Source organism: Antechinus flavipes, chromosome 1, assembly GCF_016432865.1.
Source record: "Antechinus flavipes isolate AdamAnt ecotype Samford, QLD, Australia chromosome 1, AdamAnt_v2, whole genome shotgun sequence".
In the NCBI taxonomy this organism is placed as follows: domain Eukaryota; kingdom Metazoa; phylum Chordata; class Mammalia; order Dasyuromorphia; family Dasyuridae; genus Antechinus; species Antechinus flavipes.
This window is the reverse complement of record NC_067398.1, coordinates 333234359-333354580: the sequence shown is the minus strand read 5'-3', so window position 1 is coordinate 333354580 and position 120222 is coordinate 333234359. Positions and strand designations below refer to the sequence as shown.

At 37.1% G+C, this 120222-nt stretch overlaps 2 protein-coding genes across 7 annotated transcripts; one reads left to right on the top strand and one right to left on the bottom strand.

The window, feature by feature from the left end:
* The first annotated feature begins 9814 nt into the window (after window positions 1–9814).
* On the top strand, window positions 9815–38904 carry CLUAP1 (clusterin associated protein 1). Of its 4 annotated transcripts, none has more exons than XM_051967748.1 (13): window positions 9816–10090; window positions 12967–13078; window positions 13829–13913; window positions 15203–15382; window positions 16712–16807; window positions 18897–18980; window positions 19131–19264; window positions 23464–23605; window positions 26460–26532; window positions 31997–32104; window positions 32558–32587; window positions 34244–34299; window positions 38278–38904. In XM_051967748.1, the coding sequence occupies exons 1-13, from the start codon at window positions 10069–10071 to the stop codon at window positions 38425–38427; spliced, it is 1272 nt and encodes a 423-aa protein (XP_051823708.1). In that variant the 5' UTR covers window positions 9816–10068; the 3' UTR covers window positions 38428–38904. The 4 variants fall into 4 exon arrangements, with proteins under 4 accessions (XP_051823729.1, XP_051823708.1, XP_051823716.1 ...); XM_051967763.1 differs by lacking the exon at window positions 9816–10090 and adding an exon at window positions 11718–11811; XM_051967769.1 differs by lacking the exon at window positions 38278–38904 and having other exon boundaries at window positions 9815–10090; window positions 32558–32645.
* A 622-nt stretch (window positions 38905–39526) lies between these two features.
* On the bottom strand, window positions 39527–109414 carry NLRC3 (NLR family CARD domain containing 3). 3 transcript variants are annotated; one of them, XR_007948621.1, is made up of 19 exons: window positions 109051–109414; window positions 83173–83317; window positions 79045–80806; window positions 73827–73913; window positions 71777–71860; window positions 70615–70698; window positions 69707–69790; window positions 68114–68197; window positions 67216–67299; window positions 65807–65890; window positions 64374–64457; window positions 63010–63093; window positions 61587–61670; window positions 60693–60776; window positions 59480–59563; window positions 48040–48123; window positions 47185–47268; window positions 43428–45110; window positions 39527–43345 (listed from the first exon to the last, which is right to left on the bottom strand). XR_007948621.1 is itself a non-coding variant. In XM_051967736.1 (18 exons), the coding sequence occupies exons 2-18, from the start codon at window positions 83177–83179 to the stop codon at window positions 45020–45022; spliced, it is 3039 nt and encodes a 1012-aa protein (XP_051823696.1). In that variant the 5' UTR covers window positions 83180–83317; window positions 109051–109414; the 3' UTR covers window positions 39527–45019. The 3 variants fall into 3 exon arrangements, 1 of the variants encoding a protein (XP_051823696.1); XR_007948624.1 differs by having other exon boundaries at window positions 39527–43427; window positions 43510–45110; XM_051967736.1 differs by having other exon boundaries at window positions 39527–45110.
* Window positions 109415–120222: the final 10808 nt, after the last annotated feature.

Here is a 120222-nt window from a genome sequence, read left to right as displayed (position 1 = left end):
TAGAAAGTTAAAGCTAATTCTGATTTTCAATTACTTAAAGCTAGTTTCTAAATACAACTAGTATAGAATACAAAATTGGTAGATGAAGATTTTTCCATGTAAGAATTCAGAAATACATTTGATTGAGTTGATGTCATTTAGTAGTAATATTTTTTTGGCGTGTTTTAAATCTATGGCATTGTTTTTTAAAATGTTAGTGTTATACATAATTCCTCTTTATAATGTAATATAATATATAATTTGTAATTTTGGGAAATTCTTTATAAAAATGCTATGATTTCATAATACCTAACTATTATTTGGAATTTTTGCAGAATATCCTTCTTAAGTTAAAGCTTATATTTTGTATGTTATGCTATTTGATCCATGTTAACTTGTTACCTTGGGAAAGCTTACTATCTATGAGATCTTGCCAGACTGAATTTTCAATCATGTTAAGATTAACTCTTATGAAGGGAAAAGAAAGAGCTATGTGGAAAGGCTATGTATATGTATTTTATTCTTTTGTGAATTTCACCCTGAGACAAGGGATAATTACCTTACCAATATAGTAAGCTCTTTCCCCAAAATACATAGTCAAAGTAGAGGATGAGTTAAGTTTGCTTATAATATAGAAATGATGTATACGATCAATTGTCTGACTACTAATTATGAAATGGCACTTGGAATATTTATTGAAATTACATCTTTGAATCAACTTCATATTGACAGACCCCAGGTTAATTTTTTTTTATTTTAAGGGTTAATGTACAATATACTATGTTAATAGCATTTTTTAAAATATACTTTAGGGGTTAATATACAATTGTGAAGTGGCAACTAGGTAGCTCAGTAGCTAAAGTATTGAGTCTGGAGTACTTTTCTTTTGTTTTTTTTTTCCTCTTGGTCTGATTTTTCTTGCACAATATGACAAATATGAGATGTTTAAAAAGATTGTACACGTATAACTTAGATTGCTTGCTGTCTTGGGGAGAGGAGAGGAAAGAGGGGGAGAGAGAGAAAAAATTTGGAACACAAAACCTTACAAAAATTAATGTTGAAAACCTGAATTCAAATTCTACCTCAGATACTCATTAGCTATGATTTTTATATTAGGATGTGTTTTAACTAAAAAAGAAAAGCAAAATAACAAATTGCACTTGGAAAAATCTTGTATGTATTTAATAAGGACTGAAGATAAGTGGCTTTTAAAATTATTATTTATTATTATTGCAATATGAAAAATAACTCTACTTGCTCTAAACTGCAGGCAATGGAACTTGCTATATGAGATGGAACAGAATATCTTGGAGCTAATTTGATTTATTCTAAGTTTTGAATTGATTGCTAAGTAGGTATTTCACTATTTTTTTAAAAAACATTTGAGGTAGCTAGGTAGTGCATTGGATAGAGCACCCACCAGCCCTGAAGTCAGGAGGATCTGAGTTTAAATCAGACACTTAACACTTCCTAGATGTGTGACCCTAGACAAGTCACTCAGCAAAAAAAAAAAAAAAAAATTATATATATAAAATTGTTTTTCTCAATTTCATATCAAAGTATTTTAAATAATTTTAAATATTCTTTAAAAATTTTTGAATTCTAAAAACCCTGAATTTAAAAATAATGTGATAAGTAATATTCTTCAATTTGCATTCCAATTTCATCAACTTGTTTTCTGAAGGTGGATATAAATTTTTATCATGAGTCCATTGGAATTATCTTGAATGATTATATTGCTGAGAAAAACTAAGTCATTCACAGTTAATATTACTTTTACTGGATACACATTAATTTTATTTTTTCATTTTTTAAATCTATGTTTTCTTTTACAACATGACTAATATGTAAATATATTTTGCATGATTATACATGTATAACCTATATTAAATAGCTTATTGTCTCTGGGAAGGCAAAAGGGGGAAGAGAGGAAGTAAATTTGGAACTCAAAATCTTTTTTAAATTTTTGCTTTAATTTTATTCTTTTTTCATTCTGAACTTGATAAACATTAACATGGACATTTCTACTAAGAACATCAAAAGATATTTGTATATGAAAGCACTAATTTCTAATATTCACACCTTTTAAAAATAATGTATATAATAATTTACCATGTTATTTTTTTTGTATTTTATTTTTCCAAATACATATATAGTTTTCAACATTAATTTTTATAAGTTTTTGTTTTCCAAATTTTTTCTCTCTCCTCTTTCCTCTCCTCTCCCCAAGACAGCAAGCAATCTAAGTTATACATGTACAATCTTTTTAAACATCTCATATTTGTCATATTGTGCAAAAAAAATCAGACCAAGAGGGAAAAAAAAAAACAAAAGAAAAAAATCAAATAAACAAAAAAAAAAAAAATAATATTCTTCAATCTACATTTAGTCTCCACAGTTCTCTATCTGGATGTGGATGGCATTTTCCATCCTAAGTTTACTGAAATTGTTTTTGATCACTGCATTGCTGAGAAAAACTGAATGTGTCATAGTTGACCTTCACATAATCTTGCTGTTACTATATATAATGTTCTCCTGATGGAACTCAAAATCTTAAAAAATGTTAAAAATAGTTTTTATACATAATTGGAAAAAATAATATTTAAATAATTGAGAGCTACAGAGACAGAGACAGACAGACAGACAGACACACACACACACAGAGAGAGAGAGAGAAGAAAGAGAGAGAGAGAGAGTATGTGCCTGCGTGTGAGAAAGAGAGTGAGAAAGAGAGAGAGAGAAAAGATTGAAGAAAAGTAAGCCAATGCTAAACTCTTTGAGAAAAGAAGAAAAATCCCCAAGGGATTGGTATATTATGGCTATCATAATTTTGACTGAGTAGAAAAGTTTGATTACCAAAAGACGACTTGGAGAAAAAAGCAAAAAAAGAGAATCTTAAATTGGAAATAAAGAATATTCCAATTCCCTTTCCAGGACCACTGTGACAAGGAGTATGAAACAAGATACAGCCAATGTGATAGAGAGGACAGCCAAGGTCACAGGATCATCATCAGAGGAGCCAGGTCTTGGCAAAAAGTAACAGTCATCCTAAAAAATGGAAAAAGAGCGAGAGGTCCAGGATGAGTGGGAGTTTATTTACTACAGAATAGGAATTCTAGAGGACATAGTAGAAGGAGTAGGCAGGGTTGGATTGGGACATGGGCAGGGCTGAATTGAGGGGACAGCTAAGGGATAACATGGGCACTGGGAGGAAGGAGTGATTTTCTTCTAAATGACTGCTGATTAATTTTTACAGATGGGGAGAAACAGAAGCAGTAGGAAGAGACTCAGAGTCTTTTTTTTTTTTTTGAGACTCAGAGTCTGCAAGGAGTATTGTAGAAAAAGTTGGGTGAGGAAAGGTTCCTGGATTGGTTCCTTCACCTAGGAGATTGGTGTAAGGTGCAGGGTGGCCAGCATTTGACCCAAGGCCTGCTGGATGAAAGTGACCCTTGTCTCCTTCTGCTTGCTATCTGATGGGATGTCTTAGCTTTTCAGACACAGCTTCTTTCCCAGTCTGCCCAGTCAACAGGGAGTAGGCCTAGGACAAAGTCGCCCCTTGAACCTGACTGACCTTCTCTTTTTTGACTTCCTGATGGTCTAGAAGCATTTAAAAGTTTCAGCGACTTTCAAATCTGGTGAATGTCTAAGAATATGTAAATCACCATACTTTGATGACTTACTGACCACTGTATCCTTGTTGCATATTCTTGCTATGTGTTAGAGCAAAGGAAACCTCTTGTTAAATGTTCAGTGACTTTTGAGGGCCTCGTTTTTTTCACATCAAATCTGAATTAAGAGGGTGCTGACAGTAGAGCTGCCTCAGAAAAGCTGTACAGTGTGCCTGTGACTCTCCTCTTGCTTTGTGGACACACTTGGAATCCACCATCCATGTGGAGAACACAGCTATCATTGAAGGTAATGTTGGCAGTGACTTCTATGATTGCACAGGAGAGGTGATCTTGGCAAGACGAGTATCCTGTTTCATACTTCTATTTGCTCATTGTATACCAAGTAGATCTGCCTTCTCAGATTCCACTTGGATCTCTATAGGCATTGTTCTATTGAGTATAAAATATATAGGCACTTTTATACAGAGCAGAAGTAGCAATACAGTTAAAATATGCTTTTCCGGTATTTTAAATTCCCACTTTTTGCAAACAACTCTGCCAAGTGACTCTAGGCTGTCTTGCTATAAATCTGAGCACTATAACCTTCCAAAAGTCTGTTATTCTTATTACCTTTTTTGAGTTAAAAGTATGTCACTGCCATAGTCCCATAGCAGCCTTCCGAATCCCAGCTTCCCGGTGCTGTTCTCTTGGATGATATGGTTTCTGTCCTGAGAAGAGATCAGATTTTGGCCTATCATAGCTATCCATCACAGGGGTTATGGCCTCAGTCCTATTTTTGGTACACTAGCACTTCTGTACTTGAGACACTGCATTTCTTGACACAGTCTTCTTTAGATAACATAATTACCAGTCTTTTAAAGGAGCTCTTCTTCAAGAAGTATGAATTACTGCTATTAGATGTCTACTAGATATTATTTTCTACTATCAATTTTTCATGCTCTGTACAGTGAATATACTGTGTGTAATCATACACAATATCAAATCAACAGGCATGTATTTCAAATCATGAAAAGAGTAATCAATAGGTGTTTTCATGTAATAACATACAAAAATATTGTGCATAGAGTAGGCATTTAAAGCTTATTTATAAGGACAAAGTATATCAATAAATTTCAGGAACAGATACATGAAATACTTACTGGTGACTGTTTTCATGATTTGGAATACATGCTCGTTGCTTTGATATTGTATGATTACACAAAATATATATCTTTATGTTAGCAGCTGACAGGGTATGAGAAATCTTGTCTGGAAAAGCTTGTAGATAATCTTTCTTGGAATATTACCCGGAAAAATAATTCTAGTTATAGTTTATAGTTATAGTTACATATGAGTAATTATAGTTTAGAAATGAATGTCTGTGCATAGAAAAAAAAAATCTGGTAAATATGGGAAAAATTTTTTTTAAAAAATTGTGAGTTCTAGAGTTAGGAGATAAAATAACCAAAGGAAAATATATGAAACTCTCCAACAGGATTCACAAACTGTTCTTTTAGGAAAAACAAAAACAAGAAATTAAAATAACACCAATGTGTTCCTTCCCCGATAGGATTCACAAACTGTCCTTCTGGGTGATGGGAGGGAAACAATTAAAATCATACCAGTGTGTAATTATCACAATTAAGTGAGATGGAAAAGAGGAAAACACCAAGAAGCCAGATGCAGGGACCAGTTCATTAAAAATTTCACTAAAACTTCAAGGCTTAGAAAAGTTAAAAAAAAAAAAAAAAAAAAAAAGAGCAGGAGAGACAACCAGAGAAAAAGGTGGGGGAAGGGTTGAAAATAAAGTACTAAAGATCAGTTTCCCATATGTAAAAGGGTTTTTGTACTCTGTTTAGCGCAGTCCTGGCACCTTATTGCTATTGTTCAGTAGTGTCTGTCTCCCATGGACCCCCATGGACCATAGCAGAGCAGGTCCTTCTATTCTCTTGGAAGTCTTCTGCACCATAATTTGAAAGTTTGATTCTGTAGTGCTCAGCTTTCCTTATAATCCAATTCTTACCATACATTGGTATGTTGCTATTGGAAAAATCATAGTTTTGATTATACTTTTGTCAATAAGGTGACATTTCTGCTTTTTAGCATGCTTTCCTTCCAAGGAACAAGATTTCATGACTGTAGTCACTGTCTATCTGCAGTGAACTCTGAAATCAAGGGAAAAAAATCTGACATTGCTTCCATTTCTTCTTCCTCTATTTGCCAGGAAGTGGTGGGATTAATTGACAAGAACTTAGTATTTTTGATGTTAAATTTCAAGCCAGCTTTTATACTCTCTTCTTTCACTCTCATCAGAAAGCTTCTTAATTTTTCTTCACTTTTCCTAATCTAACAGCCACAGATGTTTTCCAAATCTGTTGGTATATTGAATGAAACACTTTAACAGCATCATCTTTTAGGGTTTTAAATAAATTCCATCACTTCCACAAGCCTTATTGTTAGCAGTTTCTGTAGGCCCATTTGACATCATTCTCTAAGATCAACAATCACACCTTCATGATTATCAGTGATGTTAAGATCATTCTTGTATAGTTCTTTTGTGTATTCTTACCATCTTTTCTTAGTCCCTTTTGCTTCTGTTAAATTCCTGACATTTTTATCTTTTATCATGCACAAAACTTTCCCTTGATATCTCTAATTTTCTTTTTTAATTTTTTTTTTTTTTTTGCTAAGGCAATTAGGGTTAAGTGATTTGCCCAGTGTCACACAGCTAGAAAGTGTTAAGTGTCTGAGGTCACATTTGAACTCAAGTTCTCCTGACTTCAGGGTTGGTGCTCTGTCCACTGTGCCACCTAGCTGCCCCCCTAATTTTCAAATAATGAATTCTTATCCCAAAAGTTAGGATCTTTGGGTTTGTCAAACACTAGATTGCTATAGTTGACTATTTTGTCTTGTGAACCTAACCTATTCCATTGATCAACTAATCTATTTCTTAGCCAATACCAAATAGTTTTAGTGATTGCTGCTTTATAATATAGTTTTAGATCTGGTACAACTAGGCCACCTTCATTTGATTTTTTTTTCATTAATTCCCTTGAGATTCTTGATCTTTTGTTCTTCCATATGAATTTTGTTATTTTTTCTAGATCATTAAAATATTTTCTTGGAAGTCTGATTGGTATAGCACTAAATAAATAGATTAGTTTAGGGAGTATTGTCATCTTTATTATATTCGCTAGGCCCATCCAAGAGCACTTAATATTTTCCCAATTATTTAAATCTGACTTTATATGGACAGAAGCAGCTACACCCAGAGAAAGAACACTGGGAAATGAATATAAACTACTTGCATTTTTGTTTTTCTTCCCGGGTTATTTATACCTTCTGAATTCAATTCTCCCTGTGCAACAAGAAAACTGTTCGGTTCTGCACACATATATTGTATCTAGGATATACTGCAACCCATTCAACATGTAAAGTATTGCTTGTCATCTGGGGGAGGGGGTTGAGGGAGGGAGGGGAAAAATCAGAACAGAAGTGAATGCAAGGGATAATGCTGTAAAAATTTACCCTGGCATGAGTTCTATCAATAAAAAGTTATTTAAAAAAATAAAAAAAAAATCTGACTTTATTTGTGTGGAAAGTTTTTTGTAATTTTGCACATATAATTCCTGACTTTCCTTTGATAGACAGATTCCCAAATGTTTTATGCTTTTGACAGTTATTTTGAATGGAATTTCTCGTTGTATCTCTTGCTGTTGGATTTTGTTGGTGATGTATCAAAATATTGAGGATTTATAGGGATTTATTTTGTATCCTGCAACTTTGCTAAAGTTATTAATTATTTCTAATAGCTTTTTAGTAGAATCTCTGGGGTTCTCTAAGTACACTATCATATCATCTGCAAAGAGTGATAGTTTGGTTTCCTCATTGCCTACTCTAATTCCTTTAATCTCTTTTTCATCTCTTATTGCCGAGGCTAGTGTTTCTAATACGATATTAAATAATAATGGTGATAGTGGGCAACCTTGCGTCACTCCAGATCTTAATGGGAAAGGTTCCAGTTTTCCCCCATTGCATATGATGCTTACTGATGGTTTTAAATATATGCTCCTGACTATTTTAAGGAAAAGTCCATTTATTCCTATCCTCTCAAGTGTTTTTATTAGGAATGGATATTGGATTTTATCAAATGCTTTTTCTGCATCTACTGAGATGATCATATGGTTTTTGTTAGTTTGGTTACCTAATTTTCTTAAAGAGCTCTTTCTCATTCTATTATTTTCTTCTATTCTTTGTATTGCTCATTTAAGACTTTTAAAAAAATCTCTCCTTGTTCTTCTCTGGAATTCTACATATTTGGATATATCTTTTCTTTTCTCCTTTCCCTTTCCAGCTTCTTCAGCTATTTGTAAAGCCTCCTCAGACAGACATTTTGCTTTTTCTTTGCAGTGTTTTTTGTTGCTCCTTCCTATACAATGTTGTAAACTTCTATTCATAGTTCTTCAAGCACTCTTTCTACTAGATCTAATCCCTTAAATCTATCCATCACTCTCATATTTACAAGGGATATTATTTAGATCACTTTCCCTACTTTCTTCAATTTAAGTCTGAATCTTGCAATAAAGAAGCTCATGATCTAAACCACAATAAGTCTAAATCTTATTTTAATTGATTGTACAAAATTTCTCTATCCTTGGCTGTAAAGTATATAATCTAATTTCAGTTTTGACCATCTGGTGATGTCCATGTGTTGCCTTTTTAGATTAGTAAAAAAGAGTATTTGTTATGACCAATGAATTATCTTGATAAAACTCTCTTAATTTTGTATTCTAAAGCCATACTTGCCTGTTATTTCAATTATCTTTTTATTTCCTTCTTTGGCATTCCAATCCCTATGATGAATGTGACATCTTTTGGGGTGTCATTTTTAGAAGAAGATGTATATGTTCATAGAACTGAACACTTTTGACCTCTCTGGCCTCAGTGGTTTAAGCATGGACTTGTATTACTGTAACGAACCTTTGATTCAAACAGATAGCATTTGGTCATTTTTGAGATTATCCCCCTGGAACTGTTTTTCTTACCCTTTTATTGCTTAGGAGAGTTACTTCATTTATTTATTACCTAGGAGAGTTACTTTCATTTCTTTTAAGGGATTCTTATCCACAGTAGTATATGTAGTGATCGGCTGAGTTAAATTTATTCATTCCTCTCCATTGAAGTATCTTACATTCCATGTGTTGACACTTGTAATGAGGGAAAAGGAATTAAAGTTTGGTTCTAGTAGCTCATTTTAGTTTTGGCACCTTCCCCTGTAAAGATGTTCCCCATGGCAAGCAGAGACTGGGGCAGAGACACAAAGAGGGGCAGGGACAGGATAGCAAAGAATGAAGAGATTGATTTGTCCCTTTCCACTAGACCAGTGGTTCTCATAGTATGGTTTAGATCAGTGGTTCTCAAATTTTGTTTTCAGTATCTTTATCCTATTAAAAATTATTGAGGATATCTCCAAAGCGTTTTTGTTTTGTTGATTGAGAATCCTGGGGATCTCTGAAACCCTTTTAGAGGGTCTACAAATTCAAAAATAGTTTTTATTTCCAATATATAAATATAATCCAGATAAACAAAAACGCTGCACTAGACATTAGAATTCCTTCCCCCTTTTCCTCCCCTTTCTTTTTTGTGATGTCTCCCAAAACCAATCCATCAGGAACAGCCCACTCCAGAATTTCTTGCAAAACTTCCAGTATCATGTATTCTGGGAATCTGAGTCTCCCAAAGGGGAGACTCCCTCCCCCCAAATATGTGGAGTATATGTGCATGTGCACATATGCACACATCTACATTTATGTTTCTATATATGTATTTATATGCATAAATAACATTGGTATTTATATTATTCATTTTATACCATAGACACACATTTATATGTATATGTTCATTATATTGTTGTGTATGTACACATAAACATATGTATTGTATGTATATATGTTATATGTTTATACATGTAAACTTTGTATATAGCTATACATTACATATGTTTATATGTGTGTGTACATGTAAATACAATGATCTATGTTTGTTGTGTCTGTGTGTGTGTGAATTTAGGATATTATGACACTTTCTGCCGGGTTACCTGGAATGGGGTTTCCCCCGCCCTCCTCCGTAATCCAGGCATCCTCTCCGTTCTAAATGAAGCCTGAGGAAACAGCCTCAGGGACCTAGCCTGGGCGAGAGGGAGGCGCACATCTTGTGTCCAGAACATGACACAAAGCCCAATCACTAGCTACCAGTTCTAGATTCCGAGAACGACTTTAATCCTTTGCGCAGGCGCACATCTTCGCATTCTCCTACGTTTGGCCCCAGTCGCGAGTCATCGAGGACTTCCGTTGGGGGTTGCCATAGTAACCGCCCGAGCCAAACCACCTTCTTCCCGGCTCGATGGAGGGTCGCTAAAAATCAAGGTTCCGGATCGCGTTATTTTAGGGGCCAACCGAGGTCACTGACGAGATCACCAGCCATGTCTTTCCGTGACCTAAGGAGTAAGGTTGCCCCCAGCCCCCGACCTGGACCCTGCTCTTTTTCCTGGGAGAAAGGACGGGGGAGGGAGCCGTGGAGACTTGAGGAGGCCGCTCCGGGGCCTGTTGCCCCTCCCTCTTCCCCCCGCGGAGGCCTCGGCTTCTCAGCCCAGCGCAGCTCTGGGCTCACGGGGGAGAAGGGGAGAGGAGGAGGTAGAAAGGAGCGAGGGAGGAGCGGCCGACCCTTAGTAATTAAGGGGCTGTTACTGGGGGTGGGGGAGTGAGAAATCTGGCCGCAAGCCCCGCGTCCCATGTATTTTTTTCTGGGTGCGGTTGGAGAGGGAGGAAAGAGGCCAGGCTACACAGCAGCAGGCCCAGGGTCTGGGAGGTACCCACCATTTCATTGTCCTCAAACCAGCATTAATTAGCGCAGGCAGTGCGCAGAATACTATTGGAAAAGATTCCAGTAAGGCTTGACCCATAAACTCTCACCAGAAAGTGGGACACCAAGTGGAATTTTTTTCCTTTTGGGCTCATTTTTGTTAATACCGAAGAGAGTGCTATCTTTGTGGGTGGAAGAATTATCCTTCACCGTGAAATCAGGGGCTTATGAAAATATTTTAAGATGGGTACTTAAGAACTTCAAAAGAGTTGAAATCTCATCAATGAAGGTAGTAGTGTCTCCGCTGGTGCAGGTTGCCACTCGCTTCTGAAACACCCTGTTCCCTAGTAACTAAAATCTGGTGGCCTGCCTTGTGGCTGAACTAAAGTATAAGTTACGCAGCGACACAGTAAAGTAGATGGGTTCATTCATTTTTTTTTTTTTTTTGGGGGGGGGTGTCCTGCCTCTCTCCTAAGGCTGCTTTTACCTTTCTCTTTGACTTCTTCCCCAGACCATGTCCTCTCTCACTAGCATCACCGTCAATTCTCTATCCATTTTTGTAGAAACTCTCCTTGTATAGGAAGTATAGGAAGCTTTCTTATGATTACTTTAACAACACTGCTTGTCTTAGGTCAGATTTCTTTAAAATTGTAAAATATTTGATCACTTATCACCTGTCCCTGCTCAGAAAGTATTTTCTCTACCTGATAACAAATCCTGCTTGTTGAATTCCAAATATTTTCACCAAAATCCCTCTCAACCTTTCTCTCTTTGATTTTCCCATTCCTCTGCCTTTCCCAATTCTGTGAAAGATATTACTTTTCTATCTTAAACTGCTGCACAAAGTTGCTTATTGACTATGTAACTTACACAGCTTAGATGTGGAGCACTCTTATTTTAAGTAAAATTAATTTTTTTGCTCCAGAAATGACTTTTATAGCCTGTGGCTTCAATCTAAGCTAGGTTAGAATAAATCTAGCTTTTTAATCAGTCACAAGTTATTTGATTTTCAGTCTTGCGGTTCACCAGAGGAGATCAAGTTGAGCTATACCCCAACATGAATCTCTTTAAGTTTGGTGTCTCCCAACCTTCCTCTACCTCCTCAAAACCCCCTAAGCCTTTATAGTTTGATAGTATCTGCCAGAATTTTATATTCCACTAACTTAGCCCTTGAGGACCCAGTATCATCTCTATATCATTAACACGATTTTCCCTTACTGAACCTTTCTGAGTACCTCATTTCATAGGTAGTTCCTCAAGTATAAAATAAGTGTAACAATGTCTGTCCTGATTATTTCACAAGTGTTTGAGAGGTTTAAAGGAGAAAAATGGATGTAGAAGAAAGAGCATTTGGAGTCAAATGGTATGATTGTAGGCAAATTATATTATACTTTATCTAAATGGGTTTTTAAAAAGTAAAGCACTTTGTGAAGATAAAACATTATTTATCCATCTGTATCAGCTGGCATTATTAAGTGAAATGATAGGGTGCTTTGTAAACTGTTCAGTGCTATGTGGTATCATCTATTAAGGATTTAATGTAAGAATTCTGACATGAAAACAGTAAGCAAAATGATAGTTAAATTAGTAGACGTTTGTAATAGTATAGGAACAAAATTTATAATTCTTGGTCATCATCTCATATCCTTACAGTGTTTTATATATGTGGGGAAGACTTTTCTCTATTCCCTCCTTTGTTAGCTTTTTGTCACAACAAATTCCAAAAAGCAGCTGAAGGCAGGACTTGAAACACCCTCTTTCCTAATCTGATTAGTGAGAAATCTAAATATTGCCTTGGGAGTTCAATTAATTTTTAAAAATAACTTTTTATTGATAGAACCCATGCCAGGGTAATTTTTTTTTTACAGCATTATCCCTTGCATTCACTTCTGTTCCGATTTTTCCCCTCCACCCTCTACCCTCTCCCCTAGATGGCAAGCAGTCCTTTACATGTTGAATAGGTTACGGTATATCCTAGATACAATATAGGTGTGCAGAACTGAACAGTTTTCTTGTTGCACAGGGAGAATTGAATTCAGAAGGTAGAAATAACCCGGAAAGAAAAACAAAAATGCAAGCAGTTTATATTTATTTCCCAGTGTTCTTTCTTTGGGTGTAGCTGCTTCTGTCCATCTTTGATCTGAATTAACTCTATTGAAGAGATCCAGGGAGTTCAATTAATTTCCTCTGTTATCTAAAGTTGAGTTAAAAAGAAAGGATAGCCAATTGACCATTATTAATGGTAAGAAGGGCCAGTGATTGTAGTAATAAACAAAACTCATAGCTAATCCCCCCCAAGACTTAAATGTTAATTATCTTTTTTTGCCACCAAACTTTATAAGATTTTGAAAAACAGAGTAATTGTTCTGAGTTTTCTCTCTTTCTAACTGGGAGTCAACCACAGCACTGAAATAACCAAAAAGTTAAAAGAATAGAATGTTAAGATTCTGGATAATCCATAAATTAGATAAATTACAGAAAATATAGAGCTTATTAGATAATATTTTATGCTGAACAGATTTTACAGAAATGATGAGGGCTCTCGGATATCCCCGACACATCTCTATGGAGAATTTTCGCACACCAAACTTTGGGCTTGTATCTGAAGTGCTTCTCTGGCTTGTAAAGAGGTTAGTAGTTGAAATTGATTGCTAGATTTTTATTAATGAGCTTTGTAGAAAAGGTTGTGGGACATTTAGAAGACCTTAGAGAAATTGAGTTTAGTGGGATCATTAGCTAAAAATTAACAGTTTATTATGAAAGATATGAAAGAGGAGAATACATTGGTCCAAAAGAAGATATTTCTTAGTTGACTATTGGTGTCTCAGCTTGGACATCTAACCACACAAAGAATTTACTTGGCAGAAATCTGTATATTATTATATGTAATATAATATATTTTATATATAGCTATAATTATTATAAGTACTGTTATAGTAATAATTTGGAAGTGTTCTTGTGTGAAATAACTGTTAATACACATCAAGAAGACTGAGAATGTTAATACCAACAGATTCTGTTACTTTCTTTGTAAATAGATTATCATTCCCACTTAGTTTGATTTATATCTGTGACAAGAATTGACTTCTAATTAACATTTTGGGGAGGATTTAAGTCTAAATTTGAAGTGTGAAGAAGGTATCTGTTTTGTTTTGCACACTTAACAAAAACTTGTATTTCTGAATTTCTTTTATTTCTTGATCTGTTCACGTAGATCATGTTGAAGCTTTGGCTTTGAATATTCTTCACTTTTGCTCATTCTATTAGGAATGAGAAGATAACATGTATCGTCCAGTTTTTTGCTTTCCGAATGTGTCAACTTTACATATTCCACTCAATATACCTTTTACCTGTTTGATGTGTCTTTTTCTTGCAAATAGATATGAGCCTCAGACTGACATTCCTTCTGATGTTGAGACAGAGCAGGATCGAGTTTTCTTCATTAAGGCAATTGCACAATTCATGGTTAGTTCACGGTTAGATTTCATTGTAAGAATCAAGGAACTTAGGAGTGAAAGACTTTTTTTTCCCTTTATTTAAAATATTAATATCTTTTGTTTTATATCATCTGCATCTGTCTTTTCTTGTATCTCTTTCTTATGTCTCAGAGAGTCATGCCATGTGTTCCAAAGAATTTTTTAAAAATAGAAGAGCAAATAAAGTCAGCAAAACCTGTTAACACATTAAAAAAAGTCTGACATTTGTAGTGTTAGATTAGGGAAGGGGATGGTACAGGAGGGAGATAGCTTGTGAAGAGAATATTTTCATATCCCTTCATTAGAGATAAATTTGTTTGCTGCATAATTTTGCAGGATTGTTTTGATTGTTTTGCGTCTATTCTTATTTACATTGCTATAGTAATTGTGTTTATTGTTTTTTCCTGACTTTGTAAGTCACGATTAGTCTTTCCATGCTTCTCTATTCATCATGCTCATTCTTTTTTTTACAGCACAGTATTTCATTATGTTTATGTATTATAATTTGTTTGGTTGTGCTTTGTAGCATACTGGTAAACTGGTAAATGTTTAGCTGTCTCATTGAAAACAAAGTAATGCCTGAAACACTTTTACGTTTACTCTGCTATTAACATTTTCTCCATAACTTAAGACTAAACAATCTACAAAAAATAAATCAAGCTGTTATTCGTAGCATTTGCCAGTTTCCAAGATGTAAATGCTCACGATGAAATTAATGATTGACTATATGTGTTGGCTCAAGCTCCTCCTTTGCCATCCCCCAGTCTATAGGTTTCTGTTTTGTTTACAATTCTTTGCTACCACAAAAAAGGAGCTGCTATTAATATTTTAGTGTATATAGATCCTTTTTTATCATTAACCTTCTTGAGGTATGTGCTTAATAGTGGAATATCTAGATCAAAGAATATAGACCCTTTAGTCATTTGCATAATTCCAAATTGATTCCAGAGTGGTTGTATCAATTCATAATTCCACCAGCCATACATAATGTGCCTGTTTTTCTACACTCCCTCCAGCATGAACTATTCTCATCTTTTGATATTGCTTATTTGTTGGATATGAGATAAAACCTCAGAGTTGTTTAGATTTTCTGTTGTATTTGTTATAATCCTAGTATATTTAGTTTTGCCTTGTATGATTATTAATATAGTATCATAGTATAATGTTAATCTTCTCTTGGAAGTTTTCCTTTTAACCTAGACATTTTCTAAGCTGTTCACATCGGATTTTTGTTGACATTGTATGGAAGAGACCTGAATTTTTTTCTTCTAAAAATAGGCCACCAAAGCCCATATAAAACTTAACACTAAGAAACTGTATCAAGCAGATGGCTATGCAGTAAAAGAACTATTGAAAATCACATCAGTCCTTTATAATGCCATGAAAACTAAAGGAATGGAAGGTTCTGAAATAGGAGAAGAAGATATCAGCAAATTCAAATTTGATCTTGGCTCAAAGGTAGGGCAAAATATATTCTTGTAGGTATGTAATAAGATGAATTTATTTTATTCACTCATTCAAGATAACAATTATTAAAAGTTCTACAGTGTTCAGTGGCAATAGCAATTGGATTTAGAGTCAGAAAACTTGGGTTTTCCTCTCAAGATAATATGTGGAAAATATTTTATAAACTTTAAAATATCATATAAAGTTCTGCTATCATTATTATTATCATGACAGCAAAATTACCTGCTCTTTGAATCTGTTTTCTCATTTGTAAAATAAGGTAAATAGTGATTGTCTAAATTATCTTACAAAGCCTGAAGTTTTAAAGCAAAAGGATGATAGAACAAATACTTAGGGAAGAGGATGAAAATAAAGCTATATCTCAACTATAGAAATTAACTTCTCTGGAGCAAACTTGTAGTTGTGGGCACTTTGTCATTAGTTGTAAGGACACTTATTTTTAGGAAAAAGATCTGGATATATGAGTTTCATATCTGCCACTTAATAGCTTTGTTATTACATGCAGATCTTTTTACCACTGATATCTTGGATGGAAAACATAGATAATAATAAATGACTATTTGCTTTGGTATTTCTGTGAGGAAGGTACTTTGTTAGCTGAAATTCTAAGTGTTAGCTAGGACTCTTAGTTGCATTCCTGAGGAAATGTTTACCTGGGATGAAATTACTCTAGTGACATCTTTTACTTTTCCTTTCTTAGTCTCTAATCTCTTACTAGTCTTCTCTTGTATTAATTGCCTTTTTTATCCAGCATAGAAATAGGCCAGATCTTTCCTTGAAAGAAGTTACTTCTCTAAGATCTGTGTATAAATCTTCCTAAATCCAGCTTGGAATTTTTTATACTCTTCCCAGCTTCCAGCTATTGGCTGTGTAAAGAAAGGTTGAAATTTGAGAATGGTCATGCAAAGAACAGAAAGGAACAGACCTTCTCATTAGTCTTTCTTTGGTTTCAAAAGCATTTTCTCTAGAAAAGATTGGAGAAATTCTTAATTGCCTGCCCATTTCTATAAGGTTTTATACTCAAGAGGATAGAGGTAGGGATATTGGAAGCATTCCTATCACTTCTGAATACGTTAGCTAGCTCTTAGTTCTGTGCATTTCAGTCATGGAGAGAGATGTAGAAAGTGCCTGGTTTTCCTCTTGATACAAACTCGTAAGAATTTTGATCCAAATGACAGGGTGTAAACAGCTGTGAGAAAGATTTTCCTGACAGTTAGGACCACTTAGAATGTTAACATTCTAATTATATGTATTTTAAATTTTCAAATCACTCATCTAATGTAGGATGTCACTGAAGTTTCTGCTTTTTAAAAATTCTAGATTGCAGATTTGAAAGCAGCTAGGCAGCTTGCTTCTGAAATTACATCAAAAGGAGCATCTCTCTATGATTTACTTGGCAAAGAAGTGGAGCTGCGGGTAAGCAATATTCAAAGAAAATAATTTTGTTGCTTAGTTAATTTCTGTAGTAGATAAGACATTGTTCATAAAAGCAAAAAAAAAAATCTAAAGTGAAAATCATGTTGTCAAAATATTGTGGCTTTCTAATTATGAGTAGTACTATCAGTTGTAAAAGGACCAAAAATGATTCTTGTGCTATTTCTCACATACTTGTGCTATTTCTATATATTCAGTTAAATTCAGCAAACTTTTCTTTTTACTGTAAAACTCTTCTATTCACTCTTAAATTTTTTTTTCTCTTTGCAAGGATAACTATAAATTTGTTTGGCTTAATTTTTTTTTCTTACTATGAAGGTTGCTAGACATTAACAAACATGAACTTTACTTAAAGAACAGAAAGAAAGGAATACAAGAATGTGAATCTCTTTTATATACAGCTGGATTTTAATTATTTTAAATTTAACGTAGTTCTAACATTGCCCTGTTTTGAAATTTCTTTAGAATTTCATTTTCTTTTTTCTTTTTTCCTTTATTTTCATATTATTATCACTATTACTTCCTTTCCTCTTGGGTAGGGCTCCTCTTTTCCTTAACCCTCTCCCAAATAAAATCCCTCCTTTGTAATAGAGGACAATAGTTAAGCAAAATAAATCTGAAAAAGTATGCATCATTTTGCACCTCAAATTCGTAACTCAAAGTGAAAAGTGTGATTTATCATTAGTCTTTAAGAATTGTGATTATCATTCAACTTTCTCTTAATTTCTCTTTTTTCATACTTTAAATTAAAAATATTTTTTATTTTTAATAAATAAGGACTGTAGAATTTAAAAAAATTCCTGCATGTTTCAGTTGTGTGAAGTTGTATGAAATTTTGAAATGCCACTTGATAAAACTAACTTATTCTCTTTATAAATACTCTAAACGATGGTATAGTACATAGAATGTGATGTCCACACTACCAGGCCATGAATTTCACTTTAAGTGTACCATGAATCATGGAGCCATGTACAAGTACATGTACATGAGTAAATATGAATTGCTTGTAATATTCTAGGACTCCTCACATAAAAATTGGGGAGCTGCTAGTATCGTATGTATATAATATACATTTAATAAACATTTATGGCATTGAAGGAGTTAGATGGATGAGTAAAACAAGAGTTAGGCTTCTAAAGGAATACATTTTTTAATGTAAACATGGATATAATAGTATCAATATAAGCAAAGATAAAATAATAACCAATAGAGGATATATGGTTAAATTATATATGGTTATATTTCTAATCTAATCATAAAATAATGTTACAGTATTACTTAGAGGCATATTTGTATTTAGATGGATTCCATATAGGTACAGTGAATCTTAGGCAAGTCAAAGTCAAATATCTTCTGCATCAAAGAAGGTGGTATATTTCATGAGCAAAGGAGAATTGTAGTAGCTCAAAAGAAATGTGAGATAATGAAAATTTGGACATTGCACTCCAAATGTTCCTATGGATTATTTATGCCTGACCCTTGGTGTAGAGCCTTCTGAGTGGGTCTTGGTCTGATCAGTCACATTCAGACCATACTGTAGCTTAACTCCAAAATAGTAATGCCATTTTGGTCCTCTTTGAGCATGAAAGACAGCAATTGTTATTCTATGGTTATAGTCCCCCAGTTCTCCAATAACAGAAGGGAGCTCCATTTCTTCACTCAGGCAATAATTATCACAGTTACATAGCATTCATTTTGTTTTACTGTTTTATTTATGTAGAGATGTGTTCCATTTACATGGTTGTGATCATTGTATTTAGTCTTTTCCTGAAGATATAATATACTTCATTTTATATCAGTTCATACAAGTCTTCTTGTATTTCTCTGAATTCCTTTCCTTGGCCAGGGGAATATGTTAGTTTGTAGCAGTCTCTGTCAAGTTTTCCTAAATAGAACACTCATTCATCTGGTAATATATGTAAATAATGTATAAGATATTATAGAGAACCAAATAAAGTATGCTTATGTATCATTTAAATAAATGCATGAATCATATTCCATTCTAAGAGTATTGGTTATGATAGTTGTCTTTTCTGGACCTATGTATAAATTGATTGGTTTTTGCTCATAGGAGTTGAGAACAGAAGCAATTGCCAGACCACTGGAGATAAATGAGACTGAAAAAGTGATGAGGGTTGCAGTTAAAGATATTTTGGTAAGGTTATTTTGCATTTGTAGTTAAGGTCATCTCTTGTAGGTTCTTTTAATTTTATGTATCTAAGATTTTAATAGCTTACAAATGTTTTTTTTACAAAGCATGAATGACAGTTGATGTTGTTACACTGACTTATTTTGTCATTCTCAGGCACAAGTTCAGAAAACTAAAGATTTGCTCAACAATGTGGCCTCGGATGAAGCAAACTTAGAAGCCAAAATTGAAAAAAGAAAATTAGAACTTGAAAGAAACCGAAAGCGCCTACAAACTCTGCAGAGTGTCAGGTACATACAGGAGAGTGCTTGTCTTTGAAATAATAAAGCAGCAAAAATCTAAAAGAATAAAATGTAATGGGGAGATGTTAACTGCCCAAGAAGTTCAAGTTCAAAGTTTACAAATTAGATTTCATTTACCCACTGAAGCAAACAATTAAAGTCAGTTTTCTTTGCTGCTTTCAAAATTTCTAGAACATTACTTAATTCTTGAACTCTGGAGTTTGATCTTTTGAAAATTTTTGGAATGCAGAGTAAGTAAATCCAGATGGTAGTGGTTACACAAGACTTGATTACATCAGACCAGACTCTTAGAGCAAATCATTTGCAAGTACATTTTGAATTGATTCCTCCCATTTCAGACCAGGGTTAATCTCTCTGATTTTCGTACTTGAAAAACTAACCTTTTGAAGGTCACATTAATGAATGCAATATTGCATGTGAATTTCTAAGTGTGGTTCTTGTACTTCTGACTTTGCAAACTTGTGAATTCTTAAAATTAGAATTCACAGGTTTGAAAAATTAGGTTCTTCATATATCTTTGTAATTTTCTTCTCTCCTGCTTTTTAAAGAAAATTTTATTTTTTCCATTTACACATAAAAACATTTTTTTTTCCTTTGGTTATTCATGTATAATTTTATTTTTACATATTTCTTTATGACATATTGGAGAGAAAAATCAGAACAAAAGGGAAAAATAAAGAAAAAATAAATAAAACAGAAGGGAAAAAAAGTAAATATAGCATGTGCTGGTTTACATTTAGTTTCCAAAGTTCTCTCTCTGGATATGGATGGCATTTTCCATCCAAAGTTTATTGAGATTACTTTGGATCACTGAACTGCTGAGAAGAAGAAAGTCTGTCATAGTTGATCATTGCACAATCTTGCTGTTACTATGTACAGTGATTTCCTGGGTTCTGCTTGTTTTGCTCAGCATCAGTTCATGTAAATCTTTTTAGGCTTTTCTAAAATCAGCTTGTTCCATCATTTTTTTTAACAGAAATATTTATGATAACTTATTCAGCCATTCCCCAATTGATGGATATTTATTCCTTTTCCACTTCTTTACTACAACAAAAACAGTTTCTACAAATATTTTTTGCTCATATGAGTCCTATTCCCTCTTTTATGATTTCTTTGGGATACAGATTCAGAAGTGGCTTTGCTAGGTCAAAGGGTATGCACAATTTTATAGCCCTTTGGGCATAGTTCCAAATTGCTCTCCAGAATACTTGCATAATTGCACAATTCCATCAAAAATGTTATCAGTATCCCGGTTTTCCCCCATCCATTTATTATATCTTTTTCTGTCATCTTAGCCAATCTGAGAGATGTGAGGTGGTTGTTTTAATTTATAATTCTTTATATTCATGAAAAAAGTACTCTAAATCACTATTGATTAGATTCTCTTTTGCTTTTTAAAAATTACTTTGTAATCTTTCCCCTACCATTTCCCCTTTGTCTTTGCTTTTTTCCATAGTCCTTCCATTGTATTCTTTCTTCCCCTTCTTTTCTTCCTTGCCAGTGTAACTTCTCTTATAATTTGCTCATTTGAAATGTTACCAAATGTCAAGATGTATCTTGTCTTCTGTGGAATTGTAGCAGCAGGAATAATTAAGATATAAATGCAGGTAAAAGTGAAAATTTTTATTCTGATGACAGAATATTGTTATATTCCTTCTCCTTGTAGAATAATGGTCTGAATGTCCTCTTATTTTAAAAATTATTCTGAAAAGGGGCAGCTAGATGGCACCATAGACACAGTACCAGATCTGGAGTCTACCTGAGTTTAAATCTGGCCTCAGACATTTAACACTTAACTATCTGTGTAATCCTGGGCAAGTCAATTAACCCCCATCATCTTACCAAAAACAAAAATTTTTTAAGCAAACTTTTTTTTCCCATTATAATCATATACTACAATTTGTTCAGTCATTCCCCAATTTATGAGCATCCTCTCAGTTTTCAATTCTTTGCCACCACAAAAAGATCTTAAAGATCTCTGGTAAGGAGGAATTCACTGTAGTCTTCCAGGTGCAGTCTCTCCCCCTTTTGGGTAACTCTAAGCATTAGGAAGTTTTTCTTTCTGTCAAGCCATAATGTGTCACATAAACTGTCACTCTAAAGCCAGGTTCTGTCTTCTGGGACTAAACTGACCAACTCTAATCATGTTTCTGTGTAATAGCCTTTGAAATAATTAAAGACAGTTATTGTATCTTCTGTAAAGTTTTTTCCTAAAAAGTTAATCATCTCCATTTTACACTTATGTCCCTTTTATTCTTGAAACCCTTTACTATTCTGGTTACTCCTCGTTGGACACTCTTCACCTTATTAGCATCCTCCTTCAATTGTGGTGCCCAGAACTGAAGAGAATCTTCCATATTATTAAATTGGCCCACCTTCTCAGCCAATTTCTTTGGATCCTCATTCTGTCATACCATGTGTTAGCTGTCCTTGTAAGCTTTGCACCTTCTACAAATCTGACAGCATGCTAGCTATCCAAGTCATTAATATAAATGCTTAACTAACACAAAACTAAAGATAAATCTCTGGGGCTCTTCACTAGAAACTAGTTATCATCAAAATGGTTACCTTTTGGGTCCACTAATTCACATAGTTTTGAATCCATCTACTTAATTGTCCTATTATCTAGCCTTTTTCTCTTCCGTTGTCCAGAAAAATAGTATCTGAGATTTTGTCAAAATGTTTTGCTAAAGTCAAGGTAAACTACTTAAGACATTCACCAGTTGAGTTTTTGTATTTTGAAAACTAGTTTCAAGCATTCTTCTTAAAGTCTTTCCATGGGAGGGAAGGGAAGGTTATAAAATTTTATAAAGTGCCTACTGTGTTCCAGGAATTGTGTTAACTGATTTTTATAATTATCTCATTTAATCCTCTCAACAGCCCTGTGAAGTAGGTGCTATTATTATTTATCCCTGTTTTACAGTTGGAGAAAATAAAGCAAATAGAGATTAAGTGACCTGCCTGAGGTCACACAGCTAGTAAGTATCTGAGGTAGGATGTGAACTTGTCTTCCTGACTCCAGGACTAATATCTGTCCACTATACTACAAGCTGCCTCTTAAGAAGAAAAATCAGGAAGAGCATTCTAATTCTGGATGCATTTATTTCATAGAAATCATAGGATTTCAGAGTTGGAAGGGACCTCGGAGAGAACAGCTACTTTAGCCTCTATTTAAATGGGGAATCTTATCTAGAATGTGATTATACAGCTGCCATTTGAAGACCTCTCATGATCAGGAATTCTCTGCCTCTCTAGGAGGTTTTTTCCAAACACTTTATTAAATTTTTCAGATGATTTTCCCTATACTGAATCAAAATTGCTTCACTGTAAATTCTATCCTTTAGGAACAATTTTTTAAAAATGAGACTTTTCTCCTCTATGTGACTGTCCTAATATATGAAGGAACTATCATATCCCCACTAAATCTTCATTTCTTCAGGTTAACTATCTCTGTTTCCTTTAGTTAGTTCTGATATGACATGATTTCAAATTCCTTCAATATCCCAGTTGCCCTCCCAAATGGCTGTAGTTTGTCACTATTCTTTCTAAACATGGTGCCAAGAACTGCACACAGTTCTAGTGTGATCTGAGTAGGGCATGGCACAAGGGATATGATTTGTGAAACAAAATTGTAACTGTGTTTTTGGGCAACTGCATTCAACATTGTTGAATATATTGAATTTGCCATCTATTAAATTCCCCAGGTTCTTTGTGCAGGTTCTAGCCTCTATCTATACTATTATGTATATTTGAATTTCTTTTTTTTTTTTTAAACCCAAGTTCAGGATATTAAATTTATTGGGACAACATTACACAAAAGAGGGCTGGCTCTGGGATCAAAGAACCTGGTTCAAACCTTAGCTTCTTCCTCTATAAAATAAGAGAAGATCCCTTCCACCTCCAAATCTTTGCTCACTATTAAATTTCATTTTGTTAGACCGAGTCTGTGGAGGCCCAGCCCATAAAGTTCTTTTAGGCTCTTAGTTTTGTCATTGCATAATGACATCCCCAGTATTAGCCATCCCTCTTTTATTGACAATTCTGTTTTTCTTTCCATCTCTTCATATGTATGTTGTTTATATATTTATGTATTTATATAATATATTGATATGCTTATTATATTTATAAAAATATTAAACAGAAGAGAGCCAAAGAGCTTTCACTTGCATTTTCTTTGACCTCTATAGACCAGCGTTTATGGATGAATATGAGAAGATTGAGGAGGAATTGCAGAAGCAATATGACATATATCTGGAAAAATTTCGAAATCTGGCCTACCTAGAACAACAACTTGAGGATCATCATAGAATGGAGCAGGAAAGATTTGAGGTGAATGTTTATACTTTTTACATTGTATCCTGTTTTTATTAAATGAGTTTATACTTACTGACATACTACATTGTAATTGTCCTCAGTTATATCATATGTGTCTTTTTTCTTCTTCTTCCTAGTTAGGGCAAGAGTCATATTTTTTCTAATTTTTTAGTTTCTTCTCTCTATAGTCATATGATGATGATAATGTAGGCTGGGTTTCCAGATTTTTGCTTTATTCTGGCTTTCAAGTCCAGGGACTTGCCATTTAGATCAAGCCCCACACTATATGTTGCTATAGAAAAATGTTGACAATTCTTGTGGATTTATTGCATATTTTGTTATTTAACTAATGCAGTTAATCTTAATTCAGCTTTTTTGATGATTCTCTGGTGTTTTTCTAAGTAAACTATTATGTCATCTTCAAATAGGGATAGATATAGTTTCTTTTTGACAATGTTTATTATATTATTATATATTTTTTCTTATTACCATCACTAGATATCTATAACTATGCCACATAAATTTTAGAAAAGCATAATGTCTTATGCTCCTCTTGATCTAGCCTAATTGAGTCCTGCAATGATCATTTTGTACACTTCTCAACATTTTACTCATTCTTTGTGCTTGTCATTCTTTTGTCCTTTGGCCTTTAGATCACCTTGGTGTCATAAATTTGTTGGGAGAAGTCATTTTTATCTAAATAATGATTTAATCAGGAAAAAACTAAGAGGTGACTTGCCTGCACATAATAATAATAATTATATTAATTCACCTTCATATAAGATTTGCAAAGATGCTCTGATATTGTCCCATCTGATCCATGTGACATCCACAGAGGCAGTTGGTCTTATCACCATTTTATAGATGAGGAAAACTAAAATTCTTCGAGGCTAAATGATAAAAACTAGAGACATTAACTCAAAGCTTTTTGGCTTCAAGTCCAATGTCTATGACATACTGCATCTGTTTTTAGTCTTTGCTAAGAGTTAAGTAAGAAGATATATGTTTTAATCTGTAATAGGAAGGGTTTAGAATAGATGCCTGGAAAAACAATGCAAGTTTTTAAAATATTAGTAATAATATCACTTTATATCTGTATAGCACTGTATAATTTACAAAGAGCTTTTACAAAAATTTATCCTTTCGTTTGACTTTCCCAGATTGTTATATTCATTTTGCAAATGAGAAAAGACCCCTTAATTCAATTCCAGAATTTATCAATTACCTACTGCAAGCATCTAGGAGGAGGGCATAATTGGTAGGGTCAAGAACTAAAAAGAAGTCAAGTCAGAATGGTCGTTTGACTGAACTGTTTAGGTTAAGCTTGGATTTGACAGTGTCAGTCAAATGCTGGTCAGATATTGCAATCCAGCAGATTTGGAAGAAAATAGAAGGATGAGGAAATGGAAGCGACAAGTAAAGATGGCCATATTTGGGAGTTTGCTGCGAAAGGGAAAAGGGATATAGATTAGTAACTTAAGCAAAGAACAGGTCAAGGGAAGGTTAAGGATGGGGATATGAGGAAAACTAAGTTTAAGAAGATTAAAAATATGAGATAATTAGGGGAAAACCTCCCAGAGAAAATGAGAGGGAATGGGGTCAAGAACAGCTGGGAGAGAGGTGAGCTTAGGCCAGGAGAAACCTGTCTCTAGAGCAGAAGAGAGACTGAGAAAGATTGAAGAGGAGAAGGTTTGAGGTATAAAGGGAGAAAAGAGGGAGCTCACAGTATCTATCCTCTGTTTTCTCCATTAAGAATATATGAGTCAATAATGAATCCTCTGCTGAAAAGGAGAGAAGTTTAGCTATGAATCTTTTTACAACTGTCTCTCATTTGCTCTTGATGACAACCAGAGTCGAGTCTCTTTTGTAATAGACGTGAAGCATATTTGGAATAAACCACACCTTTTAAAGACATTTTAACACTTTGAAACTTAACCAGCACCAGTTGAGATGAGCCTTTTCACCTTGGAAGCAGAACAGAGACTTGTGAATGAGCAGTGCATCTGCACCCCTTATACTTCTTACTCTCTGAGTAGATGGCAGAGAAGTTAATTTGTTATTTTAAAAGCTGTTCTGCTTGTCTGGTGAACCTTTGCTTCAATTTTCTGCTACAAGTAGTTCAGGCTACTCACTTTCTCTCCATCCTGCCTAGCCATGCTATCTAGCAGCTTCTGTGGAAGAAAACATGGTGCGTTAGACAGGGTACTGTAATTGGAATCAGAGGAGCAAATTTAAATTCCCACTCTGCCACTTCTGGGTAATAAGTTGTGTGACCTTGGATAAGTAACCTACCTTCTTTGGACTAGTTTCCTCATGTATAAAATGAGAAAGTTAAATTAGATACTCCTTGAGGACTTTTCCAAGTCTAAATTTGTGATCTTATGAAATTGGGAGATGAAGTAGGAATAGAAGAAATATCAGTGAATCTAGATGCTAAGGAGACAAATATGAAAGTGAGATAATGTCTTGCCATCAGGGAGCTTTCTATTTGTTTCCTACAGAATGTTCATATATAACTAAATATAAGATACATGTAAAATGAACAGTGATTTGAGGGTTGGAGGGGTGGCACCAACAACTAGGAGAATAAGGAATAGTCTCTTAAGGGGAGTTTTGAAGGCATATAGGAGTTCTAGGAGGTAGAAAAAATGAGGAAGAACATTCTAGCATGGAATATTTCATCATGAATTTAACATTGAGATGAACTTAAATGTACTTTTTTAGGGTTTGTGTTAATTTGTATCATATATTGTTTAATTTTGGTTTTGGTGTCTTTCTAAAGCTCTTGGCTTTAGTAGCCATCTTATTAAAGCTGCATACATAAATTTTAAAGGAAAATACAAACCGCTTTTTTCATATCTTCCTCCAGGAAGCTGAAAATACTTTACGTCTAATGCAGAATAAACTTAAGGAAGAAGAAAAGCGACTTCTTAAGAGTGGAAGTAAGGTTACCATCTTTAGATCTGCTTACCTTAGACTATCATTATCACCAAGTCAAATCATCATGCATTTTGTTAGTATTTACTATGTGAAAGACCTTGTGCTAAGGCCTGGAAATACAAATACATGCAGAAAAAAAGTTCCTGTTCTCAAGAAGCTTGTATTCTAAATGGAGAAAGAAGTTGAACAATGGTAGAGCGTGGAAAGGTTATGAAGGTACTTATTCATGGAGCATAATAGAGAAAGTTCAGAGACTCAAGAGTATACCTTAGAGAGGAATGAGGGCATGATTGCTCTGAAGTTCTGGGAAAAGCCAGTCAAGAAGAGGGAAAGAACACAAGGACAGAGGGTACTTTCACTGTGAAAAGTCCCTAGAGTGAATTGAATAAGTGACAAAGTAAGAATGCCAATTACTACTACTATAGCAACAACTTCTCTTTCCCTTCCCTCTTTTCCTCTTCCTACACATAGTACTAGGAAGCTACAGCAATACTGATATTTATTATAGCAATAAGACAAAAAAAAAGAAATTGAGAAAGTAAGCATAGGCTAAGAAAAAACAAAATGCAGACAACATGATAGTGTAATTAGAGAATCCTAGCAAATAAGCTAAAAATTAATTGAAATGACTAATAACTTCAAAATTAAAAGATATAAAATAAATCCATACAAATCATCAACATGATTAAGATATTACCAACAAAATTTATTAAGAAGAGCTAGAAAAAGAACCATTCAGAGTTGCTAAAATGACATGTCAGATATTTGGGAATTTGCCAAGACATACTCAGGAATTATATGAATCTTAATTAAAAAGCATTTTTTTGGGGGCCAAAATCAGTGTTCAACAAACATTAAGTACTTACTATGAGCAAGGCTCCATGTTAGAACTGGAGAAGCATAAAAGAATATATTGTCTCTCTCCTCAAGGAGTATATCATTTAGTAAGAGAAGGCAGACATAATTAATTTTTCATTAATTTATGAAATTAGGAAATGGCATGTCCAATTCTTTGGATTCTCATTGGGAAAGACCAGGATGGCAGCAGAAAATAGGGCTGTCATCATACTTAAACAATCAAAGAGGACATGGGGTAACCAGCACAGAAACTATAAAGACAAGTGTTGAAAAGGGGTGGGAATGGGATAGGATGGTGAAATAAGGCAGGCAAAATAAGAAGGTAGGGAAGGCAGATTAATGCTGGGAACACTCGGCGGCATGGATCTAATGGAGTTTGAGTAGAAGTTTGAGGTAAGTAATGCTGGCTAATTTCTTTTCCACTCTTTTTTGGGTCTGATTTTATTTTTCTGAACATAGAATCATGGTGCCCATGCCTGCCATTTCTTCTGAAGTACTAATTGATGCATGTGTTTGTATTACATTAGGAAAATTATTTCAATTTAAGAACTTTTCCTGACTTCATTTTTAACTGTAGACCACTCTAGGGATGGGCAACAAGATGTCTGTCAGGAAAGAATTCCCTTCATGACTTTCCAGCATTTCTTCGACCATCTTGATTCCTTATGTATAAGAAGACTCATCATGCTGTGAATGTGAATCAGGATATTTTAGGCACTCTTTTATGAGGGGAGCACTTTAATCATTTTATTAACAAGGCCAATAGGTTATTAAAAAGGATGGTCATTTGATCATTTCACACTGTATCAAGAATTTCTTGGTACTTATGAGGGGAGACGATATGATTGACTCTTGACAAAAATCAAGAGGGGCAATATCTTTTGATAACACTGACAAAATCAAAGTGGGCAGTCCCCTTTGATAAGTAAACTTAATAAAAGATGTAAAGGAAAAAGTAGATGTCTCCCTTCTTATAGATATATCTGATGCAGTCCTTTGGCTCTGGCCTGTTCTTCTCCACCCCAGGTCACTTGTAGAGGTTTCTTACAAAATTGATCTCAAAAGAAGCTTTCAGTTTACTTTGTTAGGCACTTTCCTAAGCCAGGAGGAATCAAGATCTTCCTTGTTACTCTGTCCCTCAACACAGAACTCAGCTATGTAGCCTTGGGTGATACTATAATTTACTATAACTCAGGTTATTCCTAGATTACAGAATTCCTCTCTAAGGAGAAAAGTTGGCAAACTATAAACAGTTTTTTATATCCTTCATGGTTGTTGAAGGAAGAGAAGTCAGGGAACTTTGGAGCTGAAGGAGCCAAGAATGTCATCTTGTCCAGCTCCCTCCCTTCCAGCAGGTGAATGAGTTGATGATTAACACACACTCAATCCTGTTATTCTGAGAAGCTGTGACACCGGAAGAATAGGGAGTCCTCAATATCTCATCCAAAGCTGTATCTCATACATTGCATCATTTATGCTCATACTGTCTTATGGTATCACTTCTACAACTTAAAAAGTAAAAGTTTTCCTTTTGTCAATCAACTTTGTAACTTGGACAGCCTCCGGGTCTGTTAATTCTAGTTCTGTGCTGAAAGGTAGTTCCTTTTCACTTATAAATCTGCTTTATACTCCTCTGACCAAAGTTTTGGGAGGCGACTCAATAGGTCATTCTGTTTGACGTCGTCTATGACTGGCTGTTTTGCTCTCAACAATCAACAAACTTTCATTAACATCTGCTATGCACCTGGCACTGTGCTAGGTGCTAAGGGTACACAAAAGTAATACTAGTTTTATCCTCAAGAAACTTCTATTTTATTAAGGAAAGCACTATAGACACAAAGTAAATATGAAGTATTTTGAGGAAGAGAAAGCATTATAATACTGGGGAATGAGAAAAGATTTGTTATAGGAAATGAATCTCTGAAGGAAGTTAAATATTCTAAAAGGCAAAATTGATAAGAAATGCATTTTAGGCATGACAAAAAAAAAAAACAAAAAACCAAAAACAAAAAACAAACCTGTAAAAAGATCCAAGAATGGAAAATTCTAGCTTTTGATGCTTTTGAAGTGATAAAAATAATTTTCTTTTCCAGGGGTAACAAATTCTACTTGAGAGTAGATTTCCGGAGAGGCCCAGGCAGTTTTCTACTTTTTATGCTGGTGGCAGCCTATAGTATTTAAGCCTTCCCAGATACACATGACATTCTTTTGAGTACCTTTTATATAAATTCATGTAAAATAGCACTTCCAGTAAACTTGTCAAGAAAGACTGGAAATGTATATTTTTAAAGGCTTGTGGAGTGTGAACTTTAGGGGATAGAGAGGTCCTCAGAATTCTTGAAAGAGTTTAGATATTTCCAAGAAAAATTTTGTTTCTTTAGTCCATCTCCATTTTGTCACTATATCTGAGCATATCCTTACCCAATCCATTCTCCAGTTCTAGTGAGCTGGCTAAGGCTTAATCACCTTTCTCAGGCACCTAAGAATTCTATAATACTAACAGCTAACATTTACATAGCCCTTTTAAAGGGCTTTATTATCTTTCTATAACTCCAAGAGGTTGATGTTATTAAGCATGATAAACGTATAGCTATGGAATTTGTGAATGTGACTTTTATATTGTATCTTCTGCATGTGGCAAATTCAGCTTTCTAGACCCAGTTCTTTATCTTGGAGGAGGTATCTTTGGCTCTCTATGGGGTTGTATCATTTTGGAGCATATATTATCAAAATGATAAACTATCTTAAGAATTTTTGGACTTGGAAGAGACATGAAAGATACAATTCAGTTGCTACAATATTAGCTGTGTAAAGTGGACATAGCCTACATTGTCTAATTTCTGCAGCCTTTCAGTTCAATGTATGACACTGATGATCGATTTCAACAAAAAAAAAATATTGATTTTAATTAGCTTCCTTAGATACAAAGACTTTAATGGTTTGATTTGAAGTTCAGTTTTTTCAACAGATACTGATTTTGATAAGAGTTTAGCGTAGGTTTTGGTTTTTATTGAATAGTATAATAACTTTAATGTTACTGGATTTTGCTAGTTGAAATAAAAAGTAAAACTGAGTTTTTAAAATTTAATCATTAGGATTTATTCACCTGGGTTCATTATATTGGCTTCAAATCTGGTATTATTTGTATGTGTTTAGACAAATCATTTCATTTCCCTAAGCCTTGTTTTCCTGAGGAAAAGTCTCTAAAATGAAAGGGTTGGTCTCTGAGACTCCTTCCAATTGTAGATTTAGACCGTGTAACTAAACTTGTCTGTGTCTTTTAAAAATGGGTGATGGAAGAATATGAAAATAGTAATAGGCATTAATCAAAATTTATTAAGCATCTACTATGTACCAGCATTGTGGTAAAACTGGGCATGAATGGAACACTGGTTAGCCCTTCCCCTTCCTGTCTGGGCTCTCTACATATTTGTGAATAAAAATTAAATTTATTGCTTTGAGGTCTTTGCAAGAAGTAGTAAAGTGTTTTTCTTTTTGGACCTAATTCTTGTTATTTCTCAGAGCACAAGAACATTTTCTTGGTGATTGAAGAAAATAGGGAATTCAACCTTAACACCCCTTAATGTGCCAGGCCTCACATCAGGCATTCTAAGAGAAGTACTTGATTAATTTTCTTTACATTAATGCTGATGATTATCTTTCCATCATATTGTACAATATTTAGTGACTGAAAAAAGACTTTTTTTTTTTTTTTTTTTTGGCACAATGGTAATCAGTTGTTTACCCAAAGTTTGCTCTGGGGCCTCATTGTGGTTTAGAAGTTATCCTCGGTTCCCCAAAGCGATAATACTAGACCACAAATTCTGGCAAGTATGTTACAAGTCTGTATCAGATCAGTAAATCAGTTAATAGACAATAGGCACCTACTACATGCCAGGCCTGTGCTAAAGTGCTGGTTAACACTTTTGCATTTGCTCTTCATGTATTAGCCTAGCTAACTTTGGAGAAACTCAGCACCAGAATTTGGGCTACCAGGTGAAACTCTTCATCATCAGTTTGGGAACTACCATATAAAAGTCATGAAGGTATTTTAATCTCTATCACTGTATCAGCGAAAGGGACACTTGCTGATAAAATTATTAGAAATGTTAAAGTCAGTCAGTAGACCCTAAGATTAGTTTCCAGGTAGAGGTATGTAGAACCAGGATTGACAAATTTAAATCTTAAGATGATTGTTTTTCCAATCCCATTTGTGATCCTTCCTAAAGTAGGCATGAGACATTTTTTTTCCATTGCAGTCAAAACAGTTCCTATTGTACATGCCCTAACCCTTACAGGCTCAGTACCTTCAGGTACAGATTATTCTATGCCCACAAATTGATGTTTGCCCCCCAAAATGGTTTATTCATAGCCCATCTGTGTGTCTTACCAATGTTCCTCCCTGCTTTAAAAGTCAGAAAAAGAGTATAACATTATTGAATATTGACAGTCAAAAACAAATCAAAAAAAGCCTCTTGTTCTCACAGATCAGGGAAAAAACTGAAAGGTACAAATTACTTTTGAATATTGAGCTTTCTTATTGGATTGTGATTTGAGCCTGGAAATAAAATAACTGTTTTTGTAACATTTAATATTTTTGTTATCTAGGTAATGATGATTCAGACATAGACATCCAAGAAGATGATGAATCTGACAGTGAAATGGAAGAGAGACGATTATCAAAGCCACGAACAGCCATGGAAGTTTTGATGCAAGGTGCCTAGATTTTTTTTGCCACTTACTTTTGCCCCTTAGTTAAGAGAAGTATTCTGGAGTGATTTAAAAGTTTCCTACTTCCAAATGAAATATTTGCAAAGTGCTCAGCACAGAGTCCAGCACATGGGAAGTATTTCATAAATGCTTATTCTCCTTCCCCTTCCCTTGCCATCACAGAGCCAAGACTTGCCCTCTGTCAGGGGTATATCTAGAGCCCTAGAAGGCTTACTTTTGGTCTAAATTTACTAGGCCTCCTAGCTTGATTTGGCCCATGAACTACTTATTAGTTGTTCTCCCTAAATCCTGTTCTAGACTATGTAGCCTCCAGTGGCAGAAGATACATTTTCCCATTTTAGGAACTTTCAGAATATACAATAATCAGAAATATACAGTAATCTGCGTCTCTTTGATAAATAATAATTCCTAATTAGGGCTCCACTGTCTTTAAAACAGTCATGGCCCATCTCCAGGATAACATTGAAGGTAACGTGGCATGGTGGAGAGAGAGATAGTTGAGCCTTGGGGTCAGGAAGACCCGACTGTAAGTCCTGCCTCTGACATATAGTGGCTGTGTGACCTGAGCAAGTGACTCCTCTTCTCAGTGCCCCAGGCAATTCCCTAAGCTTATAAATTGCAGAGCATCTGTTTGATCTTCTTGCTAGAGGGAGGTTCCTAACTGGGCATATCCTAAACTCTCCCTTAGTGCTGTCAATACATCCTTGTTTCTGGGGCAGGGGACACACATGATAGTCTTGTAGGCAGGAATGATGTCAGCACATGACTCTGGCCTTCCCAGATATTCCACAGGCCTATTAATCAACTGCTGCATTACACATTTGGACTATTCAGAGGATTCTAGGGTTAGAATTAGAAGATATTTTTCAGAATTAGCAAGGCTGAACCCTTGTTTTTTAGTGGGGAGGAAACCAAGGCCTGAGAGAATGAGTGACTTGCCAGAGATCAAATGTATTAAATGTATCTAAATCCAGGTTTCATAGCTCCAAATTCAGTACTCTTGATTATCTCCCATTATCTTTGGGTGCATGTTTTGAATTATGTTCTGTACAGATCTATGTAATAATGAATCATGTTGTATTGGTCCAGACAGATAAGAGGAAATGTGACATGATGAAAAGAACACAAATTAAATGCTAGCCTCTAACTCCAGTTCTTCCATTACACTACAGCACAGCTACAACATTGATTGCCCTAACTAGTGTTAATTATTTTACAATATAATTGAAGTAACCATACCTCCTCATAATATTATAAAACCTCACTGAAACATTATCCTATACAGAATTTGGATGATTAGTAACTATGGTAATTGCAAGTATTTGGGTAGCACTTTAAGGCTGGGAAAATGCTTTATAAATCTCATTTGATCCCCACAATTTGTGATGTAGGTGGTGGTGTTATCTCCATTTTGCAGATGAGTAAACTGAGAGAGGTTAAGTGACTTACCTAGAATCACACAGTTAATTAAGTGCCTGGGGCAGGATTCAACTTCAGCTTTTCCTAACTCTAATATTCTAAATATTTTTATTTACTACTTTTCCTAATTATCCCAGCTGTCATCTATTCATTCACTCATTTCAGAACTGGGGAGAGAGGTAGGCATGCTAGATAGCACCCTGAAGAGGCAAGCATAACTCTAGGATTGCACACTGTGAGCTCCTTGTCATGACAGCCTGGTCTCCTCTTAACCTTTCCAAACTATGTTTCATGATGTTTCATTTAACTTTGTGTTTTCTCAGAAACAGTGATATTAATGATGAAGACATCTGTAGGGATAGAGTTAGTTTTGGGCCTAATGTTTAGTCAGGACCAATTCAGAAAAGGCATCTTAGTTCATAGGGAAAGATGAGATTTCCAACAGTTAAAGCCATTAGCAAATAAGCATAATACTATATGCAAGACTCTTTACTTGCAAAAAATAAAGGCAACCAATGTTGAGGAAAAAAACTTTAGACAACAAGGAAAAAGAAACCTGTTAGATTATTAGAGGTCATGACAATAAAGTGGGGCTATTTTTTGGCAATATAGATCCCAGAATTTATTTTCTGTCTTAACTTTGTTAGAATTCATTTTTAAGAACTAGTAAATTTTCATTATTTCTTGATGATCTTTTCTCTTTAGGAAGACCCAACAAACGCATCGTGGGTACAATGCAAGGTGGAGAAACTGATGATGATGTAAGTTTAAACTAATCCTATCACATCCTGATTTCCTATACTACTAAAATGCATGGCCTGGCCTCATAAGAATAGAAAACTCAAAAGCTATACTAGCATCTAGATTGAATGATGAGTTTGGTAAGTTTGACTAGAGATTATTCTTAGCAAAGCTGGTTACCTTACCTCTGGTGAAATTTTTCTTCAATGGCACATGATGTATCGTTTGCTTATTAATATTTGATCTTTAATTTTTCAAACAAGCACAATTGCCCTACTTCTTGGCTCACTAGTGGTTCCATTCTCACTCTCCACAGAATGAAACAGCCCCAACTTAGGACAGTGCTTAAATTATAACAGCAAGAAATCAATTTAATGCAATTTTATGGATATTTGTTTTCTACAAGGTACTAGGTAGTAGGATACAAAGACAAAACAAAAATGGCCTTTGTCCTCAAGTAGCTGCTTTTCTTTTTCCAGTTTATCCATTCATTCATTTATTTCAGGGTTGGGGAAGGATCTAGACTTGCTAAACAACTCTCAAGAGACTGGCATAAAGCTCTCTGGAATCAGAAAAATGCGAGTTCCCACCTTTCCAGTCATATTATACATTTCTGTCCTCCACACATTGTGACATCCAGCCATACTGGCCTACTTGCTGCTCTTCACCCATAGTGTTCCGTCTCCTATTCCATCTCCATGCTCATGCACTGGCTCTCTCCCATTCTTTCTCTTCCTCTCCTCTCCCTATTAGAATCCCTAATTTTCTACCAAACTCTGCTAATTAGGCTCTCCTCTAGGATTACCTTCCATCTCTCCTGTCTGGACCTGCTCATATCCCTAGAATGGAAGTCTTAGGATAGGGCTATATTTCTTGTTGTTTGAATTCCCAACAAAAAAAAAAAATTTCCCATAGAAAATGCTCACTGAATAATAATTTACTTGCACATTTAGCAGTATAACCTTGTAACCTTCATCATTATACCAGAATCGCCTTTGGAGCAGTGATTCTTTTTTGGTCTCTGTACCCCCTGTAGTACTTTGCATTAATACTGAGCACCTTTTACCTGAAGGCACTGTCAGGCAGGGTGGTACATAGAAAATGATACCCAATCTCTGCCTTCAATAGCGTCATGGTAGATGACATGTGCCCAGATAACTATTCTCCAATGACAGTTGCTACAAGAGGAGCCAGTGGTATGGGCTGGTGGGGGGCTGGAACTCAAAGAGAAATGGGGGCCATTCAAACAGACATCAGAATCTCTTGTGAGCCACATACCAACTTTAAAAACCAAGTAGTAATATCATCTATGTTTTGTTGTATATTTATTTATTTGTTTTTTGCTAAGGCAATTGGGATTAAGTAGCTTGCCCAGAGTCACATAGCTAGGAAATATTAAGTGTCTGAGGCCAGATTTGAACTCAGGTCCTCCTGACTTCAGGGCCAGTGCTCACTGCACCACCTAGCTATCCCTTGTATTTTTATTTCTTTTGTTAAATAGTTCCCAGTTACATTTTAATCTGATTCAGGTTTCATGCAGTCCATAGCCTGTGTCTTTAACATCTCTGGCACAGGGGATAGAAGGCAAACACCTGGCTTTGAGTCCCTCCTCTGACAAACTGACTCTGTGATCCCGGGAAAGTGATGTAACCTCAATGATCCAAGCAACTCTTAAGACTTGAGCAGCATTGGTAGAACTCCCTCCATCAATGAAATCTCAGGTCCAACCCCTGTCTTTTGATGGGAAGGACGTAAAAGAAGTGCTTTGGACATTTAGAGGAAGCTCTTCTCCCAAAGAAGAGAACTAGCTTATCTGGTCCGAGTATCAGATCCCTTACTGAAATGCTCTTCTCTTCCCTGCCTCAGGAGAGGCAGATGTTTCTGTTAGCGTGGAAGGCAGGACTTTGCAAGATTTGTCTAGTCGTAGGTAGCCCAGGGTGATACTCTTCATCTAACATTATTGAGTATTTACTTTAAATGAGGAACTGTGCTGAATACCGTACATACTAATAGTAAAATAAGGTACGAGACATGATTATAGTCTTGTGGTGATGAAAAAGATGAACCTTGACACAGGGTCACAGTACCATAGATTTATAAATAGAAAGACCTCAGAAGTCATGCAAATGAAGAAGCAGAGGCCCAACAAGTTGATAATAAATGAGAGAACCTATTTATTAAGTACCTGATGAATAGTACAGTGATGCTAAATGCTGGGGGCTATCAGGAAAGGTGGAAACATGACCACTGTCCTCAGAAAGAGTAAATGAAAGATGTCGGGGGAAGGGATGAAGGAGAAGGGAGAAAGGGACCAGTAAGATCTGAGTTGGGCCTTAGAAAGGAGCAAAGGCATTCTCAGTGGGAAATCACACCAGGAGAGATGTAAAGAAAAAAATGTTTGATCTGGGAGTAATGGTGTGACTTGATTAAACTGGAGTAGAAGATTATTTAGATAATCTAAATTGGAGCTAGATTGGAGTCAAATCTAGGGAACCTTGATAGCTAGGCTAACCTTGGACGGAGAGGCAATAGGACAGGATTGAAAGTTTTTAAGCAAAGGGTTGACTTATGTTTAGATCCCAAGATGGATCTATCTTATCTATCTCTATCTATCTATTTATCTATTTTTGCTGAGGCAGTTGGGGTTAAGTGACTTGCCCAGGGTCACACAGCCAGGAAGAGTTGAGTATCTGAAGCCAGATTTGAATTCAGGTCTTCCTGACTTCAGGGCTGGGGTTCTCTCCACTGCACCACCTAGCTGTCCCAGTCCCAAGATTTATTTAATAGTGTAGTATTGGATGAAGGCTGGAAGATCAATTTAAGCATTTTAGTAAATCAAAATGTGAAGTGATAAGTTAGGAAATTAGCAGTGAGCATGGAAAAGAAGGGATGGCTGAGGAACACAACAGTAGAAGGATTGATTTGCTGCCTGATGGAGGTGAATTAAGATGGAGTTGGGATGAAGAGTAGAAAATAATTCCAGAGTTTTAGGCCTGGAATAATAGACAATAACGACTAATCAGCACCTTTGAGGTTTACAAAGTGCTTTACCTATATTATCTCATTTGAAGACTAAGAAGATAAAGATTCCACTGTAGAAATAGCAAAGTCTGGTGAAAAAATTGGAGGTGGTCTAGGGGTACTAATTTAGCCCTTTTTTGCCTTCATGTGCATACATGATTGCATTATAAACTCAAGCAGGCCTAGGCTGGTCCAGAATATATATGTATACTGTTATCCCATATGTCCTCCTGTCTTCCATTCATTCAGTGACGGTACTGATAAATAGTACTAGCCAACATCTAGGAAGTGCTTGAAGGTTTGCAAAGGAAGTGCTTGAAGGTTTGCAAAGAACTTTACATATATGTCACATGTAAATATACTCAAAATAGGTCTAATCTATACATCTTTTCAGTAAACTGTTGTCCTCTCCCACAGACCAGAAAGAATTAAGCTTCTCTTTTTACTCTGTATCTCATAACCACTTTCCATGTTCTCCTCTCTTCCCTAAGTCTTAACAGGAATGAAAAGTGAACATGCCTTCATTTCCCTTCTTTTATCAACAGATAAAACATATTCTCATTTTTGCTACATTTTATATAATTTACACATTGTCCCCACAATTGCTCTGTGAAAAAGTGAAGATTTTATCCTCATTTTATTGAGGAGGAAACTGAGACCTCAAAAATATTTATCTGAGTCCCAAGAAATAAGCTCTCGGGACAGTTGACTAAAAGCCATGGCGTTATATATAACAAAAGGAAATTCGATTTGTACCCGGTTACATAGATCTGGAAATTGACGGCTGAAGACAATATTATTAATAGAGACTTAATTAATATTCATCTATGTCTGGACCTGACTAGTTTTGTCCTGTGCCAAGCAGTACCTTTTTCTTCTGAATTGCTAGGAAAATGGTGGTTGGTTTTTAATTTCTTAAGTAGCTATCTACTTCTTAGTAGATGGTGTCAAGTTACATTTATTATCTCTTATTGCAGGAAGATTCAGAGGACAGCGAAATTGATATGGAAGATGATGAAGATGATGATGATGATCTGGAAGATGAAAGCATAGCTCTCTCCCCAACTAAGCCAAATCGTAGGGCCCGGAAACCTGAGCCGCTGGATGAGAGTGACAATGATTTCTAGCTTATTCCTCCTGGCCCCTATGTAAATTAAACACAACATAGGTAAATCTGTGGTGAGATGTTTGGGAAAGTAATATCCATTATTTTAACTAAATTAGCTGATCATTATTGAAGGTGTTCAAGCTGTATCCTCCTTTGCTTTAGAGTTCATGAGGTTTAAACAGGAACCAAAATACCACCAAGGTTTTTGGAATATATTTTTGGAAAACAGGATTTCTTATTTCATATCATAAAGGAGGTACATAAAGGTCCACCAAACCACAAAGAGAAAAGAAACATTACTAATACCACTGTGCTACAAGTCAGATCTTAGGAACCATCCCAAGAATAGCTATCCTCCGTGTATGCTGCTTTCACATGGTTTTTAGAACACTCTGGCAACATACCAATTTTTAGGGTTGGTCTTTTAAATTTTAAAATTCTCTGTGTGTTCTCTGTATCAAGTTTTGAATTTTCTTAAATAAACATTTTTCTAACATTTCAGTCACAGAGTCATAGAATGTTAGAGCTGGAAAAGACCTTTGAGTTCATCTAATACAACTAAAATTTTGTAAAAAATGAGATTGAGATGAAGAAAGGCTGTGACTTGTTTGTGGCTCTACAGTTCTTGAGTAGAATATTCAGGTTTCTTGAATTCCATCTAATTCAGGGCTTTTTCTGCTATACCACACTCTTTCCTTTAAAAAGATTTTATAGGTTAGTTTCCATTCTTATAGAATGGAGTGAGAAAAACACCTGAAAGCCTTTATATTAGGCTTTTTTTCTTCACTTCCTTTTCAACACACTTATTTCTGAAAAAGATCATGTTCCCAAAGCAACCAGGACCACCTTTTCATCATATATATCTTTTTTTTCCGAGTTAAAATTGTAAATCTTGAGCTAGATTTTTCATTTTCCTGAGATCTGGAGATTACCCAAAAGTAAAACTAAAACACCAGCAAAGGAATTGCAGATCTGCAAAATTCAATAGAATTTTTTAGAGTTACCTAGCAGTATACATTAAAAGTTACAAAATGGTCATATTCTTTAATCTATTAATACTATTTATGATAACTCCTGAAATCAGTGTTGTAAGAAGCAAAAAAAAAAAAAAACTTAAATGATTTTTGTAGCATTATATTTAATCTCAAAAAAGAGAAACAATCTAAATGTATGACCACAGGTGGAATAGTTAAGATATGGATTGGAACACTACAAAACAATTCAGACTAATGAAAATAAAATCAGACAAACCTTTGAAATTGATACAAAGTTTTAAAAAAACTGTCCCACCATCAGAAAAATGAAGTACATAGTAATCACAAGCATAGAAGAAGAGTGAATAAGAATGAATGGACCAACAAAGAATATGATATGGAAGATAAAGATGATGATGATGATCTGGAAGATGAAAGCATAGCTCTCTCCCCAACTAAGCCAAATCATAGGGCCCAGAAACCTGAGCTGCTAGATGAGAGTGACAATGATTTCTAGCTTACTCCTCCTGGCCCCTATGCAAATTAAACACAACATAGGTAAATCTGTGGTGAGATGTTTGGGAAAGTAATATCCATTATTTTAACTAAATTAGCTGATCATTATTGAAGGTGTTCAAGCTTCAAGTTCAAGGTAGTATAAAGTCTACTGAAGACTTAATGGGAATGATTGAAAAATTATGGTTCTTAATTGATTTAAAATATAAGTTGCTAGTAAGCAAATTTAGTTGGTCATATTATGATGTTCAGTGTTAAGCACTTGATAAAATAAATCTTTTTTAAAAGGATTTGAGGTGGAAGAGACCTTAGGGATCATCTTATCCAACTTCATTTCACAGATGGAGAGAACTGAGGTCCTCATGGCCCAGACTAGTGAGATAGAAATTAGGACCTAAAGGCTGGGTCTCTTGACTCTTATGTCTCAGCACTCTCTCTCCCATGCTAGGAGATTGCATCTTTCTGGCAGGAAAAAGGCTTGACATTAAAGAAGTATAGTTAAGCAGCCAATTCTGTGATTTTTCTTTTTGGCCATTGAAACTACTTAGCCCCAGTTCTGTGCCCACTCCTAGAAGTGCACCCAGCTACCTTTACCACTTATTAGTCATTTAATAGTGAACAAATTGTTTGACTTTGCTGAGCTTTAATTCATTTATAGATTAGGTATGATAATAGTTTACCATTAGTAAATACATTGTTATACAAGATTTCCATGTTTATTTGTGACTAATATAGGAATTCTAAAAATTTTTGGAGCCTGTATGTTAATCTTAGACTCATTGAATAAAAAAAAAAAACAACGCAACTGTCTAATCCCCTCATCACACATTGGAAAGAGATTTTGCCCAAGGTCACACATTGACTTAATAAATGGTAGGGCTGAGATTTGAGAAGCAAGGTGGTTTGACCATCAATCCAGGGCTCTCTGCACAACTTTTTCCTAAATACCATCTCTACAGTTTGAAAAAGATGTACTCAGTAGGAATAGTTGAGGATGGGAAGCTGAGACCAATATTGTGAATGTGATTCTTGTTGGGCCAATTAGTTTTGCTTTGTTCATAGCTGTAGGATTATAAGAAGTTTCTTGAGGGCAAGAACTATTCTTATTTTTGCCTACTACAATGTCTTGTACGTAATTGGCACTAAATAGATTCCTGTTGAGTTGAATTTACTCAAGTCAATCAACAAATATGTGATGTTTGCCACAAGAGCAAACTATCCTAACTCCTCTACTCTAGAAAAAACTCAAAACCAAATGTCTTAAGTGATGGTAAGTCAACCCTGACATCTTGGTAGACAAAGAATGGCCTGTTACACTGATGAGAACCTTGGGATGTGAATGAATTACTTAACTTTTAGGAGAAAGCAGGGAATGTGCTGGTACTTTTAAGGACCCGGTGTTCTGGGACCTAAAATATACCCATACTAACTTTTTTTCTTCTTAGGCTGTTTGTGTGCATTGCTTTACAATATATAATTTTTTTTATAAAATCATTCTACCTAAACATTCATATTTGCAAGTATCATACAGAAGAATTTTTTGTGTTTACACCAATTGTTGAGAAAATGAAAGGATTTTATTTTTAAATTATCACGTAAGCACTAGGGTTTTTTAAAAATCACATTTTTTATGCAATTTTTATTTTAATAAAGACAATTTGGTTTATTTCTCTGGAGCCAGCTGATGATCAAATATTAGCTTCTGTATTTAAGAGCAGTTCCTTAGAACATTTTCTAAAGGATAACTCATAGTCCTGAGAAGCTTTAAAAGAAAGGAATTAAGAGAATAAAATTAATCTTGAGTGTAGTATCAACTGAAGTATCTCCTTCCAACCATCAAATTGCCAAAAATGGCAGCAATTGAAAATAAAAATTCGAGCTGTAGTAAGAAAGACACACTGATAACAATGAGCGAAACTAAATTATTCAACCTTTATGGGAAAATATTTACAATTATACAAGAAAAAATTTTATTAAAATTTGACCTAAAAAATAATCCTGTTACTAGATTTATATTCAGTTTTTCTTAGAATTGAAAGTGGCCAATGAGATACTCATTGGTACTAAAATAAATATTCGTAACATTCTTTATAGTAAGAAAAATCTAGAAATAAATTATGTCTTATCAGTTGGTGGGGAATAAAATTGTGGCCTATGATTGTAATGAAATATTTTTACAATGTAAGGAAAGATTATGAAGGATTTATATGAAACAAAATAGTGTTTCCAGATGCCTGATGTTGGAGCACATTTTATTTTTATTTAGGAATGGTAAATTATAGAAACAAAGTCATGTGCTCTCTAAGCTACATTAGGCAGTTTTGCTTAACCATTTTTTAAGGGTTAGGTAAGAACTTTTTTGGAATTGTTATAGTAAAACAAAATATCAATAAAATAATTAAAAAAAAAAAGAATGCTGTGACAAAAAGAGATGGCTGAGTATTAATGGCTCTCAAGCCAGGATTGTCATTTATATATGACTAAAGTATAACTACTTTGAAGACCCAAGTAACATTTTCTGCCAAAATCTTGTAAAAGGAGACTTGCTGATTGTAATACCAGTGTCCTTTTTAGAAGGTGACAGGAAAATGTGAGCAGGTTGACATGTTTTTTGTACTTGCCCTATATTACAGCCCTAATGATTTCCTGTTCAAACTAAAAATGAGTATCATTTTATAGTCTTCATACACAGTCATTCTCATTGATTTGATTGAGTAGATCTGAAGTATCTTATTTGATTTTTTTCCCAGCAGCACAACTATTTGTGGGAATTAATGCTTTTTGACAGATCCTCTGCCTTTGATATAGAGGTTTCTAGTGATCTGGTGTGATCTATTGAGGCCCAACAAATTTTCATTATTGTTACATTTTAACATCATTGTAGAGGGTCACAGACCGACCCTTTGGGTGAGGTATAAGGCCCTTCAGCCCAGAGGGAACCTGCTGACAATGTCTGGTTTGGCTCCCCATCTTCCCCAAGGGCTCTTGGCCTTCCTGAGAAATCAGAAGACAGTGACAACCTGTGTTGAGATTGAAGCAGAGTGATTCCAGGTGACAATCTACATATAATAGCAAGTTATGTGGTCCTACATGTGCAGTATATACTGGGCACATGCTCAGTGTTTTTGTTTCATAAGGGTATGAGGGTATAAAAAGGGGAAGTCCTTGAACTAAATGGTCTCTATTTTTCCACTATCCTCAGGAGTTCCGCCTCATCACTTCTCCATTAGGAAGGTATAATCACCCTGGTGTGGGGGCTCTAGAAAGCACAGTACATTTTGTCACCCCAGTTTGGGAGCTCTAGAAAACAGGATATTTTAATCACCCTGGTATGGGGACTCTAGAAAGCACAGTACATTTTGTCACCCCAACTTAGGGGCTCTAGAAAGCAGATTATTTCAATCACCCCAGTGTGGGGGCTTTAGAAAGCATAGTACATTTTGTCACCTCAACTTGGGGGCTCTAGAAAGCAGGATATTTTAATCACCCCGATGTGGGGGCGCAAGAGAAAACTGGTATGTTTTGTCACCTCAACTTGGGGGCTCTAGAAAGCAGGATATTTCAATCACCCCGCTGTGGGGGCTCTAGAGAAAACTGGTATGTTTTGTCACCTCAACTTGGGGACTCTAGAAAGCAGGATATTTTAATCACCCCGCTGTGGGGGCTCTAGAAAGCAATGGTACATTTTGTCACCCAACCTGGGGGCTCTAGAAAGTAGGACACAACACATCTTATATTCCATAGTGTGTTAAATCAAAATTACAGAATTCTAAAATAGAAAAAACCCTCATTTAGGAATTATTTAGTCCAATCCCTATCTGGAACATTGGTCTTATCCTTAAAACTCTCCAGTTAGAAATAGTGCACTGCCTCCTAAGATATTCCATTTCAATTTTAGGCAGCTTCATTTGTGAGGAAGTATCTTTGTTCTAAAGTTTTTCCTATGTGCTTTCATTCATCGGTGCTAGCCAAAGCCAAAACAAATTGAATTCATCCACTCCGGGATACCTCATCACATATTTGAAAACAGCAATTTTATCCCTTTATCATCCAAGTCTTATTCAAGCAAAACATCCCCATTTCTTTCACCTGTTCTTGATATGGCATTTTAACAAAAATGAGGGGTTTAGTTACAAAGCAATCAGTGGTTACTTGTGGAGCTCTGGAAACAAAGCAAAAACTGAGGCATTTCTCCAAACCAGTGGGGCAAGAACATTGTCTAAAGTGACAACTCTTTTGGCTGATGAAAAAAGTTCATCTGAAAGACTTCCATAAAGGGTCTAAGACTCTTAAATTACAAATGAGTTAGTTTGTAGAAGTAGTTTACACACACATGAAATCTTAGATCTTCTGAACCCCCAAAAAGAGCTGGGAGGTTTTTAAAAAATCCTGCTTACACTGCTCTGGATATGTTTTAAGTTTCCCATTAAAAAATGATAAAATTTTATAAAATATGGCACCAAGAACTTGGTGTATTTCAGTTATCATCTGATCCTGAGTGTGTCAGGATTAGTACCGTCTTTGTTCTGCTAATAAGGCAGAACAAATTTTTTTTTCCTATTGCCATATCACATTGCTGACATATACTGCGTTTGCAATCCACTAGGTCACCTGCATTTATCTTTGAAGAATTTGCTTAGTACTGGTTGGTGTGGTGGAAAATTGGGGAAAATACTAATATTTTTTGTCTCCAAAATCTTACAACCATGTCAAAATGGTTTTTCCATGTTTCTTGAGGAATTGAGAGACTTGTGGTGTTTGGAAGAATCGAAGAATGTTTCCTCTGCTACATGTCAGATTGATTTTTTTAACAGTGTTATGTTTATTCATGGCAAACCAGCTTCCTCTATTATTAAAGTAGCTGAACCCTTAAATCACAATCCCAGAGCCTATCCATGGAAGAATTCACCCTGTTTATGCAGTTTTATTAGTCATTGCTATTCCTGTGCTTATGCTCACTTCTAGAGGTAGATGATAACCTCTCTTTGAAAGTGCTTCCATAGGATCAATAAGCACTGACCTTCAGGCTACCACTTGTTTAAAGAGTCTTAACCAGATTTCCTGCTTAATTTCTTCCCTGTTCTGCTCAGTCCATCAGAAAGTTCCATCAGAAATTATGGGTCACATCTCAACAATACAATCTGGGGCATTTGTCTTGATGGCTTCTGAGATCATCCTGGCACCTGATTCTCCGATGTGGTTTCCCTGGAGACTGAAAAGAGTATATTTGGATAGCAATCAAAACTTGTATCAAAAGACCATAGTGAAACCTTATGCTAACTTCATTATCAGTCAAATGTGCAGCATGCTAGGTTGAAGATAATAGCACCATTCCCCACTTTACAGGTGCCTTGGCACCTGATCAAAGGGTCAGGGAGAGCCTAAGATGATACCAAGGTTGTGACCCTGAGTAATTGCAAGGATGGTGGGGCTGTCAACAGAAAAAGAAGGGAAGGGGGTAGGCCGTAGGGAAGAGAAGTTGGGGACATGTTGCGCTGAGATGGAAGTGTCCTGTCGGCCGGGGACAGTGCAGGTTTGCAGTGGCAACGTATAAATTTGGGAGATTGGATAGAAACGAGCAACGAATCCACAAGGGTTAATGTGATCCTTAGGAAAAAAGTGTAGATAAAAAGATCAAGGACAGCACCTTGGGGACCACACACAATGAAGGGGGGGGAAGAGGAGGAGAGAGGTACTCTGTCAGAGAACCATGAGAGAGTCGTGTCCCAGGGGCCAGGAAAGTGTGATTAGAAGGAAGGGTAATTCACAGAATGCATGAGAATGAGGTCAGAGAAGTCTTGAATAACCTGGATTCTTAGCTACTTCAGAATGGTGGGAGTAGAAGGCCAGATTGCAAGGTCAATTACCAAGGCAAGCCAATCCCAATGACCATTTCCCAGCCCTACCCCTTTCAAACTTTGAGATCCACATCCTTTAGTAAAGGTTTGCAAACCAGTTGCTCAGGGCCTCCACTGAAGAAGAGGCCATCATAGAAACCTAGACTTGAAAGTAACTAGTCATCAAATTCAACCTCCCACCAAGTTTAAAAATCCCTTTACATCAAGAATTAGCTTTTTTTGTGTATGTCAGACTCCCTTTGGCAGTCTGATAAAGTCTATAGATCCCTTTTTAGCATAATTAAATTTCTTAGCATATTAAAAAATAAAAATAAAAACAATTAGAAATTAGCATAATAAAATAATTAGCAAAATAAAAAAATTAAATTAGCATAAAATTAAAAATGATAAAAAATTGTTATATATAAAATTGCTCACTGTCTTGGGGGGTGGGGGTAAAGAGGGAGAAAAATTTGGAACACAAGGTTTTGCCAAGGTGAATATTAAAAACTAATGAATTTGGAAAAGAAAAAAGTTAAAAGGTTAGCAAAAATAAGATATAATTTTTCCCATCTGAGTTAAAAGACTCCCAAAATATATACATGGAATTTAAGATTAAGAACCCCTGTTTTATAGCATCCTTGGACAGGTTATCTAGACACTGCTGGAAAGTTCCTCCTTATATTGAGCCCAAGTCTATTCCGCTTTCACTGAACCATTGCTCTTACTTCTGCCCATTGAAGCAATAAAAGATAAATCTTTCACATGACAACCCTTCAAATATTTGACAATAACTTTAAACTCCCACCCCTCTGCTTTCTTCACCAGGCTAAAAATCCTTAATATCAATTGACCCTTGTAAGATATGATTGCCAGACCCTTCACTAGCTTTTTCACAATCTTCTGCATGCCCTTTCCTTTGCCAATGACCCTCTTAAAATACAGTACCAAAACTGAACTGAATGCACTTCTCCAAATGTGGGATTTAATATTGCTTATGATAGAAATTGTCACCTTCCATACCTCTAATCAATAAACACAATGACTGATTTTATTTTACTTGCATTGAGTTTTTGTTACTGATATTTTAGCAACTGCACCACATTACTGATATAGTGAGTTTTCAATCCACTAAAATTCTGGCTCTTTTTTTTCCCCCACATTGCTCTCTTATATTTATGTGATTTAATTTTGTGCATGATTCTATTTAATTTCATTTTGTTGGTGGGAATCCTTCTATCCTGTAAAAATCTTTTTGATTCTACATTTTGTCATCCAAGGATGCATAGTGCCTAGTACAATGAGCTTTTAATATTTTTTGCTTCATCTAATAAGGTGAGAAATGACCTATTTTAATCTCTTAACTAACTTGAGGTGGACAAGCAGACTCTTTGAAAGGGGAGAAGGGGGAAATGTTATCCCTGAACATTTTTGTCAACCATAACTCACTTGATATGCTTGAACCCATGGTTGCTGGTCAGTGCAGTGGCGATGCAGATGGCTCCATCCATTCCTAAGGAGTTCTCTTGAAGACTAGGAGAAAGATGGAAAAAAAACCTATGGTGACCTTTATAGACCAAGAAAACAACCAAGGAACCATGTGACTGGAAAAGTAACATGGAACCCAGGGCCTGACTTGTCCACTGGAATTTGGGGTAAACTCTCTCAGCTATGTTATAGGGAAGGAGCAGCTACGGTGGCTCTGATTTCTCTAGTTTAGTTCAGTTGCCTTTGACATTTAATGTTATGGTGTACTATAGGCAAATGTCCAGATAGGCCCTGCCTTATAAACATAGGTTGGTAGAGCAAAAAAGAACCTAAGAGATAGTATAGTCCAATCATCTCTTTCTACAAAGAAGAAAACCGAAGCCCAAAGAAGTCAGATTATTTGTTCAATATCACACAAGTAGGTATTTTCAGTTGAGTTATTGTGGAATCATTTCAATTATGTCTGATGCCTCATGATCCCTTTTTGGGGTTTTCTTGACAGAGATACTGGAAAGGTTTGCCATTACTTTCTCCAACTCATTTTAGAGATGAGGAAACTGAGGCAAACAGGATTAAGTGACTTGTCTAGGCTCACACTGTTGTTAAGGGTCTAAGGTCAGATCTGAACTCAGGGAGAAATTTTCCTGACCAAGAGGCCCAGTACTCTAGCCATTGCACCAACTTCGCTGCCCTCCATTTTATACAAGATCTGGATTATTTATAAAGAAGGTACTACAGAGGAAATCCACAGCAACCTGCTGACTCACCAACTGTTGAGCCTTGCCTTTTTTCCTCCCCAAGATCAACAATACTCACTTGAGCATCCGAAGACTGGAGTTTATCTTCAAGGCATTAGCTATGGCCTTCGCTCCAGCTGCCCCAATGGAGTTTCCTCTTAAGCTGTCAGAGAAAATAGGAAAGCAAAGGCAATGTGGTGAGGGGTTGGTGGTTGAGTCAATAGTTGGGATCAAAGGAAGGTTGTTGTTGCTTGTTTTGTTTTTCTCTTTTTACAAGGATAAATTGTAAGCAACAAGCTAGTAGATAAAGAAAATATTCCAGATGGGAGGAGGAAGTTATATTCCTAAATCCTGATCAACTCTGACCATTTCACACACATTCCCACCCCTACCCACAGTCAGTAAACTCTAGTGACTCCCTATCATCTCCATGATCAAATATAAAATCCTCTGTGTGACATTGGCTTCCTTACTCTTGACTCCAAGGCCAGACAGAAGACTGGCCCTATCTATTTTATCTTTCCCTATCTACCTACTACCAACAATCCCTAATCTTTTTGAAGCACATACCATGTGCCAGGAACTGTGTTAGAGGATGGAGATGTAAAAACAAAAATGAAACAATCCCTGCCCTTGAGGACATTAAATTCAATCAGAGAAAGACACATGTACCATGCTGCCTCTTTAATGAAAAATACAAACATAAAATCAATAACTTGTATAACCAACAATTATAATCTGATCCCTGTAGATATGTGAAGTTATGGATTACTAAAGTTTCAGACATCTATCTAAATATTAACCACTACAAATTATAAAGAGACAGAAAGCTGAATTCCTATTAACAACTCTTTAGGTCTATGTGAGATAGCTGTTTTCTTGAACATCCCACCTTGAGTTCTATGGTCTTTGCCAAACCCCAACAAAAAAAAAAAAAAACCTCCTTATTTTCTGCTTTCTTTGCTCTTCCTTGCTGTTCAATGGTCCTGACTGAAATAACTCAATCCAGACTTTGCTGAGTGGATCTACTACAAATTTATTTTGTCTAACTCAACTTGGCTCTTACTACTGAAAAGAAATAATTTTACCCTTCCCTAATTGATTTTCTATGCGCTCTCAATTATTAACTTGGAACCCTCTGCTCCCCTGTAGTTCTATTGACATCATTCTCCATTCTCTCCTTCATTTTCTAATAAAGAGCCTGCCTCACTCTTCATCAAGGTCCCTGCTCCCAGTGAAGTTCAAAGTCTATTAAGAGAAGCAATATACAAGCAATTATGTGCAATTAAGCTATAAACAAGATAAATCTGAAATAATAAACAGTAGTATTAAGGATTATGGGGACAGAGTTTTTGTAGAAGGTGGAATTTTATTTGGGATTTGAAGGAAGTCAAGATGGCCAGAAGGCAGAGATGAAGAGGACAAGAAATATGTGGGACAACCAGAGAAAATGCCTGAACTTGGGAAGTAGAGTAGTTTTTGAGAGGAACAGTGTCATGGGATCAAAAAGTATAAGAAAGGAAGATTTAAAGTGTAAGAAAACTGGAGAGGTTGGGGGAGAGGAAAAGGACAAAGATTGGGAAGGGCTTTGAATCCCAAATAGAAGATTTTCTAAATGATCATGGAGGTGACAGGAACCCACTAGACTTTATTGATTGAGGGAAGACGTGTGTGTGGCATGGTCAGACTTGAGATTTAGGAAGATCACTTCCCTTTCTCTCATCTTGAACCTTACCTATTCTTACTGGCTCGTTCCCTGTTGCCTACAAACAATATATCTTTGAAAAAACCCTCACTTGATCCCAAGTATTTACTCAGCTATCAGCCTTCAAGATTGGCTACAATTTACATCTTTTAAGAAGGAAAAAGAAAGAAGAAGAAAGAAAGAGGAAGAGGAGGAAGAAGAAGAGGAAGAAGAAGAGGAGAAGGAGGAAGAATTCCCAAGCTTCAGGGTGTTGAAGTATACATGGAAATGATCAGAGAGAAATATTATACCCATTGCTGGCAGTCATTTTGTTCCTCCTGAGTGTGGTGAGAAGTAGTTTGAGACTGCTGTCTATTGTAATTGTCTTGTTACCTTGCATTTCTATTTTAGAAAAGATTCTTTTGTATTGCTCTAATATTTTAAAATAAGCTGGTGAGCAACAAAATAGGGATACAAATAGGATGATAGACACCTGAAAATATTATTAAAGGGGTACTACATTTGGTAGGATTTTTGCAAACATTACTATTTGAATTTTTTAAATTCTTTGAAAAGCAAGACTGCATTGAGTGTTGTGTAAAGCTTGGGTTATTGATTCTAGCTATGCAAAAACTCAGAACAAAATTTTTTTGTTTTTATTTTTTTCTAGATTGTGAAAGCCCTGCTGATAAAACCAATTATTTCATTATAACCATTACATTTTTTTTGTCAGTCAAAGCATTATTGAAATTCTATATTTCTACATCATTGTACTGAAGTTTAAGGGCGAGGTGTTATTGCTGAAATGACAATTAATTTTGCGCATTGAATATTTGAACTGAAACTTTTTTGGCATTATTAGTGAAGTCATATTTTACTCAGCATATTTGACTTGTTTAAGCTATATAAGGAAGTGGTTTTCAGTGATGGAACATGTCTCTCATCCAGGATTGTTAGTCTGTAGATTATCTGTTCTATTAAATGTAATATTGTTTGATGGTGATGATTTTGTAAAAGTCCTGTGATATACTGTGAATACTTTGTGGGAATATGGAATCAAGATGAATATATATATATATATATATATATATGTATGTATACAGTATATATGTATGTATGTATGTATAAGATGTACATATATGTATGACGGAATAAATTGTCAGTCAACCAAAACACATCAACTAAGAACTTATTATATGTTAAGCACTAGTGTTAAGTGATAGAAAAACAAAGAATGACAAAACCCAGACTCTACCTTCCTAATTTCAAAAATTCCTGCTAGACTCTGTATATGAAAGTGCTTGCTTTATTTATGTTAAATTCAGAATTAAAAAAAAATTATGTGAACACTCTTATATGGATATATTCTAGCATCTTTGTTCATCAGGCTGCTTGGAAATTAGCTATGAAAGTCTCTACTCTGGACCAGGAGAGATGAGACAGTTAAGAGAGGTTTTGGTGAGGGCAGAATAGACTGAGGATGAAACAAGCGGGGGGCACCACCAGCAGCTGCTCATGGTCCTCATTCTCATTAGCATTTCACAGCACACTGATGTCATCACTTTCAGCAGTTCAGGACATAAGAACAATATTTTAGGACAGAATGCACACTGTAGGCCTGCCAGTGCAAATATAAGGGACTTACTGTGGAAAGCAATGATCCTTTTCACAGGGCATCCCTACCCACTAAACAAGGAACCTTTTGAGTCCTGACTAGGAAATGTCATTGAAATAATGTAATGCAATGGTGACAAAGAATTGAGGGAAGAAACAGAATAAGCTAATGGAGAGCTTCAAGGGATCTGCTCTTGACCTCACATGCTCTCTAGAAAGGGAGTATTCTGAGATCACTGTGTTGGAGGGCCTGCAAAGGCCATGTGTACAATTGGGTGTACAAAGAGTGTACAGGAAGCTTATGTTCAGTTGTTCCGTACCCTTCAGTGTGAGGGCAGAAAACGACTGACCATATTGTGTTTGAAGAGACTCCTGCCAAAGCCAATAGTCAAAAGAGCAGTGATTCGAAAGCAGATGTACATCCGATGTACCAGAGTGGCCAGGAAGACCGGAGTATGACAAAGACATGGGATCATTTGTAACTATCTGAACAGCAAGAACAGTCTCTAAGGTATTTAGCATTTATTTAGCTGGGACAGCAGATCCCAAGTAATGAATGTAATTCTATTTATTTTATGAAAGGACACTTGCAAATATATATCTTAAGCAAGGGTGTCAAACTTAGAAATGGGGGTCATTAATTCATATATAAAGATTCCTGCGGGCCACCTATTGACTTAATTTTTAAATGTCATATTACCTTTATTGTATTTTTATTTCTTAAATATTTACCAGTTACATTTTAACCTGCTTAGGTCACACCTGCGAGGGTTGTAGGCTCATGTGGCCCACTGGGCTGCTTGTTTGACACTTCTGCCTTATAGCCTCTCTGGAGCTAGACCTCTGTGAAGTGAATGAAAGAACTAGCTCTGATTGGACTTACCAGAATGAATTTGAAATTCCCTAAGGAAGCCTTATGGCCTTGAAATATCCAGACTGGCAAACATTTCTTGAATGTTAAAATTATTTAGGACAAATTAAAGCCCATTCAAAGCTCTGGAAGGACCCTGTGGGCAGAAAGCTGTGCATAATATCTGATCACTGACAATTCATACACCCTGTGTAGCAGTGTAGTTTTAGTGGAGAATAAGCTCAATAAATCAACAATGTGATATGTCAGCCAAAAAAAAAAAACCCAAACCCCAAATGTAATCTTGAGTTATATTTAGAAAGGCATAGCTTCCCTTAACCCCATTTACCTCAGTTTCCTCATCTGTAAAATTATCTGGAGAAGAAATGGCAGTTTCTCTGACAAGAAAAGCCTAAAAAAGAGCCATGAAGAGGAGGGCACAACTGAAATGACTAAAACACAAAACCTCAATTATCTAGAAAATTCAGAGATGGGATTGACATCATTCCATCTGAGGCTGGATAAATGGAGTGTTACTACATAAATACATCTAATAATTTTCTAGAACTACTGGATATTGAGGTGCATTTATGATATCCAGTTGCCTGCCATGATATCATAATATCTCTCCCCAGATAATTGGCCATCTTAAATGAGCATGCAAAATGCAAAATGGGAGATTTTCCTCTATACTTTGCAGACCCTACCCAGATTTTACTATTTGCTCTAGTATATTGTTAATGAGATACTGTAAGACTACAGATTTTACCACTTCAAATTCAAATTTTTCTATTAATAATCAATTACTAAATTAGGATTCAAGGCTCTTTTCCTTTGTTTCTCTATCAAGGCCCAACTTCTCTGGAAGATCAGCTTCTGAAGCACATGACTAAGTGAATATAACTAATAGAATATATTTCTAACTTTCAAGAAACATACTCTTTGATCTTGGGCTGGACCCTACCCAATTAGGAGATCCTACTTCTCTTTAGAATATAAACAGAATCCAATCTAGGTGAGTTCTTTTCCCAAAAGAAATGGGCTTTCCCTTGAACCCCTCATTAGAGTTTAGAGTAAGTGAACAACTCATGAAGGAGAAAACCAATGAGAATATCTTAGATGAAAATGGATTCTCCTAACCAGATTGCTGGAAGCAGCTGAGTCTCATGATCAAGCCATGTTCTCAGAAGGAGGAGCTGAAGACTTCCTTATTAAATATCCAGCAATTAAGATTGATTTTCAATTGTCAAGGAAATTCTTTTTCAAGAATTATTTAAAGCTTTCAGATTTTCTATGTCTTTTGTCTTTTGTTGCCAAGAAAAACTGATCGTCAATTTGCTGATTATTAGCTAACCTAATTAATACACTTATTATTAATTATCCACACACACAAAAAAGAAAGGCATAGCTTCCAGGAATAAGAGGATAATAATCATCTTATGTTCTGTCCTTGTTAGAGCAACATTTCTAATTCTGGGCTCCAAACTTTATGAAAGACATTGATTAGCTGAAGAGTGTCCAGAGGACGGGCAGTCATTATGACAAAGGGCCTTGAATCTTTCATATAAGAATCAGTTGAAGAAACTAGTAGTGGTTAATCATGAAGAAGCAAAGACTTGGGATGAGGGTAGAACTAGACAGTTGGCTTGAAGTATCTGAAAGGCTGTTGTATGGAAGAAGAATTAAGATATTTTCTGTTTGACCCCAAAGGGAAGAATCAGGAATAATAAGTGGGGGAAAACTTCCTCCTAATTAGTTATCCAAAAAGTTTAATGGCCACACTAGAGGATAATAGTTTCTCCTTCTTTGGAGGTCTTCAAGTAGAGCCTTGATGACCACCTGTTTGGGTATGATGCTGTGTGGATTCTTTATTGGGTGTGGGTTGGTTTAGATGGTCACAAAACTCCATCCTAACTCAGTTTCTGTTTTGGGAGCAGAGAGCAACAAAGACACTGAATTTTCTATCTCAAGGGTTAATCTAGGAAAGTTCAATTATGGTGATTCTTTGTAGTACGATACACACAATATACAAAGCCATATTGATGCTTCCTGATCTTTTCAAGAGCTGATTTGAAGATGTCACAGAACTTTGAACTGGCTGGAGTTAGTCTTAAACAGCACTCTAGAAATGTCTGACACATCTGAATATATACCAGGGCTACCATCTTCTTATGGTATGGGTGATAACCCACATCTTCTCTAGGAAACCCACGTTCACTCTGAGAAATCCAATAGAGATAGTCCTTTCATTCAGTTCATAGAACTCCACCCCTATATAGGCAGTAAGTTTTGACACCGTGTGGCCTATCTATTCAGACTTCAATTCCAAGCACTGAAAGACAGTAGCCTGCCCAAGATGGATCACCGCACTAACCATAGGGCCATCATGCATTACTAGCCAGGAAATACTAATATAAATGCAGAAATCTTTACTCCCAAAGATACCTATAAAAGACTATAGAGGCAATCCATGAGCCACAAGGAACCAGACCACTGATACCTAAAAATGTGGCTGAATGTGTCTTCAGTGAATATAAATTTGATGCATTGGAACCATCCCTACTTCTTGCTTCAAGGGCCCTTTGATGACTAACAGTGAAAGCAACTGCATGAGAGGCAATATAAGCCCCAACCTTCCCTCATGACCCTTGGGCATCATTTCCCAAAGGGCACTAAGCCATTAAGAAAATGGCAGAAATTGGAATTATGCAATAAAAAAACTCTGCTGGATTATAACTGATCCAACCCAATCCATCCTAGTGTTTTCCAAGGCATACCACTCCATGGTTGGCTATGAAAATGATTTTGAACACAAGTCAGTAAGCCAGTAAGCACAAAATGGCAGCAGATTCTCTAAGAAATGTGAGCTGTATGCTCACTGGATTCAAAAGAAAGTGCTCCCAAAAGAAAGTGCTTACCTGGCAAGTAGAAGTACCAGCAAGCCAGTGGAGTTTGTGTGGGTAGCCTTTTTTTAATTTCTGGAAGAAGATAGGGAAAATATAAGCAAACACCTGTGGGTAATAGAGAATTTCACCCAGTACGTACAAGCATACTCAACCAAGAATGTAAGTTCTTAAGGGCAGAGACTTTTATTTTTGTCCTCATAATTCTCAGTGTCTCAGCATTTAATAAATGATTGTTGAATGAGTTCAAAGAAACCAGATAGTTCCTACAGTTGCCAAGACATCGTGGGAAAAGTATTTCACCATGTATGGCTTCCCTGTAAGGATCCAATCTTGCCAAAGTAGAGATTTTGAAAACAAGTCATTCAAGGATGGATTGATTTTGGTGGAACGCAAGAAATCTGGGAGCACACTTTGACATCCTTGAGTGGATCCTATGCCTGAGCATTTTCATTGTATATAACTGCACATTTGGGGGACTATGAACAGAAGGCTTAGTGGTATCTGCACATCATTTTTAGTACATAAATATAATAATGCTACCAAGAATACACCACAGGCTTCACTCCATATTTGCTGATGTTTGGATGAGAGCCACAATTACAAAAATGTTACTTTTGTGCTTAGGGGTCTCAAAAGATGGAAAAGATGGAAAGAGTCACAGCTAGCATGTCTCACTTATAAAAGTTGGATTGAAGGAGGACCATAGTCCAGTTATGTCCTTAGATAAAAAGAAAGATCAGAGAGAAACAAGAGTTAATACGATGCTTGAGTTTGTGGTCAGGAATTTCCACCATAGTTAAAAGAGACAAAAAGATAAAAATCCTACAAAGAAATCATGGTATCCAAAGAATATATAAGCTAATGGACTGATGGTGAGTTATCTTATTCTAAGTAGTTGAAAGATGGAGCAATTTAATAGTTAACAAATGACTAGCCTGACTTCCTACTGATAAAGAGGAAACTGCAATAAAGAGTTGGTCAAGCGGACTCTAAGAAGGGCCCATCTCTAAGAAATAGATTGTTAGTTCTGGTTGAAGATGCTTCATATGAAGAAGAAATTGCATGCTCGCACCTTCTGGAGACTGGAGGCAGGAGGGGAAAAGGGAGAGGGACAGAAAAGTCAGATGAGACTGTTCAAGTCCAAAAAAGGCTGAATATAGACAGCTACTTTTCTGCTGAATTCTCCACCTAGGAAGGCCCCGAGGAAACAAAAAACACATGAGGTGCTTGACTCATTGGAGACTAGAAACAGTGATAACTTTCCTGAACTAAATCACAAAATCAAAATTAGAACGATAGACCAGTAAACTTGAGGATTCTAAGGGTGCAAAGGTCACTATGAGAGTATTGAGACTGGTGAGCAGACTGATTTTTTTATGCTTCAAGAGTAGTGGAAGAGGAGGTCACATGTGGAACCAGATGATGCTTAGTGATGGGTTGCATATTTGGTGCTATGTATGTGATGTTATATGTACTACATGACCTACGTATTAAGTTTGTAATTTACCTCTCTGCTATATAAGCTATTATTCTAGGTGCACGTATTGTGTTTCTGCACGTGCTCTATGCTGCTGCAGATTTTTACTATGTATTTGAGATAATGGCCAATGAGATAATTGATTACACTACATGGCAATTAACGTTTATATGTGTACCTTTGTCCTCAGTAAAAAGTTTTAGGGACTGCAAATTATTTACTAGGAGAGGGTAAAGTAACAATAGCTCACATATATGGAACAATTTAAAGTTTGAAAAGTGCTTTACATATATTATCTCATTTGATCCTGAAAGCAACCCCTCAGAGGGAGTCAACTAACTTTCCCAGCAGACAAGTATCTGAGTTCAGAGTCACACCTGGGTCTCTGTGACCCCAGGTCTAGTGCTTCATCCACTCTGACACTCAGGGGAAGGGGCTCCATTCCCCAAGAGCCAGTATAACGTGCAACAGGAGACAACATCCCTGAAGTCAGACTCTACTTGTGTAGAAGCATCTGCAGTGTGTCTTGTGAGAGACAGCAGAGTTTCAAGAGAAAGGGGACATGAGAAGATCTGAGCCAGGGAGAAAAGAGATATCCAGGGTGTGTATGGTGTGTGTGTGTGTGTGTGTGTGTGTGTGTGTGTGTGTGTGTGTTAAAACAGAGACAGAAAGAGAGACAGAGAGACAAGGAGAGAGAGCAGAGAGACAAAGACAAAGAAAGAGAAAAAAGAGACTCAGAGAGCAAGAGAGAGAGGCAGACAGACAAACAGATGGAGACAGAGGAGAGAGAGAGAGGAGACAGAGACAGAGACAAAAAGAAATAGAGAGAGTGACACAGAGAGAGAAAATGAGACAGAGACAAAGAAAGAGACACTCAGAGAATGAGAAAGAGAAAGACAGACAGAGACAGAGGGAGACAGACAGACATATAGAGAGACAGATAGAGACACAGAAATGGGGGGAGGGAGGAAAGAAAAGAGGGAAGAAGGGAGAAAAGGAAGATGGGGGAATAGCAGCTTTTCCTTGAACTCTGACATTGTAGCAAGATCTATTTCAGGTCTTAGTTGAGGTTGTCATTGCAAGTCTGACTTCCCCATATTGCTGATTAAACGTTTCTAACCTTGAGATTCTATTTTAGTAAATGTTCACTTACTTTACTATGATACCCTGAATGTAAAACTCTTAACTGGTATCCTCATCAGAATATGGACCCAGATGGATGCTTCATACATCCAAGTCTCACACCAGACAGGAGAAGAAACGCTTGTGAAACCAGAGGCCCCAAACAGGCAGCACCTCCCCGTGATTTTGCTGTGGTCCCAGTTAGCAACATCAGGGTTAACCCAGTCAGAGGACCAGATGCACTGAAATGAGCCCTGTGCCTTATAGAGACAACATCCTTAACCCCCTTGTAAATGGTTAGACTTGTATACATCATCTTGCTGTTTGCTCCCCCTGCTTCAAGTCTCTCTCCACCCCCCCTCAGCCGTCAAATTCATCTCTCCAGAGTACAAGTGTGACCATGTCATCCCTTCACAGTCAATAAACTCTAGTGGCTCCAAGATCAAGGAAAGAGGAATGAAACAAGCATTTATTAAGTGCCGACTGTGTTCCAGACATGATGTTCAGAACTTCACAAATATTTGATCCTCATGACAAACCTGGGAGATAGATGCTATCATCCTCATTTTACAGCAAAGGAAACTGAGGCAGACAGAAGCTAGATGGCTCGCCTAGGATCACACAGTTTGGAGTCAAAAGATAAGGAATGGTAAGTTGTAGTGTCACTGGCTCACAGCACCTATGGGGGTCATGAGGATTGCACATTTGATCCTGGAGATCCTTCCTTCTGGATTCTCTCTGTGATCACATCACTGCCACCTTCCCATTCAAAAAACTCTAGGATCTTCAAGATGAAATTAAAATCCTTTCTTTTGTTTTATAAAGGCCTTCATAATCTGATCCCTTCCTACCTTTACAATCTTTTAAAACTTGACCCTCTCCACACTTGCTGCTTCCACAGAACAATCTCCCCACTCTCCCCATTTTCCCACGCTTGGAACTGTCTCTGTCATCTCTCTCTCCTGGCTTCCCCAGGCTTCCTCCAGGCATTAGCTAAAGTCCTGCCTCCTCCAAATAGCCTGTCCCAGCCTTCTCTCCAAGACCGGCCCCAACTTATTCTGCCTATATCTTGTCAGTACAAATGTAGTTCTTGCAGGTGGTTTCCCCCTTTAGATTTGAGCCCAGGGACTGTTTCTTGCCTTTAAGCCCAGAGTTTAGCTGCACCTGCCACAGGAGCGAACTAGCATGTAGATATTTTCCCATAATACCCCAATAGGTAGTTTTTTATTCACATAGTATGTTTCCTATGTAGGTTAGGATAAATTTTTTGAGTGGTTATGATCCTCATTTGGAAGGGGTTGATTCAATCAGCATAAATCATCCACAAATAACATCTGGAAGACCTCACCACATATAAGAAATTTGTCTTCTATCAGAACTATACCTTCCTCTTATATTTTATTCCCCTCCATGGACTGTAATTCACTGACACTGGCCTCCTTGCTCATTTAGGACACTCAGTCTCCTGACCTGGGATATTTCATTGGTTTTCCCTTCAACTGGAATTCTTTCTTTCCTCTTTTATGCTTTCTGGCTTCTGTGGCATCCGTGAGGTCCCAAGTAAAATCCTGCCTTCAGCAAGAAGCCTTTTCTGATCTGCCTGAATGCTGGTATCATCCCTCTCTTTAATGCAATTTATCTATATCGTCTATCACAGATAGTTATTTTCATGTTTTCTTCCCATTACATTGTGGATTTCTTGGAAATCAGAACTATTAGCAGGTAACAAAAGGCCCAGCACAGAACAAGCACTTAATAAAAGCTTGTTGACTTAACTTGATATGTAAATTCACATCCAAGCTTCTTGAGTCAACAACTCAGGTATTTTGTATGAGAGACTGCAGCCCTAAAAGCTAATATACTTACTCCAAAATTTCCAAGGTCCTATTCACAGCCAATGCATCACCTAGTGCTTGGGCCCCAAGTACTCCAATAGAGGCCACCTGAAGACTACAAGAAATGGTGTAGTTAATAAAGACAAGCCTGCCTTCTCATTTCTTGCCCCAAATCCAAATTTTATTTATGTCAGTTATAACAAATACTTAGTTTTTTATCTAATTACCAATAATGTACAATGATGGAAGACGAAGGTATGCTGAAACCAGCTTGTCCTATGTGGAGAGAGCTTATTATTATTATTACCAATTGGCAAGCTCTACAAACCAAGGCTTGATCTATTATTTTATTCATCTCACTAGACTTAAGAATGTGATGGATTAAATGTTTATAATGCAGATTAAAATTAAAAATATGTCATACATTTTTGGAGATTCTGTTAAACATTTATCAGTACACTCCTGGTTGATTCTCCCTCTCAAATTTCTCAGGGCACTTTGGTTTCCAATGCATTTATTACCTTCTTCCTGTACTGAAGTTAGGTGTGTGCATTGTGCTTCCCCAAAAATAGATTGTAAATTCCTTGAGAACTGGGTCTATATAACAGCTATTTTTATATTTCCTCATTATCAAGCACCGTGTAGGGACTTGATTTGGGCTGAACTGAATAATAGCTCATTTTGTTCAAAGACTGTTCTTACTGCTACAGCATGCTTGAATCCTTATGATTCAGATCTTCAGATTTGACTTCAGAATCAAATAGTCAATTTGCATTTATTATGGGCTAAGCACCGAGGATACAAAGAAAATTTAAAGTTGTTCTCCGGCTTTCGAGGAGTCCACAGTCTAATGGGGGAAACAACATATTAGGGGGGGAGGCACTAGAATTAAAGAAGAAAGACTGACCAGAATCAGTCTCCAAGAAAAGTTGGGGGAATAGACTTTTCTTCTCCCTTCTTGATACTCAGTGATGTGGCTGATAGAGATACCAGATGATGGTAGGCACCAAATGTTGGCATCCGGTCATGTGAAGAATTCAGAATGATCCTTCTCTTTGGCAAAAATTAGGTTTATTTAGGAGAAGAGATTACAGACAAAAATATGTTTTTCCACTTCTTTAATTTATTCCAATTGCAAGAAAGAAAACAATTTCTTTGACTAGCAAACAAAAAAAATTGTGTAAAAAGAGGGAGGGATGGGATTGGCTTCCTCAATGAATAGCTTATGTAACCTACAGACTTACTAGAGAGCCGTGAGACTTGTGTTCATCTTCAGTGCCCTGGCGAGGGCCATCATTCCTTCATCTCCAATTGCATTTTCCTGCAAACTGTAACATAGTAAGTCCCCCCCATTATTTCCAGCCTCGGTCAATACCATGCCACTTTAGCTAGTACATATAGTCCATATTGGATGTATCTACCAGAGCATAATGAGTATGTATAGTAAAAAGTCAGTTAACCAGAATCCAATAACCTTAACCTTCAATGGAAGCTCAAAGGTGCTCTACTTTTTGGAGAAGCAGCAAATGACAGTAAAAAAAGCTAATATAAAATTGGGCTTTAGTTATACATTTTTTTAATCCTCCAAAAGATGTTTTGAGTAGCATTTCTTATGCTGTTAACTCTATACCCATAGCAGCCCATAACTATAACTGATTTTCAGAATGATGACCCTTGGTGCCTTCAAGATCTTGAGCTATCAAAGGAACATTCTATGGTTCACTATATTTAATAAGATAGGGAAGGATTGAAGTAAAATGAATTTTTTGGTCCATGCTTCTTTTTTGTTAATCATATTCCCCAGAAAATTAAGTTTAAAAGAACTCCCAGCTCCAAATCATTCTAATGAATCAGCCACATCTGTCTTTTTTCCCCCCTCAACTTAGAATAAAGCAATAGAGATCCTGGTTAATTTCTGTACATTTATGTGAATAATAATATACAAAAATTGGACCTTTAAAAAGCATTTTTTTTCAGCTTCAGGGCTAGAATTTCTTGTACTGTTGACAACCATTGGCATAATCCCACCCCCCCCCACACACACACAACCACATGGTTTTCCTCTCTAGCCATAGTTAGCCTGTTTCTGCCTATATACATCTTCCTCGGCTGCCCAGTGCGAAGGGTCACGTACTTACTCTAAACTGGTCAGGCTTCGGTTGAATTGTAGTGCTTGACCCAGGGCCTTGGCAGCATTGACCTGGATGAAATTCCATTGTAAGCTACAGAGGGTAAGATACAGGCAAAAATAAGTGATAAAGTAGTCTTGAGAATCTGAGCTAAGAGCAGTAGGGGCCAGGGGAAATCCTCACCTGAGAAGATGAGACATTTCTCACAGAGGGTTGAAAATATAGCATAGATAGATAGATGTAGATAGATAGTTAGATGCAGATATAGCTACTGTGTTGATGTGTTTTGCCTGACTATATGTATCCTACCTCAGGACTTGTATTGGGGTAAAGAGGAAGCTAGAGAAGCCAAAAAGGAAGGGAAGGAAGGAAGAAAAAAAGAAAGAAAAAGAATAAAACATTAAAAATATATGAAAGAAAACAAAAAGTTTAGAAGGAACATAAACCAGGCAAGTTTAATGACCTTCTTAAATTTAATGTATATTTAAAAAAAATTGTACCTATTTGAAGTTCAGTTTCATTAAAAAAAAACCCAACAAATTAATGAAGTTAGTATTTGCATGGCAGTCTGTCACCAGATGGATAGATATAGATATAGCTTGATAAAACTCAGAAGAACTTTGTGCTCTTTTGGGACAACCTTTTGAGAATTCAGTAATATCTCCACCTTATAATGAATTATCAGAGTAAAACTTTAGCAAATTTTTCCAAAATTGTTACTAATGACAAAGTTTTGTTGGCCCTGCTTTCATTTCCCAGGCTAACCCAATCCCTCCTTGCTTCCAAGTTCATGGAACTAAAGCTGGAAGGGTTCTGCCTAAGATTCCTAGTTGAACCTAATAACCTCTGTAGCAGAGAGATATATATCTGGTAAATTAATGAAAGTGGGAGAAGAGAGTGGGAGAAAGAAAGGAGGAGGGGAAGCAAACTTTGTCTTAAGGACTACAAGGTGGTGGATAGGCCTCTATGAACTCAAGCAATGTCATGTGCACTGTGTATAAAGTAATAGCAATGTTGAGGAATGATCAGCTGTGAATGACTTTGCAATTCTCAGCAATACAGTGATCCAGGACTACTTTGAAGGACTTAGGATGAAAAATCCTATCCATACTCAGAAAAAGAATACATGTTTCTTTTGCAATATCACTTTTATGGAAATGTTTTGCATAACTTCACATGTATTTTCTCAATGGGGTGGTGTGAGGAGGAAGGCAGAGAATCTGGAAGTCAAAGGTTTTTAAAAATGTAAAAAAATTATTTTACATGTAACTGGGGAAAATTAAAAAATATTAAATGAAAGAGGAGTAGAATATGGGAGTGGGTTGGATTAGAATGTTCTCTGGACCTTTGTTTACTTATTTTTTGATGATGATGAAATTGTGGATTGTGGGTATATGGAAGAATTAAATAATGTGGGTAGGGGAAAACTCACTGGAGTGTTCTGAGCACTCGATTCTCTTTCACCGCTGCTGCAATGGCCTGTGCACCCTGATCATGGAGAAGATTGGCTGTCAGGCTAAGTAAGAACAAAAGAACACAAAATGTGAATTGCACAGTCCAGGGCTCTGTTATTCACTACCTACTAGTACTTCTTCTAAACACAGGATTTTCTCCCCTTGAACCTCCCAGTCTTGTTGTGAATTCTAGACAATAGACCTTTAGGAGAGAGTAGTCTTAGGAATGGATTATATATCAGTTTAACAAGACCAAAAACCTGGTTTTGAGCCCTGGCTTTAACATTCATAAACTGTGTGGCTCCACCTTTCTGAGCTTCTTTCCCCATCTATAAAATGAGGAAATAGCTGTACTAATCCACCCATCTCAAGACTGCTGTAAGGAAAGCATTTTGTTAAATAACTATTTGTCATTATGACTGTATGGAGCTTACTTACTTGAAAGACTATCCCCTAAGCCCTTCTAGAGCACTAGATTGATGTGTTATTTTAGAATTCAACCGGAAAAAAATGATTTCACAGCTTCCTCTACTGTCTTATTCCAGAGTTATTTCTTTTATAAAAAATTTTTTTTTACAAAGTTCTTTTACAAAAGTTCTTTTTTAGGACTAAACTAAATCCCTCTTCTTTTAGGATTTTCTTTTCATCAAATCACCACATTCTGCATAGATATCAGATTCATTACTGCAATCTGCAAAACTCCAGAGTGCAGCTAAACCAGATTAAAATGGAACTGGGAAATGTTTAACAAAATAAATGAAAACATGATGTTACATATTGTTAATTTGTGGTATGACTATTCTATTTGAGTTTGACATCATTTTACAATAACTTTTATGACTTTAAAAGAATGCTTCAAGATTTCTCATTTACTGTCACAGTGATCTGAGGTAGACAAAGCAGATATGATAGCCATTTCACATATGAGGAAACTAGGGCCAGACAGACCCATTACCTGCCAATCCCTGTGCTTGGTGCTAGGGAAGAAGGAGAGAAGCAAATACAAAAGTGACTTGCCCACAATAATACATCTAGTTAATCGCAGAGCTAGGGTAGAACCGCATGTCCTGTCTTGAAGCCTCAGGACCTTTCCCTGATAGTGTGAGATAAAGTCAGGGAGGAACACTGTTCTCTTCTAGTCTCTTTTAGGCCCATCCAGAGGGAACCAACTATTGGAAAGACCAGGGAGGCTGACCATTTTAATAGGGAGTTTCTTTGTTCTTATGCTGATACCAAAATAATATTAACCATCTCTAGGAAAAAACAAACCAAGGGGGCCAATGCCCTTTGCCTTATACTACCCACTCCTCACCAAGCCCTCCTCCCCAGAGAACTGACTTACTCCAAGTTCTGGAGGGCCTGATTGCTGCGCAGAGCACTGGCGATCTCCTGAGCTCCATCTGGACTGATAGAGTTTTCTCGGAGGCTGAGGAGAGAAAATGATCCCCAGTATTCCAAAGTGAGAAGTGGAAGCCCACTCGAGGAGACCATAACAGACACCTCTTCCTTCTCAAGCCCAGGAAATCTTAGGTGCCCATAGGACGACCAACAGTAGACACCCCTTTGCAGAAAGCCCTTCCCAAATCTGTGCCTACTATCACCAATTCTATATATCACCATCATCTCCCTAAACTCCCCAGCCTGAAGAGTTCTGAAGTCCCTGGAAAAGCCCCCTCCCTAGGCACCTGGTGAAAGGAAGCAGGGAAGGGAGAGAGGAAGAGAAAGAGAGGGAAGGAAGAGGAGGCATAAAAGGAAGAAGAGGAGGAGGAGAGGGACAGACAGAGAGAGCAAATACACACATACACACAGAGAGGGGGAGAGAGAGAGAGAGAGAGAGAGAGAGAGAGAGAGAGAGAGAGAGAGAAACAGAGACAGAGAGAGAGACACAGAGACACAGAGGGAGAGAGAAAGAGAGAGAGAAGGACGGAAGGAGGAGAAAGAAGAATAAAAGGAAGAGGAGGAGGAGACAGACAAGACAGACAGAGAAAGAAAGAAAAGGAGACAGAGACAGAAACATAGAGAGAGAGAAAGAGAGAGGGAAGGAGGAGGAGAAATGAAAGGAAGAAGAGGAAGAGGAGGAGAAAAAACAGAGAGAGAGAGAGAGAGAGAAGAGAGAGAGAGAGAGAGAGACAGAGAGAGAGAAAGAAAAACAGAAAGAGAGAGAGAAAGAGAGAAAAAGAGAGAGAGAAAGAGAGAGAGAGAGAGAGAGAGAGAGAGAGAGAGAGAGAGAGAGAGAGAGAGAGAGAATGAGAATAATGTGCAGTGGCAGCAGAGGAAAATGGTACCACAATAAGATTTTGATGTTTTGGGGGTGATGATTTACCACAGACTTAGAACTGAACAGATTCTTAATGATTATATAATCCAACCTACTCATTTTACAAACAAAGAAACTGAGGGGTAGAGAGGTAATGTGACTTGCTCAAGATCCCAAAGGTAGTAGGGTGAAGATTTGAATACAGGTCTTCTGACTTCAAATCGAATGCTCTTTCCATTGGATCACACTATCACTCAAACAACTCAGGCCATAGTACCCTTCTCTTTTCTGGATCAAAGGAAGGGATTTGTGATTGCACATGATTACTGGGTCCATTTCTATGGGTACTAAAGAGCTTTTTGCCAGGGCTTGGCACAAACTTTGGCCAACCTTGATCTCCTTCTATGGGATGTCCTGAATGACGGCTCCACAATGATAAATCTGTCCCTTTCGTTCCTAGAAAAGACTTTCTTTGGAAAATGCGAATCCACAGTTGGAGAGCAGGAAACAAGACTTACTTAAGGCTGAGGAGAGTGCGATTTGTACAGAGAGCACATGTCAAGGCAGCCACCCCAGCGTCACTGATCGAATTGCTCTGAAGGCTAAAGACAGAGAGAGGAAGGAAATCATTACATTCTTTAGCCTCTGCCTGGCTTCTAACAGGGGAGTCAGTGTCCCATCAGGAGGATAAGTGAGTTTTGCTTAGCCTACAGCACTAACAAAGCCAAATAATGCATGTATCAATCTAAGATTCCATCGGGTAACTGTTCCAACCTGGCTGCTCCTCTTGAGTGTATCCTCAGAGCTTGGCACAGATTTTTGGCCCATAATAAATGCTTAGTAAATATTGTTTCATTCATTTATTCCTGCACCTACTATGTGCCCTGTGTGTGGCACTGGGGGAAGCTAAAATTTTGATAAGACAAGATGCCTCCCTCAGTTCCCTTCCCACCTCCACCCTGAAATGGCTTCAGATAATTTTCCCCCTTTCCACACCACGGTTATTGTCCAAGGAACTGATAGATTAAAATATCTATCTCTTTTTCTTGCTTCCTAAATTTACATTTGGTTCCTCCCATCAGCAGCTCCCCTTTTCACTCCCTGAGATTCACTGCATTGAGGCTGCAGAGTATAGAAAATTTAGCTATTTGACAAGCCCATAGTAGAACTTGGATTAGGAAACTGTGGGGTAGCAGGATCCAAGTGGTCACAGATGACCCCTAATTTTTTCCTTCCTTTGCCTCCAACTTTAAGGTAAATTCCATCGTTATATTTCAGCTGCTTCGGAATAGATGGATTTGCTCAAAGATCCCCAGTGTTCTGACCCTACTTGGAGAACTACTCAGTTAAGGTCCTTGGAGAGAATACACTGGATATAGGTTTTAGGGATTCTTATGCAGAAAAGATTGGGCATTTAAGGGCTTCATTTACCCTCTTTGCTTTCTTTCAGAACCACAGTTGCCCACCTGAATCTTTTCAAAAGTAACACCCTTTGATCTCCTCTTGACTGATTCACATTGCAAAGGAAGAGATGGTAGATACAAACAAGAAGGGCGAAGGCATTGGATGTACAGGCAGGTTGAGGGACTGCCTAATGTTTTCTAAGTTATGTTTGGTTAGTTTCTGGTAATAAAGTATGTGATTTAAGAATCCAATCCTCCACTCCCATCTCTCTCTCTTATTTTCTCTGTCTCATTTTGTTTCTCTATCCCTGTCTCTGTCTGTCTGTCTCTTTCTCCCTCTCTTCCTATTTCTCTGTCTCTGTCCCTCTCTCTCTGTCTCTCTCCATAGCCCAACATAACCCACGACTCACAATGAACCTGAAGAAGTCCTAAAGAAAACAATTGGAGCCCCACTTGGAGAATATATGCTTTATGCCCACTACCAGCAGTGAGCATGGTCCTGACTTTCCATCAAGCACACTTACTCCAGGGTGATGAGGCCTTGGTTCACCTTCAGTGCCTCTGCCAGGGCTTTGGAGCCATCATTTCCCACACTGTTACTAGACAACCTGAGAACAAGCAAATAATAGGAGTGAGCCCAGAGCCCCATCCCCTCCTCCTCCACCCTCCGTTCCAGGCATGTGTTTCTGATCATATTTCCTTTCATTTCCATCCCATGACTCGGGGAGTCCTGTCAGTGTAAAACACAAAGCCAGCAAGACGGTCTCCATTCCTCTAAAGAGTTTCTATTGGACCAACTAGGGACAAAAGTGATAGTTTACTTGTCTTTGAATCCCTGGAGGCTGAGTCTTTGAGTACTTTATTTATAAAATCTTCGACTAAAGGCATTCTCTGATACTTTATCAGATTATGGAATTAACACTATGCACTTAAAAACCATGAAAAGTCTTGGTAAGTCATCTCAAGGGGGCAAAGCTTCAAGTATGAGCTAGGTAACAAATCACATCTGTTGCCCAAGGACCAACCTAGCTAAATTCAGAGGAGTTTCATCCTCACCAGAAGGTTGCCCAATAGGTAACTAATCTCTTTAGCCATAGCATATCTAGGAAAGACCATCTTCTAATACACAGAAGGGTTTCCATTTCTGCCAGTCGAGAGAGTACTGCCCACTGAAAACATGGATCCTAGAAATAGATGTGAAAAAATCAGGAAATATCACTTCATAGCTTGGGAAATAGAGGCTTATAGAGCATCACTGAGGGAGTCAGAAGTCACTCTGGGCTTGGTGGTTCCCAGGTCTTCAGACTTTCATTCTGGTTCCCTGGTCACTTAGCCTGATTATTTTTCACCAGAGTCCAACCTTTCCTCACCCTGATACCAAGGAAAGTTATAGGAAGAGAGGCATTCTCCGGGATTCCTTACATGAGTTCTTTCAGGCTCCCATTTTTCTTCAGCGCATCCGCAATTGGCTTGGCTCCAAGAGGCCCGATGGAGTTCTTTTGTAAGCTGTGGAAGAACCAGTTACCCATAAATGCCATCCATCAGCCATTCTCTGGGCAAAGGACTGAGCAGGCAGGGAGTGGGGTTGAAGGGTAGAGGTCAGGGGATGACTGCCTTCTTTCTGCAATCATTCCCCTATGGTTCTCTAGGAAATACCTATGTGTGAGTTCCAATGTGATATCCCAGTGATGAGTTGGGAGGAAGAGTAAAGCAGATTAGGCAGCTGGTTCATAATCAAGGGGAGGAAAGACATAGGGCACCAATGTACCTAGGATAAGGGTGCAGATAAGTTACTGAGGCTGTCATCCTACCTCGAATAAGGACCAGGAAGTGTGTCTTTATACAATTGTCTCTAGTAGCCCAGTTAACATTTGTTCCAGATCTAAGTATCCACCTAATCAATGTATTAATCTAATCAATCTAAAACCATCTAATCAATGGTTTTGCTGATTCTTAAAAACTTATGCCCGTTTTCCTTTAAAAATGGCATAAAATTATGATTATAGATTATAACTAAAAACTAATTTAAAGAATAATATACAATATACATTCTATAATAATATTACAATATATAAACATAAATTTTTAAAATCATAATATAATATATAGAATTGCTTTCTGGGAGGAGAGGCTGGGAAAATTTAGCCAATGTAAAAATAAAATATATCAATAAAGAATTTTGTTTTCTTTTTAAGAGTCACTGTGAACCACATAGTAATTCTCCCTCAGTTGGGATCCAAAACCCAAATATACCCCATTGTGGAGGCTGTATTTCATAGACTTGGTTTAGACCTCCTCTTTACATTTAATACATTCTGCCTCCAGGGGGCAGCATAATGTAAGAGTGTGGACGATAATCAAAATGGCCTAGATTCTAATCCTAATTGATATTTTTTGACTCCTGCAGGTCATTTAACCTAAGATTCAATTTCCTGGTCAATGAAATAGGGGTAACCCCCGTACCACTTACATCACAGAGCTATAGCCAGGATCAAAGGAAATAACGAATGTAAAGCACCTTGCAAATCTTAAAGGGTTTTATAAATATCCCTTGTTATTGTATCATGGTTACTAGTATATATATATTTTCATCCCTTTTACTGAGTCTTTGAGGAGAAGACCTGAGTATTTCTATCTCTGTCTCCTTGGCCCTCAGCACCGAGCCCTGTCCATAGTAAACTCTGCCTTTATTTCTCCTCAAAAAGCTACATTTAACTCCTCTGAGTACAAAAGTGCAGAAAGAGTGCAGAAGTGCCATAGATGGATCAAAAGTGGATCCTGAACCATTTTAATTCCTCGTATTTTCTTGTCTTTCTATCCTAACTTTTTTTTTTTTTTGCTCTAGGGAAATGAACCTTGGGAAAAACCAGTTATTCTGGTCAAAAAATCTTGAGGACCACCCAACATGCTCCACTCTTTATCCCTGCTCACAGGAGTTGAGCAGAGAGATCTACAGAAGACAAAGGCAGGAAAGGAACACATTTAGGGGCTCCCAGCTGACTCCAGGACACTCACTGCAGCACAGAGAGCATGTGGTTCACCATCAGGGCATCTGCAATGAACTTGGCCCCCTCATCTTTGATGACATTATTTTGGAGACTGAAATACAAAAGAGAAGCATAGAAACAAAGATTCAGAATAGTGGTTGGAGATCTGCACAAAAGAGCTGGGTTAACATTCTTCCTCATTTACATGTAAGCTATATGATCCTGGACAAGTCACTCAGTTTTCTTACTGGAAAACTCCCTCACGAGGAAATTGAAGTGAGGCTTTCTCTGTCTCTCTGTCTCTCTCTGTCTCTCTCTGTCTTTCTCTCTCTCTCTCTCTCTCTCTGTCTCTCTCTCTCTCTCTCTCTCTCTCTCTCTCTCTCTCTCTCTCTCTCTCTCCATATATATATGGAATAGAGAGAAGATAAGGGGACCAGACTTAAGATCTCATTAGTAAGGGGATCTCCGGGTGAGGAAGCTCCCTTTACTATTATAGATCATCACCTTTTCTGTGCTTAGTCTTAGAGATCTGCTTAGCACACTGAAACTTATCTAGTTACAAAGTCAGTGTGGGTCTGTGGCAGAATTTGAACTTGGGTCTTTCTGGCTACAAAGTGGTATTCTATTCGTGTTCCCATGCTACTCCTCCATACATTAAAGACACCCTATAAACATTCCCTATTATTCTCATTCCTTTGATTTTGCTTTGAAATAGGATCATCTAGCCAGTCTGGAGCAGAGCACCCTTTAGGAATCCAAATGACCCCATGAATAGACTAGTCTAGCCATTAGAATGACTTTTAGCCTGGTCATCCGATGGGATTTGGGCTGATATTGTGATATCTATCTTAGTGCTCTTTGTGGCTCCTGAAAGGACAAGTTTTCCTAAGTCCTCTCATGACAGAAATTTTGGCAAAAAGAACCATTAACACTCACCTCAGAGATATCAAGACCCTGTTAATCTTCAAAGAATCTGCCAGGGCCTTAGTTCCTTGTGGTCCGATGGAATTATTTCGAAGACTGATAGAAGAACAAGACAGCAAGAATGATATGGTTAACCTCCTCTGTTTGCTGAAGGAAGCTTATGATAGAAGGATAAGATGTGTTTTGGTTATGTCAGAACCGGCTTTATCCTCTAAGTCACTGAACTCTCTGAGGGGTGGTTTGGTGTTTCATGTCTTGGTGCTTGTTTGAGGGAGAAAGGAGGTGAAGGTCAGGGAGGGAGAGGACTCTGGAGAATGAGATTATTGTGAAAAAACTCAGGGGTCCCCTAGGACCACACACACATTTGGAGAAAGAAGCCCAGGGACCTGCCTCCTTTGTAGGGTGTGAGAACTGACTAGCAACAACCATAAGTAAAGAATGTGCAGGAGCAGGAGCCATCTCTTGACTAAGAACCAGATATCTTAACAAGAACAAAAAAGTATCTTGTTCCCAGAGGAAGACAACTAACACTGTAACTGCTGAGGAACCACAGCAGGAAGGATGGGAAGCTTAAAAGCTCCACTATCTGCTCCTTACTTTGGAGGATTCAAATCCCTGAGATAGGTGGTTGTTGCTTCTCGGAGGACCATACATCAGGAATGTGATTCCATGACCTTCGAGTGAATTGGATTTCAGTGAGGGAGGGCTGGGCAAGGTTAACAGCCTCCCTTTCTCCTCCAGGGCCATCAGGTCCAGTGGCAGATCAGGACAACTGGAGATGACCTTTTAAACTAAGGTCTTTAACAGGTCTCAGTTTGACTGAAGTAACATTTAATCAGTGATTAAGGCTAAGTAAGAAATGAGAAAAAAGAAAAGAGGCAGAGAGTGGCTTCTTGTACTTATTTAAAAAAATAAGTAAAAAAAAATATTCTGGAAAGGAAAGAGGCTATTCTAGACCATTCTAGGTAGTGAAGATCTGGGGATCCAGTGTGTGATAGGCCTAATAATTTCCACCAGAATTCCCTGGGAAAAAAAGCAGAGAATGGAAGGTCTTTTGCTAAAACTCCAGCCCTTGACTACATTCATTAGCACAGGAGAAACGGAGACTAGCTTTTGTTCCCCAGTTGTTCTGAACCCAGAGGTCTGGTTTTATGTGGAAACCCACCCAACTTACTCCAAGACAGTGAGACTTCTGTTGACCAGGAGGGATCTGGCTAGAGCTTTGGTCCCTTTGTTGTGGATCTGATTCTCAGCCAAGCTGCCCAAGGAAGAAAAGAGGAATTATCATTTCCGGATTTTCAAACTTCTTTGCCTCTTTTTGTATCCTCCCCCCTGCCACCACCACCTGTAGCCATGTCCATAGGCTTTTGGACTCTTGTCTGTCTCACTCATTTATACTTTGTATTTGTTGCCATTTAGTTTTTTATGTAATTATATTCAATTAAATAATTATTTCCTTTTAAAATATATTTAGAAAATTTCCTCAATTACATGTAAAAACAATTTTAGCATTTTTTTTTCAAATTTTGATTTCCAAATCTCTCCTCTCCCTCCCCCTCACTGAGAAAACAAGCATGTTTTTTCACTTTTGTCTGCCTCAGTTTCCTCAATTGTAAAATCAAGATAATAATATCTACCTACCATGAAGTGATATTTGTAAAACACTTAGCACAGTGTCTAGTACATAGAAGGCATTTAATAAATGCTTATTTCCTCCTTTCCTCACATTCTCTTTCCCTCCCTTCTTCTCTCCCTCCCTTCCTCCTTCCTTCTCCCTTTTCCTTCTTCTTCCCTCCTTCCTGCCTCCTTTCTTCCCTCTTTTCCTCCTTCCTTCCTTCCTCCCTCCCTTTCTCCCTCCCTTCCTCTTTCCTTCCCTCCCTCCCTCCCTTCCTTCTTTCTTTCCTTCTTTCCTTTCTTGTTTCCTTCCTTTCTTCCTTCCTTCTTTCCTTCTTTCCTTCTTTCCTTCCTTTCTTCCTTCCTTCCTCCCTCCCTCCTTCTCTTCCTTCCTACAAGGGGGGGACGACTTCGAAACTCTCTCTCTGAAATTCCTTCAAGGAGAAAGTCTCCTTGAATTCTGGCCTCTGTAAAAGACCCCACCTGAGGGAAACAGGATAAACAGCTTCATTCTGTTATCCTGAGAGAGGGCACCACTCTCATTGATAACACTCACTACTGATTAAGCTTCCCATTGGAGAGAAGTCCAAAGACACTCATTCATTTCCAAGATTCCTTATTCTGATTCCAGCTCCAACTGTACCCAGCCCCCACCAAGAGCTGCCGCCAGTTTCTATTATAAAATGAGCCAATTTGGGGCTCAGTCCTAGCAGAGGACCTAACATGCCATGCCAAGGAACCTCTCTCCCCCTGGTATAGCAGCAACCCTCTGCCCACTGAAATGATATTCTCTTTCAGCATTATCCTCTCTTTATCTCCCTCATCTATTTCCCCAACGAGACTTTATATCTCTCTGTTGGGATTTCTCTGCTAGAAACTTTACTTCTCTGTCAGGACCTTGCCACCAAGAAATTTAGTCTTTCTATTCATGCATTGCAAAGGCTGATTTTCCAATGCCAATAATAAACTTCTTTTGCCAGTCTAGCTTTTCAAGTTCGTAAATTCCTTTATGTAGGACTTCTGCCCTGCCAGAAGGAGGTTCCCACAACTCCCTGCCCTGCACCAAATCCTAGAGGAATCTAGGGGAGCCAAACATCTTTATTTGGTTCCCTGAGCCCTGAACCCTGCCACTAACCTCATTATTTAGTTCCTTGACCACCAGGAACCCAAAACATTTAGTTCTATAACCAGGAATCAAGGGGAACTATCCTCATCACTTCCTTTCCTCTTTCCTCCTTCCTTCCCTGTCTCTCTCCCTCCTTCCCTTCCTTCCTTCCTCCTTTCTTCTTCCCTCTCTTCCTCCCTTCCTTTCTCCTTCTCGCCTTCCCTCCCTCCTTCCTTCTCGCTTTCCCTCCCTCCTTCCTTCTTTTCTTCCTCCCTCCCTCATTTCCTCCTTCCTCCCTCCCTCCTTCCTCCCTTACTCCTTCCCTCCTTCTCCCCTTCCTTCCTTCCTCCCTGCCTCCCTCCCTCCTTTCTTCCTTCCTTCCTTCCTTCCTTCCTTCCTTCCTTTCTTCCTTCCTTCCTTCCTTCCTTCTTTCCTTCCTTCCTTCCTTTTTTCCTTCTTTCCTTCCTTTCTTCCTTCTTCCCTCCCTGGCTGCTACTATTGTTACCTGATTTTCTGAATATGGCAATCCTTGCTGCTCAGTACACTGCCCAGCAACTCCATCACATTGTCTTGAAATTGGTTGTTATCCAGCCTGATGAAGCAGAGCAGAGAGCAGGTTTTTAATAGCAGGAGAAACAGTTCTCTTCACCCCTTTCCTATCCCTCAATGACCAGGTTCATCTTAAGGAACTGAGAATGCCTGGTGGCTGGACAGGGCCTCTGGAGTGACTTAGAAAGAGTGCAAAGCAGAGTTAAGGAATGGGTCAGAGACACAGAAAATCAGAGAGTTTATTTATAGTAGATCAAGGCCAAAGTCTAGGTCTTAACCTTGGATTTCTGATTCCCAGGCTGTGATCCTTTCCCACCTATTCCACCCCAAAGAACCTCAGTGATCTCTCTGCACAGCTAAGAATATCCAGCTCCTTCTTGAAAGAATATAGCAAAGACAATTGACTGGCAATTCCTAAAGGGTATTGCCTGGGTTCTCTGGCAAGTGACCATCCTTGCCTCTCTCAGGCACCAATCCTTGGATCAATTAGCAATTGCTTCCATTTGATCCATGTCTAGACTCTTGCCAAAAGCTATGAGTGACATGACAAACACCCTGATTGCTTGCAAGAGCTCAATAGGCATGGATCACAGGATACTGCCATGTGCCCCTAAATCTTGGGAAACTTTAGGAGTTCTTGATGTAATTATTGAAAAGGAGACAGAAGGATTCTGGGAAGATGGCTGAGTAGGTTAGAAAATTCCAAACCCTCCAGATTTCCCCTACAAACAAAACAAAATTGTACCTCAGGGTTAACTTAGAGGAGTGAAAAACAAATAAGAATTGGGACAGAACAAGGGTCCTTCAAGGACAACCCTAGAAGATCTGAAGAAAGACTTTTTGCAGGTGTGAAGTATAAATACCTTCAGGCTAATTCAGTTGAAAGATCAAAAAGCAAATGGGGAGCCCTGCATTTGGAGGTAGCCCCAGCCCCAACCACAGGAACTTTCATCTCTAATACAGTGTGGGGAGTTGGAATTCTGAGCCCAAGAAGATTGAAGGAACCTCTGTTGATAAGGACACCAGGGCCAGCTGCACTTTTGAAACAAGCCCTGGGACAGAAGGAACCAGCTCATAGTTGGTGCAGAAGCTCCATAGGTGCTTCCATTTGATCCATGAGTGCAGAAGCAGTGGAGTGGGGACACTGATGGCTGTGAAGGGGGAGTTCTTGATTTGGGGTTCCAGGACAGAGGGAGAACTGAAGGAAGACCTGAAGCTAGAGGTACTATCTTCCCACCCCAGGACTAAAAGTGATTACACTAACAATTTCTTATTTTAAAAAAATGAGGCCAAGGAGAAACGACCCAACCTTAGAAAGTTACTATGTGAATAGGGAAGAATAGGGTTCATCTTTAGAGGAGGATACTGAAACAAACAAACAAACAAAAAAAGCCTCTCCTACCCCAGAGAGTAACATTAAATGGTCACCTGCCCAAAAGAATTCAAAAAAGATTTAAAAAATCAATGGAAGACACTGAGGGAAAACTAAAGCCCAAGAAGATTATGAAAAGAAAGTTAGTCAATTAGAAAAGGAGATTCAGAGTCTTAAGGAAGAAAATGATTCTTTGAAAATTACAATCAGGCAAAGAGAAGCCAGTGAAATTATGAGATCAAGAAATAATTTTTAAAAATAAAGAATTGAAAAAATAGAAGAGAATGTGAAACATTTCATAAGACAAATAACAGATCTGGAGAACAGATCAAGAGGAGAAAACATAAGAATAATTGATCTACCTGAAAACTATCACAAAAAGAAGAAGAAAGAAGAAGAACCTTGACACAAGTGATAGAAAAAAGAAGTGAAAGTGGAAACAGAAAAAAAAAAATCCACCAATCAACACCTAAAAGGGAACTTGCAAGAAAAACATACAGGAAGATCACTGCAAAATTTTGAAAGCCACAGATCAAAGAGAAAATTTTATAAGCAATAATAATGACAAAAAAATTCAAATATGCTGGTGTTAACAGTTAGAATTTCACAAGATCTATCAGTGGCTACAATAAAAGATTGCATGTTTTGGAATACTATATATTAACAATCAAGAAAACTAGGATTGTGTCCAAAAAATAGTATAACCAGAGAAATTAAGTATAATGTTGAATCAAAAAAAAAAAAGGACATTCAATGAACTGTCAGATTTTCAGAATTTTGTCACAAACAAACCTGAACTCAATAGAAAATTTAATATATAAGAGATGACATCAAAGACTAATTTCAAAGGACTCGATAAGGACAACCTATAAAATGTAAACCATATATCTAAGATTGTTATTGATAAGTGAGGAGTCAAAAAGAAAGATTGAGGTAGAGCTTAATATGATGACTCTAAAAAGCAAAACCATGTAGAAAAATGATAAAATGGTAATTATGCTATATGAATAAGGTTTGAGAGCAAGAACTGAAACAGAAGAATTGGATAGAGGAGGAGGACTAGTAGTTCTGAAATCATACTCATATTGGGAATGTGTTAAAGAGGGAACAATGCATAAACATCTAGAAGGGCATAATACTCTCCAAAATCTACAAAGAAATAAGAGGGGGAGAGGTGTGTAGATGAATGGGAATAGTATAAAAAGGGAAGGAAATGGGGGGAGAAGATAAGGGGGAGATCATTGGGAGGTTGGGGGTGGGAAGTAAGTAATAGTAATGCAAATCAACCAATTGGCTAAAATAAAGTAGAAGAATTAACAGAGATAGATAGGAAACAAGAGATACACACAAATACAATAACAATGATCAGAAATAGAATTCATTTTTTAAAAAGTTGAGATAATAATCATTATCTCCGACAAAGTAGAAGTTAAAAAGATTCAATCAAAAGAGTAATCTATATTATATACCAGCTGTATTAATAGTGTTTGGTTTAAAACTCTGTGTGTGTGTGTGTGTGTGTGTGTGTGTGTGTGTATGTGTGTGAGTGTGTGTATGTGTATGAGTGTGTGTATACATATATACATACATACACATATATGCATATGTATGTATATATAAATATCTGTGCTTAACTATAGCCTGCTTGAGATGGGGGGAGACGAAAGGGGGAAAAAAGAATAAAGTAAAAAGTGCATAGCAGAGAACAAAGAAAACCTATAAGAAAGCAAAGTTAGACAGTTCTGAATATAATGTTTTCTATTATTGTATATGCTTTCTTGAAATGGAAATTTATTGTAATGTTCTGGCACAGTTCCCTTTTATTGTCCTGACTCAGTTTCCCTAATTGTCCTGACTCAGTTTCCCTAAATTGTTCTGCCTCAGTTCCTAATTGTAATGCTCAATCCTGCAGCACCACTCCTCCCTCCTAATCATGATATCATCAGAATGTTTGACAGGATAAAGATCTTATATCTTAGAATGTCTGGTGCCTCTCCCCATTCTGTAATCCCAATTTATCAGAATGTCTCCCCACCCTGTCAGAACCAGAATAATAGTCCCGTTCCTGTTTTTAGGGCTCTGATTCCACCCTTGCTTTGATTTACCCCTGTAACTGAGCCACGTGTATATATATATATGTCACTGAGAAGTCACATTGGTACAATTGCATTCACCAAACCATAGATCCATTTGGTCCTATTAAATCTCTCCCTTTCAAATAAAACATTAAAAACTCTCTAATCTCTATCTTGCCTCAGTTTCTCCAGCATTAGTTATATATTTTAAATCTTCCCTTATGTTCTCCTGTGGACATGACAATTTTTTTTTCTTTTTCTATTTTGCATTTAAGTTTTAAATAAATAAATATATTTTAAAAGGCGGCAGCCCAGAATCTGGGAGGACAAGGTTAGAAATTGCTTTTTTTCTGAAATTGTCACTGAATAAGAACTACATGAGGAGTATGAACATTTCTAGGGCTCTTCTAGCAAGTTCAAACCCCAGAACTGAACAAGACATTCTGGAGACTTTTCTGGAGGATCCTGGACCCTCTGAAAGGATTCTAAAACTATCCCCCTTCCCTCCTATACACCAAACAAAAGACTCTGGATCTGAAATCAATAGATCTAAAGTGGAATCAATAGATTCCTAAAACACAGGTCTAACAAGTTATCACCCTGCTCAAGAAGCTTCAATGGCTCCTTATTGCCTCTAGGATCCAATGTTTGGTGTCTAAAGCCCCTGACAATCTGTCACCAGTGGCTAGTTACACATTACTCTTCTTAAGAATGCTACATTTTATCCAAAATCAATCTTTCCTCTATAAGATATTCTGTCTCCTGTCTCTGTCTCATCTCTGCCTCCTATGCTTGGGATGTTCTCCCGCTTTTCCTCTGTCTCTTAGACCCCAGAGCTCTCTGAGGCTCAACTCAAATACAACTTCCTTCAAGAGGCATTTCCTGGCTTCCCCAAGAATTCTTCCCTGACAAATTCCCCTTTTACTTCTTTTGTAGGTATACTATATTTAGTATCTACAAACATGTTGTGTTCCCCCTATTAGAATGGAAGTTTCTCCAGGGCAGAGGTTTATATCCTCAGTACTTAGCACAGTGTCCATCTGGTACATATTAGGTACTTAATAAATTGAGAGAGGCAGAACCTCCAAGAGGAGGAGCTTTCTCATGGTCTGTGCTAGAGCTGCCCAGTGGCTACTCTTGCCTCTCTCAGCTTTGTGAGGAAAGGATGGGTAAGAAGTTAGCATGGCTAGCAATTCCAGTGGTTTTGTGATGTAGAGAGCCATCTGCACCCAGAGAGTGGACAGTGGGAATGTGGAGCACAACACAACATTTTCATTCTTTTTTCTTGTTTGCTTGCATTTTGTTTTTTCCCCATCTTTTTCCTTTTTGATCTGATTTTTCTTGTGCAACATGATATTTATGAAATGTGTATAGAAGAAGTGCACATGTTTAACATATATTGGATTATTTGCCAAGTAGGGGAGGGGGTGGGGAGAAGAGAGGGAAAAAATTAGAACACAAGGTTTTGCAAGGGTGAACGTTGAAAATTATCCATGTATATATTTTGAAAATAAAAAGCTTTAATTAAAAAAAAAAAAGAAGAAGCTAGCATGGCCAGAAAGATAAAGAATGGGGGGGGGGCATTCTCCTTTTGGTGTGGGAAAGGGTAAAACTATTTGTGTTCCCCATTTTTCCTCTGCACCTTGAGCTCGCCGTGCATCTGTCTCACGCCTCCCACCCCACACCCGAGCCCCCCAGGAAAATGCCCACACATCCCGCATGGGCACCTGAGGCTCCTGCAGTAGAGGAGCTGGGGCAGCAGGCTCTTGAGGATGGCGTAGTTGAGGCACCTGGTGAGGCTGGTCTCCTGGGCGCAGACCTCAGAGACCTGCAGGAGGTAGGCCAGGGCGGAGCGGCGCATGGGGTCCAGCTGCCCAGCCAGGCTCTCACTCTTGAGGGCCTCCTCCACGGCCCCGGCCAGCTCCGTGTGCTGCAGCTCATGCAGGCACCGCAGGGCATTCACCGTGCCCGAGGAGACGGGGGCGTCGGCCCTGAGCTGGCCCTGCAGGTGGGCCACGGCCTGGGCGCGGTAGCTGCAGTGCTCGTCCCGCCCCAGGAACCAGCCCGCCAGCAGCGAGTTGACGCGAGGGGAGAGGAGGCCTGAGAGGAAGCGTAAGAACACATCCAGTTGCCCGTGGTCCTCCTGGAGGGCCCGCTGCACGGCGCTCTTGAAGTGGGTGAGGAAGCCAAGCTTGGGCCAGGACATGCCGTTCTCCGTGAAGAGGTCAAAGATGGCCCTCTTGGCTGCACTGTAGTAATAAGCAGCAGCTGCAAATTCTTGCAAGGTGAGGTGCACGAAGCGGTAGGCGGAGGACCCCGCGGTGTCTTCCCGCAGGAGGAAGCAGCCACACAGGCTGCTCTGCAAAAGGGGGAGGTCAACGCCAAACGCTTTCATATCCTGCTCATAAAAGACATACTTCTTCCTGAGGAGGCCGTGGAAGGCCATTCGGCCCAAGGTCCCCATCATCTTCCTCCCGCTGTGGACAGCCTGCTCAATCCTTGGGCTTTCCCTCAGCCTGTCCTGCGCCTCCCCACACAGGGCCATCTTGAAGTACCACGCGTAGATCTCAGAGAGGGTCCTCGGAGGCGCCAGCTCGGAGGTCTGGCATCCCAGGCCGTTCCTGACCAGGTAACCCAGCACTGTCCCGCAGAGCTGGCAGAAGGAAGGGACCGTGCACATCAGGTACAGGGCTTTGTTGGCCTGGACCTGACTTAGGATTTGGTCCGGGAGGCCGTGGCTATCAGGAAACATCTGGCTCAAATAGCTCTGGATCTCCCCCTCATTGAATCCCCGGATCTCAGTCATCCGGTCCACCAACCCTCCTGGAATCTGACTGGCAGCCGTCGGGCGGGACGTCACCCAGACTGAAACTTCTGGGAAGAGGTTCCCGCGGATGATGTTAGTGATAAGATTGTCCACGGGGATTTCTTTCTTAGGGTCTGTGCAAGCCAGCGTGTTGGAAAAATCCAGAGGTACTTTAAATTCATCCAGCCCATCTAGAATCATCAAGACCTGCCCGGAACCTAAGAATGTCAGCCCTGTTTCACTGATGTGGGGAAAGGCTGAGCGAATGAGTCTCTCTGCAGACAGCTTCTCGTAAATGTTGAGTTCCCGGAAATTCAAAGGCAACACTACAGAGATGTCCTTACTGATCTCCCCTCTGGCCCACATGGAGACGTACTGGGTCACCAGTGTGGTCTTGCCAATGCCAGCCACCCCAACAGTCACAGAGATCCGGGGAGGAATGGAAACTCGGGAGAGAGGTAAGAAGAGTCGCTCCAGGGGGATTGTTTTGGACACGTGCCTCTGGCCCCGAGTGGTCTCAATCTGGGTGAAGTCATGCTCTTTTAGTTGGAGATCTGTCAAGCCTTCAATTAACAGTAAGTTGGTCAATCTTTCTGGGGCAGTTTTCTCTGACAGGAGGCCTAAGTCCACACTGACTCCATATTTGCTCAGGAGAACTTCCAAATGCTTCTGCATCCCAGAATCTGCAGAGAAAAGAGGGGGGATGAATTTAGGAATTGATCAGAAAGAGAAGTTCTCAATGAGTCCTTTTCATTCCAGATAGATATGGAATCAGAAAAGCCTATAAAATAAACTTTCTGTGAATAAGGAAAGGGAGAAATAAAGAGATCAGGGCTGAGGAAGTGTTTACTCAATAGCTCATGGAGGCAACAAGAGACAAGGAATTAGGAGGGATAAGGAAGAGAGATGGAGTGAAAGGAGAGCAAAGCAGAGAAAATAATGAGGGCTATATCTCTCCCCACTCTTTTTTTCAGGTACTGCTTACCATTGGCAGTACTGTGGAGGCTAAGCTGGGCAAGTAGAATTCTCAATGAAGTCCTGTCCAGCCTGGGAGCCTTGGCTACCCTTACTAGCCAGCAGATCAATGAGCACTTTCATCTTCTGGGTGGGAAAACTGGCTCCCTGAACAAGGCTGAATTCCTCCTCTCTCTGTATTTCCTGTTTCCTCATGGAGCCCACGATCTCTTTCAGAGTGGAGATGACCTGAACCAGATATTTATGAAGCCACTGAACCCAGATTCCTGTCCATGGGAGAAAGGAGATAGAGAGAGAGAGACGAAGGGGGGGGGGGGGAGAGAGAGAGAGAGAGAGAGAGAGAGAGAGAGAGAGAGAGAGAGAGAGAGAGAGAGAGATGGAGAGGGGGAGAGAGAGGAGGAGGGGGGGAGAGAGAGGTGGGGGGAGAGAGAAAAAGAGAGAGAGAGAAGAGAGAGAGAGAGAGATGGAGAGGGGAAGAGAGAGATGGAGAGGAGGAGAGAGAGAGATGGAGGGGGGGAGAAAGAGGGGGAGAGAGGGGGGGAGAAAGAGAGAGAGAGAGAGAGAAAGATGGAGAGGGGGAGAGAGAGAGAGAGAAGAGAGAAAGAAGGAGAGAGAAGAAAGAAAGAAGGAGAGTGAGAGAGAAGAGAGAAAGAAGGAAGGAAGAGGAGGAATAAAAGGAAGAAGAGGAGGAGGAGGAGAAGAGAGAGAGAGAAAGATGGAGAGGGGGAGAGAGAGAGAGAGATGGAGAGGGGGAGAGAGAGAGAGAGACGGAGAGAGGGAGAGAAGAGAGAGAGAGAGAGAGAGACAGAAAGAGAGGGAGAGAGGGAGAGACAGAGACAGAGAGAGAAAGAGAGAGAGAGAGACAGAGAGAGAAAGAAAGAAAAGAGAAAGAAGGAAGGAAGAGGAGGAATAAAAGGAAGAAGAGGAAGAGGAGGAGGAAGAGAAGAGAGAGAGAGAGATGGAAAGGCAGAGAAAGGAAAGAGGTTAGGTGAAGGAACCTGGAAGGATAGACTTTGTCTCTCTTGTACAATAGATGTGAGGGTACTTGCAATATCAGGGTTCAAAGAATAACCCCAAAATACTTGGGCACCACCCAGGGTCCAAGTCTCTTAGAGGTAAACTTGACTTACATATGGGAAGGTTATACCTCATTTCCATGAAAGTAGCTCCCAAGTACAAAGGCACTATTTTGTGATAGCTAATTCTCCAATATATGTTAGGAATTTTATAAAATCCAAGGGACCTTAACTCCCATGAGATAAGTGATTAAAATGATTTCTGTGGGAACCCTAGAGATTTGAATGACTGGGTAGGCAGTACTAGGGAATCTCCTCCTCCATGCCTTCCATTCCAGCCAAAGTAGACTTAATTAGGGAATCTAGCTCTATTTTAAATTTTTTTGACAGTATTTTATTTTTCCAAATATATGTAAAGATAGTTTTCAACCTATATTTTTGTAAAACTCTGGATTCTAAATTTTCTCTCTTCCTTCCTTATCCCCCTCTCCAAGAAAGTAAGCAACCTGATATAATTTTTTTACTTGATAGGTAAATATGTGCAATTCTTTTAAACATATTTCCATAATTGTTATATTGTGTAAGAAAAATCAGACCAACAGGAAAAAAACCCTCGAGAGAAAGGAAAGAACAAACAAACCAAAAATACTATGCTGTGATCCACATTGAGTATCCATGGTCCTCTCTCTGGATGCAGATGGCATTTTCCATCCTAAGTCTAATGGAATTGCCTTGGATCACTGCATTGTTGAGAAAAGTCATTACAATTGATCATCACATAATTTAGTTTCTGTATACAATGGGAACCTAACTCTAACCCATTCCCCAAACAGGCAATGTAGTATGGTAGGAAAAGTCTGAAGACTTAGATTCAAATTTTAGCTCTGCTATTTACTTCCTGTGTGACTTCAGGAAAATTATTTCACTTCTTTGTGCCTCAGTTTCCTCTCTATAAAATCAGGAAGTTAGCCAGATGTTCTTCAAGGCCCTTTCTAGCTCTATTTGTCATGATCCTTAGCCATGGCATAAGTACTGGCACTGTTGGGGACTCGACTTACCTTCCATCAAAGAAAATCCAGGTATTTTGCAGAAAAGATAGCTCTAGTCCTGCAGCGGAAGTAATGACGCTCTTTCCAGCAGGGACCCTCCCCAATAGCGTCAGGGTCCCAGGAGTTGGGTATTAGCAAATCTCTGTCCATGGTTCTAGGAAAGAGTATGAAGCAGTGACAAGGATGTATAGGAATTGTTGATTAGTTCTCAGACCTGCTCCCCAGAAGAAGAAATCAATATCAGGATCCTAGATTTCAAGCCAGAAGGTACCTTAGGAACTACTGAATGTTACTCCTTCACTTTACATATGAGGAAACTGAGGCACAGAGAAATTAAGTGACTTTCTCAGGATCACATAATCTAGTCTGAGGTAAGATCTGAACTCAGGTCTTCTTGATTCTAACTTTATTTCTCTTTCCGCTGTTTACAATGAGAAAAGAAAAGCAGCATAGAAAGACACTAATAGGAGTAGAGACACTCCTTATTGAGACTCATTTTGGAGAGGCTGCTACAGAAATCTTTCCTCACAACCAGTCAGACAATGGGCATCACACTGAGTATTAGTCTCAGGTGGGTCTCACTGCCTTAATGTCTCTGCACATTCTGGTCTGTCCTCCATTCATTTGCCAAAATGAGCCTCCTAAACAGCACCCCTAGTTCTGTTATTTTTCTACTCTATGAACTCCAGTAGCTCCCTATTGCCTCCAGGATCAAATATCCTCTGTTTGGTTTCTGAAGTCCTTTTCATCCTATATCCCTCCTACCTTTTCAATTTTCTTATTCTTGACTCCCCTCCATATAATCTATGATCTAGTGTTCTGATTTTTTGTTTTTGCTATGCTTCACACATTTTCACTGGCAGTTGTATCTCTAAACTCCTACACCCTTTCTGGGAATGTTTGCCCTCCTCTAACTTGCATCTCCTAGCTTCTCTGACTTTCTTCAAGATCCGGCCTTCTGCAGAAGATAAGAATGGCCTCTCCCTCTAAAATGATTTACCATTTGCATTGTATATATCACATACCTTTAATTTTTTGTATCTTGTTTTTCCTGTTAGAATGTAAGTTCCTTAAGGCATAGACCATATTTTTATTATTCTTTATTCCTCCAATTTTCTCTACAATGCCTGCCACATTATATATGCACTAATAATAACAAATAATGAATATATTAATCAAAAAATATCAATTAGATTGATTAAAATTTAATAATAAATATATTATATTACTATATTATATTAAATTTATTATAAGTTTATATATTATATAATATGTATATAATTATATATATAAGAATTTAACAAATACTTATATATGCCCTCTGTTTGTAGAGCCCTTGACTCAGTAGGAAGAGACTAGTTCACATATGCATGTCACTTTACATTTATTGTTATCAATAATAATAATCCCCATTTTTACAGCACTTTTAAGATCTGTGAAGTGCTTTCTTCATTACAACCTAGAAGGTAGGAGCAGGCAAGCATTATTATGACTGTGATTATGATTATTATTACTACCACTTTATAGATGAAGATACTAAAGCTTCTGCTGATTTCTATTAACTGCAGCTGCCCCTCTTCCCAAACTACCTTGTATTTAGCTACTTTCCACATATTCGTATATATTAACTTTGTCCTGTAGATATTTTTATATGTCCTCATTGTTTCTTCCCATTAGAATGTAAGTTCCTTGGAAATAGGGGAAATTTCTTGTATGTGCTTATATGTGCTTTCAGAGTATCTGATCCACAGGACATGCTTAATCAGTTTTTGTTGATTGATTAATTATAACTCAGAAAGATTAATAGTTCCAAAGAGAACTTGATTTCTAACTTTGTGTTTCTAAAACAATATGTCTATATTTTCAAGGAAGCTTATGATCAATTGGAAAAGATAGGCTGCCCATCCAAATTTGAAACTATTAATGATGGCTTCATAAATACATATACCCAGTGGTGAACGTAAGCACAATGTCTTTTTAAAAAGCATTAATAGCATGGAGGAATGCAGAGAACAAGGACAAGTATATGTGTTCCAAAGGCAGAATGGGACTGAGGGCAGTGAGGTGAGAGGGGGAACAGAAAATGCAATTAAGCCTAAAATGTTTCAGAATCTATGGGGTTAGAGAAAAGGAAGATAAGATAATTCCCAAAGTAAGGCAGAAAAGTAGATTTATAAACCTAAAGCAAGAAGGGGCTTTGGAGAGCATCTAGTTCAATTTCTTCGTTATGCAGATAAGAAAATTGAGGATTAGTTAAGACCCTTGCCCAAATGCCATGCAGTTGGTAAGCAGAAAAGTAAGGTTGGAAGTGACTGCAGATTCAATGCTCTTTCTACAGAACCATGAATATGTGCTAGTCACTAAAAGAGATGCATTGCTAAATCCAGACCGGATAAGGACAGTTACTTATATATACTGGGTTAACACCCCGACCACAGGATGCTAACAAAGAGCTACATACAAGTACTAAGTAAAGGAGGAAGTAGATGGGTAGGGTGGGAGGGTATGGCAGGGGGAGTTGCTATAAAGACTGGAATAATCAGAATCAGGTAGGGTTAGCTAGGAAAGGCTTCTAAAAGAGGGTTATGAAATCAGAACTGTCCTTGAAGTCCTGTTCTGATTGCTTATTCACTATGATTGGTGAACTTGGCTTTTCAAAATGTTATGCTGATCAATACCTCAGATCAAACTCCAAGATACATTCTAAATGGATATGTGATCTTAATACAAAAAATATTATTAAAAAAATAAATTAGAAGAGAAACTGTTTATATATTTCTCACAGTTATGGGTAAGAAAAGTGTACTTTGAAAAAAATTTTTTTAAATTTGAATTTCAAATTCCCCACTTCTATCTCTCCCACCCATTGAGAAGGCAAACAATATAATTCCCATTATATGGGTGATTTATTTTAGCATTATTATTTTTTTTTGATTAATAGATGTAGTCAATCAAACAAGAGCTAGATGAAATTGAAGCAGGTTGTGATTCCTTTAAGAAACTATTTCCGATTGATCTGTGATTCCTTTCAGATTCCCAGCCCCTCCTGGCTGGGACATATCCTTCCCAGACAAGTTGCCTTTCCAGGATGCTCTCAGAGCCTTTGATTCAATTACAAATCCTAGTAAAAAAGCATCCCTTTGAATTCCAATAGGAGATTTGGGCTTGTCCCAGCCCCCATTCTGACTTGCTTGGGTTGCCCAGTCCCCACTGGTTCTAATCTGCTCCGGCTTCCTAACCCCCGCTAAGATCGCCAATATAATAAGCTTCCATCAACTAAAATCTTTACAGAGAGCTCAGTAGCTCTCTCAGCTGCCAGGACTTTCTGTCCACTGAGAACTGCATTCTCAGTGCAAAACTCTATTTTCCATACATCTGCCACTATAGAAGTCAGTCTCTGGATAAACTGATTTCTATCCAACAATAAACTTTCATTTTGTAACTAATATTCGGGGATGAGTGAATTCTTTCACTCCTAAAACCTGCAGCCGGATTTAAAGGGGATTCTTGATAACTCTCTTATAGCCACTAACCTCTAGACCACCAGGAATCTAGACCACTCTAAACCTCATCTAAATCACAAAAGATAAAATAAATAACTGATTTTTTGAAACTGAAAAACTTCTACACAGACAACATTAATGCATTTAGGAGAAGAAGGAAAGTGGTTGAATGGGAAAACCATCTTTGTATCAAATTTCTGTTAAGGATGTGGTATGAACAATTAACAAATAGCCCCATTCCTCAAGACAGTTAAAAGATATGAATAAACAGTCTTTAAAAGAACTTCAAATTATTTACAACCACATGAAAAAATGCTCTAAATCACTAAGAAGAAAAATATAAACAAAAATAATTTTGAAGTTTTACCTCAAACCCTGAAAATGTGCACAAATGACACAAAAATGGCAAGTCAGTGTTGGAGGTGGAAGAAGATAGGTGCACTAATACATTGGTGGTGGATCTCTGAAGTGCTATAGCCATTTTGGAAAGCAATTCAGAATTACACAAATAAAGTGACTGAAATATATATACCCTTTAAATCAGAGATTCAATTATTGAGTCTATATCCTAAGGAAGTCTTCAATTTAAAAAAGTTCCCATATATTTAATATATATTAGTAGATCATAAATTCTGGTAGAACATGCCAATCTGGAGATGTTTTGTGTTTTGTGTATGGGTTATGTCAATTAGCATTTGTTAAGAATTTATGAAGTGCTTGATCCTGGAGGCAATAGGGAGCTACTGGAGTTTATAGAGTAGAAGATTAACAGAATTTAGCACTGTGCTAAGCACTGGGGAGACAAAAAGAGAAAAGGCAATTCTTGATCTCAAGAAGCTCATAATCTAGAATAAACTGGGGGTGATCTTGGGGAGAGTAGTCTCAAAAAAACTAACATTAAGAACTGGGAAAAGTGGGACTTCTTATAAAAGGTGGGACTTCCACTAGAACCTGACAGAAGCCAGAGAAACCAGCAAAGGAGATGAAGAGGGAAAATATTCTAGGCATGTAGAACTGCCAGTAAAAAAAAGTCAGAGACAGAAAATGGAGTATTGTTTTCAAGGAAAAGCAAAGAGACAATGTCACTTAGCGTTTGGAGGGAATTGAGATGAAAGAAGGTTGGTAAGTTAAAAAGGGTGCTAAAAGCCAAACAGAATTTTATATTTGATCTTGAATTTATATTTGATCTTGGAGGTAGCAATGAACCACTAGAATTTTTTAAATGCTATGTGGAAAGGGAGGGGTTGATATGCTTAGAACATTGATTTGAGAAGATCAATTTGAAACCTACTAGATATCAAAAGGTTCACCAAAAGAAAAATTGTCAGGTGATAACTTTTTTAGTCACCAAAAGTCATGAAGGAATATTTACTAGCTTCCAAATGATAAACCATCAAATGATATGAATAGGCAGTTGTCAAAGGAAGAAATCCTTTGATTTGAAAAGATGATCTAAATCATTAATTAGAGAAACCCAATGACCAACCACAATTCTAGAGGATTCATGACAAAGTATATTCCTCACTTCAGTACAGATAAGTGATAGACTCAGTGCAGATTGAGGGGTGTGTGTGTGTGTGTGTGTATGTGTGTGTGTGTATGTGTGTGTACATATTTGAGGAAATTTGTTTTTCTTGACTGTACATGTCTGTCACAGATTTTACTTCTCTTATTTTCTTGATGGGTTGGGGGAGGGTGGAAGATGGCGGTGGGAGGGAGAGAATTTGGAACTAAAAAGAAAAAGAAAATTGAATTTTTAAAAAATAGTATATTCAGATTTATCCATGAATAAGTTGATTCAGTAGGGACAGCATGCAATAAGTAGAAAGAGCGTATACAGACTTGGAAGCAAGAGAGATCTAGATTTAAATTCAGTTTCTGAAATTTACAGGCTGTATGACCATGGTCAAGTCACTTAGCCTGAGCCTCAGTTCCCTTATTTATAATGAGTAATACCTGTGACCCTAACCTCACATGGTTGCTATAACCTCACATATATTTGCTATAACAAATGAATTAATATAGGTAGATTGCTATTGAAACTTAAAAGCATTTTATAAATAAATGGTGACTGGCTAGTTACTGTATGCATTTGGTTGAGGCAGGATACATAAGTCTGATAGTAGGAGGAGATATATGACATTCTGAACAGAAATTGAGGTAAGGGAATATACTATTAGGGAGCTGTTTATAAACAAAAAGTGGTTTTTAAAAGTAGAGAATGAATGGAGCAGCTAAACAGCCATCTACTACTACAGCCCAGACGCCAGCATGCTGGACGGATCTCTCTGTTTAATCAAGATATCTTGGCTAGCCAGAGGATCTCGAACTATAAACCCTAGCATGTTTAGGAAAAAACTAGTTCCCCCAAGAAGTCCTCAGAAGAGGACCTGAAGAGTCAGTCTAAATAGTTATTATTTAGTCCACCTGATCATGTTAGCAAGGGAATATAGAGTTTGAGGTGATGTGACATCATGAGTGACAGAGATTTATTGAGCTCTTAAGGAAAAAGATGAGGGAAAGGCAAGGGACTGTGGGCTTCCTAGCAAGGAGGAAGAAACAGTCATCTGAACCCTTTTCTAACCCTAGATTCCAACTTCAAGAATAACTTGTATTTTTATTATAACTGGTCTTCATTTCTCTAGACCTTTCCACTGGTACTACCTCTACTTTTTAAAATTGAGTACCAATAGCAAGTGAATGTCTTCTTCTCCTTGGTTAGATAGGCAGAGGAGGAAATCGTGAGGATACAAAATGACTGCGGTTTCTCAGAAAGATCAAATGGGTTAGGTTGGCCCCAAGGTTTCCCTAGACGACAGTGTGAGGGAGGGAATGTGTTTTGGCACTCACTGTCTGATTAGTGAAAGCACTGAATGAAATGGGGGGAGGGGGAGGGAGGGATCTAAAAGCTTTTTTTAACCTTTAAAAAGATGTCTTAATATCCCCCAATGTAATAAACCTCATATCTAGTCCAACTCTTTCATTTTACAGAGAAGGAAACTGAAGCTGAAAGTAATTAAACAACTTACCAACTACTAATAAATTTGGAGATATGGAGTACTGTGGATAGTGGTCCCTTTGGTCCCAGTTTAGCTATGAACTTTTTACATAGTTTTACACAGTTACTATTGTTAACTATATTTTGTTCATTTTTAATTAAAAAAAATTTAAATTTAATTTTATATTGTTAACTGTATTCCATTCTATTTCTTCCCACACCTGTTTATTCTCTCTCTCTTTTTACCCTGTCCCTCCTCAAAAGTGTTTTACTTCTGACTACCTCTTCCCCAAATATGCCCTCCCTTCCTATCCCCCCTTTCTCTTATTCCCTTCCTTTCCTACTTTCTTGTAGGGTAAGACAGCATTCTCTACCCAATTAAGTGTGTATATCATTTCCTTTTTGAGCCAATTCTGATGAGAGTAAGGTTCGCTCACTCTTCCTTGCCTCCCCTTCTTCCCCTTGTCAACTGGAATGGAACTGGCCTCTAATTTGTGGGTGGCCAGAACCAAATAAACAGAGCAAGCTAGTGACAGGAGAATCTGGACACAAAAAGAAGTTTAAGTAATTTCAGTGAGGAAAATAACATCTGCAAATGGAAGGCCTTCTCCCATTCCTCCAAGAAGAAGGGGCTAATGCTGCTGATACCAGGACCACTTGTATACTGAAAAGGGTTGGTCCACAATACATTCATTCATAGATCTTGAGATAGTTTTCATGGTCAGCATTACAAATACAAACAACAAAAGTGCCCAGTTAAAATGCTAATTTCAGTTGGTATCAAATATACGCAAAAGCAAATGTGTAAGCAATTTTTACACAAATGCAATTTATATGTGCAGAAAATGAAAACTGCAATCCACAGCTGGACATGAATTTATAAAAGATAAGATACATACAAATGCCAATCTGTGTACAAAAACAGACTTTACCAAAATGAAACAGGTCAAAAAAAGGGACCCTGGAATGCTTCTCATAAAGAAAAATCAAGCACAATCAAGTGTGAGTTGAAGGATTTAAGTAGGAAAAGGAGGTGGAATCACTAGATAAGGAGAGTCAGACTTTAGAGAAATAAATCTCTACCCTCAATAGTATCAGAAGGTCCACTTAGCTCATGTCAAATCCCACTTCTGACACCAATTAATGTCAAGAATCAAACAAACAAATTCTACTAGAGACAGAAGAATCAGACACAAATAGAAGTTTTAATTAATTTCAGATTGAGAAAAATTATTTTTATAAACAGAAGCTTCCCTTCCTCAGGAGGGGCTAATGCTGCTAATGCTAAGGCAACATATACATGAAAGGGGTTAATCTATAACACAATCATTAGATCTTGAGATCGTTCTCATGGTTATCATTTCTTGGGACAATACAGGTGTTCTTGGATCCCTTGGGGACAGTCATTGTCTCAAAACTTAGGGATTGTGGCCACTCTGTGGAGCATAGAACTTGAGTTCTGTGATGGAAACAGGAGGGCGGTAGCTGTCAGTGACTAAGAATAGGGAATGTGGTTATGCCAAACTCAGGGTACATCCTGTTCACTGGGCATTAGCTCTGGCAAAAAGGGTATCTTCAAAATATTTGAATACCCTCTACTGCAAAAGCTTTTTTTTCTTATTTCTTTTATGTGAGATAATCCATCTCATTCTATCTCTCCCTTTCCCTTTCTCCCAGTTCATTCTTCTCATCCCTTAATTTTATTTTATTTTTTAGATATCATCCCTTCATTTTCAACTAACAACTGTGCCCTCTGTCTATATATACTCCTTTTAACTGTCCTAATAACAAGAAAGTTCTTTACAAGTATCATCTTCCCATATAGGAATGTAAATAGTTTAATCTTATTAGGTCCCTTATCAATTTCTATCAGCTCTGGTATTTTCATCAAAAATACTTGAAAATCCTCTATTTCATTGAATTTCCTTTTTTTTTTTTTCAGTTGAAGGATAATTTATTTATTTTGGCTTGGGTAGGTGATTCTTGGTTGTAATCCTAACTCCTTTATCCATCATATTTTAAACCCTCTGGTTCTTTAATATAGAAGCTGCTAAATCTTTTGTTTTTCTGACTGTGGCTCCAAGATACGTGAATTGCTTCTTTCTGGCTACTTGAAATATTTTCTCTAGGATTTAGTTAAAATATTTTCAGGAGCTTTCATTTGGAGATCTCTTTCAGAAGGTAATTGGTAGATTCTTCCAGTTTCTATTTTACTTTCTAGTTCTAAAATATCAAGGCAGGTTTTTTGACAATTTCTTGAAAGATGTTTTAGCTGTTTTAAAAATCATTTTTATTTAATGGAATTGAATTAGAGGGGGAAGAGGACAAAATTTTATCTCATGCTCTGAAAAAACTGAGAATTACCTATTTAGTCCAGCTATCTGAGATAGAGTGAAAGGTAAAATATTTCTATTCAGAGGAACTGGATTTGAATTCTGACTTGGCTACTTCTTGTATGATATGGAAAAATTATAACTGTGATCTTCATAATTATCAAGATGATATATGTAATGAATATTAATAATTTGGATTTCTCAGAGCTGTCTCTTCTAGCCTGAGAGTCAGTCTGACATCAATCACTTCTTGACAATATCTCCAATGTATGTTGGAGTAGGAGTGAAGTGAGTCAAAAATTGTAGAACCTGTTCCTATCACAGAACTTCCTGTCTACCACCAAGTAACAATTCCTATTATTTGAAACAATCACTTAAGAACTATTCCTCCAGACTGAAGAACATCCATTTTGTCCTGTACTTGTGGGCTTGTCATGGAAAACCATTAAGGCCCTGAAAATGATTGCCTTGTAATTCACTTTTCCCCTCCTTCCCCATTTATAATTTCTGTATAACATTTCTACCTTTCCTGAAACAAGAAGAGACCTCCTGCCCAGAAGAACTTCCAATTTGCAAACTTTACTCTTCACTCTGAAAGTGATTAATTAAACCACTACTTGATTTCTAAAACTGTCTCTAGGCCTGCTTTGTGTGACCCCAGCTAGTCATAGTTTAGAGAACAAGATAGTAAAAGTCAGTTGATAATAATAGTGAGTTTTTTAGGGTTTTATTTTCCCTGAATGCAAGATGCATTAGATTTAAACTCCTTGAAGGCAAGGCTTTTTTTTATACCACTTTTTGTATTCTCCAGGTTTAGCACAACACTTGGGGGTTTTCTTGATAAAGATCCTGGAATGGTTTGCCATTTCTTTCTCCAACTCATTTTACAGATGAGGAAACTGAGACAAAGAGTGTTAAATTACTTACCCAGGGTCACACAGCTAGTAAATGTCTGAGGTCAAATTTGAATTCAGGTCCTTCTGACTTCAGGACCAGAACTCTACTGTGACATCTAACTGCCCATGCCTGGCTTTTAGTAGTTCCTTGATCAGTGTTTATTGTTTGACTAAGTGACATCTAAAGTCCTTTCAGCTTTAAACCTTTAGGTTTAGAATGATTTTATCATCCCTCACTTTAAAAAGAAAGGCACCGAGGACTCCTTAACTCAGAGAGTTGGCTAACTTGCTGCAGGTCATCGAGCCAACTAGAAACAGAGTTGGACTATAATCCAAGAAAGGTTTCCTGCATCCCATTGCATCATTCTTCACAGTACAGTGGGAAAAGTTCTGCATTTGAAGAAGGTTCAAATTGCTTTCTGGACCTCAGTTTTTCCACCTTTAAAAATGAGAGGGTCAGGCCTCTGAGGTACCTTCCTATTCTTTGGCAATGATCCTTTGAACTTCACATTTCCATGAAACTTCTGCCTATTCTTGTACAGCGAGACCTGCTATCTCACACTCACTTTCCTTGGTTGTCTTAATTCTTTCCCTTTGCTCCCCTATAACAACAGCAGCCCTTTCCTCAAGCCTGCCCTGAGACTTGGCCACAGTGTAGTGTGGGGTAGACTGACTCACAGGAACCGAAAACCCCAACCAGGCAGCTCTTGAGATGCATCTGTTTGCAAGGAGGTGCAGCTCAGGTTGTCTCTATCCTTCCACATCCCCCCAATCTTCAGTCAATTTCCCCTTGAGAACTTACACCAGGAAATTTGGGGTTAACTCCTCCTCTAAACTGAAAATAAGGTCAGCTATACCTTGATGGGTACAGATAAATTAGGGCAGGGGCAGGAAAGAGAACCTCCTTGTTGGAAAGGACGTCAGATCATTTAGTCTGACCCTTACCTGATAAATAATCATTTAGCCTCTGTTGCAGACCTCCAGTAACAGAGAACATACTGCATTACCATGCAACTTTTGGTTGCTCTTTGTTAGGAAGTAAGAAGAAAGGAAACAAATAGAAAATAAACATTTGTTAAATGTCTAGTTTGTGCTAGGTAATTGTACTAAGTACTTCACAAATATTATCTCATTTGGTTCTCTCAAAACACCTGGAGATAGGTACTAATATTTTCTCCATTTTATCAATAAGGAAAACTGAGGCAGACATAAATTAAGTATCTGATCTAGGGGTCATGCAACTAGTAAGTATCTGAGGCTGCATTTGAATTCAAGTCTCTATCCATTGTGTTATCTAGTTGCTGCATAAAGAGAGTAGAATAAAAGTAAATATCTCATGTAATAATTATGGAAAAGATGGAGAGATATAGGTTATATAATAAAATACCATTATATGGATTCAAAGAAAGTAGTCATTAATGGTTTTATTTCAACTTGTAATCCCCTGTGAATCTGTGCTTGGTTCTATGGTATAGAGGTAGATGGTGACACAATAGGTAGAGCTCTGGATCTGGAATCAGAGAGACCAGAATTCAGATTTAAGTTCATACACTTACAAGCTGGGAGATCTTTGGCAAAACTCTGCAGCCTCAGCTTCCTAAACTGTAAATGAGCATAATCGCAGTGTCTATCTCACAGGGTTCCTGTGAAGATCTAAAGAGATGATAATTATGGAGCATTTAGCACAGTGCCTGGCACATAATAAGCACTATAATTTACTCCCTCCCTCGCCCCCCTTAACAATTTTATTATTGTCTTTGATAAAGGCCTGGGTAGTTTGCTTATCAAAATGGCTAAGGACATCAGATTGAGTGTTGGCTAATTGGTGACAGAAACGGGGCCCAAAAAGATCTTGATAATCTTAGAATATTGAACTGAATCTAAAATGATTAAATTCAGTAGCAGAAAATGCAAAGCTTTATACTTGGGCTCTAAACACTGTTGCCACAAAAATATGAGGTCAGGAGATATAGTTAGACAAAGTTTGTCTGAGAAGGATGGGGTGGGAGGGCCAGGTTAGTAAAACTGCAAGTTTATGAGTCAACAGTATGACATGGTGGCCCAAAAAAACCTAATATGATTTTGAACTGAAAATTCAGAGATGCCCAGCTTCCAGAAATAAGGATGTGGTTGTGCTTCTGTTTCTTGCCCTGATCTGCCATGAAACAGGGAGTTTTGTGCTCATTTCTAGGCTCCACAATTTAAGAAGGACATTGATAAACTACTTAAATATTCAAAGGAAGACAGGATGGTGAGTCTTGAGTTCATACCATGTGAGGATAAGGTGAAGGAGCTTGGGAATTTTAGTTCAGAGAAAAGGAAACTCAGAGAAATATAGTGATAGCTCTTCAAATACCTGGAGCTTCATCCACTGCACTTGTTGAAAAGTTTTGAAATAGGTTGCTAAGCAATTTAATATTCATGTTATCAAATATCAAATAATATTAAATCCAATTTAATAAGCATTTATTAAGCACCTGCTGGATGTAATAATAATAACTAACATTTATGTAGAGCTTCATGTTCCAGGCACTGTGCTAATTATTACAATTATTATCTCCTTTGATCCTCACAATAATCCTGGGAGGTAGGTGCTAATAATAATAACAAATCTTTATATAGTGCTTACTATGGAGATAGTTGTCATTATCTCCATTTTACAAATGAGGAAACTGAGGCAGATAGTGTTTAAATATCTTGCCCAGAGGCCACATAGATATTAAGTGCATGTTCTTTATATCTCTTTTCTTTATATCTCTTCTACTTAACATGGTCACTGGCATGTAAGGGCTTAATAGATGCTTTTTGATGGCAATTACATCTCATTCTTGACTGTTTCTATATTTCCACAAAATGAATTAGAGACTGATGCATGGTTCCAAAAAGTAACTCCTTTGTCACTGATGATAAATATAATTGTTAAAGAAACAAACAAATCTGTCCCATTTTACATTTATTTGTTGACCTCTTGTCAGGTCCACCCATCTTAAGGACAATGGGGTTCGTTTAGATCTCATGTCAAGCTTTTATCTTTGCTTCCATTACTCTTTATGGTTTTAAAATTCATTTATAATCTTCTCTCACACTACTTCAGAGTGTTTTGCAGATGAATTTGCATTATATTGCCTTTGGCTGCTATGCCTCTGCTTGAAAAGAGGAAGTGTTTTCTGACTAAGGAAATTTCTGGATTCTTTTTGAGAATTTAAATGACTTGCATAAGATCACACAGACAGTAAGTGGCAGTTAAATCTATGAATCAAGATCAAAATAGGATGCTTTCTACTGAATCACACGACCTGCCAACATAAATTGAACTTTTGTAGGAAATTGTTATTACCGAAGTCAATTCCTTTGCCTAGAAGCAGTGTGGTGGGAATAAATACTAGACCTAGAATCAGAGGACCTAAATCTGAATTTCAATTTTCTCACTTGTAACCTGTGTGATCTTTGGTAAGTAAAAACCTCTTTGGAAATTATTTTCCTCATCTGTACAATAATAGACTAGACTTTTCAGTTTCCTTCTAGCTCTTGATCTATAACCCTATTTTCATTTTCCAATTTTTGGTACTGACAATTTATATGAATAGCTTAAATTGAAATTGTTCTGTGTCTTCTTTAGTCTTTTTTTTTTTTTTTGGTCCCTGATTTTTGAAGGTTTATAAGAAAATGTTATTTTATTTTATTTGAGACTGAGTCTCCCAATCATGCCCAGGATCCTTCTTTGCTTGTCTTCTTTTTCCTTCTCTTCACTATATTGGCTCTGAATTTAGTATGGATACCAGATTAGCATAGCCAGTGAAGCTCAGAACTCTGTTATTTTAGAGAAGAAATATGTTGGAGAGGCAGAGTAAAGACAGGGATTTGCCTGAGCTCTCCCCCAAATTCCCTCAAAAAACTTTAAAATAATGACTCAACAAATTCTAGAATGTCAGAACCCACAAAAAGATAGAGTGAAACATTTTTCAGCCTAGTACAATTTGGAAGATGGGCAGGAAGGGTCTGTTGAACCAAGATAAGAGTGGAGCACTGATCAGCCCAGGCTGTGCCAACACAGTCCCAGCACAGACAAACCAGAAGACTTTAGGACTTAGTCCTAATCCAGCAGCAGCAGTATAGGTTTCTGGAACACTCAGCTCACAAACGGTTAGGGGGTTGAACACCTAACTCATCACAAGGACATTATAAGGGTCCCCTTGCTAGCACTGAAGCAGAACTCTGTTTCTTTGCCTATATTTGGATTCAGGTTGCAGTCCTGAGTGGCAGTTCCAGGATGAGAAGGAGCACTAGAACATCAGAGCTTATGATCACAATGGATCAGGGACCTTCTTCATAGTACCAGGGAAGAAAAGAGTGCCTCTCATAGACCAGGATACAGTCCAGGAGAAGAGTAAACACCTCTCCTTAGATCAATTCATCTTGGAAGAATTGAAAAGCATCTCTGAAAATAGCTGCACAAACTCCCCTGAAGCTTGGGACAGTATACATTCCACCTTAGAAGTGGACCCCCACTTTAACAAAGAGCTAAAAGTCAAGAAATGGGCTTAGAAAATGAGTAAACAACAGAAAAAGATTCTGTCCATAGAAAGGTACAATGACAACAAGGAAGATTAAAACACACACCAGACAACACAGGCAAAATGTCTACATCCAAAGCCTCCAAGAAAAAATATAAAATGGTCTTAAGCCTGGAGGAGCTCAAAAAGAATTTTGAAAATCAGGTAAGAGAGGTAAAAAGAAAATGGGAAGAGAAATAAGAGTGATGCAAGAAAATCATAAAAAAGTCAATAGTTTGGTAAAGGAGACACAAAAAATACTAAAACAAAAACAAAAACAAAAACAAACCCAACAACAACAACAAAAAACAACCCACCTTAGAAAATACACTAAGTTAAATGGCAAAGGAAGTACAAAAAGCCAACAAGGAAAAGAATGCTTTAAAAAACAGAATTAGCTAAATGAGAAAAACATTCAGTGAAGAAAACAACTCCTTTAGAAGTAGAATAGGGAAAATGGAAAAGGAGGTACAAAAACTCACTGAAGAAAATAATTCCTTGAGGCAGGTAGGTGGCACAGTGAATAGAGCACCAACCCTGAAGTCAGGAGGACCTGAGATCAAATCTGACCTCAGACAATTAACATTTCCTAGCCATATGACTCTGAGCAAGTCACTTAACTCCAATTGCCTCAGCAAAATAATAATAATAATAATAATTCCTTAAAAATTAGAATTGTGCAAATTGAAGCTAATGACTTTATTTAAAAATTGCTAAACAATAAAACAAAACCAAATGAATGAAAAAATATAAAACAATGTAATAAATATCTCTATGGAAAATCAACTGATCTAGAAAATAGATCCAGGGGAGATCATTTAAAAATTGTTGAACTACCTGAAAACCATGATCAAAAAAAAAAAAAAGCTGAAATATCATCTTTGCCCTGATATTTTAGAACCAAAGAGTAAATAGAAATTTATAGAATTCATTGATCACCTCCTAAAAGAGATCCCCGAATGAAGACACTTAAAAATATTATAACCAAATCCCAGAATTCCCAGGTCAAGGATAAAATATTTCAAGTAGCCAGTAAGAAACTATTCAAGTATCTTGTAGCCAAAAAATGGGACAAGATTTCTCAGCTTCTACATTAAAGAATCAGAGGATTTTGAATGACCCTTTGATCCAGCAGTGTTTCTACTGGGCTTATACCCCAAAGAGATACTAAAGAAAGGAAAGGGACCTGTATGTGCCAAAATGTTTGTGGCAGCCCTGTTTGTAGTGGCTAGAAACTGGAAAATGAATGGATGTCCATCAATTGGAGAATGGTTGAGTAAATTGTGGTATATGAATGTTATGGAATATTATTGTTCTGTAAGGAACGACCAGCAGGATGAATACAGAGAGGACTGGCGAGACTTACATGAACTGATGCTGAGTGAAATGAGCAGAACCAGGAGATCATTATATACCTCAACAATGATACTGTTTGAGGATGTATTCTGATGGAAGTGGACCTCTTCGATAAAGAGAGCCTTAATTGATCAAAGATGGACAGAAGCAGCTACACCCAGAGAAAGAACACTGGAAATGAATATAAACTGCTTGCATTTATGTTTTTCCTCCCGGGTTATTTATACCTTCTGAATCCAATTCTCCCTGTGCAACAAGAAAACTGTTTGGTTCTGCACACATATATTGTATCTAGGATATACTGCAACCCATTCAACATGTAAAGGACTCTTGCCATCTCGGGGAAGGGGTGGAGGGAGGGAGGGGTAAAATCGGAACAGAAATGAATGCAAGGGATAATGCTGTAAAAATTACCCTGGCATGCGTTCTATCAATAAAAAATTATTAAAAAAAAAAAAAGAGGATTTAGAATGACTTTCTGTAGGGCAAAGGAGCTAGGATTACAATCAAGATAACCTATCCAGATAAACAGAGTAAAATCCTTTAGGGGAAATTGGATAGTCAATGAAATAGGGAATTTTCAAGGATTTTTGATTAAAAGACCAGAGCAGAATAGAAATTTTGACTTTCAAACACAATACTCAAGAGAAGTATAAAAAGGAAAACAGGAAAGGGAAATCATAAGGAATCTAATAAGGTTAAATGGTTTATATCCCCACATGGAGAAAATGATACTTGTAATTCATTAGACTGTTGTCATTATTAGTTAGAAGGAGATATATATATAGTTAGGAGAAGTATATATAGATAGGAGCAAAGATGTTAAATGAAAAGAGATGATATCTAAAAAAGTAAAATTAAGGGATGAGAGAGGAATGTACTGGGAGAATGGGAAAGGAAGAGGTATAATGGGGTAAATTATCATATGAAAGAGGCAAGAAAAAGCTTTTACAAAGGAGAGTAAGAGGGGAAAAATAAGGAGGAATAAGTAATTGATCCAAAAATTGGCTCAAAGAAGGAATAAGATGTACACTCAATTAGTTATAGAAATCTATCTCATCCTACAGGAGAATAGGAGGCAAGGGAGAAACAGCAGGTGACAAAAAGGAGAGCATATTAGAAGGGAGAAGTGGTGGTCAGAAGCTAAACACTTTTGAGGAGGGACAGGGTGAAATGAGAGAGAGAATAGAATAAATGGGGGGAATACAGCTAGCAAGAGTATTTGAGAAAAAAATTTGAAGCAAGTTTCTCTGATAAAGATCTTATTTCTCAAACGTATAAAGAACTGAATCATATTTATAAAAATAAGAGCCATTCCTCAATTGAGAAATGATCAAAAGAAAAATTTTTTTCAGATGATTGATCATAGCTATTTATAGTCATATGGAAAAAATACTTTAACTCACTAATAATTGGAGAAATACAAATTAAAACAAATCTGAAGTATGGCTACCTATCTCTTAGTTTGGCTAATGGGACAGAGAAGGAAAATGCCAAATGTTAGAGGGGGTGGGAAAGATGAGACATTAATGAATTGTTAGTGGAGTTGGGAACTGATTCAACTATTCTGTAGAGCAATTTGGAACTATGGCTATAAAGTCATGCATACTCTTTGACCTGGCAATACCACTTCTAGGTTTGTATCCAAAAGAGATTAAAAGAAAAAGGAAAAGGACCTATATGTACAAAAATATTTATAGCATCTCTTTTCTGGTGGTTAAAAAAAATGGAAATTGATGCCCATCAATTGGGGAATCATTGAACAAATTGTAGCATGTGATTATGATGTAATATTCTTTTAGAAGAAATGAAGAGCAGGATATTCTCAGAAAAACCTGTAAAGACTTACATGAGGTGATGAAAAGTGAAATATATTGTGTTCTAAGTAACAGCAATATTGTAAGATGATCAACTGTGAATGACTTAAAAACAATGATTTAAGACAAATCTGAAGGACCTATGATGAAAAAAGCGATCTATCCTCAGAGAAAAAATTGATAATGTCTGAATGTAGATTGAAGCATACTGTTTTCTTACTTTATTTTTTGAGAGTTTTAAAAAATTTGGTCTATGTTCTTTTTCACAACATGAGTATTATGGAAATATTTTGCATGACTACACACGTATAACCTATATTGAATTGCTTACATTCTCAATGTGGGGGGGGGGGAGAAGGGAAAGAATATGGAACTCAAAGTTTTAGAAACTAATGTTAAAATTTGTTTTTACATGTAACTGTGGAAAATAAAATACCAATCAAAAAAAGAAATTTGTCTTTTGTTACTTCTAAGCCCTGGAATGAAAAGTTGAATTCTACATATATACATATACAAACATGTTCATATATATGCCATGTTGTTAGAAGTCACTACTTTAAAAATTCTCATTTGTAGGTCCAATCATTAGCAGAAATATAGTAAGCCAGTTCTTCAGGTTTACAGTATAGGCTGATTTCTTTCTCTACATTTTTTTTATTATATCACTGCTATCACTGATGTTCTGTGCCCTGAAAGTCTGATTTTAAGTCAGCAGGCATGATTTTCCCCAACATTCTGTCCCTTTTTTTTAAAACCATATTCAACCCTAGTAGACTTCACAAGTCCAAGAGAGATTGACTTATGCTTTAAGTTAATGCAACACTGCTTAAAATCTTCCTCTGTAGTTCTGTGAGGAACTTAATGCCTTTGAAGAGTTATCCTTTGTATATAAATAGAAAGTTTTCAGAGTTAGAAATAAATCTATTAATAGCCATTGGAAAAAAGTTCTAAATCACCAATAATTAGAGAAGTGAAAATTAATAAAATTCTGAAGTACTATCTCACATTCATCACATTGACTAAGTAGACAAAAATTGGAAAATGACAAACTGACATTTTCAGTGTCAGGGATGTAGGGAAATAAGTACACTGATGTACTATTGGTGGAGTTGTAAACTACTCCAACTATTCTGGAAAGCAGTTTAGTTTGTAACAAAGATCTTCTTTGAAAAACTTAGCTACTCAGATCAGTGATTCAGGACAGTTCCAAAAGACTCATGATGAAAAATTATTAAACACCTCCAGAGAGAGAACTAATGAACTGAAGTATACTTTTTCTTGTTTTTTTTTTTTTTTGCTTTGTTTTGTGATATAGCTAATATTGAAATATGTTTTGCATGATTTTACTCGATAATTTTATCTTGGGCAAATCATTTAAGTCTGTTTGCTTCAATTTCTTCATTTGTTAAATTTACTGGAAAAGGAATGGCAAACCACTTCAACGGTTTTGCCAAGAAAATCCCAAAAGGGGTCATGAGAGTTGGACATGATTGAAACTAACACATTCATCTTGCATCATGAAGCCAGGGTTTGATACTTGGGAAGGGAATGAGCCTGACCAGTATCTCTGAAGACTATATTTCAGAAACATGGATGAAAGATGGCTATATTAGAAATCAGGAGACCTGGATTCTATTTTCTACTGAATTTACTTTGGGATTCTGTTTTTTCCTCTACACAATGAGAGGGTTGGACAAGGTGGTTTCTAAGAATCTTTCAGCTCTCACAGATGTCAAGTTTGTAGTGTTTGCTTCTCTGCAAAAATTCTTTTTGAATTATTTTTCTATTGGAAGTCATAAAAAATCAAAATTCTATTGTTAAACTAAATGAAATTTAATTTCATTGTCAAAGAACAAGCCAGACACCACTGAGCCTGTTTAAAATGCCAGCTGGGCAGAAGACGTGCTCTTTTGACAGTCTGATGACTTGAATCTAACCATGATGCTGGGAACTGGGAGGAGAAAGAAGAGAACCAAAGGAGGCATCAAGGATGGGCAGGAGAAAATGATGTTAACAGTGAATGATGAAGAAAAGTACTCATGAGAATGGATGGAGCAGTGGATGGAGGGAAAACAGAGGAAGGAAAAAGGAAGAGGATGAGTGGCAGGACCAAGAATGCGGTGGGGACTTTCTTTGTTCTGTCTTGGATGATCACTGACCTGTGAGAAAGATCAACTCCCTTAGGAGATTCTTCATCTATGAGAGCTATATATATTTTTCCCCAAGCCAGAGGAGAGAACCAGGATGGTTCCAACTATATTCTTGGTCCATCTATCCACTCTCACCTATTCTATCCACCAAATCTCTGATATTTTTATAAGATCATCACCACATTTGACAAAAAACATCAGCATAGGCAAGGGGGAGCATTCGCTAAACTGAGATTCATTCTGACTATTCCTCTCAGATCCTCCCCAACACACCTGAGTCTCTTCCAGGGAAGTTGCCCTAGCCTTAAACTTAGACTCTACCTGGAACCAGAACTTCCATTTACAGCAAGAGGCCTTGAGAGATTGTTCTCTGGTGGAAAGAATTCTCTCAGTGTTCCCATGGGAGTGCTCTAATCATTATAATAATGGTGCACATTTCTATGGTTTTGTATAAAATTTTTCTTATAACACCACTGTGAAGCACATAGGCAAATGTTATATTCCGCCTTTACTACTATTACTACTACTACTACTAGTGTTATTGCTATTATTACTACTATTACTACTACTACCACTACCTCTACTAAAACTACCATCACTACTACTACTACTACTATCATTACTATTACTACTACTACTACTATTACCACCACCACCATTACTACTACTGCCACTGCTACTGACAACAATAATAATAGACATTTACATATTGATGTCACAGTTGCAAAAATACATAAAAATACATTTTATGATCACATTCAAGCATTACAATAACTCTCTGACTCCATTGACACAAAAGGATGTTATTATTCCCATTTTGTAGTTAATAGAACTGATTTCCTCTGAACTATTTGGCTAAAACAGCTGAGCCAGGATTTGAACCCTAATGTACTTGTTCTTAGTTCAGTGTTCTTTCCATGATTCCATTCATCACTCATAAAGGACTAGATCTCTGTGCAAACCTAAGCCTAGCAAACTTCAAAGGCCCATTCACCCTAAACCAGAGAGTTGTGGACCCCTTTGTAATCCTATGACATCTTCATCAGTTTAGATGGATGCTCTGCATTTCAACAGGTCTCTGGAAAACAATATTCCAGACCAGATATATACAAGCTGACTCATCTACTAGCAGGACTTGGGCTTTTGAAATAGGCTCCAAAAACTGCATCTGGACTTTTAAATACCATTCTCAAATTCTTATTCAACAATGATATTCCCTCTCTAACCCCTCTTCTCCCAGGCTTTGCCAAAGACCCAAACTGGAAGAATCATAGAACTTGAGAGTCCAGGAACTCAAAGATCATTTAGTCCAATCTCTCACCCAATGCAGAAATCTTCCCAAAGTGATCTCAGAAGTGATCATGAAGGTTCTGTTCAAACTCCTCTATTGATGGGGAACTCACTACCTATTAAAGCAGGCTATTCCATTTTTCAGACCACTCCAAATCCACTGTTACTAATCATTATTACTGTTCCACTAACTAAGAACCAGAAATAGCTTTTTAATGGGAAAGCAGCAGAAAAGTAGTGGAAAGAGAACTGAATGTGAAATCAGAAGACTTGAGTTTTAGTCCTGCCTCCAATGTTTGAATCATATCATCTTGGGTAAAACATTTAATGCCTTTGAGTCTCATTTCCTTATCTGTCAAAATATTGAAGATCCCTTTCGGATAGAATAGTCTGTCATTATGTGGGATGGAAGCCCAGAAGGCAACTGACTTGCTGAAAAATTTCACTCCCACCCCAATGCTTTCAGTCCCCTTTTACAGAGATGAAAGTCACTAGATGCAGACAACCTTCATGGAAAACAGAACTTTGTGGACATACGTGTCAATCAGTCAACATATATTTATTAATCTAGGCACTGTGCCAAGCACTGGAGATACAAAGGGAGACAAAAGACAATCTCTTATCTCAAGAAGATCACCATCTAATGGGGGCGGCAACAGGCAGAGTGACTATGAGCTCAGAAGATCAATAATTATCAATTCTCCAATTGAAAGCTAAATCTTCTCACTGGAACTCCAAGCCTTAAATGTCAATTAGTTCTCCAAGGATGACACATTTACCTCTGAGCACTGATGTAACTGATCCTTCCCAATCTAATCCCATACCTCACCAATCCCCCATTTTAGGTGAGAATCTGGCTCAAAGACTTTAGGAAATTTCAAGATGCAGCACTACCTAACCTACCCTAAAAGCCAGAGACTATTTACCTTAGTAACCTGTAAGAAGAGACTATATTTATGTCCTTTTAGGGGAAGGGAGGAAGGAGCAGAGTATTATGGAAACATACTGGATGGTGGGAGATCTGAGTGCTATTGTTGATTTTGCCAACAAGTAAATGTGTGAACTTGGACAGATTATTTTTCAAATCCTGTTTCTTCTGCTATAAAATGAAGTTAGATGATTTTGCAAGATCTTTTCTAAGATTAGAAACAGGGATCTGAGGGCATTGGTAATAGCCTGTCAGGCTGGTGACAAGAGCCTACCCTGTTCCAGGAAAATTGCCCCATTTTGGTTCTGAGGAAATTGGAAACCAAGCCTCATTGATCCACTGGGGAGCACTGGTTCACCTTACCCAAGGCAAATGCCTAAACAAACAGCTCTTGGCTGCTGGACAACATAACCCTCCCAAAGGACGGACTGTGGGGAACCAGAGCACAAATCAGGCAGGAAATGAGGACCTTGTTGGTCTATACTTAGCATAAGTCTCCCAGGGAACATGCTCTTTGGAGTCCTCTGGTCTCAAAGATAGATTTTGGGGAGTGGATACATTTTAGGGTCTCAGAACCTTCCTAGATATGATGGAAATCAGAATGCAGGTGGATATGCTCAGTAGCATGGGTAGTATGACATTATGGAGAGCTGGATCTGGAGGCAAAAGATCCTAGTTTTGTCATCTACTACTTGTTTGACCTTGCAAAGGCCATAACCTCCCTGGGTCTCATTTGGCTCAGTTCTAAAAGGAAAGTGCTGAAGTAGAAGAACTTTAAGGTCCATTTGAGCTCAAAATCCATGGCTCTATGCTTCTAAGAGGCTACCAAGCACAAAGCAGTCACATATCTTCTGTAATTATGTCTTTTTGTTCTCAGTTCTCACAGGACTGGTGAAGAGAAACTGGGGGGAGCTGTGTGGTACAACCCAGAGTGCAGTAATCTGAATGCACCTGACCTGATCAGAGCCCTAGGGGCCACAAACCAGATCATGCTTGTCACCTCACTACAGGAAGTTCCTGTATGAAGGCTAGCTAGAGTTCCCATGGCAAGCTACATCCTCTAGCTTCATCCTCTTGTTTCGTGTGTGTGTGTTGTGAGACAACTAGGTTAAGTGACTTGCCCAGGATCACATAGCTAGTAACTGTCAGGTCTTCCTGATTCCAAGGCCAGTGCTCTATCCACTGTGCAATCTAGCTATCGCTCTCGTTTCTTTAAATCATAGTTCCCTATTATTGCCTGCAAAAAGCCTTTTCTAATTAATTCCTCTCCATTCTCTACATTGAAACATAATTCTTACCCTACTCTTGTCCCTCAAAATACTTTAAAAATAACAATATTGAGCTGTATGCATTATTATCTGCCTGGATTACATACTCCCTGTGGTGAGAGACCACTTTTCTATATGTCTAATAGTCTAGCACTAATCTAAACAATCAATATTTATTGGTTGCAAGTCCAACTCCTCACCAACTAGGCCTTCAGTGTTAAGTAGTCAAGGGAGAGAGAAAAAAGGAATTTCTGTTTTCTAAAAGATAGTATGAAGGTCTGTTTCCTCATCTATAAATAAAACAATTTTTAAATGTATATTCCTTCTATAAAACAAAAAAAATCTGTCCTTCTTTCCTCATATAGTTGCTGTAAGGATGAAATAAGATACAGTATATGAAAGCATTTTTAAAATTGTAAGGCTCCGTAAGGATGGAACATGGTGGTATCATTCTCTATCTCCTTCCATGCCAAGAACAGTTGAGGAAGTTTAGTTCTCCTGGAAGAGTAGCTCTTTATCTAGCTAACATCATAGCAGCAGACTGGAAGTCTGGGGACCTGGGTCTAGTTCCAGCTCTGCCACTGACTTGTGGCATGATATTGTATCTCAGTGTCTTGAAATGAAATGCTTGAATTAGATAATATTAGTAGTACCCACCTCAGAGGGTTGTTGTGAAGCTGAAAGGAAATACTATTGATAGGTAAAACACTTTGCAAAACAAAGTTATACATACACACACACACACACACACACATATACACGTATATATGTATCTATATCTGCCTATTTATATATCTATATCCAGGCAAATACACATACACAGTTACACATATATATCCAGCCAAATTTTTGCCTATTTTTTCCTAATGAATATTGATGCAAAAATCTTTTTCTTATCTTATTTGAAAAAACAGAATAAGAAAAAAGAAAACCAGAAAAGGAATGCAAAACAAAAGAGAATATTCTCATGTATCCAGCAGAACATCAGGGAAGGTTAAAAATATAAAACAACAAATTACTGGATCAAAAGAGGATGTGTGTGTGTGTGTGTGTGTGTGTGTGTGTGTGTGTATGTGTGTAGAAGAAATTATATACATGAATGTCCATTTTTTTCTTTACTTCTTTGTAAATTATTCTTTGGCTGTGTACTTTATTTACTTCATTTCTCCCGCTTTCATTTCCCCCACCTCTAAGCAAGCTACAGTTAAGAAAAGATATATTAATGTATATACACACACACACACTACATACACACACATCTTTCCTATTCATTCTAACTTTGTTTAAATTCTGCTCCATAATTTCCCTTGCTATTACTTAACCTCACCCCCACTTAAAGATCCCTACCTTGTCTTCTTTCCTCACCCTTTGCTTCCCCATCCACCCATCTCTCCCCTCTTATTTCTTTATAGACTTTGGAAAGTGCTATACCCTTTATGTTATGTATGTAGTGCTGCCAACCCATTCCTGATATGAGTAGGTTTTCAAAACTATGAGCCCTCCTCCCTCCTGTAATGCCTCTGTATCTACTCTTCCTCTGCACCTCATTTGTATAACAGGACTACTATTTTTAACTTAACTCTGTCAATCTTTCTTTTGAGCGACTCTGTTTTTGATATGAATCTTAAACATATAGTATACATTTCCTATGTTTAAAAAAACACAAACAATTTGTCTATGTTTAAACAGTTTGTCCATGTTGAGTTCCTTAAAATTGATCTTTGATACTGGCTCTTAAATATTAAATTTTTTGTTAAGTTCAGGTTTGGTTGATAAAAAATCTTGAAAAATCTGCTTGTTTGTTGAATATCCATTTTTTCTCATTCAAAATTATAGATAATTTTGCTGAAAATTTTTATATTTTTGTATATATGTATATATATCTGTGTGTACACACATGCATATCCCCAGTTTTATATAGATAGATAGATAAATACATGTATATATATGTAGATAGATAGGTATGAGGATTTGACTATATGTAGGTATAGGGAACTCCCAGTGAGAAAACTTTCTATTAATGCAAAAGTCAGAACTTTCTCAGGAGCCAGAGAGTTATCTAGAACATTGACTTGCCCTGGATGACACAACCAGTATGTATCAGAGGAAGGACTGAACCCATGTCTTTTATGCAGACTCTGAAGCTGGCTCTCCATCTATTTAGCCAAAAACTATCACTTGTATTCATATCTTACTATATCTAATCACCAAGAAATTTAAGACATCAATTTCATTAGCTCCCTAATTACTGTGCCACACAGTGTTTTAAAGCACAGTATAAATGTCAAGTTATGGTTGTTGCTGAATGCTTTTTAAGATTTCTTTGCACACATATCTAACATATATAGGACTGCTTGCCATCTAGGGAAGGAGGTGGAGGGAGGGAGGGGAAAAATCGGAACAGAAGAGAGTGCAAAGGATAATGTAAAAAAAAATTACCCTGGCACGGGTTCTGTCAATATAAAGTTATTATAAAATAAAATTAAATAAAAAAAAAGATTTCTTTACACTCTTTCTCTGTTCCATTCTAAGGTTCCTTCTAGCTCAAAAGCTCTGTATGCTCAGGCCCTTGAACTCTAACACTGATTCTGTTTTCTTCCAGAAATGCTGTTAATGATGCCATCTTTGTACTCTGTAGGCAACCTCAACAACTTTGACAGTTTCAGGCATAAGGCTAGGACCCTGAGTCACATCCCACCCTCATTTCCTACCAGGAAGTTCCCCGATTTCTTCCTTCTCCCATTTTCCAACTCTAGAAATGATAATTTGGTAGGATAAATCGGCTATCATCTTACCTTTGAGATCTGAGCTTTCTCACGAAGATATCCCACTCAAGGTCTCCATTCTTTAGCCCCTCCTGGGGCCCAAACTTAAGAACGAAGGAAGGAGAGATGTCACAGTTTAGATGCTTTAAGTTCCTTTGCAAGGAACTAGAAGGCAGATAGATGGACAGAAATGCCTTTGACTCTGGAGAGATCCTATCCTACTTCAGTGGTGACTTCCAAGCATCTTCATTGTTCAGTGATCATGAGCCCTCTGTCTCAAAGACACAAAAGATCTTCCCCCATTACAATCATGCAATAGTTTGAGCTGAAGAAAAAAGATATTGGTGGATCTTCTGCTCTAGTCACTGTCAAGTCCCTGTATGCCATTCTCATCTTGAACTCTTCATCTCTTCCTGTGTTGGGGCTGTAACTACCTTCCTGTAAGATTTCAAAAGCCAACAGCCTCAAAGACAAATAATTGAGCTGAGTCTGCCCCGACTCAGCTTCCTGGATCAGCCACTAGCTTGATAAGTTGAGAGGGCAGATGGTAATGCTGACAGATAGATGGGATGTTTCATTCTTAGGGCCAAAATCCATACAAAGTCAACCAGGTTCCAAAGAGGAATCACGTAAAGCTGCAGTCCCAATGAAAGGGAAAAAAGAGCTCTTGACTTTCCTCTTTCCCTGTCCTAAAAAAAAAAAAAGTAAAAGAAAGCATCAATGTTAATATTCACTCTGGGCAATAAGTAAAAGCACTGAAATAGAAATGTTGAAACTAAAATCCCAGAGTGCAGTTGAGCCGGGATAATCTTAAACCCTGAATAACTCCTAACACCTCAGACTATCATATTATTCCTCTATCTTCAGCACTGGTTGAGTTGTTATTCTAGAACTGGGCCTGGCTCAGATTCTTGGCAGTCATGTCTTCATGACAGGGGTCCTTAACAGTTTTTTTTTTTTGTTTTGTTTCATGGACCCATTTGGCAATCTGGTAAAGCCTATGAACTTATCAGAGTAATGTTTTAAATGCATAAAACAACCATAAAGAAAACCACATATTAAAATAAAGAGGTAATTTTTCCCTATTTGTAAAGTTCTCTTTCTTGGTTTTCTTGGGATTCTTTGGGGCAGCCTTCTTTTCAGTTCAGTAATCACACAAGTACAGCCAGGTGTTAAAGTCCAGATAATAAATAAAGGATTTCTTTATTATCTCTTTCAAAGTCTTGTCTCCTTTCTTGGGGGCCTTGTTAGCTTTCTTAGAGACCTTTCTCTCTCCTTGGTTCCAAGAGCTTGAGCTCCTGCCACCAGTCCTTTGTGTTCTCTGCCTCTGTCAGCTTCTTGAGGTCCTCCTAAATGTGTCTTGGTTTCTGTGGGGGAGGCAGGAGGACTGCTCTCAAGGTCTCTGTTTTCCAGGTCTGATTCTGGCTGAGTTTTTCTTATCAAAGGTGTGAATCTTGTAGAACTATAGTAAGTACTAAGTACATGTACTGAACTAGAGAACTGTTAACCATTGTCTCTACCAATTCCACTGACTTAGTACCTTGTTTCAAGTTCTGGCCCATAACACCCATTCATATTCAAGGACCCTTAAAATCTATGCACAGACTTCTTAGATGGGGAAGGTGTCTGCAAATCCCAATTTAAGGGGTTCTGCCTTGGTAAGTTACCAATATTGTTTGTCAGGCCCACAAGAACAAAGGAGACTTTCTAAAATGCCAGCTTTGCAGAGTTTTGGATGGCTACCTTTGAATGTGCATTGTGGGCAAGGGAGCACATTTATTTCTATCTAATAGCTTCGTTCTAATAACCTTTTCTGTTCTTATAAGACAATATAATTTCTTTCTCTCCCAATACAATACAATTCAATAAGTGTTTCTTAAATACTTAGTGCTTAGTCATTTCTCTGTGGGGCAATGGGAATGACAAAGTTTAGATAAGATATGATCCCCGCTTTTAAGTTCAGAGTCTAGGAGAAGATAAAATACCAACAGAGAGGGTTATAATACACATGATAAGTGCATCTAGATCATAAATTAGGGGGAAATTATGGGGAAACCAAGAAACAGGGAAATTTAGCGGTTTGCCCAGAATTACTAGGGAATATAACATAGAACCAACCAAATATGTGAAGAATGAGAGGGAAAGGTGTTAGGAATGTGAGGTGGAAGTGTAGAAGTCTCCAAGAATTCACTATAATCTTGGTCATTTGTTGAAGTCCAGCCCCAGTAGTGAAATAAAGATGTGTGCAGGGTCCAGGTGGAGAGAATTCAATATGAACTCTTCAAATTTTATTGATCAGAGAGACAAATATATATGTGTGTATGTGTGTATGTGTGTGTGTATGTATATATGTACGTATATACATACACACACACACTTCCAATGCTTATAGACGATACAAAATACACTCTTTGATATTCCTATATCTTTTCCAGCATCTACCACTGAGATGCAAATAGAGATGTAAATAGTTGAGATACACATCAGAGTAAAATTATCATACCAATATGTTCAAGTACCTTTCTCCCAAATGCTTTTAGTCTTCATTGTGGGTTGCTTTTCTTGTCCTAAGTTCAAAGGTATGTCTTTGATTCATTATATATCCGAGTTTGCATTTGCTTCAGTCACCATGTTTCTTATTAATATAATAAGTATGTTTCTGCTATTGTACATAGAAAAGGGAAGTTAGTGAGCCAAGCTATTGTAAGTATCAAAAACTGAATGGATTCTTACCTCCTGGCTCTCTACAACTCCTCCCTTTTAAAATTAAAAATGAAGTCTGTGGACTTCAGTTCTCATAGTTGAGAATGATTGCAGAACATACTTGACAGCACAAGGGGCTAAGCCAATCAGAAACAAAATATAACATGCGAGAAGAACAAAATGCAAAAGTATAGAACTCAGATATTTACAGGATTTCTCTTTTTAACCACTGGAATATTTGGTTGCTATGTTGTCAGGATCAATTCCATGGACACTACTTCTTGTCATGTTTTCTGCAAAGTTAGCTGTAACTGAAATCAAATTGTTTATATGATTCCCTAATCATATAATAATTGTTTCATTAAGTTTAATTCTTATTTTAACTCGTTATCTATATTAATTTGTTTTAAAAAGCTTATGATATATTTTTTACTAATTTATCTATGAATTGAATAGTCTGAACAGATTTTGTAAGAACTGTAGCTGAAACAGCACGTGTTATAGTAGTTGATATCTCTGCTAGAATTCCAACTGTGAATAATCCTAGAAAGCCCTTTTACTACTACTATTTTCTAATTTTCCTTAATGTTGTCTCAAACCTGTTCACCTACTGACCTGTACTAATTATGATTAATCTTATTAGACATTATCACATAGGATGGATGTTCCATAATAACAACCATAGGTAATGAATTTGAAAAACATATGACAAATGTTAAACATCAGGATAAAACACAATTATAACATTTTACAATTTATCCTTCTAACACATTCATGATTTGGATTCTAATGCCATTCCTTAAAACAGTATTTGTAGTTAGAAATATCTGTAGTTATTTTTTAAAAGATGCTGTACAGTATATTTTTGAGTGGCTTGAAAACATTATGGAATTTCTTATTTGAGATGTGAAAATTTGTGCCATTCTAATTCCCAAATATATTGTAATAGGACATCCATCCAGAGACTGGATAATTTGGGAGTCCATTCACTAATCAGTTCTAGTTCTCCCCCTTTAAATAAATGGGTCTCAAAGTCCTCTGGGAGCAGGGGGGGGGAGAAGGGAGAAGGGGGAGGGAGGAATGATCTCATCTTCTGAAACTGTTTGCTGCTGAGAATGGGCATAGATTTGAGTCACTTGCAGGGTCCCATCTTTTTATGGAAGGGGTGGCAAGCTAGAGCTGATTGAAGTGTCCAGTGACTGATTTAATTCCTTGAAGTTGGCCAATGTAGCTGTAACTGACCAAAATCTAGAATACAAAACAAATCTAACAAACAAAGGTTAAGATGATCTGACATAGAAAGACAAATCCACAAGGACTTCTATAAGATGTAAAGAGATCAATTTAGACTGGGCAGCAATTTTTCATGTAATGAAATATATTTGTGTCACAGGACATACAGTATATACAAAATTTAAAGATGTTTCAGTTTTAGTTTCAAATGAACAATAAAATAACAGTTCATTCTTATGGACAATCATGTTGATTGTTCTTACATTATTTTGAAAACCTATAAAGAATTTATTTCACCAAACATTTATATATATATATAAAACAAATAGATGACTAGGTCAAATACTCATTCATCAAATTATTTAGGACATAATGACTACATAGTTTCAGATTGAAAACAACAAGATATATACTTGAATTTGTGTTGACAATTTGCTCTTATCATAAGAATTTGTCATAAAAGGAAAATATGGGGGTATAACAATACCATTAGGCCTCAGCTTGAGCATACACACATGACAAAATAAAACTTCCTTAGTTTAGATTGATATCCAATTATAATAGCTTGACTTTATCAGTTTCAGGAATGACAAGAAGGAAACAAAGAAACAAAACTGGGAAACTGAGTCAGAAGGATCTCAATTTTGAGCAAAAGCTCCCAACTCTTATCTTAATACAGACCCTTATCTGTTCAGGGTCATATTGTTCTGAGTAGCTTATGAAAATTCTCTCAAGTGGTGGGTACTGACTTAATGATCAGGATCAAATTCAAAACTCAAAAGTAATATATAAGTTGCAGTCCCTAGAGTTTTCATCTCCAATATCAAATTCCACTAACTGTAACTTAAGGCTACATAAAAAATCTCTTTTAAAACTTAGAAACATAAAAGATTGTTTAACTTGTTTTGTATATTAAACTCATCCTGGTTCAAAGGATTGATCACTAAATGAACTTATGGAATTTTTGTATATAGTTTCCTTGTTACATATGTTATTATATCTCTTAAAAAGGCTTTTCTCTCAGGGCTGATGCCCTTACCTGTCCTGAAAGTTTAAGAAAGCTGAAAAGCTTAAAATTAAAAGGTTGGACAGTGGCCCCAGGGAAGAAGCTGAGCTGTTTGTTGCCCAATCCTCACCATTCCTAGTCTTTTTATGGGCTATGCTGTACATAGTAATTATTAGATTCAGGTTTAACATGATGACAATAGCTTCAAATAACTTAGTTAACCATTTTTGATTTTTTTTCTGAGAATAACCAAATAGTTTTTGTTGTGATTTTTCTTTTAATTTTCTAGCAACAGTTAAACATACCTAATTCCTTAATTTACATTTATAAAAAATATGAAACAGGATAAGCAAAGCTAAATAAATTTTTCCCCTTCTTAATAGTTGACAAATCTATTCTATCTCCAAACTGCTGAACTGAGTTCTCAGAGATGATTTTAATTGCCTTAAATAATTTTATTTTTTTGTTTAGAGAGAAGACAAGACTACACACACACACACACACACACACACACACACACACACACATATATTTTTTATTATAGTTTTTTTTTTGTTTACAAGATATATGCATGGATAATTTTTCATCATTGACAATTGCAAAATCTTTTGTTCCATTTTTTCCTCTCCTTCTCCCCACCCCCTCCCCTAGATGTTACATATTAAATATGTTAAATTATATGCACATATATTTTTTGTTGAGCTAAAACAGATTTTTGAGATTAATTTAACTTTAGTTCATGAAATTTCCTAAATATCAATCAAATGTTCCAGAAAAACTGAATCTCCATTTGAAGATTTTTCAATTTTACACAAATTATTGATGAGCCAAGAAAGAGTTAAGATGTAATTTTTTTTGTGTCTGGACTCTGAGAAGTCTGATTCTAGATAACTCAAAAGCAGGCTGATCTTTTGACAGTTTTTAAGGAACTTGTGGTCTAGTTGGGAAGATAAACAGACTGCAATCTATGGATTTAATTAAATATTTATTGCACTGCAAGAACTGGCAAATATAAAAAAGACACTGTGAAACAGGAAGATTTAAATTAACTAATACAAAGGTGAAGTAAGAAGAACCAGAAAAACTTATAGATGATTACAACATAAATGAAAAGGAGGGAAAAAATGAAATGGAATGTTGCCTAATCATAGTGATCAAGTTAATCCCAAAGAAGAGATGAGAAAATAATCTCCCTTTATTAGAAAGGTGAAGGATAATGGGTGTGTTACATTATAAACTGTCAAATAAATGATGTTTTGTTTAGTTTTGCAGAATATATTTTCCTTCTCTCTGTTTCTGAAAAGAAATGATTCTTTGGGAGAAGAGAGAAGAGAGGGCTATCCTTGGAAGTGAAAGTGATATAAGAAGAAGATTTTTTTTTAATGTAAAGAGATATTTTGAAGCTGGAATTTATAGGATTTGATTTGTGTCTTGTGTATCTCTTTTATTAGTAAGCTCCTTGAGAGGAGAGATTGTATCTACTGTTTCTCTCCTATGTATATGATTCTGCCACAGAGTGGTCATTCTGTTTGAACCAAACTATTTTGACCATTGCTAAGTATCCTCTTCTCAAGAACAAATAATTCCAATCCACAGATTGAAAATGTCAGGCTTAGAAGAGACCTCAAACCTCAAAAATCTAGTCTAAAACCCTTAATTTTATGGAAAGGAGAACTAAGACTCAGAGAAAATGACTTCTTCAAATTCACACAGATAGCAGCCCGTATTCCTAAAACATTTTGTAGTTTACAAATGGCTTTTCTTGACAATCAGCTTGTGGGATAAGCAGGAGAAGTACTTTTATCTCTGCTTTTATAGAAGAAAAACAAGGAAGACACCAGTATAGTAGCTAGAGAGCTGCCTTAGAGTGGGGAAGTACTAAATTTAAAACTCATCTCTGGTTTTGTGATTCTTTTAACCTTTTGTTTTTAGGCACTTCTAATACTATTAAGTTGCAGAGAAGATATATTAGGGACAGGGAACAGTTCCCTCACCTGGAAGGTCCTTATACTAATGAAAACAATAGATCTACTCCCCATTCCTATTTTATATATGGGGAAATTGAGGCATAAGGAGGCTGAATGATCTGTAGTTGAGCTAGAATTTGAAGTCAAGCTTTCTGATTCCAAGAGCTGTGCACTTTTCCATTATTAGTTGCTCTAGTTTCTTTTCCTTATTGCCTTATAATTCAACTCTTTCTTTTTTCTTTCTTTTTTTATTTGTTATTTCATTCAGTAAATATTTACTGAGTATATAGCATGTACAAGATACTGTGCTAATTAACATGTGGGAAACAAAGTTGTATAAAACCTAGCTTTTAAGGACAATCCTGCAACTTTTATTTTGTTGGTAGCACAATTTGAACCCACATTCAACACTGAAATGGAATCTTTTAGAATTGACTGTGATATACAAATGAAGACATATGAAACCGGGCAGCCTAGAAGAGGCAGGAAACCACAAGTCTCTGGGCTAAGAATCTTGCTGCTATTTGTCACCATGATAGAAGAGGCCCACAAAGTCACTATTCATTCAGTTTTATCCACCTTGTTCTATTATTTTATTATACAATTTATACAATCACAAGCATATTCATGGCATGGCTTTATGCTTTGCTGAATTTTGACCTCTCCTTCCCCAATCAATAATGTGAGAATTCTGGGAGCTAGAGAGAGAAGATGATCTATCTGCACTGGAGTTTCTCGATTCTTCTTAGATCCTTAGGCAAATTGTCTTAGTTGTATCTCTCAGCTGCCGTTTTGAGGGACACAAGAAGCCCAAGATGATTTTCAGTTCAGGGATTTTCTACCTACTTCATAATTGTGGTCAGGACAATGTTATAATTATAATAAACCATTAAACTAATATTCTAAACTAATGTCCTCACTTACTTAAAGACAAAACCCCAATGCTCCTTCCTGCCTGCGGTGAAAGAGGCTTGCAGGAAAGTATCTCATTGACAGTATCCTGTATTTGTATGTGATTGTATACATTTGGTCCTGTCAGATTTCTTTCTGTATATATTTCTTCATCTCTCCATGTGCAAATTAATTTTTATTGTACTTGTTTATTTTATTGTAATAAGACTTTATCTTTTTCCTAGAGGAGATAAGAAGATGTTAATATTACTGTGTATAACCAGATTTCTTTGGTAGATTGAAAAAAAAAAAACAGTCTTCCCTCTCCCAAAGGACTTGGGTCAAAGATTCAGCACTATGAGGTAAGGAAATGATTGCAAGCAATAGCCGGTGTAACTGGTGATCAGGAACTTTTCCAAACCTGTTATATTAAGAAATAGCAAAACTCCAAGATTCTTTGCATCTTCTAATATTCTCTACTTCCCATAAGTGTCAGAGGAAGAAATGGATTTCATAAACAAACCTAAGTCCTCTGCTCCTCCCTGATCTCATCTCCTGCATCTCTTACATCTTATATGAGCCTCTCTCTCCCACCTACATTTTCAATCTTTCCTTCTCTACTGACTCCTTCCTCTATGCCAACAAAAAATGTTCATTTTTGCCATATTCCAAAAAAAAAATATACCCTTCATTTGTCTCTGCTATCTCCTCACACGAATGGATTCCTTCAACTTTCCTCCATACCTAGATTTCAAGAAAAAGAAGTCTATCTTTATTACCTCCACTTTATCACCATCAACCTACTCCTTAGCCCCTTGCAACCTGGCTTTGTTTTTATTACTTTATTGCATCTATTCTCTCAAAGGTCACTAATAAATGATTTACTAATTATCAAATCCAATATCTTTTTTTTACAATCTTCATTGTCCTTCATCCCTCCCTCATCTTTGATACTTTCTCCTCACTAGGCTTCTCTTGCAAAGCTTGATCCTGGTTCTTTCACACTTTCTGATCACTCTTTTCAGATTCTGTTACTGGTTTTTCTTCATTCTCCTACTTTGTGAGTATGTACCTCCCAAAATGTCATCTTTCCCCCTTTTTTACACACTCTTTCTTGGTGTTCTTATTCACTACAGATAGTTTTCAGAATAGGAAATCAAGCTATCTATGGTTATATGAAAAAAATACTCTAAATCACTATTGATTAAAGAAAGGCAAAATAAAACAACTTTAAGGTACTACCTGTCACCTATAAGAAATGACAAATGCTAGAGATGATGAGGGAAATAGATATATTAATGAATTGTTTGTGGGCTAGTGAACTGGTCCAACCATTCTGAAGAATATCTAGGAGTTATGCCCAAGGAGCTCTAAAACATGCATACCCTTTGATTCAGCAATACCATTACTAAATCTGTACCCCAAAGGCATCAAAGATAAAGGAAAAGAATCTATATATACAAAAATATTTATAACAGCTCTTTTTGGGATGGCAAAGAAATTAAGGGCATGCTCATCAATTGAGGACTGGCTGGACATATTGTAATAGAATATGGTAATGAGTAATTGTAATAGAGTAATTGTATTGTATTGGAGTATTTGTACTAGAGTACATTGTGCCATAAGAAGTGAAGGGTTTCATAAAGAACATGGCAAGACCTATATGAACTAATACAAAGAAGAGTGAGAAGAACAGGGAGATTATTGTGCATAATAACAGCAATGTTGTGGATGATGATGATGAACTGTGAAAGATTTGGTCTTTCTGATCAATGCAATGATCCAAGACAATTCCAAAAGGCTAATAATGAAAAAATACTATCCATCTTCAGAAAAAATAACTAATGAAGTCCAAGTGCAAATTTAAATATAATTTTCTTGCTTTTTAAAAAACTTTTTTTGCAAGATAGCTGATATGGAAATATATTTTACATTATTTTATATTTATAATTGATATCATATTGTTTGTCTTCTCAGTGGGTGGGGAAGGTATGGGAGGGGAGAAAAAGGATTTGAAACTCAAAATTTAAAAAGAAAAGAATGTTCAAAAAAATTTTTTTTAATCTTCTTCAAAAAAATTCCCGAGAAAATGATGTATGGTCAGTAGCAGAAAGAATTTCTTTTTCACTAGAGGATTCTTACTAGTAGGGAGCCCAGGGAAGCTGGGATCAGTATAAGTGAAATTCTAAACTCCCAACTGGCTGGGGCAAAAATGAAGTGATATTCTAGGGAGAATATTTTCTTGGTTCCCTCATCTTGGTTCCAGTCTACCACAACAAATGATTGGATGACATTGAACAGTTCTCCATTTTTGGAACATTTTAGATTAATTTTTTCCCCATGTTTGTATATTTAGGTAGCATCCTTTTAGTCTTTATTCCTTTTCTTTCCCCCATTAGTCACTGATGGATCAGCTGTCTTACTCTGGGTTCTATAGGTAAATACTATGTACTAACATTTCTTAAACTTTTTCCACTCATGACTCCTTTTTGCCTGAGAAATTTTTATGTGATCCTGGGTATATGGGTACATAAAACATATACAAATCAAACATTTTCTGATATTAAATCATAATTTTGCAACTTCCATATTTATATGGGGTCATAATCCACAGTTTAAGAAGTTTTGCTATATACTTCTATCACCCCTTACCCAAGGCAAGAACTCACTTTCTTGCTCAAGGTGCCTGGCAGTTAGTCATTAGAATATAAATAATTTAAAAACATAAATAATATAAAATGTATTATGAATATGATATAAAATAATATTATATAACATAAATATAACAATATATTAAATAATAATATAAAAATAACATTAAAAAGAATGTAATTTGTATGCCTCAGTCATAGCCCATGTTAACTACGAAGACTAGTCTAGTACAACAAATTCTTCCTTTATTTTCCTGTACACATAAGTCCTTCTCTCGAATGGAAATTCCTGACAATGTGCAGTTAAGAATTATGATTGAAATAAGTAGAAGCAAAAGGATGAGAATTGAGTTATGACTGAGATGTTGCTTTTTTCCTGTTATAATGTACAAACATTGCCACAACCTCTGCCTAAAAAGGACCATATATATATACACTGGCACAATCACTGATTAAATTCTTTGCCACAACCTCTGCTTAAATTCCCAAACTACTTACTCAAATAAAATATTATATTCCCTTAATTCAAGAGCTTTCTAGATGGAGTTGTTATGTGTACTTGCAATTTTTTAGAGCAAGGTCTACCTTTCCTAGGGTTCAAAACACTTTGAGTACTTGTTAATTCAAAATATTGAAGCTAGGCATAAAATTGCTATTTCCTCATCTCTGGAAGGAATATGGTACAGTTGAAAGAGGATATAGGTTTTAATTTTGTCTCTGACACTGATGACCTGTGTGACCTTGAACAAGT

What these genes read in the sequence shown, in the direction of transcription:
- NLRC3 (XM_051967736.1), bottom strand. An exon ending in CGCACTCTCCTCAGCCTTAA is followed by an intron (nt 64,458 to 65,806) that starts GTAAGTCTTGTT and finishes TTCTCTCCTCAG; the next exon opens with CCTCCGAGAAAACTCTATCA. An exon ending in AGGACCTTGGAAATTTTGGA is followed by an intron (nt 48,124 to 59,479) that starts GTAAGTATATTA and finishes TTTCTCTGACAG; the next exon opens with CTTAAGAGGAAACTCCATTG.
- CLUAP1 (XM_051967748.1), top strand. Translation starts at nt 10,069, where the DNA reads ATGTCTTTCCGTGACCTAAGGA. An exon ending in AATTTGATCTTGGCTCAAAG is followed by an intron (nt 15,383 to 16,711) that starts GTAGGGCAAAAT and finishes TAAAAATTCTAG; the next exon opens with ATTGCAGATTTGAAAGCAGC. An exon ending in CAAACTCTGCAGAGTGTCAG is followed by an intron (nt 19,265 to 23,463) that starts GTACATACAGGA and finishes TGACCTCTATAG; the next exon opens with ACCAGCGTTTATGGATGAAT.